Raw genomic sequence first — 144,179 nt, forward strand, 5'->3', positions numbered from 1 at the left:
AAGCCACCAACTTTTAAGGAGAGGACCGAGATCGCAATAAGGATGTAGTAAATATCTTTCTCAGCACTGGGTAGGGAATGGTTGCATAGCCTAGAATATATCAGTGATGGTCCTAGGCTATGCACACATTCATGATGATCCATGTAACATTTAATGGTCTAAAACCTTATGTGTAGCGGAAATTAGCATGAACATAGTGGGCATTTCATTAGAATAGATTCCTAATGAGAATTACAAGAGTGCTTGGGTGGAGAGAGCAACAAAAAGCATAACACCTAGTTAGATAGCATCGATAATACTTTCAAAAGAGAGAGAAATTAAGCTAATGACAACAGTTGAGGACTGGATTTGCATGGAGCCGGTCCCCCCTCCACAAGGCTTTGTATTATGGTTTCTCTCATCAAGAGAGACATTGTACAATACAATTCCTAACCATACCCTTCAAGACTAGCTGGTGCAATGAAGATGAAAGCTTCATGCACTAAGCAAAACACTTAGCAAACACAACTTGAATTATCCCCGTTCTCAGACCCAAGACCTCACACACCTTCGAAGATGGTGAGAGCTAGAAGGGTATGAGAGTAGATTGAGAGAAAGAAGGAGTATCTTACGAGAAAGATGTACATCTCCTCACATAATCACTCATATTAGCATAGCTTAGCTTAGTAATTATCTTGGTAGAGGAGATGAGCATGCATTGAAGCTTGGCTGTTGGTTGGATTTGCATCCACATGCCAAGAGTGTGTTGATGTAGGCTTCTATCTCACAAGCTTGGAGTAGGTGATGAGCTCTCCATTAAAGCTTGGGAAGAGATAGTCTTCTCTTTCTTCATACATGAGCTTGTGTGAGTGTGTGTGTGTGTGTGTGTGTGATAATGCCTTGAAAAAATCAGCCCCCTCTCTTTCTTGGGCGAGCCCTCTTGCTAATTGCTCTTGTTGAAGCCTCATTGGCCCTCCCCAAGTCAAGCCAATTACAATTAAGCAGCATAAGTGATAGCCTTCTGACATGTGTCCCCCTTTCCCCTTTTGTGAGAGATTTAGGTAATTATATAATTAAACTAAACTCTCATTGGACCCCTTTGCCTCCTGGCCAATAGGAATCAGGCAAGCCATTGGGCTCCTGAATGCTCATTGGACCCCTTGTGAGACTGTCCAATAGTCTTCTAGGAGACTTAATTCTCATTGGTTTCTTTTATTAAATGTTTTTAAATTAATTAAACTATATTTACTCTAGCCTAATTCTCATTGGTCCACCTCCAAGGCCATCCAATAGAAATTGGACACACCTTGTGGGCATCTGGGCTAGGTAGCTGACATGTGTCCCTAATTCCCTTTGTGTAAAGGGATCCTGTGTGTGTGTGTGGCTTTCTCTCTCATCCCCTAGAAGAAGGGCTCGCCCCCTCCCATGTAGGGATATGCAAAGACTTTTTAGTCACACACAAAGCATCCAATTTCCCCTAGGGTTGACCTTTGGACACAACTTTTGAATTTTGGAACCTTAGCATTTTGGAAGTCTTAATGGGCTGAACCTTAGGGTCTTTTTAGTCCATTGTTGCACATGGCTCTTTTGCAGATGGCCCCCCCTTTGGATCCCTATTTTCCCTCCTTTGGATCCCTATTGTGGCCGGTCTGCTAGCTTAACCAATATTCTAACCTTTTCTCCCGTGGCAGTTCCCCACATTAAATGATCACTTTAATATGAGAAAATCATTTATGAGAATTAGATATTGATTATTATGACAATCCAAATGAAAAGAAATCACATAATAATCATGTGCCTTCTAATACACATGGTAATACACTCACACAATATGGGCACAATAAAAGGAAATTTATGGTAGCCAATTCTAAAACAACTAAAAAATCCAAGGGGTCTCGTGGTCCTGTCTCTCTTGAGGAATTTGAGAAGGCTAAAAAAGAGAAGTTATGCTTTCAATGCTTGGGAAGCGGCCATGGCAAAAAGGATTGTCCCAAGGGGAAATCTACTAGACTACTGCTCACGGCAAGGAGAAAGCATTGCACACGATGCAACTGCTGCCTCTTGAGTCTTCCTCACGTTTCTCTATGGTGAAAGTAACAGACACCAAGGTGGCGCATGAATGCTGTATCATAGCTTCCATGTTGCAAGAGACCTTTGGTCCACATGAGTTAGTGCATATGCACAGATCTCTTCAAGAGCACAAGGTGCGTATCTTGGTAGATGACGGTGCTACTCACAATCTCATTAACTATGGATTAGTACAAAAACTCAAATTTTCCCAAACTCTAAGTTCTCACCACTACAAGGTAGCAATGATGAATGGTTATGATGCCGGAATATGGGATACTCAAGTCAAAGCTATATCGTTGGAAATACAAGTCTATTCCACATCCTTGGATTTCCAGGTTATGAATATGGAGAGGGCAGATGTGGTACTAGGTAGGGAATGGTTGCATAGCCTAGGACCATCACTGAAGTGTAGCTACGAGCACAATACCCTGATGTTTGAATCCCATGCTGCACATGTGTTGTTGTTAGGAGAGAAGTATGTGCCTTCCTCACCACTGATATGTACAGCAGATCTTATGAAGCTGGTTTCTGATAATGAAATAGACAAAGTTTTTTTGTGTTACGTACTCATTGTATCATTTTCTTTCCAATTTTGAATCTGTTGAACATTCCTCGACGCTGCATGCTTCTGTCCCATCTCTTCCAACAATGGCTATTTCTCAACAAGCAAAGGTTGCTAGTGAATTAAAAAGTTTATTAACAGAATTTCATGATGTTTTTCCTAGTGATTTTCCATCAAGATTACTGTCGACACGATCTGTGCAACATGGCATCGACGTGGTTGCAGGCAGTAAACCAATCAGTAAAGCACCCTACAAAATGAGTTATCCTGAAGCTACTGAGGTGGAACGTCAGCTTGCTGACTGTCTTAGCCGAGGGTTTATTCAACCGAGAACTTCACAATGGACTTCGCCTATCCTATTAGTGAAGAAAAAGGATGGTAGTATGCACATGTGCGTAGACTACCGTGGATTAAATCCGGTCACTGTTAAGAACAAGTACCCATAACCACGCATGGATGGGTTGTTCGACAAGCTCACTCATGCTCATATTTTTACGAACAAACTTCCGGTCGGGTTATCACCAAGTACGTATTTGACTTGCTGATATACCCAAAACTACATTCTGAACAAGGTTTGGACATTACGAGTTTTTGGTCATGCCTTTTGGGTTAACCAATGAGCCCGCAACATTCATGACACTTATGGATAATGTCTTGAGACCGTACTTGGAAAAATTTGTTATCATTTTTCTCGATGACATTCTTGTATATAGTGCTTCCGAGAAAGAACACTTGCAACATCTGAGGCAGGTGTTTGAATTGTTACGAACAAATAAATTATATGCCAAAGAATCCAAGTGTGATTTTCTCAAGGAGGAAGTTCACTATCTTGGGCATGTTATCTCTACTGGGTTGGACATGGATCAATCCAAAGTGGATGCCATTTGGAGGTGGCCTTCTCCTAAAAATCTAGAAGAGTTACAGACTTTCTTGGGATTTGCAGGTTTTTTTTCGAAGATTTGTTAAAAACTATGTTAATATTGTTTTTTCCATGACGGACTAACAGAAAGGTAAAGGCAAGAACTTCTAGCGGGGGCCGCTCAGCAGCATAGTTTTGATACACTCAAGGATGCATTAGCGACATCTCCTATTATAGCTATTGTAGATCCTTTGAAACCATTCATTTTGGAAACTGATGCTAGCAACCGTGCTATTGGACCAATCCTTCTATAAGAGGGGAGGCCAATTTCATTTGAAAGCAAGAAGCTTGATTGAGCACAACAAAATTATTCTGCTTATGAACGTGAACTCAACGCAATAGTGTCTGCCTTGAAGACATGGCGACATTATCTGTATGGAGCTCAGTTTGAGATTGTGCTTGACCATGAAAGCATAAAATGGTTTACACAACAAACCGACTTGAAGGGTCAAAAAGCCAGGTGGGCTGAGATCCTTTAGGAGTATGACGCAAAGCTCCTGTACTGTAAAGGACAATACAATGTGGTGGTTGATGCTCTTAGTCGTATGCCTAAGATCAATTCCCTTTTGCTCACGGAACTTTGCAGTGAATTTTTGGATTCTCTGAAGGGAAAATATGAGCATGATGATGCATATTCCAAAGTGTGGAGCCATGTGCAAATGCGGGATCCTTCTCACTCCAATGCAGGTAATGTGTTGTTAACCTCCGCACATAGTTCTCCTATGTCGAGTGATGAACTACAGCGATGGAAGAAATTTTCCAGCGACAATGGGTACCTACTCCACAAGTGGAGATTTCGTGTACCGATGGAAACAAACATTCACGCCAAATTCTTTATGAATGTCATGACAGTACAAGTGCAGGGCACCCGAGTATTAAAAAAACTTATGCTCTCGTATGATGACAGTTTTACTGGCAAGGTTTACATGGCTTTGCTCAAGATTATGTCTTGCATTGCCAAAATTGTCAAGTTACAAAGCAGAGCGCCTGAAGGAAGGAGGACTCTTACATCCTTTGGAGATTCCTAGTGGGAAATGGGAAAGTATCTCTATGGATTTTATTGTGGGTTTACCAACCACTGTACGAGGTCATGACTCAGTATGGGTGGACGTAGACTATAAGGATTAAACACATGCCTTCAATCCATCTCTTAGCCATGTGGGAACTAGCCCTAGAACACTCTAGAACATCTCATGAGGGCCTACATAAGAAGGCACCCTCCACAAGCTCTAATGATCACTTGTAGTTTACAAGCTTTGCTTATGCACTAGTTATTTTGTTCATTTCAATAGTGTAAGTTCTCCTCTTGTATAGACATTTTATCTCTCTCTCATCTCTCCTCATTTTGTGTCTACAACATGAATGCTACATATGTGTATCCACCCTAAAATCCCTACAACTGGTATCAGAGCATTAAATACCCTCATGGGCTCACTAGCCCACACTAGCATTCACTTTTAGTTCGTTTTCTCACACACTCTCTCTAAAACATTTTTTGGAAGAGCTAAAAGAGGAGAAAGTCAAGCCTCACAAGTGGGCATGCAAGTGTACAAGTGGCCTTGACATATGCAAAGTGCTCTTCACTTGATTCTTGCTCATTCAACCACCTACTACCCAAAAGAAGAAAATCTTTGGTTTTTCTCTCTCCTCTAGGAGCTTCTCCTTCTTCCCACCAAGCTTTCATGGAAAGCGTCAGCTCTCCATCAGCCCCAAGCTTGATCTCAATGCTCCTTACTCTCACTTGCTTCATTCTTGCAAGACTAGGCTTCTACTAGCTCCTACCTTCGTCTATCTTATTCTCTACTTCAGAAATAAGCTCTCGAAGTTTCCATGACTGTGTTTTCTTTAAAAAAAATCCATTTACTTGCTCTAATAATCCCCATTTCATGCTCCTTTGATGCCTAAATCTCCGTACATTAATAGTACAAGACTAGCTAACTAGTCACTAGCTACCAGTCACATTTTCATGAGTTTTAAGCTTCATTAATTCTCCATTTTCATATCAGAGAATTAAAAGTGGAAAATAGGCCCTTAAATCTAAGTTTTATGCTCTATTAAGCACTCGTAAGGCTTGGGCAACACTCTACGACACTTGCCGACAAAGACTACATCAACCAGGAGCGTCTACTCACTAGTTCGAGGCCGATTCTACTTCAACAAAGGGAGACATTTCAAATCAGAAAAAACAGCAAGCAATAACCTTGGTTTATTAGTTTGAACACTAATTATATATACTTGCTTAGATCTATATAATTACTCATTAGCTAGGTTACAAGTAGGTACGTAATTTGTTAGCCTCAAGGGACTTTGAATATTGAATAGTAAGAAAGTCAAGTGCTGGTTTGAAGATCTTTTGCTTATCTAAACTAGATTCTAACTCAATAATAAGTTTCTTAAGTTCCACGAATTGTCCTATCTAGGATCCAAAAGAGTCTTAATTGGTTTGTGCTGGATTCTAACTTCCTTGATGGAGTAGAATCCTAGAAAAATGAGGCACTATAAGTTTTACCTTAGCTCAAATGGATTTTCACTTAAACTAGACTGCAATTTTGCACTCTAGTATCTTTGTCTCGATGGAGTTTAACACTAGATACATAGTAGTGATATTTAAGCTTCATGTCTCATCACTTGATCGAGATATGAGACCATACTTTCAAGGTCACCACTTGTCTTACGTAAAGACCAATGTGAGACATGGGAGCAAGAAAGCCATCCGATATTGTTTTAAGGACTATTACATAGACAATCAATAACTTAAGTAAAGCAAAAAGACTTGGATCTTTCACAATTAATAACTTAAGTAAAGCCAAAAAGACTTGGATCTTTGACAGTTTTCTTCAAACTAAAAAAGCACAATCTCATGCCAACAAAACTATAAATCACAATTGAAAGTTTTGAACAAGAAAAAGATCAGCAATCTTAATAAGAAGGATACTTTTCATTTCATTTGATGATTACAAATTAAAAGAAAGTCTCTCAAGAAATTGATAAACAAAAAATGTAGGTGACTGCTTCATTATTTTGAGCAAAAATATCAAAATCTCTATTGATTGAGCTCCATCTAGTAGTATCCTGCAGGAAGGAATAAATAGAAAGATTTTTTAGATACCATGCACATGAGTGTTCAAGCATGTGTATCAAGAATATATGACATGTCACTAGTACCTTAGGGTTGGTTTCTATCTAGCCTTAGAAGATTGTTCTCAGCTTTCACCTTATTTATATAAGCCTTTGTTGTGGTTGCCTTCAAAACTCCTTTTGTGTTACAACCCAATTGCCTAGCTAAAGTGGTCAATTGTGATGCCTTCATGCTTTCAATGGGTGTACGCTCCTTTGCTAAGATCTCTTGTATTTGGGCTCTTCTCATTTCATTGTGGTGGCTTGTGTCACTTGCGTCTTCAATGATAGTTTCATCTCTGTCACCTTTTGCAGGTCATATTCTTCTTGTAAAGAACACCTTAGCTGACCAAACATCATCTTTCTGCTTCCAATACTCCATGATTTGTTTGTATTCACTATCATTTGTCACTATAGGTTGTCCATAACAATTAGAAGCAATTAAATCACGCACATCCCTTCTCTCATCAAGCTGAATCAAGTATGGCAGTAGCTCCTCCAAGAGCATATTGTCAACCATCTTCTGAGCATCAAATTGTGGTGGAAAAATGCAATTGTTTGCTAGGTGGTGAAATATATCCCTTGTAAGGAGAGTCATCAATAAGCATTGTTCTTTGTGGATCACATTCAAACCCCATGGCAATTTTGGCTAGAGGCTTGAACATTGCCTCAACGTTTGGATTGTCGGGTCTAAACAATTTTTGAGTTTGAGCGGTGTAGAAAACATCTTGCGACCAAATTGCAAAGAAAGACAATGTATCCTCAGCTAAGTTGTTTAGTGCTGTAAGGATTTGATACACATTATTCCTAGTAGCTGTCGACCAAATTGCAACATTAAACCTCTATAAAATAGTCTTCAAGAATTGGATGGAACCTGGCCTAAGTATAATATATCTTTTTGAATCCATTTGCACTGATTTGTGGTGTGAGGATGGTTGAGGGGAACGTTTCAACAATAGACCATTTAAATCCAATATAATTGTAAGCATGGATTTCTCAACATCTACACTACATGACGTAGTAGCAATTGGCTAGATCTGATCCATTCCTCGCATAGCATTAAAAGTGTTTTATAAACAACATCATTGATGTTATACATTTTGACCACCTCCTCCCAATCTTTACATGGTGAAGACTCATTCAAATTGTTGAAGCCTTCAAGAAGTGCATCTTGAATCAATTTGTCTTGCTTCAACTGCTTGATTTGATCATACATGTCAGTTGCATCACCATCCTTTGCACTCTTTGACAATAAAATCTTCTCATCTCTAATCTCTTCTTGAATAGTCTTTACCTCTGATTCCTCAAGGCCACAAAGGTATCTAAATACATTTGTTGGTGGTTTCTTATTCTCCTCTTCTAGCCTTTCAATGATTTCTATCCAGCAATCATAAATTAAATTAGAGTACGTGACCATGTGTGCCTGTTTCGCAATCCAACTTGGTGCTGCACTCATTCTTGCCAATCGAAGAAAAGCCTAAAAAGAAATAGAGAAATAATTAAACTATTGAGCAAGATTTTTTAATTAAACACTATCAAAAAGACAAAGAAAATAACTTACATACCATCCGGCACGAGATGCATGTCCCTCTGCAATTCCACTTGTTGCCTTTGGTGGTCGTCCTGAGAAGATCCATTGACTCCGTAAATGTCTCAATATTTGGCTGTAAGGTTGCTTGACATACAATGCCTGAGCCTCCTCATTTGCAATGGCAGATATAGCAGTTTCAACAAATGGAGGAGCATTCACAACAATGCGAGCCTTTCTAAATTTATACACGCTAATCAATCTTTCAAATATCTCTTTGTTGTTTTGTTCATTGTGAAGCAAAACTTTTGCAGCATAGATTGAATGATGCCCATCAAGAATCCAATAATGATAATCTTTAATTTTTTTCTCTTCTACCTCTTCTACTGCCAAAGGAGTCCCCTTCTTTGACTTTGCATTTAGAATAGGCATCAAATATGCACATGCTGCAGGCTTGTTCGTACTCCGTGAAAATCCAAATAACACACTTTCAACGCGTTTTTTATCCATAATACGTGCATTATAGTGATCAGGAGAAAGCCAACAATTTTGAATAGGGATATCAAATTCCCTATATTGGAAAGGAAAATAGTTTATGTACTTATTCATTCCACTTGTATCTTTTTCTTGTCCTTTTATGGCCTCAACTTCTAAAACATCTGGATCCACAATTCTCATCTTTGACATTGAACCCTCTGTTGATGAGGATGCCAAAGATGCCTTGTCTACATCCAAAATGGAACTAGTTTGCTTAGCTTCTACTTTATGCACTTTTGCTTGCTTCTTTGTGGATGGTGGTCGTGAAGCTTTCACCTTTTTTCGTTGTAGTGTGGCAATGATGGAGCTTTGAAGTTGATCTGCTGTGATATTTGGATTTGATTCTGCAAACTTCTATCCTCGAGAAAACATTGTCTCTTCTTTGTTTCTAGACATGCGCTCCAATGCATATGCTCCTGGAGATAGTTGAAATTCTAGATTCATTGGAACTAGAATGTCAATGCATTCCACCTCCGGATGACTATCAACTACAGAGACAGATGCTTCCACCACTTGTCCAAGCTAGGGTCCATTGAAATACCTTAAACCCACGATATTTCGTACATGGGGGGTTTACATTCAAGGTCCACCACTTGTCCAACCTATTCTCTCTAGTAGCATGAGTGGTCTGGTCTCAAGATTCACCACTTTTCCACTCTATGTCATTATATTAAGAAGATCTTGGTGTTAAGGTCCACCACTTGTCCAACCTATAAGTCTATATCTTAAACATTATTCTTTCTCACCACTTGGAGTTACCATGATAGGTTTTACATGGGGTTTTGATTCCAAGGCTCACCACTTGTCCAAGCTATCTCTATTGAAACATAGAGAGAAGCAAAGGTCCGCCACTTGTTGAAGCTCGGGTCCATTGAAACATGGACAGAAGGATGCTCCACCATTTGTCCAAGATAGGATCCATTGAAATGTGAAGAGAAGCAAGCTGCACCATGTCTCCAAGATGCTATGCTCCATTGAAATACCTTAAACCCACGATATTTCATACATGGCGGGTTTACATTTAAGGTCCACCACTTGTCCAACCTATTATCCTACGTAGCATGAGTGGTTTGGTCTCAAGATTCACCACTTTTCCACTCTATGTCATTATATTAAGAAGATATGGGTTTTAAGGTCAACCACTTGCCCAACCTACAAGGCTATATTTTAAACCGTATTCTTTCTGACCACTTGGAATGACCATGATATGTTTTACATGGGGGTTTGGTTCCAAGGTCCACCACTTGTCCAAGCTAACTCTATTGAAACATAGAGAGAAGGATGCTCCAGCATTTGTCCAAGATAGTCTCCATTGAAACACGAAGAGAAGCAAGCTGCACCATGTCTCCAAGATGCTAGGCTCCATTGAAATACCTTAAACGCATGATATTTCGTACATGGGGGGTTTACATTCAAGGTCCACCACTTGTCCAACCTATTATCCTTAGTAGCATGAGTGGTTTGGTCTTAAGAATTACCACTTTTCCACTCTATGTCGTTATATTAAGAAGATTTAGGTTTTAAGGTTGACCACTTGTCCAACCTATAAGGCTAGATCTTAAAGGGTATTATTTCTCCCCACTTGGAATGACCATGATATGTTTTACACGGGGGTTTGGTTCCAAGGTCCACCACTTGTCCAAGCTAGGCTCCATTTGAACATGGAGAGAAGGATGATCCCCCATTGGTCAAAGATAGGCTTCATTAAAACATGAAAAGAAGCAAGCTGCACCATGTCTCCAAGATGCTAGGATCCATTGAGATACCTTAAACCCACGATATATTTTAGATATGGGGTTTAAAGTCAAGGTCAAAACACTTGTCCAAGATATTATCCCTAGTAGCATGAGTGGTTTGGTCTCAAGATTCACCACTTTTGCACTCTATGTCATTATATTAAGAGGATCTGGGTGTTAAGGTCGACCACTTGTCCAACCTATAAGGGTATATCTTAAAGGGTATTCTTCCTCACCACTTGAAATGTCCATGATATGTTTTACATGGGGGTTTAGTTCCAACGTCAACCACTTATCCAAGCTAACTCTATTCTTCTCATAGAGAGAAGCAAAGGTCAACCACTTGTCCAAGCTAGGCTCCATTGAAACATGGAGAGAAGGATGCTCCCCCATTTGTCGAAGCTAACTCTATTCAAACATGGGGGGTTAACATTCAAGGTCCACTACTTTTCCAACCTATTAACACTAGTAGCATGAGTGGTTTGGTCTCAAGATTCACCACTTTTTCACTCTATGTCATTATTTTAAGAATATCTGGGTGTTAAGCTCCACCACTTGTCCAGCCTATAAGGCTATATCTTGAGGGTTATTCTTTCTCACCACTTGGAGTGACCATGATAGGTTTTACATGGGGGTTTGGTTCCAAGGTCCACCATTTGTCCAAGCTAACTCTATTGAAACATAGAGAGATGCAAAGGTCCACCACTTGTCGCGGCAAGGGTCCATTGAAACATGGAGAGAAGGATGCTCCATCATTTGTCCAAGAGAAACTCCATTGAAACATGAAGAGAAGCAAGCTGCACCATGTCTCCAAGATGCTAGCCTCCATCGAAATACCTTAAACTGACAATATTTTGTACATGGGGGGTTTACATTCAAGGTCCACAACTTGTGCAACCTATTATTGCTAGTAGCATGCGTGGTCTGCTCTCAAGATTCACCACTTTTCCACCTTATGTCATTATATTAAGAAGATGTGGGTGTTAAGGTCCACCAGTTGTCAACCTATAAGGCTATATCTTAAAGGGTATTCTTTCTCACCACTTGGAATGACCATGATAGGTGTTACATGGGGGTTTGGTTTCAAGGTCCACCACTTGTCGAAGCTTACTCTATTGAAAAATAGAGAGAAGCAAAGGTCCACCTGTTCTCTAAGCTAAGGTCCATTGAAACATGGAGAGAAGGATGTTCCACCATTTATCCAAGATAGGCTCCATTGAAACATCAAGAGAAGCAAGCTGCACCATGTCTCCAAGATTCTAGGCTTCATTGAAATACATTCAACCCACGATATTTTGTACATGGGGGGTTTACATTCAAGGTCCACCACATGTCCAACCTATTATCGCTAGTTGCATGAGTGGTTTGGTCTCAAGGTTTAGCATTTTTCCACTCTATGTCACGATATTAAGAAGATGTGGGTGTTAAGGTCCACCACTTGTCCAACCTTATAAGGCTATATCTTAAAGGGTGTTCTTTCGCGCCACTAGGAGTGACCATGATAGGTTATACATGGGGGCTTGGTTCCAAGATCCACCACTTGTCCAAGCTAACGCTATTGACACATAGCGAGAAGCAAAGGTCCACCATTTGTCCAAGCTAGGGTCCATTGAAACATGGAGAGAAGGATGCTTCACCATTTGTCCAAGATAGGCTCCGTTCAAACATAAAGAGAAGCAAGCTGCACCATGTATCCAACATGATAGGCTCCATTGAAATACCTTAAACGCACGATATTTCGTACATGGGGGGTTTACATTCAAGGTCCACCACTTGTCCAACCTAATATCCTTAGTAGCATGAGTTGTTTGGTCTTAAGATTCACCACTTTTCCACTCTATGTACTTATACTACGAAGATCTAGGTTCTAAGGTCGACCACTTGTCCAACCTATAAGGTAAGATCTTAAAGCGTATTATTTCTCACCACTTGGAATGACCATGATATGTTTTACATGGGGTTTTGGTTCCAAGGTCCACCACTTGTCCAAGCTAGGCTCCATTGAAACATGGAGAGAAGGATAATCCACCATTTGTCGAAGATAGGCTTCATTGAAACATGAAGAGAAGCAAGCTGCACCATGTCTCCAAGATGCTAGGATCCATTGAAATACCTTAAATCCATGATATCTTGTATATGTGGGGTTTAAATTCAAAGTCAACCACTTGTCCAAGTTATTATTCCTAGTAGCATGAGTGGTTTGGTCTCAAGATTCACCACTTTTCCACTCTATGTCATGATCTTAAGATGATCTGGGTGTTAAGGTGCACCACTTGTCCAACCTATAAGGCTATATCTTAAAGGGTATTGTTTCTCCCTACTTGGAGTGACCATGATAGGTTTTACATGAAGGTTTGGTTCCAAGGTCCACCACTTGTCCAAGCTAACACTATTGAAACATAGAGAGAAGCAAAGGTCCACCTTTTCTCCAAGCTAAGGTCCATTAAAACATGGAGAGAAGGATGCTCCACCATTTATCCAAGATAGGCTCCATTGAAACATGAAGAGAAGCGAGCTGCACCATGTCGCCAAGATGCTAGGCGTCATTGAAATACGTTAAACCCACAATATTTTTTACATGGGGGGTTTACATTCAAGGTCCACCACTTTTCCAATCTATTATCGCTAGTAGCATGAGTGGTATACTCTCAAGATTCACCACTTTTCCACTCTATGTCATAATATTAAGAAGATCTGGGTGTTGAGGTCCACCACTTGTCCAACCTATAAGGCTATATCCTAAAGGGTATTATTTATCGGCACTTGGACTGACCATGATAGGTTATACATGGGGGTTTGGTTCCAAGATCCACCACTTGTTCAAGCTAACTCTATTGACACATAGCGAGAAGTAAAGGTCCACCACTTGTCCAAGCTAGCCTCCATTGTAAAATGGAGAGAAGAATGCTCCACCATTTGTCCAAGATAGGCTCCATTGAAACATGAAGAGAAGCAAGCTGCACCATGTATCCAACATGATAGGCTACATTGAAATACCTTAAACGCACGATATTTAGTATATGGGGGGTTTACATTCAAGGTCCACCACTTGTCCAACCTAGTATTGTTAGTAGCATGAGTGGTTTGGTCTGAAGATTCACCACTTTTCCACTCTATGCCATTATATTAAGAAGATCTGGGTTTTAAGGTCGACCACTTGTCCAACTTATAAGGCTATATCTTAAAGGGTATTGTTTCTCACCACTTGGAGTGACCATGATAGGTTTTACATGTGGGTTTTGGTTCCAAGGTCCACCACTTGTCCAAGGTAAGGTCCATTGAAACATAGAGAGAAGGATGCTCCACCATTTGTCCAAGATAGGTTCCATGGAAACATGAAGAGAAGCAAGCTGCACCATGTCTCCAAGATGCTAGGATCCATTGAAATACCTTAAAGCCACGATATTTCGTACATGGGGGGTTTACATTCAAGGTCCACCACTTGTTCAACCTATTATCTCTAGTAGCATGAGTGGTTTGGTCTCAAGATTCACCACTTTTCCACTCTATGTCATTACGTTAGGAAGATCTCGGTGTTAAGGTCCACAACTTGTCCAACCTATAAGGCTATATCTTAAACGTTATTCTTTCTCACCACTTGGAGTTACCATGATAGGTTTTACATGGGGGTTTGGTTCGAAGGTCCACCACTTGTCCAAGCTAACTCTATTGAAACATAGAGAGAAGCAAAGGTCCACCACTTGTCGAAGGTCCACCACTTGTCGAAGTTGGGCTCCATTCAAACATGGAGAGAAGGATGCTCCACCATTTATCCAAGAAAGGATGCATTGAAACGTGAAGATAAGCAAGCTACACCATGTCTCCAAGATGCTGGGATCCATAGAAATACTCTAAACCCACGATATTTTGTACATGTGGGGTTTAAATTCAAGGTCAACCACTTGTCCAAGTTATTATCCCTAGTAGAATGAGTGGTTTGGTCTCAAGATTCACCACTTTTCCACTCTATGTCATTATATTAAGAAGATCTGGGTGTTAAGGTCCACTACTTGTCCAACCTACAAGGCTATATTTTGCCTGTCCACTACTTTTCCACTCTATGTACTTATACTACGAAGATCTAGGTTTTAAGGTCGACCACTTGTCCAACCTATAAGGCTAGATCTTAAAGCGTATTATTTCTCACTACTTGGAATGACCATGATATGTTTTTCATGGGGGTTTGGTTCCCATGTCCACCACTTGTACAAGCTAACTCTATGGAAACATAGAGAGAAGGAACTTTCCACCACTTGTCCAAGCTAGGCTCCATTGAAACATGGAGAGAAGGATGATCCCCCATTGGTCGAAGATAGGCTTCATTGAAACATGAAAAGAAGCAAGCTGCATGATGTCTCCAAGATGCTAGGATCCATTGAAATACCTTAAACCCATGATATATTTTACATGTGGTGTTGATAGTCAAGGTCAAAACACTTGTCCAAGCTATTACCCCTAGTAGCATGAGTGGTTTGGTCTCAGGATTCACCACTTTTCCACTCTATGTCATTATATTCAGAAGATCTGGGTGTTAAGGTCCACCACTTGTCCAACCTATAAGGCTATATCTTAAAGGGTATTCTTTCTCGCCACTTGGAGTGACCATGATAGGTTTTACATGGGGGTTTGTTTCCAAGGTCCACCACTTGTCCAAGCTAACTCTATTGAAACATAGAGAGAAGCAAACGTCCACCGCTTGTCCAAGCTAGGGTCCATTGAAACATGGAGAGAAGGATGCTCCACCATTTGTCCAAGATAGGCTCCATTGAAACATGAAGAAAAGCAAGCTGCAGAAGGTCTCCAAGATGCTAGGCTCCATTGAAATACCTTAAACCCATGATATTTCGTACACGGGGGGTTTACATTCAAGGTCCACCACTTGTCCAACCTGTTATCCTTAGTATCATAAATGGTTTGGTCTTAAGATTCACCACTTTTGCACTCTATGTACTTATACTACACAGATCTAGGTTTTAAGGTCGACCACTTGTCCAACCTATAAGGCTAGATCAGCTTAAAGCGTATTATTTCTCACCACTTGGAATGACCATGATATGTTTTACATGGGGGTTTGGTTCCAAGGTCCACCACTTGTACAAGCTAACTCTATGGAAACATAGAGAGAAGCAACGGTCCACCACTTGTCCAAGCTAGGATCCATTGAAACATGGAGAGAAGGATGATCCCCCATTGGTCGAAGATAGGCTTCATTGAAACATGAAAAGAAGCAAGCTACACGATGTCTCTATGGAAACATAGAGAGAAGCAAAGGTCCACCACTTGTCCAAGCTAGGCTCCAATGAAAAATGGAGAGAAGGATGCTCCACCATTTGTCCAAGATAGGCTCCATTGAAACATGACGAGAAGCAAGCTGCACCATGTCTCTAAGATGCTAGGCTCCATCGAATTACGCTAAACCCACGATATTTCGTAGATGGGGTATTTACATTCAAGGTGCACCACCTGTCCAAGCTTTTATTGCTATTTTCATGAGTGGTTTGGTCTCAATATTCACCAATTTTCCACTCTATGTCATTATATTAAGAATATCTGGGTGTTAAGGTCCACCATTTGTCCAACCTATAAGGATACGTCTTAAAGGCTATTCCTTCTTACCACTTGGAGTAACCATGATAAGTTTTACATGATGGTTTGGTTCCAAGGTCCACCACTTGTCCAAGCTAGGATCCATTGAAACATGGAGAGAAGGATGCTCCACCATTTATCCAAGATAGGCTCCATTGAAACATGAAGAGAAGCAAGCTGCACCATGTCTCCCAGATGCTAGGCTCCATCAAAATACCTTAAACCCAAGATATTTTGTAGATGGGGGTTTACTTTCAATGTCTAGCACTTGTCCAAGCTATAATCTCTCGTAGCATGAGTGGCTTGGTCTCAAGATTCACCACTTTTCAACTCTATGTCATTATATTAAGAATATCTGGGTGTTAAGGTCCACCACTTGTCCAACCTATAAGGCTATATCTTAAAGGTTATTCTTTCTCACCACTTGGACTGACCATGATAGGTTTTACATGGGGGTTTGGTTCCAAGGTCCACCACTTCTCCAAGATAGGGTCCATTGAAACATGGAGAGAAGGATGCTCCACCATTTATCCAAGATATGCTCCATTGAAACATGAAGAGAAGCAAGATGCACCATGTCTCGAAGATGCTAGGCTCCATCCAAATACCTTACACCCACTATATTTCATAGATGAGAAGTTTAAATGCAAGGTCCACCACTTGTCCAAGCTATTTTTTCTATTTGCATGATTGGTTTGGTCTGAAGATTCACCACTTTTCCACTCTATGTCATTATAATCAGAATGTTTGGATGTTAAGGTCCACCACTTGTCCAACCTATAAGGCTACATCTTAAAGGTTATTCCTCCTTACCACTTGGGGTGACCATGATAGGTTTTACATAAGGGTTTGGTTCCAAGGTCCACCACTTGTCCAAGATAGGGTCCATTTAAACATGGAGAGAAGGATGCTCCACCATTTGTCCAAGATAGGCTCCATTGAAACATGAAGAGAAGCAAGATGCACCATGTCTCCAAGATGCTAGGCTCCATCAAAATACCTTAAACCCACGATATTTCGTAGATGGGGGGTTTAATTTCAAAGTCCACCACTTGTCCAAGCTATGATCACTAGTAGCATGAGTGGTTTGGTCTCAAGATTCACCACTTTTCCACTCTATGTCATTATATTAAGAAAGTCTGGGTGTTAAGGTGCACCACTTGTACAACCTATAAGGCTATATCTTAAAGGTTATTCTTTCTGACCACTTGGAGTGACATGAATGGTTTTACATGGGGGTTTGGTTCCAAGGTCCACCACTAGTCCAAGCTAACTCTATTGAAACATAGAGAGAAGCAAAGGTCCACCACTTGTCCAAGCTAGGCTCCATTGAAACATGGAGAGAAGGATGCTCCACCATTTGTACAAGAAAGGCTCCATTGAAACATGAAGAGAAGCTAGCTGCACCATGTCTCCAAGATGTTAGGCTCCATTGAAATACTTTAAACCCACGATATTTCGTACATGGGGGGTTTACATTCAAGGTCCACCACTTGTCCAACCTATTATCCTTAGTAGCATGAGTGGTTTGGTCTCCAGGTTCACCACTTTTCAACTCTATGTGGTTATATTAAGAAGGTTTGGGTGTTAAGGTCCACCACTTGTCCAACCTATAAGGCTATATCTTAAAGGGTATTCTTTCTGACCACTTGGAGTGACCATGATAGGTTTTACATGGGGGTTTGGTTGCAAGGTCCACCATTTGTCCAAGCTTACTCTATTGAAAGATAGAGAGAAGAAAAGGTCCACCAATTCTCCAAGGTAGGCTCATTTCAAGCATGTAGAGAAGGATGCTCCACCATTTGTCCAAGATAGGCTCCATTGAAAATGGAGAGAAGCAAGTTGCACCATGTATCCAAGATGCTAGGCTCCATTGAAATACCTTAAACCGATGATATTTCTTACATCGGGGGTTTACATTCAAGGTCCACCACTTGTCCAACCTATTAACCTTAGTAGCATGAGTGGTTTGGTATCAAGATTCACCACTTTTTCACTCTATGTCATTATATAACGAGAATCTTGGATTTTAAGGTTAACCAATTTTCCAACCCATAAGGCTATATCTTAAAGGGTAATCTTTCTCACCAGCTGGAATGACCATGATATTTTTTACATGGGGGTTTGGTTCCAAGGTCCACCACTTGTCCAAGCTAACTCTATCCAAGCTAGTTCAAGGTCAACCACTTGTCCAAGCTATTATCCCAAGTAGCATGAATAGTTTGGTCTCAATATTCACCACTTTTCCACTCTATGTCATTATATTAAGAATATATGGGTGTTAAGGTCCACCACTTGTCCAACCTATAAGGCTATATCTTAAGGGTTATTCTTTCTCACCACTTGGGGTGACCATGATAGGTTTTACATTGGGGTTTGGTTCCAAGGTCCACCACTTGTCCAAGCTAACTCTTTTGAAACATAGAGAGAAGCAAAGGTCCACCACTTGTCGAAGCTAGGCTCCAATGAAAAATGGAGAGAAGGATGCTCCACCATTTGTCCAAGATAGGCTCCATTGAAACATGACGAGAAGCAAGCTGCACCATGTCTCTAGGATGCTAGGCTCCATCGAATTATCTTAAATCCACGATATTTTGTAGATGAGGGGTTTACATTCAAGGTCCACCACTTGTCCAAGCTTTTATTGCTATTTGCATGAGTGGTTTGGTCTCAAGATTCACCACGTTTTCACTCTATGTCATTATATTTATAATATCTGGGTGTTAAGGTCCACCACTTGTCCAACCTATAAGGCTACATCCTCAAGGTTATTCCTTCTTACCACTTGGGGTGACCATGATAGGTTTTACATGGGGGTTTGGTTCCAAGGTCCACCACTTGTCCAAGCTAGGGTCCATTGAAACATGGAGAGAAGTATGCTCACCATTTGTCCAAGATAGGCTCTATTGAAACATGAAGAGAAGCAAGATCCACCATGTCTCCAAGATGCTAGGCTCCGTCAAAATACCTTAAACGCACGATATTTCATAGATGGGGGGTTTACTTTCAAGGTCCACCACTTGTCCAAGCTATGATCGGTAGTAGGATGAGTGGTTTGGTCTCAAGATTCACCACTTTTCCACTCTATGTCATTATATTAAGAATGTCTGGGTGTTAAGGTGCACCAATTGTCCAACCTATAAGGCTATATCTTAAAGGTTATTCTTTTTCACCACTTGGAGTGACATGAATGGTTTTAAATGGGGGATTGGTTCCAAGGTCCACCACTAGTCCAAGCTAACTCTATTGACACATAGAGAGAAGCAAAGATCCACGACTTGTCCAAGCTAGGCTCCATTGAAACATGGAGAGAAGGATGCTCCACGATTTGTCCAAGATAGGCTCCATTGAAACATGAAGAGAAGCAAGCTACACCATGTCTCCAAGATGCTAGGCTCCATTGAAATACTTTAAACCCATGATATTTCGTACATGGGGGGTTTACATTCAAGGTCCACCACTTGTCCAACCTATTATCCTTAGTAGCATGAGTGGTTTGGTCTCAAGGTTCACCACTTTTCCACTCTATGTGGTTATATTAAGAAGGTTTGGGTGTTAAGGTCCACCACGTGTCCAACCTATAAGGCTATATCTTAAAGGGTATTCTTTCTGACCATTTGGAGTGACCATGATAGGTTTTACATGGGGGTTTGGTTGCAAGGTCCACCACTTATCCAAGCTAACTCTTTTGAAAGATACAGAGAAGAAAAGTTCCACCACTTGTTCAAGCTAGGCTCCATTGAAACATGTAGAGAAGGATGCTCCACCATTTGTCCAAGATAGGCTCCATTGAAACATGCAGAGAAGCAAGCTGCACCATGTATTCAAGATGCTAGGCTCCATTGAAATACCTTTAACCGACGATATTTTTTACATCGGGGGTTTACATTCAAGGTCCACCACTTGTCCAACCTATTATCCTTAGTAGCATAAGTGGTTTGGTCTCAAGATTCACCACTTTTCCACTCTATGTCATTATATTAAGAAGATCTTGGTTTTAAACTTAACCACTTTTCCAACCCATAAGGATATATCTTAAAGGGTAATATTTCTCACCAATTGGAATGACCATGATATGTTTTACATGGGGGTTTGGTTCCAAGGTCCACCACTTGTCCAAGATAACTCTATCCAAGCTAATTCAAGGTCAACCACTTGTCCAAGCTATTATCCCTAGTAGCATGAATGGTTTGGTCTCAAGATTCACCACTTTTCCACTCTATGTCATTATATTAAGAATATATGGGTGTTAGGGTCCACCACTTGTCCAACCTATAAGGCTATATCTTAAGGGTTATTCTTTCTCACCACTTGGAGTGACCATGATAGGTTTTACATTGGGGTTTGGTTCCAAGGTCCACCACTTGTCCAAGCTAACTCTATTGAAACATAGAGAGAAGCAAAGGTCCACCACTTGTCCAAGCTAGGGTCCATTGAAACATGGAAAGAAAGATGCTCCACCATTTGTCCAAGATAGGCTTTATTGAAACATGAAAAGAAGCAAGCTGCACAATCTCTCCAAGATGCTAGGCTCCATCAAAATACCTTAAGCCCACAATATTTTGTACATGGGGGGTTTACATTCAACGTCCACCACTTGTCCAACCTATGATCGCTAGTAGCATGAGTGGTTTGATCTCAAGATTCACCACTTTTCCACTCCATGTCATTATATTAAGAATGTCTGGGTGTTAAGGTGCACCACTTGTCCAACCTATAAGGGTATATCTTAAAGGTTATTCTTTCTCACCACTTGGAGTGACCATGATAGGGTTTACATGGGGGTTTGGTATCAAGGTCTACCACTTGTCCAAGCTAACTCTATTGAAACATAGAGAGAAGCAAAGGTGCACCACTTGTCGAAGCTAGGCTCCAATGAAAAATGGAGAGAAGGATGCTCCACCATTTGTCCAAGATAGGCTCCATTGAAACATGATGAGAAGCAAGCTGCACCATGTCTCTAAGATGCTAGGCTCCATCGAATTACCTTAAACCCATGATATTTCGTAGATGAGGGGTTTACATTCAAGGTCGACCACTTGTCGAAGCTTTTATTGCTATTTGCATGAGTGGTTTGGTCTCAAGATTCACCACTTTTCCACTCTATGTCATTATATTAAGAATATCTGGATGTTAAGGTCCACCATTTGTCCAACCTATAAGGCTACATCTTAAAGGTTATTCCTTCTTACCACTTGGAGAAACCATGATAGGTTTTACATGATGGATTGGTTCCAAGGTCCACCACTTGTCCAAGCTAGGGTCCATTGAAACATGGAGAGAAGGATGCTCCACCATTTTTCCAAGATAGGCTCCATTGAAACATGAAGAGAAGCAAGCTGCACCATGTCTCCGAGATGCTAGGCTCCATCAAAATACCTTAAACCCATGATATCTCGTAGATGGGGGGTTTACTTTCAATGTCTAGCACTTGTCCAAGCTATAATCACTAGTAGCATGAGTGGCTTGGTCTCAAGATTCACCACTTTTCCACTATATGTCATTATATTAAGAATATATCGGTGTTAAGGTCCACCACTTGGCCAACCTTTAAGGCTATATCTTAAAGGATATTCTTTCTCACCACTTGGACTGACCATGATAGGTTTTAGATGGGGGTTTGGTTCCAAGGTCCACCACTTGTCAAAGGTAACTCTATTGAAACATAGAGAGAAGCAAAGGTCCACCACTTGTCCAAGCTAGGCTCCATTGAAACATGGAGAGAAGGATACTCCACCATTTATCCGAGATAGGCTCCATTGAAACATGAAGAGAAGGAAGCTGCACCATGTCTCGAAAATGCTAGGCTCCATTGAAATACCTTAAACCCACGATATTTCATAGATGAGGGGTTTACATGCAAGGGCCACCAATTGTCCAAGCTATGATTGCTATTTGCATGAGTGGTTTTGTCTCAAGATTCACCACTTTTTCACTCTATGTCATTATATTAATAATATCTGGGTGTTAAGGTCCACCACTTGTCCAACCTATAAGGCTACATCCTCAAGGTTATTCCTTCTTACCACTTGGGGTGACCATGATAGGTTTTACATGGGGGTTTGGTTCCAAGGTCCACCACTTGTCCAAGCTAGGGTCCATTGAAACAGGGAGAGAAGGATGCTCCACCATTTGTCCAAGATAGGCTGCATTGAAACATGAAGAGAAGCAAGATGCACCATGTCTCCAAGATGCTAGGCTCCATCAAAATACCTTAAACCCACGATATTTGTAGATGGGGGGTTTACTTTCAAGGTCCACCACTTGTCCAAGCTATGATCGCTAGTAGCATGAGTGGTTTGGTCTCAAGATTCACCACTTTTCCACTCTATGTCATTATATTAAGAATGTCTGGGTGTTAAGGTCCACCACTTGTCCAACCTATCAGGCTATATCTTAACTGATATTTTTTCTCACCACTTGGAATGTGCATGATATGTTTTACATGGGGTTTTGTTCAAGGTCCACCACTTGTCCAAGCTAGAGCTATTACATATATATTATACATACAATATTCAACTAGATTCCCTACATATCATGTCTAGTAGCATGGATGCTCTGGCTTTAAGGTCGACCACTTGTCCAACCTATACTCTCTTATGTAAGGGAGATCTCGCTATAAATTCAAAACCTTCCCGCCTAAATTTAAAATTCAAAATCTTATCGCCTAAATTTAAAATATCCGTCCGAAATTTTAAATATCCCTCCTAAATTTTAAAATATCCCGCCCAAATTTTAAAATTTAAATTTTACCACTTAAATTTAAAATATTCCACGTGAAATTGATTTTAAATTCAAGTTTACCACAAAAAGATATCATTATCCCACCTAAATTCAAATTTGCAAACCTCAAATCATTATATTGTACATAAATTCAAACAAATTCAAATTAACAAGCCTAAACTGATATTAGTTTGCATAGATATGAATTTATCACACCTAAATTATGTCACCATGTTAGAGAGAGTGGTTAGAGAATTTGAACAAGGTCCACCACTTGTCCAACCTAGATACCAAGAAGGATTGAGTGTACAAGGTATTGTTTGGAGGTCTTTATAGTCCACTGGTCTCAAGGTCCACCACTTGTGGTAAGGGTCACCAAAAAGTGTATATATTCATCCAAAGAAATACACGTATTTTTGGTCTACATGTCCTAGTTTCAACCATTTATGTCCATTAGGTGTATCACTAAACAACACGTTGAGAAACAGAAGTTGCAATCATATCTACAAATGGATTAGAGGAAAATCAGCTCAGCATACATCCAGAACTCGCTACAAGAATCGACTTTAACAGATCATGCAAGTAAGTCTTCCATTCAAGTTTACTAGTATTACAATGTGTTAATTATTTGTGATATTTATGTATGTATATATACTATGTGTGCATATAGTAATTAAGTGTAATTGTGTATCTGCATTATGTGTGAGTATTACAATGAAATAACACAAATATACATACATACACATAGATAAGACAGACGCACACATACATGAGCATGTATTTTCAAGAGAGAGATAGCAAGATACAGAGATAGATAGATAGATAGAGAGAGAGAGAGAGAAATACCTATTTTCTAGAGAGAGAGAGAAAGATAACAGATTTCACTGTGTTTATGTATGTGGAAGAGAGGAAGATGATGTATGGGAATATGTGCATGTATTTTCAAGAGAGAGACAGCAAGATAACAGATTTCACTGTGTTTATGTGTGTGGAAGAGAGGAAGACGATGTGTGGGAATATGTGCATGTATTTTCAAGAGACAGACAACAAGATAATAGATTTCACTGTGGTTATGTATGTGAAAGAGAGGAAGACGATGTGTGGGAATATGTGTATGTGTGCGGGAATACTTTTAAACTATGTATCTCTGTCTTTTGACGAGAGAGTGTGTGTGCAAGAAAGAGTTACAGAGAACCATCTTCTCTATATGGAGAAAGATAGAGAGTGAGAGAGAGAGAAATACCTGTTTTTTCTCTATTTGTGAGTTGTGCAATGTCTCCTGAGAAGAAGCTATGCCTGATTCTGCCCTTCTAGAAAGCGTTGCATACAATACTATTTCTTTATCTTGTGCGCGAACTGTCAATCCTGTGCGCTCCACCTGTGCGTTGTATACAATGCCGGGTTTGCTCCTCTACGCGCGCGTATACTCCAACTGTGTGCGATCCGTATGCGCTTTCTGTGTGTTTGCTGCTCGCCTACTTTCTTTGTGTGCATTGCTCGTGCGCTCTCTCTGTGCTTAATCTTGATAGGGTTTATTAGAATGCCACGTATGCTACAAGTCGATGTTTTATCATAGGATTAAAAAAAACAAAAGCAGTATAAAACATTAACCAATTAACACGGCCAAAATTAAAGAAATCATGGTTGAAAATATGCAAAACATGCGTAACTCTATATTAGGAATTCACTTTAAAAGAAACATGCCACAGGACCCCGCCCGGAACAATATCCCAAAATCAGCCTCCCAAGCCCCGCCATTGAGAGCGCTATATTCCACATCCCCATCAAGAGCTCTATCCCCAAACCTCATGTGGAAGCGCTGCCTCGCCAGATGCACCCCATTGTGGCATTGCCCTAAGACCCCGCATCTAGAGTGCTAAATGGGAACATTCTTCATTAGTGAAATTTTGAACATAAATTATATTTAGCATATACTTAAATATAATACAAATATTAACATATTAACTATACTACTAATTTACTATAGCAGTTCTAGATTATGTCCCATACTATATTTAAGGTGCCAAAGGTTTGGCCTTATGGTCCTAGATTTAGCCAAGTGGTCAACACATATAGGACCAAGTGCACAATGTGCCACAAAACTTGGCCACCACTTCACTTGCCAAAGTTTAGGCCACATGGTCAATCCTAAGTTTCCAATGTTCTTATTGTGTCGTAAGAGACAACACTTCTTTTTTGTCACCTTTTGCCTAGGCTTGTTTTTGCATACTCACGCACTCAAGCCATAATAAATTCTCATTACTCTTCAGCAATCCTTTTGTTCAATTCTTTGAAAAAACGTTGTTTAAGGACACCCTAAACCATTTTCATTTAGGGGTGTCTAAAACTAGCTTTCTGGCAATTTGAGAAGAAAATAGTCAAAGTTTTATACTTAGTTTTAACCACTTGACCAATTCAAATATTGGAAAGCAAGGTCTTGTAATACTTTCCTTTGGACATCACACATTAAAACTAGGTCCCTCACTTGTCCAAGCTATGCTCTAATACAATAAAGGGCTTTTGGTTTCAAGATACACCACTTTCCCAACCTTGATTCCATTAAAGAAGCTAGATCTACTTAGACATTTAATAGCAAGGTCCTGTAGAAAGTCACATTGAACATTTTTCATGATAGCTAGTGAGGCGGTCCGGGGCGGGCAACAAGAAGAGCAACCTCTAGACACCCTTCAAGGCTCCCGTGCTGCTCAATGGGGCTGGGGCACAACACAACACAAACCAAAACAACAAACCCACAGCCAAATCCCAACTACACAAGGGGCACCACCTAGTTTAAGAGCGAACTAGGACGCAAAAGAGGAGAATCGTTAGAGCAACCCACAAACAAGCAAGGAATTTACACTAACCCTAACACCAATGGAGCACTCTCATACACTAAAACACGAGAGAGAGAGAGAGAGAGAGAGAGAGAGAGAGAGAGAGAGAGAGAGAGAGAGAGAGAGAGAGAGAGAGAGAGAGAGAGAGAGAAAGAGAGAGAGAGAGAGATGGTGCTCGGACTGCTTTGAAGTGTATCGTTAATGATCAAGCAAACATAACTATATATTTAAAAAACAGAGAGAAAGGGGGAGGGGGTGCTTGTTGCATTAATACCTTCTTACAAATCTGTCATGACATATCAAAGTGAGATTAGTATTTGCTCAACATAGCTTGCATAAATTTCTCCACAACACATCACAAGAAAATCCACCCCAATCACTGTCTTAAAGCCAGGGGAGTCCTCTCCACCCTGTCGCCCTCTTACAGTATGTGGGATTTATGGCTAGATTGATGACAACACCGGAAACAAGCTATCAAGAACTTAACAAAAAACACCAAGACACTTACACATCATTTTTGTCCATTACTTCACGTTGGAAGGGAGACAAAGTATCCAAGCTTAGTCCAAATCCACCCTCCTTGATTCAGCAAATGTTGGGCTTACACTAGTAGGAGAAATGATAGATTTCCTACTCTCAATTGAATGATCACTCTCTCTCTTACAATGGCATAGAGTTCCCTTGCTAATCCCCTATTACAACACATGCACATGCATAAGACAATGAGCTTCCACTCAAGAGCTCCTTCTAGAGAGGTTGAGCTTGGCTTCTCAAGCTATAGCATAGTGCTCTTGCTTATGGCTCCCCCTTTTGTGCTAGTTACACCCTCCTTTTATAGCAATTTTGAAGGCTAGGGTTACTCCTCTAACCATGGTTGGGTTAGATTTTCAGCAATTTATCTAATTTCTTTTGCTTGGAATTATCAAGAAGTTGGTGGGGAAAGAGAGAGGAGAGAAATGGAGGTGATAGGACTTTTCGTAGTGGGTTAGTGTTAGTAGAGTTAGTATTAATTTACAAATGGAATTGGATATTTACAATGGGAGTATCCATGTAGGATACAAATAAGGAAGAAAAACTCTTAAGAGGTAAGAAAAGGTGGATTTCTTACAAGGTTGATGCTCCAAGTGTCTTGGGTAGGGCCAATTTTGACGCTTGTTGACGGTCCACTAGCTTTGACGGTACATTTTTTCTCCATTCTTGACCTTACTTGAGAGACAAGGTAATTGAAGCTGAGTAATCAACCACCATGATGCTGTGTTTTAAGAGAAGAGGCTGAATTTTGTGGTTTTTTTGATAGATATGGGTAATTTGGAGGAGGAAAAATGAGACTAGGTGGTCAATTTTTGGAACAGAATTGTGTGTGGGAGGTATGAGTTCACCATGGTTTCTCTTATTCTTCAAGGTTGAGGAGAAGGTGAGTAGGGTGCAGAGAGGAGTGGTGAGAGAGGTGGGGATGATGAGTGGAGAAGTGTGTGTGAAAGAGGAAAATGATAAAGTGGAAGAGAGAGTGTGGCTGCATAGCATGGGAAAACTGGGGTCCACTAATAAAATCATAGCTCACAGCTCGTAGCTCAAAAAAATATGAAAAAATGTGAGGCAAAAGTTCAGCCCACGAGCTACAACTTTTTTTTGTATCACCTTTTCAAATTAGGAGAGCAAGTGAACTTTAAAAATTCAGCAAAACCGACGGTTTTTTTCCACTGCACAAGGTCCTTGTGGGGTCCTTCTTTGGATGATTCTTTTGAATATCTCCAAGAGTGAGCCCTCCATAGTGCATGTATGCATGCCACCTACCCTTGACCTTATTTGGTAGGTCTATAATTGAAGATATTGTTGAGATTATGATATAAGTGAATAGTAGAACTAAGAAAATCAAATATTGAGGGGTCTAAAAAATATGTACATGTCAAATATAAATAATATAAGTGGAAAAAATATAAAGGGGTCAAAAGAAATCTCTCTCATTATGAGGCTACCATAAAAAGATAAATATTTTTGGTGTTCTAATTTTTTAGAAAAAAAAACAAAATAGATGTAAGAAGGAAAAAATCACAATAGTGAAAAAATATACACATAAATAAAACTAGTTTTTTTGGATTTTTGTTGGGGTGGAGCTACACCAAATATAAGAGAAGCTTACATGAAAATATTTCTATATGGAATAAAGAATATGAAAAATGGTAAGAAAAATTGTGGTAATGGTGAGGCAATGTACAGAGCATAAATAACACACACCTAGGTAGAAATATTTAAATAAATACCAAAATAATTATGAAAAAATCTTTTATTTAGGCCCTATATACCAAGAAATATTTACATACGCATGGGCCATAATATACTTATATTTTTTATTTTTTTTTATTTTTTTGGCTCAACTAGCCTAATGACTAGCTGATTGAGGGTTTTTTAAGAAGATATGGGAAAAGTCCCGTGACTCACGCACGCCTATGTACAGTGAAATGGTAGGGATAGCCACAGTGTTTGGGTGATTTTGGTAGGGTGAGGTAACTCACTGTGGCCATTACAAAGAACCAAAAAACGGCTATCATTAGCCCTCCCCCTGGATGATGGTATATTCATGTACCATCATAGAGCATCTTTTTTAAAGAGAGTGCTTCAGAGTCCTTGACGAGATCTTTATTGCTTGGACCCTCAGAATTTTGGCTAGAGTTACACTCATGCTTGATGTAACAATACTTACATGAGACAGTGACCTTTTGACAGATCTTTGGTAGATCCTTTGGTAGAAGGCGACTCAAATAGGGCTTCAAGCGATACCCGTTTACTTTCCTCGAGTGCTCTTTACCATTCAAGTCCATAAGCTGATAGTAACTTGAATTGAAATCCTTCTTGACTATGTATGGCCCTTGCCATCTTGTTTCAAATTTGGCATCAAAACGATTATCGAGTCGATTGTCATACCTTAGCACAAGATCTCCTTCATTGATGCCTTTGTCCTTCAGTTTCTTGTCAAGCTTCTCCTTTGTTTGTGTGGCTTTCCTCTTATAGCACTCGTATGCTGCTTCTCTTTTCCACTCAAGCTCAGCTAAGGTAAGAAGTCGATCCATCCATGCTTCTTGATCATCTTGTGCTGATTTTCCATAAAGTCGCATTGTTGGAATGTTTAGCTCAATTGGCTGTAAAGCCTCTTGACCATAGACCAAGTGAAATGGTGTGAACTCCGTGGCTTCCCTATATGTGGTTCGATATGCCCACAAGGCACCATCCAAGAAGTCATCCCACAACTTTGTCTTGTTTTTCACCATCTTTCTAATGATGCCTGCAATGACACCATTAGCTTTTTCTACCAAACCATTTGATTGGGGATAGTAGGGTGTACTGTGACGATGTAGAATGTGAAGTTCTTCACAGACTTCTGTGAGCAATCCCTTTCTAAACCCTGGACCATTATCAGAAACAATTTCCAAAGGTGTGCCAAATATACAACAAATGTGAGTGTAGACGAATTTTCTCACTGTCCTCTCATTTACCTTTGCCACACTTTGTGCTTCCACCCACCTAGTCATATGGTCTACATCCACTAGAATGTAGAGTTTACCATTTTTTGTCCTAGGCAAAGGACCCATAGCATCAATGCCCCACTTTTCAAAGGGTCCATTTGCAAGCACGATTTGCCTTGGACCATAAACCAATCTTCTATTCCCATTTACCTGACAATTGTGACAGCTTTTACACCAATGTTGGACATCCACATGGAGACTTGGCCAAACATACCCCGCAAGCAAAATCTTCTTCACAATTAATTCTTGGGCAAAATGACCACCACATGCTTCTTCATGCAAACCTTTTAGAATGGCTGGAATTTCCTCAATAGTTGGTACTCTTCTGCATACTTGATCCCTCCCTCTTTGATAGAGGGAGCCTTCTAGGAAGAGATATACGCTTGCCTTCTTCATGAGTCTCCTCTTCTGAGCCTTCGTGAAGTCTTGTGGAAGCTCGCCCTCCAAAATGTAGCTAATAATGGGAGTCAATGACTCCAATCCCTGGTATCTCGGTTGCTTGACAGTTGCTGCCACCATGATGACCTGCACTTCTTTCTCAACACATGTAACCACTTGCTGTGCAAGTAAATCGGCATCTTCATTCTATTTCCTAGGAATATGATATAGTTGCACTTCTTCAAATTGATTAAACAATCTACGAATGGCATGAACTTTTGTCCGTAAGCTTTCATTCTTGCATGCCCAAATGCCTAAAATCTGTTTAACAATGAGAAGTGAATCTCCCTTTACCATGAGGCGTTGTATCCCTTGGCCAATGCACATCTTCAAACCATGAATTAGTGTGTCGTATTCTGCTTCATTGTTGCTAGCTGAACTTGGTAGATTGAACTTCTCTTTCATGACCACCTCTCCACTTGGGTTGAGCAACACTAGCCCTCCCCCTGCTTTTCCTGTGGCTCGACGAAAAGCTCCATCAAAGAACAAGGTAAAAGCATTAGGAATACTTTTTGGTGGTGGTAATGGTAGGGTCTTTACTTCAGGCACCTGAATCTCCTTTTCATGCACCCTATAAGTGAGAATCCCTGCCAATTGTGCATGCAAACTATCTTCTACCTTGAAAGAGTATTGAAACTCTTGCAAGTCCATAATCCACTTTGAGATCCTAGTACTAAGATTCATTTGAGATGACACCCAAGGCAAAAAATTCTCTGCAGTGAGAATTACAAAAGGTTTTGGTAGCAGGTAGGATCTAAACTTTCTCACCGCAAACATGAGAGAAAGCATCATGAGTTTTGCTTCTGTGTAGTCTCTCTCCAAAGCATTCATGACCCTACTAGCAAAGTAGATGGGTCGCATCCTTGTACTGTGGGGATCTTGTTGTAGCAACACAGCACCAATTGTTTCCCTTCCAACACTAGAGCTAACAAAGAATGTCTACTCCCAACAAGGAGGCATGAGTGTTGGTAGCTCTGACAAAATGACTTTAATGTTACAAAAATACTCTTCAAGCTCATCAGACCATGCAAATTCTACTTGTTGTGTCAACGTTTGCAAAGGATGAAGCAACTCCGAAGCTAAGTGAATAAAGCGTGACATATACTTCACTTTTTGAATGAATGATATGACCTCTTTGAGATTCTTGGGTGAGGGGAGCTCAATAAGAGCCTTTGCCTTTGAAGGATCCACCTCAATGCCTTTATAGGAAACCTTGTGACCAAGCAAGATCACTTCATCCTCAGCTATGTGACACTTGTCGGGGTTGAGTTGACCTCCCATGTCATAGATCTTCTTTAAACCTTCTTCTACCCTTTGTAGATGCAATGATTTTGAGCTATAAATGCAAAAATCATCAATAAAAACCCTAATGGACTTTCCAAAGAATGCTTGAAACACCATGTTCATGAAGCGTTGGAAAGTTGCAGGAGCATTTGTCAGGCCAAATGGCATGACTCTAAAAGCATAACAACCCCAAGGAGTGATAAAGGTTGTTTTCAATTGATCCTCCAATGCGATACCTATTTGAAAGTAACCCGAGTAGCCATCACACACAGTGTACTTCTCATGACCAGCTACTTCATTTAGTATCTCATCCTGAAATGGGAGGGGAAAGTGATCTCTTTTTGTTGCCTCATTAAGTGGACGATAATCCACACACACCCTCCACTTGCCGTTTTTCTTAGGAGTGACAACAACGGGAGAGACCCACTCTGAATTCTCCACTGGATAAATGAAACCTGCTCCTAGAAGCTTTCTTACCTCCTTGAGTAGAGCCTGCTCCTTAACGACTCCTAGCCTTCGTAGCTTTTGAGCCTTAGGTGTGGCCTCTGGCTTCAACTCAATCTTGTGTTGAACAACATCTACTCCACGCACATCGGTGTAGTCTTTAGCAAAAAGCCTCGGAAATTTCCTTAGCACACATTTGAACTCCTCTCTTTCATCCTTTGTAAGTGTTGTAGACAACATACCTTCTAACATTCCTTCATCTTCCACCTCTTGGTTCTCTTGGGAACCTACCTCTTCCAAACCTCGAGAAGAGGTCTCCTGGTTTTTTGGCTTAAACCTTACCCCCATGACTTCAATGGAGGACTCCTCTTCAGTAATGCTGCCGCTACTTTCTTCTTCTGAAGTGTTTTCAGTCCAATCTTCTTCCGTCTCACTTCGAGATGATTCTTCATGGAGCTCCTCTTGGCGTTGCTCCTTCATGTCAAAGACAACCTTCTTGTGATTGTCATTCCTGCAAATTAGCTTTCCACTCTCCCAATCCTGCAAAGCTCGCATTTTCATTAGCCATGGTCTTCCTAGGATAAATGGGTAACCATTTCCCTTGGTAGACATGACATAGAAATCCACTGCCTTCTTAATGCCAAAGGCCTCCACAAAAACATTTTTACAAATGCCTACGCACCTAGCCTTGCTATTGTTTTCCATTTTCACTTTGATTTCAGGTGTCTCATGGATGTGCATGCCTAGTCTTTGCATGAGCCCTTCTGTCATGATGCAAATTTGTGCACCCCCATCCACTAGACCTTTCCTAACCAATCTTCCTTTTATGTAACAATCTAGCACATGTGTAATATCCTCGTTCATTTCAGCATGTGCAATTTTTACAACAGGAAAACTCTCTTTTACCTTTTTCCTAGTGCTAACTGCCTTTGTTAAATCCCTCCTAACTTGTGGGCATAATGCAAGAAACTGAGGCCATGAGATATCAGGACCCTTACCTCGCATGTCTTCCAATAGGTTGTATGGAGCCATACCATGTCCAAGAGGGAAGTCTTGGAGATTGATACGACATTGAGTCCTCTTAGCTTCCTTGGTCTCCTTTTCCTTCTTGCCTTGTCCATGGTCACTCTGTGATGGGACACCCTCTTTCTCTTTACCTTTTCCTCGGCCACGCTTAATGCCATTTGCTTCCATGTCAACCTCATTTGAGTTTGTCACCTCTACCACATGCACATTTGGATCTAGCAACGGTGGAACTCCTTCTACCCCTTGTGGAAGTGGTCTTGGTCCATTTGGTCTTTGTAGAAGCCTTGGTTGTTGACCAGTTCCTTCACCTGCATTCATCACTGGGTAATTCAAGTTAGGTCTCCCTGGCTCCCCACGGGGCCAAGGACAATTATACATCACATGTCCAGACTCTCCACAATTCCAACATTGCAAGACTCTCCTAGGTCGTGGATCTCGCTCTTCAGACTTCTTTGCTTGTCCCTTTGGACCTACAGCTTGTGCAAGGTGAATTGACAGGCTGCTTAAAGATGCGTTTAACTTCTCAATTACTTCTGTCGTTACCTCAGAAAGCTCCCTCGATGTTGATGCTTGTGACTTACCTTTGGGTCTAAGACCTTCTATTGGAACCTCTCCCCTTAAGCACTTGAGTTTCCTATATTTCTCAACAGCCCTAGTTTCAGCTGCATCAAAGGTAGCAGGTGCACCCGCCTCAACTTTTACCTTAAGGTCAGGAAAGAGTCCGGCTATGAACCTCTCCTTCTTTAGAAATTCTGCACCATCACCAGGGTTAGCAACATTTCGTATCCATAGAGCCCAAAGACGTAGAAACTCTTGCTTGTACAAGTAGTAGTCATCTAAGTCTTTTTGCTTATGAGAAACAATGTCTTGCCATAATTTTTGAGTGTTTTGGGGATCAAAGAAGTATTTCTTGAAACGATTCAAAACTTCTGTGTAATTCCCCTTAACTTCCTCAGGCAAAGAGTCTCAAAACAAGTGCTAGCATCTTTCCTAAGGACCACCTCAAACATTTCTACACGTTCTTGATCAGTTATTATCCTCTTGATATGGCAAGACATCTTGAAATTTGCTAAAAATAATTCTGCATCCTCTCCAGGCTCTCCAAAGAAAAGAGGATACCCAGACATTTGGCGTTGGCTTTCCATTGAATTGATTTCAAAGTGACACCCGTTTTTGTTTTTCTTTCTTAAAAAGATTTACACAATAATGTTTTCTAGCTTACAATCTATTCTACAACAAAATAAAGATATTCACATCAAACGACCTACGATAATCAATAAGAGGTAGGATGACAGGGTTTGGTGATGCGAGAATTTCTCCTACTCTTTGGGCACCAAACATGAACACCATACGTTGTTGAAAATGGATTTTCCTACTAATTGCAATGTTTATTCTAATGTGTGGAGTGAAATGGAAGGGGAAAACCTCCATTCCTGGGCCATTATCCATGGTCTATGCATGACCTAATGCTTAAAACAAAACAAAAATATAGACGTCCAAACTAAGGTCGTACCTAATGAGAGGCAAAATAAAAGGATTTACTGAAGCGTTTATCTCGGCCAACCTAAGAGGACCTAAAATTCTACGAATGACATGTTGAAATTGCAACTTAGTACTAACAATTATGTGTACCTTTTGCCTTGCAATGGGAATGAAAGGATCATACAAATTTTTGTGATTCATGCAAACTACTTGACTATGCTAAAGGTTGATTCTACACAAAAATACACAAGCCGTCCTCCGTGGGGGCACCAATTTGAGGCGGTCCGTGGCGGGCAACAAGAAGAGCAACCTCTAGACACCCTTCAAGGCTCCCGTGCTGCTCAATGGGGCTGGGGCACAACACAACACAAACCAAAACAACAAACCCACAGCCAAATCCCAACTACACAAGGGGCACCACCTAGTTTAAGAGCGAACTAGGACGCAAAAGAGGAGAATCGTTAGAGCAACCCACAAACAAGCAAGGAATTTACACTAACCCTAACACCAATGGAGCACTCTCATACACTAAAACACGAGAGAGAGAGAGAGAGAGAGAGAGAGAGAGAGAGAGAGAGAGAGAGAGAGAGAGAGAGAGAGATGGTGCTCGGGCTGCTTTGAAGTGTATCGTTAATGATCAAGCAAACATAACTATATATTTAAAAAAGAGAGAGAAAGGGGGAGGGGGTGCTTGTTGCATTAATACCTTCTTACAAATCTGTCATGACAAATCAAAGTGAGATTAGTATTTTCTCAACATAGCTTGCGTAAATTTTCCCACAACACATCACAAGAAAAGCCACCCCAATCACTGTCTTAAAGCCAGGGGAGTCCTCTCCACCCTGTCGCCCTCTTACAGTATGTGGGATTTATGGCTAGATTGATGACAACACCAGAAACAAGCTATCAGGAACTTAACAAAAAACACCAAGACCCTTACGCATCATTGTTGTCCATTACTTCACGTTGGAAGGGAGACAAAGTATCCAAGCTTAGTCCAAATCCACCCTCCTTGATTCAGCAAATGTTGGGCTTACACTAGTAGGAGAAATGATAGATTTCCTACTCTCAATTGAATGATCACTCTCTCTCTTACAATGGCATAGAGTTCCCTTGCTAATCCCCTATTACAACACATGCACATGCATAAGACAATGAGCTTCCACTCAAGAGCTCCTTCTAGAGAGGTTGAGCTTGGCTTCTCAAGCTATAGCATAGTGCTCTTGCTTATGGCTCCCCCTTTTGTGCTAGTTACACCCTCCTTTTATAGCAATTTTGAAGGCTAGGGTTACTCCTCTAACCATGGTTGGGTTAGATTTTCAGCAATTTATCTAATTTCTTTTGCTTGGAATTATCAAGAATTTGGTGGGGAAAGAGAGAGGAGAGAAATGGAGGTGATAGGACTTTTCATAGTGGGTTAGTGTTAGTAGAGTTAGTATTAATTTACAAATGGAATTGGATATTTACAATGGGAGTATCCATGTAGGATACAAATAAGGAAGAAAAACTCTTAAGAGGTAAGAAAAGGTGGATTTCTTACAAGGTTGATGCTCCAAGTGTCTTGAGTAGGGCCAATTTTGACGCTTGTTGACGGTCCACTAGCTTTGACGGTACATTTTTTCTCCATTCTTGACCTTCCTTGAGAGACAAGGTAATTGAAGCCGAGTAATCAACCACCATGATGCTGTCTTTTAAGAGAAGAGGCTGAATTTTGTGGTTTTTTTGATAGATATGGGTAATTTGGAGGAGGAAAAATGAGACTAGGTGGTCAATTTTTGGAACAGAATTGTGTGTGGGAGGTATGAGTTCACCATGGTTTCTCTTATTCTTCAAGGTTGAGGAGAAGGTGAGTAGGGTGCAGAGAGGAGTGGTTAGAGAGGTGGGGATGATGAGTGGAGAAGTGTGTGTGAAAGAGGAAAATGATAAAGTGGAAGAGAGAGTGTGGCTGCATAGCATGGGAAAACTAGGGTCCACTAATAAAATCATAGCTCACAGCTCGTAGCTCAAAAAAATATGAAAAAATGTGAGGCAAAAGTTCAGCCCACGAGCTACAACTTTTGTTTGTATCACCTTTTCAAATTAGGAGAGCAAGTGAACTTTAAAAATTCAGCAAAACCGACCGTTTTTTTCCACTGCACAAGGTCCTTGTGGGGTCCTTCTTTGGATCATTCTTTTGAATACCTCCAAGAGTGAGCCCTCCATAGTGCATGTATGCATGCCACCTACCCTTGACCTTATTTGGTAGGTCTATAATTGAAGATATTGTTGAGATTATGATATAAGTGAATAGTAGAACTAAGAAAATCAAATATTGAGGGGTCTAAAAAATATGTACATGTCAAATATAAATAATATAAGTGGAAAAAATATAAAGGGGTCAAAAGAAATCTCTCTCATTATGAGGCTACCATAAAAAGATAAATATTTTTGGTGTTCTAATTTTTTAGAAAAAAAAACAAAATAGATGTAGGAAGGGAAAAATCACAATAGTGAAAAAATATACACATAAATAAAACTAGTTTTTTTGGATTTTTGTTGGGGTGGAGTTACACCAAATATAAGAGAAGCTTACATGAAAATATTTTTATATGGAATAAAGAATATGAAAAATGGTAAGAAAAATTGTGGTAATGGTGAGGCAATGTACAGAGCATAAATAGCACACACCTAGGTATAAATATTTAAATAAATACCAAAATAATTATGAAAAAATCTTTTATTTAGGTCCTATATACAAAGAAATATTTACATACGCATGGTCCATAATATACTTATATTTTTTATTTTTTTTTATTTTTTTGGCTCAACTAGCCCAATGACTAGCTGATTGAGGGTTTTTTAAGAAGATATGGGAAAAGTCCCGTGACTCACGCACGCCTATGTACAATGAAATGGTAGGGATAGCCACAGTGTTTGGGTGATTTTGGTAGGGTGAGGTAACTCACTGTGGCCATTACAAAGAACCGAAAAATGACTATCACTAGGTCCACCACTTATCTAAGCTATGCTCTAATAGAGTGAGGGGGTTTTGGTTTCAAGATCCACCACTTGTCCAAAGTTGATTTGGGAAGCAAGGTCCTATAATAGTTTTCTTTGGACATTCCCATTACAACTAAGTCCACCACTTCTCCAAGCTATGTTCTAATACACTAAGGAGGTTTTGGTTTCAAGGAGAACCACTTGTACAACTTTGTTTTTGGAAGTAAGGTCTTTACATAGTTTACGTTGGACCTTGGACATTGGATACTACAACTAAGCCCACCTCTTGTCCAAGCTATCCTCTATATATAGCCAAAGGGTTTGGGTTTCAAGATTCACCACTTTTCCAACCTTGCTTCCATTAAAGAAAGGAGGGGAATTATAACTAGGTCCACTACTTGTCCAAGCTATGCTCTGATATAGAAAGGGGATTTTGGTTTCAATAATCCACCACGTGTTCAACCTTGCAAGACTCAAGGGATACTTGGACATTGGAAAGCATAGTCCTATAGTAGTTGATAGGTGGCAGTGGGAATTACAAGTAGGTCCAACCTATGCTCTCATATAGCAAAGAGGCTTTGGTTTCAAGGTCCACCACTTTTCCAACCTTGCTTCCATTAAAGAAATGAGGGGCTACGTAAACATTGGCAAGCAAGGTAGCAAGGTCCTAAGGTATTTCACCTTGGATATTGGGAATTATAACTAGGTCCACCACTTGTCCAAAGCTATGCTCTGATATAGATAGGGGATTTTCGTTTCAAGGTTCACCACGTGTTCAACCTTGCAAGACTCATTGCATACTTGGACATTGGAAAGCATAGTCCTATAGTAGTTGATAGGTGGCAGTGGGTATTACAACTAGGTCCAACCTATGCTCTCATATAGCAAAGAGGCTTTGGTTTCAAGGTCCACCACTTGTCCAACCTTGCTTCCATTAAAGAAATGAGGGGCTACGTAAACATTGGCAAGCAAGGTAGCAAGGTCCTAAGGTATTTCACCTTGGATATTGGGAATTATAACTAGGTCCACCACTTGTCCAAAGCTATGCTCTGATATAGAAAGGGGATTTTCATTTCAAGGTCCACCACGTGTTCAACCTTGAAAGACTCAAGGGATACTTGGACATTGGAAAGCATAGTCCTATAGTAGTTGATAGGTGGTAGTGGGTATTACAACTAGGTCCAACCTATTCTCTAATATAGCAAAGAGGCTTTGGTTTCAAGGTCCACCACTTGTCAAACCTTGCTTCCATTAAAGAAATGAGGGGCTACGTAAGCATTGGCAAGCAAGGTAGCAAGGTCCTAAGGTATTTCACCTTGGATATTGGGCATTATAACTAGGTCTACAACTTGTCCAAGCTATGCTCTGATATATAAGAAAGGGGATTTTTGTTTCAAGGTCCACCACGTGCTCAACCTTGAAAGACTCAAGGGATACTTGGGCATTGGAAAGCATAGTCCTATAGTAGTTGATAGGTGGTAGTGGGTATTACAACTAGGTCCACAACTTACCCAACCTATGCTCTAATATAGCAAGGATGCTTTGGTTTCAAGATCCACCATAATTTCCAACCTTGCTTCCATTAATATAGCAAGGAGGATTTGGTCTCAAGGTTCACCACTTGTCCAACGTATGCAAACCTTTTTCATGTTGTAGCATGATTTTTTGTTTGAAGAGTATTTTTCTATAACTATGGATTTAACAATGTAATATTTTTCACTTACAGGATGGACTTGGAATCTGAGGAGAAAGTACATATAATACTTGACAATGAAATTTTTGGTATTGGTTGTGTATGTAGAACAGATCCAGATTCCACTTGTGGTGGTACAAAGATAGGGCAAGGAAATGTTTCCATACTAGTGGAGGAATGCTTGAAGGATGTGGTCCTAACTTTTCCTACGATGGATACTTCATCTCTCCAAGGCTCATTATGGAGTGCTGTTCGATGGTCAAAGCTTCTTTTGAAATCTTTTGTATTAAATGGGAACTTAATTGATCCACAGGAAAGCTACAATGGTGATGAAGAACATGATCATTCTGATCCTGTAGTTACAGATGCAATACCTATGACAAGCCCAGAATTTGAAGCAGTGATTCAAGAGTCTTGGAGAAATTAGAGGGTCCTTTTAAAAGATGACACAATGATGCAAACCATGAATGAAGGGACCATCTTATATGTATTTACACATGGTCATGTCAAATTTTAGGAACTTGTTCATGATTGTGTGGGTGTGGGTATTGAAAGAGAAAATGCAAGTATTGATGATGTGGTTGAAGTGGGTAGCATCACTTTGCTAAAGTGGCCCATCAAGCAGACAACAATGTTGAATGGGAGCCCATTACAACGCTTTGTTCCTGTTGATGGCATGCATGCTACATATGAGGATGTATCCAACGATGACAATGTTGGAAAAAAACTTGATGGGAGTAATCTTGTCCAGTTGTTGTCAAGGAAGAGACGATACACTTTCATGAACAGGACTCAAAAATCAAAAGTAGCACCAGCTTCCACTTTTTACCTTTCAAACAAATAAATTCAAAGGGTATCATGCATTGATTGTTGTGCACAAAAATGTTGCCAGTTTGCAGATCGTGATGTGGTGATAAGGTTACGACAACAATTTTGGGGAGAGTCTCAAAAATCATGCACTAATTATGTTTATGATGTTCTTTCTATATGTTATCAGAAAGATGAGAAGTCACGAAACCAATTCAGGCTAAATGGCTCTATTTTTTGTTGTAGAGCATGGTATGAGCTACATGGAATACCAAAGACATCATTTTATCGATACAAGGAGAACTTTGAAAATGGTGTGCGCCAATATGTACATGGGAACACATGTACATTGAGAAGGGGACTTCAACATACTAGTTTAGCATGAGCACTACTAAATGAGTTTGTGGAAAACAACTCTGAGAAGATGCCACATAGAAGTAAAACACTACTAGATGGCTCAAGAGAGACTAAATTGGTGATTCCATCAACATACAAACAAGTGGATATTTTATGTGAAATCAACAGGACACTTGACCAAATGGGCTATGAGAAGAATCTATCCCAATCTTCTTTTGGTAGAATTTGGAACAAAGAGTACCCACCTGTCACTTTAACAAAGACGAGTGAGTTCTCTAAGTGCAATATTTGTAGCTCAATCAAGGCAAGGCTAGAAGATAAACCTTCTCTTGAAGAGAGAGCTCTTCTCTTGAGGGAGAGAGAAGTTCACACGGCACAACAAAAGAGTTGAAGAAGCCTATATTATGCATGGCGCACGTATTCAGAAACTCAACCACAAAAATATGTATGCATAATCCATGATAAGATGGATCAAAAGAAGACTTCCATTCCTAGATTACGCATTGTTCCTAAGGGTGTGGATTCACGATATAATCTGCAGGTGGCATTGATTGGCATGATCACTCATGGACATGGAGAAGGTCATTACGGACACTTTGTCTTGAATGGTTTGTAGCCAGCTGATCCAAATCTTACAATTGGCTCAATTTCTAATTGTTTACATAACCTAGAGAGGATAGATAAGCATCCTCTTGGTGATCTAGTAACAAATGGGCTTCCAAGGAGCAATATTTCACTACTACATGCTTTGAACTCAAGGGATGCCTTGGACTACCATAACTTGAGTGATGGAAAAGAGTCCATTGTGCAGTTGTCACAAATTGCAAAGAGGAATTGGGGTCAACATTTCGCAGGTTTCCAGAGAACTCGTTGCTACAATTGGATAATTGTGCAGGGGAAAACAAAAATCGATACTTATTTGCCTATTTGTCAATTCTTGTTGCAAGGGGTGTTTTCAAAACCATCCAGCTCGGATTTTTAATGGTTGGGCATACACATGAGGACATAGACGCCATGTTTAGTAGGTTTTCAGAGAAGTTGAGAGTTACACAAAACTATACTTTGCCACATTTGATGGATACATTACGAAACAACTCATCTTCATCTCCAGCTCCATTTTTTCTCACAAAGATCCCCGATTTCAAGCAATATTGTGATGGCTATCTTTGTGATGGACAAGACATACATGTAGGTGTATCAAGTTGGAGTGGAAGTATTCCCCTTTGGAAAACAGACACAGAAGGCAAGCCAATGTTACCACATGGAGATCCACCTCTAGTACCAATGGCGGGGTATGTCAAGGCCCACTAAGAAGTCATTTTGGGGCTAAAGAACTATATAAAATTTTGGAAAAATTTAGGGAATGGTTCAAGTATTCCGCGATATTATAGACCCATGATAGATTATTGGAGTAAGGTAATTGAAGAGATTGGAAAAGCAATCATATTAGAGGGAGTCTTGTATGAAATGTTTTGGCCAAAAACTCAAGAATATTCTCACCTACAAAGCACTACAATGAATTTGCAACAAGGAGCAGAAAGATTCCTAGGCCTTGAAGAGTTGAACGATCGTTTTTGTGGGCCTCAACGAGATAGGCCAAGGGAAGAGTTTGACCCTATGTCTGATGTGCACCAAGGTGACTTCTTATGCTTGTTCCGAGTGACACAAAAAACTAGAGCTTCACCTAAGCATAGCGCAACAGCCACATCTCATAAACTTTCGATAACTTAAGGTCGTTACCAGCAAGAATTAAAGAATTTTGACTCCCTTTTACTAGTAGCCAAGACATCACTGACATTAGAATTACTAGGAATAGTACCCAAATCCAGCCATATTTAGCACATTATACAAAGAAATGAAAAATCATGTTCACTTTATGCAGTATCAAGGATGATTTAGCATTATCACCCCCTCTAGCTTCATAGCCGTTATGAAAAACCTTAGGACTTTCTAGACCTGTATCATCAGAGAGATTTTTACCTAGGTTTTGAGGTTGATAATGAATAATAAATTTATCCTGAAGATCTTCATCCATTACATCCTTCAGAATATCACCCTTGGAAGTCTCATCATTCATCAAAGCTATAGGAGTTGGCTCCTCTTGCAGCCCCTATATAGATGTACAATCTATGTCAATATCCTATTCGCAATCAGCATGATCTAGGCAATCTTCAATATCATCCTCTGCTTCCTCATCTCCATCAATGCTATTGAGTAAGCCATTATAACTTGAAAAAGGTTCATCAGGCACCCCTTCTGAAGGGGTACATGCATCACAAAGCTCTCCCAAACTGCTATAACCTTCTCCTTCAAATTGGGCCAAAACCCCATCAATTATGGAATCTACTTTCGTGATAATAGAATCGGCAAACATATTTCCCGAAGCAACCATAAGTTCATTGAAATTATCTGGTACAACGGGTGTTAGGTTCACAGTCTTGGCCACTTCATCATCTATTGTATATATAATAGACTTATTTATGCAATCATCTGTAATAAATATGCTGCTCTGCTCAGCTATAGTTCCGATAGAACCATTAGAAGCCTGTAGTGTCTCATCTTCTTGATAGACTTGTTGAGAGCATCCCATGCCAAGGTTAGTAGCTTGTAAAATTTTTGTTGTACAGTCTGGCTCTTCACTAGAACCATTATTCGAGATAACTTCCATGCGAGCAATCTTCGAAAAAAATTCATACATTTGTGTTTGAGCAGTAAATTCATTATGTACCTTTGCTCGGTTGCTCAAAATATGGTCCTTTGTCATTGAATATGCTACTTCCAAAGCTGTATTTGCCTTGGCTTTACTTCTTGTAGAAATATGACCCCAAAATTGATCGTAATTAGGAACTGCATATGATCCCCTTCTTCTTTATAAAAAACAATCTGGCTTCATTCAATAATCTCCTTTATTGTCAACTCGATAATTTTTTAGCTTTCATGAACAAACCCTTCTGCAAAATAGTTCCACTGCGTGGGATATGTTTTGGCCAGCTTTTGTACCTTATCTTTAAACTCGGAGGTTACAACTTCTTTAAAGGTCTAAATCATCTGATCTTTTGGAATTCCTCAGCTCTTCATCTCCGCTTGGTAGCATGCAAGGAGTCCATCTGGATCATGCCCTTGAAAGATTCCATACTGTTTATGTACGGCATCAAGTGCCATCTCCACTGCATCATCAAGCTGCTTTTTCATCTTCATAGCTTTTACTTCTTGCAAGCATCCCTGAACTAAGCTCAACATTTTTGATAGATCTGCTGTTGCTGGATTTTTATCAAATCTATTGAGGTTGTAATCTTTAATAAACTGCTTCAATGCTGGAATCTCCATCTTGACCTCCCACACCAGCTCAGGTTCACCAAGAGTGTTGGGGGATAATTGTGTGAAAGGTGAGGTGGGAAGGCACTGAGTCCCTGCTTGTGAGAGGTGCGGGGAAAAGAGGTGCAACAGACGCAATAAATAGAGACAGGGCTTTAAACAGGCAGCTTGATCACCAAAACTTGAATACCCAAAACAGACAATGAATAATACCACTGCTTGAATTAAATACTTAGTGTGGAGTCCTTACAATGGTAGCACTTGCCTTAATTGGCCTACCAAGATTATCTTGATGATTTTTCTCCCCTTCATCCGTCCTTTGACTCTTCAAAGTCAAGAAGAACATCCTGATCTTCTCTTTGGATATGGTTATGGGAGCTTGCTACATGAGAGTTGGTTCTGGAGCTTAGGATCGGCTTAGAGTTGGTTTAGCATTGGATTACACTCATTTAGGAGGGTTAAAATGAGATTCGAAGAGTTTTGGCTTAGAGTGTTTAAGCTTAAGATCATCCCGGCTAATGAGTTTGAGAAGCTTCAGGCTTAGAGTTTGCTCTTCCGGAGAGAAAATGATGAACTCCCCTTAGGCTTGGACAGGATTATGATTACTTTTTTTGGGCTTGGCTCGAGAGATTAGAGAGGTTTGTCTTATGAGCTTAAGAGCGGTTAATGAGAGCTTAGGATCTTTTCCTCTTCTCTCGGAGAAAGAGATTCCAAAAAAATGATGATGAGAGAGCTTCTAAATCACACGAGAGACCCTTAATATAGGTTGCATGAAAAAAAATCCTATTCTCGGCCATTCCATTAGCAATATCGCTAATGGGAAGGCCCTCATGATGACGTGGTAGTGGCGAATTTGAGGAGCGCAGAGTTTTCCGTTTTTGACACCAAAAAGGTGAGCCTCAGCAAGCTGATGAACTTTCGTCTCTACTGGCGATTGCCGCCCGAGCAACACTGCGGCCTATGCGAGCCGATTTTCCTGAGTGCCGCCTGCGGCTTCCTGGGATGCGCCATTTCCCCTCTTCTTTTTCTCTTTTTTGCACTTCATCAACATTTGGGCGGCCTTTGGCCATGCCCTAATAATCTTGGGCGGCCTTTTGATTAGCTCCTTGGGAGACCGGCCTTGATGGGCACAACATTAAGCACTCATATTGGCAAAGCATTGCTAGGCACCGCATTGCCAAGCACGAAAACTTCCTTGAGCAGTCCTTGAGTAACAATATTGTCAAAAATTGTAATGCCCTTATCAGCTTCTTAGTGAAATTAGGCCTTCAACATGCAAGCATAGTTGATAGCTTTGGCGTAAGAGCACTCCCTTCTCACTCATTGCACATTCCCAACGGGAGACTCCTCAAAGCAGTTTCTACTCATGCATTCCAAAACCTGGATAAAGGTCAAAAATTCCGAGATAGCACTCCGATCGAGCCGACCAGACTGGTACGGAACCGGCCCCGCTAAATCTTTAATGGACAATAACTTGGCAGCCATAAATCCGATCACCGATTTGAAAAGACCGACGTGCTCCTCAAAGTGAGCACTTCAGGTCCGTACATTCATTTCAATTCTTTCACCTTAACTGCAATTGTCCAATCCGGCACGGATATGAAATCGAGCATCATATAAGCCCACATAGGGTAATTGTCCCCATCCAACCTGCCCTCAGCAGCAAACATCTTGAACACATCTGTGTTGTTGTTGTCAGCCGTGGTAAATGCTGCACCTAATGTGATTAATACTTCCCGAAAATAGGAGAAACGGAGCGAGAACAACACGTTCTATATAGCACAAACCGTAGAAGACTATAAGGCACCTGTTATGCAGAAAATTGCACTGATATAAAATATGTACAAAATGACAAAATTGCATGTAATGGAATTAGCCTATTCAACTTGAGAATAGCGGAAATTAATGAGAATACTTTCGAGAAATAACTTTGTGAGCATAGCGGGTAGACATAATTGAAGATAGCAACATAATCATAGCAATTAGTCAACTTGGCATGAACAATACTTTTGCAAGAGAGAGAATTTAGAGAACATGACAACAGTTGAGGACCGGATTTATGTGGAGCCGGTCCCCCCTCCAATAGGCATTTGTATTATGATTTCTCCCATTAAGAGAGACTTGTTACAATACATTCTTTGTGTTCCTTGTGACCTAGGTGATGCAATGAAGATGGAAAGCTTCATGCATCACAATCATAGCATAACATGAACTTGAAGAAAGCTTTAATTTTCCCAAGCCTCAGTCCCAAGACCTCAAACACCTTCGAAGGTGGAGAGAGCTAGCAGGGAATGAGGGTAGGGAAGAGGAAGAAGAAACATTTCATAGGAGAAAGAACTAGTTCCTCACTTATCATACTCTTGTTGCTAGCATACATAATAGCATACTAATGAAGAAGAAGGAGATGACAAGCTCAAGCATTGAAGCATGGCTCTTGGTTGGATTTGCACTCCATAACCAAGAGTGTTGGTGTAGGCTCTCAACCTCTACTTGCTTGGAGAGGGAGCTCTTGCACTTTGCATAGCACACAATGAGAGTGCTTGTGAGTGTGTGTGGGTGAGTATACCCCTCAAGCAAGCCCCTAGCTATCTTGGGTCGACCCCCCCTTGTAGCTCATGCTTGAAGCTCATTGGACCCCTCCAGGACTAGCCAATCACAAGCAGGAGCCATTACAATCAACATGGGTAGCCTTGGGACAAGTGTCCCCCTTTCCCCTTTGAGAGAGAGGACTTGATAAATGCAAAATCAATTAGATAATTCAAGTAATTTATCATTGGACCCCTTTGAAGCCTAGCCAATAGGCTTCAAGCAACACATGAAGGTAACATGGGTAGGGACCTGACATGTGTCCTTGCTGCCTCTTAAAGTTGGGGCTTCCCTTGTGTGTGTGAGTGGGTGTTCTCTCTCTAGCCCCTAGGAAAAGGGCTTGCCCCTCCTCATGTAGGAATGTTTTTGACTTTAGGTGATCAAGCACCTTACTCACCAAGCATGACAAAGCACTTGAACTAGGGGGTGTTCCCACAAGAATCTCAGGCAAGCTTCTCAAGGCACCTCAAGTACCTTAATCATGCAGCAAGTCAAGCACCTCAAGCATGGAGCCAGTCAAGCACCTCAAGCATCTTAATCAAGCACCTCAAGCATGACAAACACCTCAAGCACGACAAGCACCTCAAGCAGGACAAGCACCTCGAGCTTGGTCCGGGTTCCCACCTCAATGTCAGCCCTAGCTTACCTAAGGTCAAAGGACTTTTACACACATTTATTGGAGGTCTTCAATGAAGCTAACCCTAAGGTCTTATGGTCCATTGGTTAGCCTTGCTCTTTGATAGACCATCTCCCTTTTGGGCCCCTTTACCATTGGCCCCGTGTTGAGATAGATCTATAAGCACATATCTATATCTTAACACTTGTTCCCGTTTATTCTCCCACATTAAGTGATCAATTTAATATGAGAAAATCATTTGGGTTGGTTAGATATTAGATTTTATGACATTACCTCTCTCTTGAAATCATAGTCGTCCTCGACTATGAGGTAGAAGAGATAAAGTCTTAGTCATTAGTCAATCATACTCAACGGGTAAAGGATCCCTTTTTACCCTACGACATCTTTCCAAGATGGATGACTAATCCATTTGGTGCTTTGGAGACATAGCTTCCGCAAGCATGTCTGCTCTTTAGTCCATTTCATTCTCCCAAAGTAGAGTGACAAATTCTACTTGGTGTTTGAGAGACGTCGTCATCACAAACATGATTCTAAGCATGCATACTAGTTAAATTTGTGCACAATTAAAAAGAGTACTAGTCATATAAGACAAAAACATGAGTCATTTAAAAGAAATTTGTACATTTGCTTACTCTAATGTAGCATTGTAAGCATTGACAAGGTTCATACTATCATTAAGTTGTACTCCTTGCATCCATTTAGCATCTTCAAACGGATAATTTTTGAACTTAATAAGATACCGTCAGATTATCTTACCATGTCGTAGTACCTTGTCTTCATGCCAAAGGACAACTTTGGGTTGTAGCACCTCTTCTTGGTCTTCGACTTCGGGAGGGTCTTCAATAATTGGTTCAATTGGTGGCTCTCCTTTGTAGGGATTAAGTAATCTTACATGAAAGGCATTGTGTATAAGCCAATGGTTGGGAAACTTGAGTTGATAAGCCGTCTCATTGATAGGCTTCAAGATTTGGAAAGGACCATAGTATCTTTTTTCTAGTTTAGCATAATACTTTTTATGGCCCGCAGGATTTTTGCCCGTCGTTTGCCTTAATCGAGCCTTAGGAAACTTGAGTAAGACCCAATCATTTTCTTTGAACATTAAGGCTCTTCTGTGCTTATCAGCAGCAGCTTTTTGCCTTTGTTGAGAGATGGATATAGCCTCCCTAATCTTTTGAAAAGATTCTTGTAGGTCACGGCTATACTCATCGGCGGCGAAGATCTTCCCATGTACTTTGAGTAGAAAGGGACTTTTAGGTCTTCCCTCAATGATCTCAAAAGGTGCTTTTCCCATAGAAGTATGTACAGTATTATTGTAGGCATACTCTACAAGAGGTAAGTACTTTTCCCATTGTGAGCGTTGATCTACTTCGGTAACATAAGTCTTGAGTAGATCAAGTATCGTAAGATTGGCTATCTCACTTTGGCCATCCGTTTGTGGGTGATAGGCCGAAGAGAAATTCAATCTTGTTCCTAGATTTTCAAAGAGACCTTTCCAGAAATTACTGGTCATTCTAGGATCTTTATCTGACACGATGGATGTGGGTAATCCATGGTGCTTGAAAATCTAAGATATGAAGAGAGTTGCCATTTGATGTGCCTTAATAGTCTTTTTGACAGAAATAAAATGTGCTTGCTTGCTAAACCTGTCGACTATTGTCCATATTCTTTTATTCCCATGGATAGACTTGGGTAATCCAAAGATGAAATCCATGGATATACTCTCCCATGGTGAATTTGGAATAGGCAATGGCTGGAGTAATCCAGGTTGCTTCCCTCTATCATACTTGGTCTTTTGGCATACTACACATTTTGAAACATACTCTTGTATGTCCACTTTCATGGTAGGCCAATAGAAATACGTCTCTACTCCTCGGAGAGTAGGTTGAATACCTCTATGCCCCGCATATGGAGGAGCATGGGATTCATACATAACCTTCCCACGAAGGGAATGGGTAACACATAGCCTATTGCCGTGGACAAGATAACCATCCTGCAAGGTGAATGGTTCCTCTTTCTTCCCCAAAGCAAGGGATGACATTATGTCTCTAAAGTCAGGGTCAGTAGCATACTCATCTATCATAGAGGATAGATCATTCTGAGTAGCTATAGACACCGCATTAACTTTTGGCCGTCGTGAAAGTGCATCGGCAACTTGATTGTGCTTACCAGCTATGTGAGCAATATGGAAATTAAATTGCGAAAGAAAATTTGCCCACCTCATTTGTTTGTCGGAAAGCTTGGTTTGCGTCATGAAATACTTGAGACTTTGGTGGTCGGTTCGTAGGATAAATGGAGTCCCCAATAGGTAGTGCTTCCATGTGTCTAGGGCATGTAGAACAGCTAAAAGCTCTTTCTCATAAATGCCCAAGACTCGTTCATCACCATTGAGCCTTCGGCTCTCATATGCTATGGCATGCCCTTCTTGAAGAAAAACCGCTCCAAGGCAATCACCACAAGCATCACATTGGACCTCAAATGGATTTGAGAGATCCGGAAGCACGAGGACTGGTTGGGAAGTAAGCTTGTTCTTTTGGTTGAGATAAAGCTTGTTCTCCCTCAATGCTTGAAAAATCACTTGGAGATGCTGCTTATGTTCCTCCAAAGACTTGGAGTAGATGATGATATCATCAAAGAACACTCCAGTGAATTTTCGATATGGTCTAAAAATTTTCTCCATCAAACGATTGAACGTAGCTAGTGCATTAGTCAAGCCAAAAGGCATGACTAGATATTCATAAAGACCAAACGTTGTGCGAAACGCGGTCTTTAAGATATCTTCATCCACTATCCTTATTTGATGATAGCCACTCTTAAGGTCAATCCTACTGAAGTAGGTAGAGCCTTGTAGCTTATCAAAGAGATCTTCTACCCGAGGTACGGGAAATCTGTTTTTGATAGTGATATGGTTTAGTGCTCGATAGTCCACACATATACGGTATGTACCATCTTTCTTTTGCACTAAAAGGACTCGAGAACAAAAGGGAGAGGAACTAGGCCTCACCATCCCTTTGTCTACCAATTCCTGTACTTGCCTCATAATCTCCTCTTGTTGAGCTTGTGAGACTCGATAAGGAGGTTTGTTAGGCGGTGAGCTTCCTAGAAGGAGCTCAATACGATGGTCATCATCCCCTCATTTTGGAGGTAGGTCCATAGGGATATCATCGATGAACACATCTTGGAATCCTTTTAGAAAAGTAGACAAGTCTAACTCTTCTTGATTCCTATCATTTTCATTTGATGAAACATTATTAGCTTTTAGAGACTCTTTGACATAAATCATGTACGTAGAAACTGAGCTCTTCATTGATTTATCAAAAGAAAGAGGATTTACAAGTGGAATAGTGCAACCACGCTCACTAGCATCTATATACATGTTCTTTCCCCTGTAAGTGAAGTAAATTATCCTTTCAGGGAACTTCATGTTGGCAACCATGCGATCAAACCATGGTGCCCCTAGGATAACATCCTGATGTTGGAGAGGAGAGATGAAGAAGTCTTCTTTGTCGACATAGCTTTGGACATGAAGCCTCAACTTCCCAATCAAGGGAGTAACGGAGGCTTGTTGTCCCTTGAAAGCTGCATCAACGACTACTATATCTCCGATCTCAAAAGCTTGAATGCCCAACTTGGTGGCCAACTCTATTGATATGAAGTTAAGAGTAGAGCCAGGGTCAAACAAGATGAAGGCATCATGCTCTCTTACCTTTCCCCAAGCATAGGAGAGTGATGATCCTTTGCAATGAGCATCCTCTTTTGGAGCTTTGATGGTGGAAGCTCTAGGAGTCTCATTGAGAGTATTCTTCTTGTGGCAATAACGATAGCCATTTCCTTGCTATTCAACTTGAGAATAGCAGAAATTAATGAGAATACTTTCGAGAAATAACTTTGTGAGCATAGCGGGTAGACATAATTGAAGATAGCAACATAATCATAGCAATTAGTCAACTTGGCATGAACAATACTTTTGCAAGAGAGAGAATTTAGAGAACATGACAACAGTTGAGGACCGCATTTATGTGGAGCCGGTCCCCCCTCCAATAGGCATTTGTATTATGATTTCTCCCATTAAGAGAGACTTGTTACAATACATTCTTTGTGTTCCTTGTGACCTAGGTGATGCAATGAAGATGGAAAGCTTCATGCATCACAATCATAGCATAACATGAACTTGAAGAAATCTTTAATTGTCCCAAGCCTCAGTCCCAAGACCTCAAACACCTTTGAAGGTGGAGAGAGCTAGCAGGGAATGAGGGTAGGGAAGAGGAAGAAGAAACATTTCATAGGAGAAAGAACTAGTTCCTCACTTATCATACTCTTGTTGCTAGCATACATAATAGCATAGTAATGAAGAAGAAGGAGATGACAAGCTCAAGCATTGAAGCATGGCTCTTGGTTGGATTTGCACTCCATAGCCAAGAGTGTTGGTGTACGCTATCAACCTCTACTTGCTTGGAGAGGGAGCTCTTGCACTTTGCATAGCACACAACGAGAGTGCTTGTGAGTGTGTGTGGGTGAGTATACCCCTCAAGCAAGCCCCTAGATAGCTTGGGTTGACCCCCCCTTGTAGCTCATGCTTGAAGCTCATTGGACCCCTCCAGGCCTAGCCAATCACAAGCAGGAGCCATTACAAGCAACATGGGTAGCCTTGGGACAAGTGTCCCCCTTTCCCCTTTGAGAGAGAGGACTTGATAAATGCAAAATCAATTAGATAATTCAAGTAATTTATCATTGGACCCCTTTGAAGCCTAGCCAATAGGCTTCAAGCAACACATGAAGGTAACATGGGTAGGGACCTGACATGTGTCCTTGCTGCCTCTTCAAGTTGGGGCTTCCCTTGTGTGTGAGAGTGGGTGTTCTCTCTCTAGCCCCTAGGAAAAGGGCTCGCCCCCCCTCTTGTAGGAATGCTTTTGACTTTAGGTGATCAAGCACCTTACTCACCAAGCATGACAAAGCACTTGAACTAGGGGGTGTTCCCACAAGCATCTCAGGCAAGCTTCTCAAGGCACCTCAAGTGCCTTAATCATGCAGCAAGTCAAGCACCTCAAGCATGGAGCCAGTCAAGCACCTCAAGCATGACAAACACCTCAAGCACGACAAGCACCTCAAGCAGGACAAGCACCTCGAGCTTGGTCGGGGTTCCCACCTCAATGTCAGCCCTAGCTTACCTAAGGTCAATGGACTTTTTCACACATTTATTGGAGGTCTTCAATGAAGCTAACCCTAAGGTCTTATGCTCCATTGGTTAGCCTTTCTCTTTGATAGACCATCTCCCTTTTGGGCCCCTTTACCATTGGCCCCGTGTTGAGATAGATCTATAAGCACATATCTATATCTTAACACTTGTTCCCGTTTATTCTCCCACATTAAGTGATGAATTTAATATGAGAAAATCATTTGGGTTGGTTAGATATTAGATTTTATGACATTGCCCATGCAGACCTACCTGTAGTGGAAACGAAGGCCAAAATGAGCCAGAATCAAAGTATTTGTCGACCTGCGAACGCTCGCCAAAGCTCACTAAAATCGAAGAAAGTGAGCAGGTGTGTACTGGAGCAGCTTGCGACTAAGCCCGGGAGGACGCATCCTGCTCTGATACCAATTGTTGGAATTAGGGTTGCAGAGAAACACTCACATCTTGGAGAAGACAAAGGAATCTCAAGGCACACAATAGAGAGTGTTTTACATAGTATGTAATGGAAAGATAGATAGCCCTAGAGCGTTGGGCGTATATAAAATGCTCGGGGGGAAAAACCTCCTAAAGAGGGAAAAAATGCCTTGGCGGTCCTAGTGTGTTCACACACATCACTACCACATGTATATGGTAATAGGGATGAGGTCACGCGCCCATTGGGGAGAAACCATTTTTGAGGATGACAATGGGAGCACCGACGGCGCCATCAGTTCCCCTCTTGGATAAGGGATGGCTCCTGCAAGGTGTGGGGATCAAGGCAAGTCCACAGGGGGCTTTCACATGAAAAAAAGGAGCTAAAAATAGAAAGTAAGGGGTCCAAAAAGAGAAGGAGGAGGCCATGCACACACCCAAAAGGGTCCTTTTTTGGCAGTTGGAGAGTGCTGAATAGTTTTGGGCAGGTGAGCTCTTGGTCAGTCGAGAAGGAGAAGAGAAGGAAGAAGTGTAGATGGTTTTTAGTCAAAGGAGCAGCCTTGGCCTAGAGGAGGCGAACTTGGAGGTCTGTTCCCGAGCTCTCAAGGCAGGACGAAGGCAAGATCAAAGATCAACGATGCCATCATAGAGGTGTTTTGTTGCCATGCTCTCAACAAGGAGAGTTGCATGAGTGGTGAAGCCAGATATTGCAAATTTTTTCTTGTTGCTCGAGGTCTCCATGCCCAGCCATTGTAGCTGGTTTTGATTGTTGCGTAGATGAGGTTTTTTTCCATAATTGAAGTAGATCCTATCTATTTTTGGTGTCGTTTCTTCCCCTTCCCCCCCTTCTTCTCTTTTCTCTGTTCCACCAATCTGGTGCCAGTGTTGGAGATGTGTGTCCCTCCCCGAGTCTCTATGTGTGTGAAAGAGAAAGAGAGAGTGGTGTATGCTATGGCACGATCATAAACGGGCATTCGTGTGGGTTTTTTGTCAATTGTGCGAGTTTTGAAGGTGAGATCTAGTGGATTGGGGTGCAGTGATTATCATGGGCTATAGAGCGGCAAAGTGTTTGGGTTTCGGGTGTGTTCCCCTTTCCCCCCATCCAATGATGTCCACCCTGGGTGGGAACCCACTTGGGATGTGAAGCAACCAAAAGAAGAGCCAAATGGCTGTCCCCACTAGGTGGTCACTCATCTGACATCTACATTACAAAGAGAAATATGAGATTTAGCTTTCCCCCGTACTCACTCATCTATGTATATGTACACAAGTATGTATGCACATAAGCATATAGATACATATACATACTAGTAGACAAGAAACAAGAGCTATTGGACGAATTGGGCGCATTGCATGGTGATCCTCCCACTAGCTCTACTTTGATAGCTCCTCCTATGGAATCTCAGTTTCACTTTGAGGTAGAGGATGATCACATGTTCTACATGTGTGATGAGTTAGTGGCTCATGAACACGACGTGTGCAAGGAGGATTGCCAGCCACGCATTGGATGAGCAGCAACAACGGAGGATAAATTGCAACGAGGGTTCGATCACCTCTGTACAACGGTGCACATTACTCAGTGCTCCGAGCATCATTGAAATTACTCAACTTTAAAGTGAAATTTGGTTGGAGCAATGTAAATACCGATGCACTCCTTGGGTAAGTTTGTTGTATGGATTTTTATACATCTCCTCGCTTCATGGTGCCTCCTTGCAATTGTATTAATATTCTTTTTTGTTCTAGTTTTATGGGTAAAATGTTGCCAAAAGGTCATCACATGCCTCCAATGTTGGAGCTATATATGGCTCACTCTACTGAACTTGGTCTCACCTATATATTTGTATCTTGTCCTCAATATGAATCAGTCTTTGGGAGCGTATATGGTGTGTCTCTTGTCTCGTCTCTCTCTCTTTCTCTCTACATCTCAACATGGTATCAGAGCGGTAACGATCACGCGCCGATTCAATTCATGGTGACAACAGTATGTGTATGCGATTCGCATGTAAGATTCAAAATTGTTACAAATTTTATTTTTGAGCGTTGATTCTTGTTAACTGTGGTTGTTTTGTGTTAAGAAGAATATGATTAGTGTTTTATGTGGCGTTTATTTATAATCAATCTAATCGTTGATTACGTTTTCTTGTTAATGACACCCTGAACTTCATCTCAATTTTTCTTGCTGTTCTGCTCAAAATTTGGAGAAACGGGAAAAGCACGATGGAGCGTAGCGCAATGCCACTTTTTATCCAAAACTTGTTCGTCTCCTCGAGCTCTTCGATTTGAGTTCTAGGTTTGCGTCAATCGGAGTTCGCAACAGAAAGTTATGTTGTTTTTATTGCAATAGAGCTTGACGCAGCTTTCTTCGTCCTACTTCTTCGTGAAGCGTCCGCGATCGTTTTTCTTATTTTGGCGTTAACTTTTTCGAGAAGATTTAGCTTTTTGCTATTCGTATTGTGGCCGTCAATCTTGCGTCTCACGCCACTCTATTTTGAGGACTCGTTTATTATTAACGTCTCCTTTACCCTGTCTTTTTTGGGTGATGTCTCTCACATCTTTGGACGTTCCTTGAGCATCCTTCTTACGTTCATCGTTGATAGAACGCAGTACTCATATCTCTCTCATTCTCAATTGCGGCCTTCACCATATATGGTGTGCAGATTCTGCGATCTTATCTTATACGTCTTCTCGCAACAAGATATGGCTATGAATATTCTCGTCAACGGCTTTCCTTCTGGCCAACGTTCTGTTCCTCCTTTCCAAGGTCAAGGATTTCCAGGCTGGAAAGCAAAGATGTTGTTAATTCTTGAAGGCGATGAACTCTCCGATGTTGTTCTTGGAAATCGTGTTTGTCCGCCTCAGCCTGTTGATACGAATAATGATAACGTGCTTATCACTGAAGGACCTATATTTGAAGATTGGAATGTTGCCTATACGGATTGGCAACGACGTGATAAAGCAGCTCGTCGGTATATTCTTTCTGCTCTTACTGATTCCCTTTTGCTTGATATGTATGAACTGCCTACTTCCCATGACGTATGGAAGTACCTTATTGCAAACTTTCAGAAGAAATCTGTTACAGAAATACTTTATTTGAGAGGGTTGCTTAACAAGTTACAATATGAAGTTGGTACTGCCATGACGGGACATATTGAGTCTTTCAAATCTATTATTAATCAACTTGTTGCTGTCGGTGATCCTGTTCCACAAAAGCAACTGATTACACTTCTCCTTGATACGGTGAAGGACTCTTCTTATGATAACATTGTTACTATTCTCTCTAATAAAGATGGTCTTGATTTCGACTAAGCTTGCATGTCTTTAATTGAATACTCTCAACGTCAAGAACGTCGAAATGCTGGTCACGATACAGATATGATTTCACAAGAGGAGACTGAGTCAGAACAGATGGAACGTGCTTTTTATGCTTGAAGGCGTCCATTTCAATGAGGAAACCGCAGAGGTGGCCGTCGCGGTAATATTTTCTCTCGTCTCAAATTTCCTAATAAGCAATGTTCTTACTGCAACAGAAATGGCCGTACTGAAGATGATTGTTGGGCACGTCAATATGATGAAGAACACAATATTACCACAAAACAACCACGTTTATCTAGAGACTCTTCTTCTTCTTCTTGTGAATATTGCGGACGATCTGATCATCCCTCTCATATGTGCTATAAGCGTCGATTCGACACAGATCGGAATAGAGCATATGCTACTGAACATCGAAACAACATTGTACCAGAAACAAGCTGCGTCCTATGTTCAGTTGCTCCAGACAGAATACTTCATGTACGTGATGGATCACTTTTTATTGTCGATTCTGGTGCTACAGGAAATATGACATATCAGTCTAAGTGGCTCCATAACTATCATCCACTGCCATTTCAACGTGTTGTTTATCTTGCTGATGATACTACTTGTCAAGTAAAGGGTATTGGAGACTTATATCTTGGTACCTTATCTTCTTCCACTCGAATTTTGCGAGGAGTATTACATGTACCAGATCTTCAACGTAATCTTCTTTCAATTGCTAGACTTGTTGATCTTGGTGTTTGTTGGATTTGATTATACCAAATGCCGAATTGAGAAAGATGGACAGACTATAGCCACTACTCCTCGAAACGGTAATTTATTTGAACTCTCTCTCAACGATGCTGTAGCAAATATTGTCACTGCTCCAGGTGATCATGATTGCAAAGCATGGCATCACCGTTTTGTTCATGGATCCTTGATCTTCAACGTCGTGATCTTTTTTATGGCATGGATCTTAAAGCCCATCCCCATATGGGAATTTGTGAATTTTGTGCTCTTGGGAAACACAATCGTAAACCCTTTCCTCTTTCAAATACAACTCATTCTCATGACATCTTGGATCCTTTTCATACTGATATATGTGGACCTCTACCTTCTTCGAGATCACAATATCGCTACTTCATTACTTTCATTGATGATTTCTCAAGGTATAGGACTGTATTTCTACTTAGACAAAAATCTGAAGCCTTATCTGTTTTCAAACAATTCCACAAGGCTGCGGAACTTCAAACTGGTCGTCGCCTTAAGAAACTTCGTAGTGACAATGGAGGCGAATATGTTTCTCGAGAGTTTGTGAGTTACTGTGCTGACAGTGGAATTCATCATGAACACACTATTCCATATTCGCCTCAACAGAATGGTGTTGCTGAACGAAAGAATCGCACTATTCTCAATGCTAAAAGATGTATGTTGATTCATTCTGGCTTATCTCGTGTTTTCTAATCTGAATCTACTTTGACAACATCATTTATTCAGAATCATCTTCCTACTACTGCACCCTCTGGTAAGATACCCATCACAGCATGGAAAAGTGACATTCCTTCTGTATCTCATTTTCGAACCTTTGGATGTATTGCTTATATTCATGTTCCCAAAGAAACACGAACAAAGCTTGATGCTCCTGGTCTTAAAGTTATTTTTATTGGATATTCTGACACTTCCAAAGGATACAAATTCTATGACCCTTCCTCCAAGAAAGTAATTGTGAATCGTGATGCTACTTTTAACGAACAGCTTATGGGAGGCTCATGGTGCATGGATGATTTTGATGATACTAAATCATTTCTTCAAGCTTTTCCAGTTCTTTCAGAAGATGAAACTCTTCCTATAGAGCAACTTTTCTCTTCACAACCATCCATTCCAAATGTTGCCAATGATGATATTGATATTTTTGTTGATCTCCCAATTGATTTTGAACATGGCTCATGTCATGTTTATGATGACGATATTGTTGATAATGCTTTTTCTACTTCTGAAGATCCCGTTACTTATGATGAAGCTATCTCTTCACCACAAAAGGATCAATGGCAAGAGGCTATGGAAGCAGAGTACGATTCTCTTATCTCTAAAGGTACATGGATACTAACTGAATTACCTCCTGGTCGTACAGCTATTAAATGTAAGTGGGTGTATAAAACAAAAGTAAAAGCAGATGGATCTTTTGACAAGATCAAGGCGCGTTTAGTTGCAAAAGGTTACTCCCAAGTAGCTGGTGTTGATTATCAAGAGACTTTTTCACCAGTTGTTCACATTACAAGTGTTCGAGTTTTATTGGCATTTGCTATTCAATTTGATTTAGAAGCTCATCAAATGGATGTGCGAACTGCTTTTCTTAATGGTGACTTGGAAGAGGAAATTTATATGGAACAACCAGAAGGGTTTGTTATTCCAGGTAAAGAAGACCTTGTTGCTCAACTCCATAAGGCACTATATGGTCTCAAACAAGCTTCGCGAGCCTGGTATACAAAATTTGATCTTTTTCTCACCTCTAAAGGATTCATCTCTTGCTCGTCAGACCCCAACTTATACATAAAATTCCAAGGTAGCAGTTTTGTGATTCTTGCTCTTTATGTGTATGATACCATCCTTGTTTCCAATGATTTGGGATTTCTTTAGCAAGTGAAAAATTTATTGTCTTCTGCATTCGATATGGTGGATCTTGGAGAGATTCACTCTTGTCTTGGCATTCAAATCCAATGGAACCGTACAAAAGGTATTTTATTCCTTCGACAGTCAAAGTTTATTGCAGATACTATTCAACAATTTGGTATGGAATCTGCACATTCAGCCAACACACCTTGTCTTGCGAGCTCTACGAAGAATACTTCTGACAATGGCGGTCAACTTGTTACAAATCAACCTTATGCTAACTTGATTGGATGTCTTCAGTTTGTTGGCATGAACACTCGTCCTGATATTCTGTTCGCTGCTAACTATCTTGGACAACATCTTGCATGTCCTTCTCTTAAGCATTGGTCTGCTGCAAAGCGTGTATTGAAATAATTGAAAGACTAAGAAGAATATGATTAGTGTTTTATGTGGAGTTTATTTCTAATCAATCTAACTGTTGATTACGTTTTCTTGTTAATGACACCCTGAACTTCATCTCAATTTTTCTTACTGTTCTGCTCAAAATTTAGAGAAACGGGAAAAGTGCAATGGCACATTTTATCCAAAACTTGTTCGTCTCCTCAAGATCTTCGATTTGAGTTCTTGGTTTGCGTCAATCGGAGTTCGCAGCAAAAAGTTATGCTGTTTTTACTGCAATTGAGCTTCACGCAGCTTTCTTCGTCCTACTTCTTCGTGAAGCGTCCGCGATCATTTTTCTTATTTTGGCTTTAACTTTTTCGAGAAGATTTAGCTTTTTGCTATTCGTATTGTGGCCGTCAATCTTGCATCTCACGTCACTCTATTTTGAGGACTCGTTTTTTATTAACGTCTCAGTTACCCTACCTTTTTTGGGTGACACCTCTCACATCTTTGGACGTTTCTTGAGCATCCTTCTTACGTTTATCGTTGACAGAACGCAGTACTCATATCTCTTTCATTCTCAATTGCGGCCTTCACCATATATGGTGTGCAGATTTTGCGATCTTATCTTATACGTCTTCTCGCAACAAGATATGGCTATGAATATTCTCGTCAACGGATTTCCTTCTGGCCAGCGTTCTGTTCCTCCTTTCCAAGGTCAAGGATTTCCAGGCTGGAAAGCAAAGATGTTGTTAATTCTTGAAGGCGATGAACTCTCCGATGTTGTTCTTGGTAATCGTGTTTGTCCGCCTCAGCCTGTTGATACGGATAATGATAACATGCTTATCACTGAAGGACCTATATTTGAAGACTGGAATGTTGCCTATACGGATTGGCAACGACGTGATAAAGCAGCTCGTCGGTATATTCTTTCTGCTCTTACTCATTCCCTTTTGCTTGATATGTATGAACTGCCTACTTCCCACGATGTATGGAAGTACCTTATTACAAACTTTTAGAAGAAATCTGTTACACAAATACTTTATTTGAGAGGGTTGCTTAACAAGTTAGAATATAAAGTTAGTACTGCCATGACGGACCATATTGAATCTTTCAAATCTATTATTAATCAACTTGCTGCTGCCGGTGATCCTGTTCCACAAAAGCCACTGATTACACTTCTCCTTGATACGGTGAAGGACTCTTCTTATGATAACATTGTTACTATTCTCTCTAATAAAGATGGTCTTGATTTTGACCAAGCTTGCATGCCTTTAATTGAATACTCTCAACGTCAAGAACGTTGGAATGCTGGTCACGATACAACTATGATTTCACAAGAGGAGACTGAGTCACAACAGATGGAACATGTTGAGATGTAGAGAGAAAGAGAGAGAGACGAGACAAGAGACACACCATATACGCTCCCAAAGACTGATTCATATTGAGGACAAGATACAAATATATAGGTGAGACCAAGTTCAGTAGAGTGAGCCATATATAGCTCCAACACCCCCACTCAAACAAAGGTCTCTAGCTTTGGATGAAAAAACCCTTGGGGAGTTCAAGGGAAAAACCCAAGCCCCTATACAATGTGAAATATGAACCAGTGGTGATGATGTGAAAGTGAATTGTGCATCTATATACAAATATTCAAGTGACTTAGATATCACAAGGTGCAAATGTGGAGTGTGCATAGTGCATGGTACCTAAAAGATTACAATGTCATATGTACAAAGCTATTACAATAGAAAAGAAGCTAATCTAGAAAGAGTGAGGCCGAAGCAACTCTAAGCTTCGAGCGCAAGAGGATGAAACGTGACTCATTGAGGCCTTTGGTCAAAATGTCTGCAATCATCTGGTCACTTGGACAGTGTTCAACCATAATGGTTCCCTTGCGTACTTCATACCTGACATAATGATAATGGACAGCAATGTGGTTTGACTTATTATGTTGAACATAGTCTTTTGCAAGACTAATAGCACTTTGGTTGTCACACCGCAAGGGTGTGCTAGAAAGAGGAGAGTGACCAATATCAATCAGCATTTGTCGAAGCCAAATCAACTCACGAGCTGCAAGTGATGCCGCAACATATTCTGACTCAGTCGTAGAAACTGCAACACAACGTTGTTTCTTGCTGGTCCAAGAAACAAGACAACCATTTATAAAGAAGCAATTTCCACTAGTAGATCGCATAGATAAATGTGAACTTGCCCATTCTGCATCTGTGTAACCCAAAAGAGAAAGAGATTGCATAGAATCCGATGTGAGTTGTCGTCGATAGACTAAACCAAAATCTGTAGTGCCTTTCAAGTATTTCAATACACGCTTTGCAGTAGACCAATGCTTAAGAGAAGGACATGCAAGATGTTGTCCAAGATAGTTAGCAGCGAACAGAATATCAGGACGAGTGTTCATGCCAACAAACTGAAGACATCCAATCAAGTTAGCATAAGGTTGATTTGTGACAAGTTGACCGCCATTGTCAGAAGTATTCTTCGTAGAGCTCGCAAGACAAGGTGTGTTGGCTGAATGTGCAGATTCCATACCAAATTTTTGAATAGTATCTGCAATAAACTTTGATTGTCGAAGGAATAAAATACCTTTTGTACGGTTCCGTTGGATTTGAATGCCAAGACAAGAGTGAATCTCTCCAAGATCCACCATATCGAATGCAGAAGACAATAAATTTTTCACTTGCTGAAGAAATCCCAAATCATTGGAAACAAGGATGGTATCATCCACATAAAGAGCAAGAATCACAAAACTGCTACCTTGGCGTTTTATGTATAAGTTGGGGTCTGACGAGCAAGAGATGAATCCTTTAGAGGTGAGAAAAAGATCAAATTTTGTATACCAGGCTCGCGAAGCTTGTTTGAGACCATATAGTGCCTTATGGAGTTGAGCAACAAGGTCTTCTTTACCTGGAATAACAAACCCTTCTGGTTGTTCCATATAAATTTCCTCTTCCAAGTCACCATTAAGAAAAGCAATTCGCACATCCATTTGATGAGCTTCTAAATCAAATTGAACAGCAAATGCCAATAAAACTCGAATACTTGTAATGCGAAGAACTGGTGAAAAAGTCTCTTGATAATCAACACCAGCTGCTTGGGAGTAACCTTTTGCAACTAAACGCGCCTTGAACTTGTCAAAAGATCCATCTGCTTTTACTTTTGTTTTATACACCCACTTACATTTAAGAGCTGTACGACCAGGAGGTAATTCAGTTAGTATCCATGTACCTTTAGAGATAAGAGAATCGTACTCTGCTTCCATAGCCTCTTGCCATTGATCCTTTTGTGGTGACGTCTCTCACATCTTTGGACGTTCCTTGAGCATCCTTCTTACGTTTATCGTTGACAGAACGTAGTACTCATATCTCTTTCATTCTCAATTGCGGCCTTCACCATATATGGTGTGCAGATTCTGCGATCTTATCTTATACGTCTTCTCGCAACAAGATATGGCTATGAATATTCTCGTCAACGGATTTTCTTCTGGCCAGCGTTCTGTTCCTCCTTTCCAAGGTCAAGGATTTCCAGGCTGGAAAGCAAAGATGTTGTTAATTCTTGAAGGCGATGAACTCTCCGATGTTGTTCTTGGTAATCGTGTTTGTCCGCCTCAGCCTGTTGATATGGATAATGATAACATGCTTATTACTTAAGGACCTATATTTGAAGATTGGAATGTTGCCTATACGGATTGGCAACGACGTGATAAAGCAGCTCGTCGGTATATTCTTTTTGCTCTTACTAATTCCCTTTTGCTTGATATGTATGAACTGCCTACTTCCCACGACGTATGGAAGTACCTTATTACAAACTTTTAGAAGAAATCTGTTACACAAATACTTTATTTGAGAGGGTTGCTTAACAAGTTAGAATATGAAGTTGGTACTGCCATGACGGACCATATTGAATCTTTCAAATCTATTATTAATCAACTTGCTGCTGCCGGTGATCCTGTTCCACAAAAGCCACTGATTACACTTCTCCTTGATACGGTGAAGGACTCTTCTTATGATAACATTGTTACTATTCTCTCTAATAAAGATGGTCTTGATTTCGACCAAGCTTGCATGCCTTTAATTGAATACTCTCAACGTCAAGAATGTCGGAATGCTGGTCACGATACAACTATGATTTCACAAGAGGAGACTGAGTCACAACAGATGGAACGTGCTTTTTATGCTCGAAGGCGTCCATTTCAACGAGGGAACCGCAGAGGTGGCCGTCGCGGTAATATTTTCTCTCGTCTGAAATTTCCTAATAAGAAATGTTCTTACTGCAACAGAAATGGCCATATTGAAGATGATTGTTGGACACTTCAATATGATGAAGAACACAATATTACCACAAAACAACCACGTTTATCTAGAGACTCTTCTTCTTCTTCTTGTGAATATTGTGGACGATCTGATCATCCCACTCATATGTGCTATAAGCGTCGATTCGACACAGATCGGAATAGAGCATATGCTACTGAACATCGAAACAACATTGTACCAGAAACAAGCTGCGTCCTATGTTTAGTTGCTCCAGACAGAATACTTCATGTACGTGATGGATCACTTTTTATTGTCGATTCTGGTGCTACAGGAAATATGACATATCAGTCTAAGTGGCTCCATAACTATCATCCACTGCCAGTTCAACGTGTTGTTTATCTTACTGATGATACTACTTGTCAAGTAAAGGGTATTGGAGACTTATATCTTGGAACCTTATCTTCTTCCACTCGAATTTTGCGAGGAGTATTACATGTACCAGATCTTCAACGTAATCTTCTTTCAGTTGCTAGACTTGTTGATATTGGTCTATTTGTTGGATTTGATCATACCAAATGCCGAATTGAGAAAGATGGACAGACTATAGCCAGTGCTCCTCGAAACGGTAATTTGTTTGAACTCTCTCTCAACGATGCTATAGCAAATATTTTCACTGCTCGAGGTGATCATGATTGCAAAGTATGGCATCACCGTTTTGTTCATGCTGATTTCTCAAAACTCCTTGATCTTCAACGTCGTGATCTCGTTCATGGCATGGATCTTAAAGCCCATCCCCATATGGGAATTTGTGAATTTTGTGCTCTTGGGAAACACAATCGTAAACCCTTTCCTCTTTCAAATACAACTCATTCTCATGACATATTGGATCTTGTTCATACTGATATATGTAGACCTCTACCTTCTTCGAGATCACAATATCGCTACTTCATTACTTTCATTGATGATTTCTCAAGGTATACGACTATATTTCTACTTAGACAAAAATCTGAAGCCTTATCTGTTCTCAAACAATTCCACAAGGCTGCAGAAATTCAAACTGGTCGTCGCCTTAAGAAGCTTCGTAGTTACAATGGAGGCGAATATGTTTCTCAAGAGTTTGTGAGTTACTGTGTTGACAGTGGAATTCATCATGAACACACTATTCCATATTCGCCTCAACAGAATGGTGTTGCTGAACGAAAGAATCGCACTATTCTCAATGCTAAAAGATGTATGTTGATTCATTCTGGCTTATCTCGTGTTTTCTAATCTAAAGCTACTTTGACAACATCATTTATTCAGAATCATCTTCCTACTACTGCACCCTCTGGTAAGATACCCATCACAGCATGGAAAAGTGACATTCCTTCTGTATCTCATTTTCGAACCTTTGGATGTATTGCTTATATTCATGTTCCCAAAGAAACACGAACAAAGCTTGATGCTCCTGGTCTTAAAGTTATTTTTATTGGATATTCTGACACTTCCAAAGGATACAAATTCTATGACCCTTCCTCCAAGAAAGTAATTGTGAATCGTGATGCTACTTTTAACGAACAGCTTATGGGAGGCTCATGGTGCATGGATGATTTTGATGATACTAAATCATTTCTTCAAGCTTTTCCAGTTCTTTCAGAAGATGAAACTCTTCCTATAGAGCAACTTTTCTCTTCACAACCATCCATTCCAAATGTTGCCAATGATGATATTGATATTTTTGTTGATCTCCCAATTGATTTTGAACATGGCTCATGTCATGTTTATGATGACGATATTGCTGATAATGCTTTTGCTACTTCTGAAGATCCCGTTACTTATGATGAAGCTATCTCTTCACCACAAAAGGATCAATGGCAAGAGGCTATGGAAGCAGAGTACGATTTTCTTATCTCTAAAGGTACATGGATACTAACTGAATTACCTTCTAGTCGTACAGCTATTAAATGTAAGTGGGTGTATAAGACAAAAGTAAAAGCAAATGGATCTTTTGACAAGTTCAAGGCGCGTTTAGTTGCAAAGGGTTACTCCCAAGTAGCTGGTGTTGATTATCAAGAGACTTTTTCTCCAGTTGTTCGCATTACAAGTGTTCAAGTTTTATCGGCATTTGCTGTTCAATTTGATTTAGAAGCTCATCAAATGGATGTGCGAACTGCTTTTCTTAATGGTGACTTGGAAGAGGAAATTTATATGGAACAACCAGAAGGGTTTGTTATTCCAGGTAAAGAAGACCTTGTTGCTCAACTCCATAAGGCACTATATGGTCTCAAACAAGCTTCGCGAGCCTGGTATACAAAATTTGCTCTTTTTCTCACCTCTAAAGGATTCATCTCTTGCTCGTCAGACCCCAACTTATACATAAAATGCCAAGGTAGCAGTTTTGTGATTCTTGCTCTTTATGTGGATGATACCATCCTTGTTTCCAATGATTTGGGATTTCTTGAGCAAGTGAAAAAGTTATTGTCTTCTGCATTCGATATGGTGGACCTTGGAGAGATTCACTCTTGTCTTGGCATTCAAATCCAGCGGAACCATACAAAAGGTATTTTATTCCTTTGATAGTCAAAGTTTATTGCAGATACTATTCAAAAATTGTGTATGGAATCTGCACATTCAGCCAACACACCTTGTCTTGCGAGCTCTACGAAGAATACTTATGACAATGGCGGTCAACTTGTCACAAATCAACCTTATGCTAACTTGATTGGATGTCTTCAGTTTGTTGGCATGAACACTCGTCCTGATATTCTGTTTGCTACTAATTATCTTGAACAACATCTTGCATGTCCTTCTCTTAAACATTGGTTTGCTGCAAAGCGTGTATTGAAATACTTGAAAGGCACTACAGATTTTGGTTTAGTCTATCGATGACAACTCACATCGGATTCTATGCAATCTCTTTCTCTTTTGGGTTACACAGATGCAGACTGAGCAAGCTCACATTTATCTATGAGATCTACTAGTGGAAATTTCTTCTCTTATAAATGGTTGTCTTGTTTCTTGGACCAGCAAGGAACAACGTTGTGTTGCAGTTTCTACGACTGAGTCAGAATATGTTGCGGCATCACTTGCAGCTCATGAGTTGATTTGGCTTTGACAAATGCTGATTGATATTGGTCACTCTCCTCTTTCTAGCACACCCTTGCGCTGTGACAACCAAAGTGCTATTAGTCTTGCAAAAGACTATGTTCAACATAATAAGTCAAACCACATTGCTGTCCGATATAATTATGTCAGGTATGAAGTACGCAAAGGAACCATTATGGTTGAACACTGTCGAAGTGACCAGATGATTGCAGACATTTTGACCAAAGGCCTCAATGAGTCACGTTTCATCCTCTTGCGCTCGAAGCTTGGAGTTGCTTCGGCCTCACTCTTTCTAGATTAGCTTCTTTGCTATTGTAATAGCTTTGTACACATGACATTGTAATCTTTTAGGTACCATGCACTATGCACACTCCACATTTGCACCTTGTGATATCTAAGTCACTTGAATATTTGTACATAGATGCACAATTCACTTTCACATCATCACCGTTGGTTCATATTTCACATTGTATAGGGGCTTGGGTTTTTCCCTTGAACTCCCCAAGGGTTTTTTCATCCAAAGCTAGAGACCTTTGTTTGAGTGGGGGTGTTGGAGCTATATATGGCTCACTCTACTGAACTTGGTCTCACCTATATATTTGTATCTTGTTCTCAATATGAATCAGTCTTTGGGAGCGTATATGGTGTGTCTCTTGTCTCGTCTCTCTCTCTTTCTCTCTACGTCTCAACAGCAATTAGCATGCACATGCTACCTAGTGTCCCATGTGCAGGGAAGGATGCTACAAGATTGGAACGAGTGGGGTGCACCTACCCCACAAGTTATTGAAACATTTTCCATTACTCCATTGCAATCAACACATGTTTAAAAGCAGGTCTATTGTGGATCTTCTCGTGCGTCATGCCAATCACCACTCAAATGATGGAATGATGTGTGTCTTTGTGGACTTACCTTTGTGGAGGCACATCAAAACTCAATGGCCAGAGTTTGGGTTGGAGTCTAAAAAAATGAGGCTTGGGTTAGAAAGTGATGGTGTCAATCCCTTCAACACTAATTCTACTTCATGGACCACTTGGCCCGGTGGTGATCGTCAACTACAATATTCGACCATGGAAGACAACCAAGAAGGGTAACTCTTTCCTTGCTTATTCTAGGGAGGTAAAAAGTGTCAAATATTGACATCTACCTCGAGCCCCTAATCGAGGATTTGGAGGATTTATGGAGAGGCATCCCTGTTGTAGATGTCTCACTTGCAAAGGGGGGTAGAGAATCCATTGTGAGGGGAATCCTTATGTGGACTACGCACAAATATTTTGGGCTTGGAGAGATTTTTGGTATCTCCCTTTTCCTTCTCTCTCTACTCTCTCTCCCTTTAGTTTGAGACTTATCTCTAACGATATCATATGTATGACAGGTTGTCCATATCGGGCCACAATGCATGTCCTACCTGTGGACCACCATTGGTGACAAAGAGGTTGGATGCCTTGCACAAGGTAATCTATCCAAACAACCATCATTTCTCACCGCAAGTTCATAGCAAGCACAAGGATCCAACAAATGGGAAGACACCTCTAAAGCTCACGATGGAAAATTGGTCAACCATTTGGAAAGATCACTACAACAACAATCCGGCTCTGAGTACTCCACCAAAAGGTATGTCAAGGTGTTCCATATTTTCAAGGCTTCCATATTGGAAGGACTTAACGATACAACACCTCTTGGATCCTATGCACATATTCAAGAATGTAGCCCACACCCTGTGTGAGCACATTATTAGCAAGAAGGACTCATCAAGGGCGAGGGAAGATTTGAAGATCTTCAAACGTCTCCCCGCCTCTAGTACTCCCCACCATGCCCCCAATGGGAAGATCGTGCTTCCTAAAGCTCCATGGATGCTAGCCAAATAAGCGTTGGACAAAGTGAAGGGTACCATTGCGTCTATTCTCACACCAACATGATACATGAGGTCGCTAAAGGGAGCTTTCACAAAAGAGAAGGAAGGTGAAAGCATTCAATTGTATGAGTTGAAGTCCCATGATTGACACAAGATGCTTTAGGTAATGTCCCTTTCGCTAGTCTAGGACACATATGATTTGTGTGTATGACTTTCTTTCACTTTCCCTTCCTCTAATTTACATTGTAGCTCATCCTGTCGGTAAGTATGTGTATATGATAGGACAAGAAAATCAAGGATGTTATTTTTAAACTTGGAGAGCTAGTAAGGTACACCACAAGACTCCCCTCAAATACATTTTTTTAATGTACACAATAACCTCAACTAGCCATAGTGTATCCTTGTGTGTTTTCTAGATTTGTGCGCTCCAAGGAAATTGAAATAGATGCTATCCCTACTGCTCAAACAGAGGAATATCAAAGCTCGAGCGAGATTCCCCGAGCAATCCATAAAACGAGCGAGATAGGGCAAGGCACATATACAAAACAAAAACCAAACATGATTTCTTAGGTGACTTCAAGCACAACAACAAAAAATTAATTGAAGATTGCACCTATTTTTATGGTAAATCAACCAGAAATTTTTGACCAACAAAACCCTTTGAACAAGGTTTGGGTAGAGTGTTTTCTTTGATGGGCTAATACACTTGGAACCGTTATAATGACATGTTGATATTCGTCTCCAATTTCAGCCCCCAATCGAAGGATTAAACCACAAGCTTTACACTAAAAAGGTAAGGTTGTTTCCACTAAATTAATCTCATGAATAAGGAGAGTTTGGGAGCTCTTTGCTTTTTCTTCTTCTCCTCTCTCTCACTCTACATCAAGTTATTATGGGTTGACGTGCAATACCTTGCTATGCCTTTTTAAGTTACTCTAGAGAAAACTGTGGGAACTTGAAAATAATTCTATTAATGAGGTCATTCTTTTGAGAACTCCACATCATGGTATATAAAGTTTGTTTCAAACTATCATATGAAGCCTACCATCAAGGGGTCGGAAAGTTAGTGGTGCTGCCAAAGATGGTGGTGACTTGTCAAGGGAGGTGGTAATGGTGGGGGATTATAAGGAGTGCTTTGATAAAAGAGTATTCAAGGTGGATAAATTTATGAACACTTTCTTAGGACAACTTCTCCCCATGCAAGTTCTTTTTCACCCAACCATGTTGATAAACAAAAGAAACCTAGGTTTAGTATATTTCCATCTATAAATTCTGAGATTTATCTTCAAAATTCAAAGTAGAAGGTGAGAAAACCTAGAAATTTTTGAGGAATTTAGTAGAAAAACCTTCTCTTAAATTTTCCATGTTTATATAAGCATTGCTCTAAGTTCGCAGGCTGCTTGGGATTCCTAGTCTATTGACTAGTCCATCATGCCTCGACCCAGATTACTAACCCAATGTGCGATGCCCTTATGTTGAAAGGATTTTTTGGAAACTTATAACTCTAACCATATTAATGGAGAGAGGCATCTCTCAAAACTGCCACATGGCAACAAGAGGTGGGCTCGTGTCTACGATTCTCTCTATTTTCTTCAGGAGCATGTAGAGATACCAAACGTCGACTTTGATCTGAGCTTGCCCTCGATGAGATTGACACCCTCCTCCTCAGTTCGCCCCATGGACCTCTATATCTGTTCTACGTGAGAATGGATAGGGATCATCTCTCTCTCTCTCTCTCTCTCTCTCTCTCTCTCTCTCTCTCTCTCTCTCTCTCTCTCTCTCTCTCTCTCTGTCTCTCTCTCCCCTTCCTTTTAATGGGGTGTAGTCATTGCCATTCGGCATGGAAGGAAATAGCAACGAAGAGGAAAGCAAAGGAGATATCTCTGGCAGGGAAAGTATAGTCTCTCTCTCTCTCTCTCTCTCTCTCTCTCTCTCTCTCTCTCTCTCTCTCTCTCTCTCTCTCTCTCTCTCTCTCTCTCTCTCTCTCTCTCTCTTTCTCTCTCTCTCCCTCCCTCTCTGTTGAAAATTGTCTTCTACTTACTGTCTCATCGTGCTACCCAGTCGGGAAGACCTCCAAAATCTACCTCTTAAGATGTGTCACAATTGCCTCGCACAAAGCTGGGTGTGGACACATGCGCATCAACGATGCCAACACACCCTTAAAAAATTTGCGGGCATATCCTCGAGTAGCATGTTGCATGCATACCTCTCCAACCATGCAGACATGCGGCTGACCAAAATCATCATAAACTCCTTACTTCCATTCTCTTTGTCACTATCTAGCTATATATCCTCCTTTTACTCTCGCTGCAGCTGCTGCTCTATGAAAATCACATTGGACCAGGGTTCCAAATTGTCAGAATTCCCCGACGCATCATGCACTATACTGATGTACGTCTGCCATGGAAGAATTTAACACATAATCCTTTACACATGGACAATATCAAGGTAAGGACATATAGTCCTCAAGAAGTTTGATCTTGAGGAGTCTCCATGGAAGTCAAAGTGCATGGGAGTTTTTTTCAAATACTACTGAGTTCCTGGCCTACCATATAAATGAATTAAATAGATTGGTAGCTCTAGTTTCAGCCGCGCATGCGTGCACTTATGCCTGCAATATCATGACCAAACAAGATAATTTTTTGAGCAACGTCAGCACCGTTCTTACGTTCGTTATTCAGCAGAGTAGCCACGCTGCAATGTCGGTGTTGGGATGTGCTGCAGACGAGCAACGATGCATAATAAATAACAATACAGGCTAGCTAATTAGGCGGGCGCTCCAAGATCGAAGGTGTTGAGCGTTACTGCTCATCTCTGGGTTACGAGCTTGGTAGCGTTAACTACTATGTGAGACCTATAATTGTGGACAGTACCCATCGCTCCTTTCACATGACAATGGACACAGCCGCCAACCTTACGTGGTTGTAATGCCCGACCTGCCACCCATGCTTGGAGCAGCTAGACCAGCCCATCTTTGACCCCGAGTGGACTCCACAAGTCTTTCCATAATCAGAGGTGACTCCCCTTTCTGCAATTTCCTGGGCGCCGCCTCCAATTAAATGTCGAGGCCGGACAGCTCCGTCTGCACCTACCTCAAAGTGTAGCAGGACGGTGGCATGCTCGTTGGCAAGCTCGTGTCTGTCACTCGCGCTGCTTGACTTATTGTTCGGTGCCATCAGAGCTGTTGTGACCAAGATGGCAGCTTCAAGGCCATGGCCAGAATCATGGGTCTGAGCCGCAGCCCCCTTGCCTTTCCATTACAGCTACATTGTAGAGCACTGCCCAACACCTTCTCCTACTACCTTCCCCGCATGTAACTCGTCGGACTCTTCCATTCTCACGCTCACCACCGTCGCACCCAACACCATCTCCAATCCGCTCATCGTCAACCCTAGGTAGCCAATCGACTACAATTGATGAGAACAAGATCATACACTCCCCTTCTGTAAATGCATGAATAGCCACCATCGAGGAGTCCATACTCATTGGCGGGAAATGGAGAGGGGGCGAACTAGGGGGGCTGCACGCTGTGGGTGATGGAAACAGCTTGCACACACACACACACACATGCACACTATTGTCATTGGTGAGGCCATTCCATTGCTTGCATCCAATGTACACACACTGGCACAGGTGGCAGGCCAACTCTTAGCCGTGGATGGTAACCATCTTGGCGCCTCTGTGATGAGAGCTTGCAGATCAACAAAGTCGCCAAGGTTAAAGCTGCCCATAAGGAGCAGACACACAAAGCAGACCATCCCCACGTCAACGATGGCGACAACAGACCTCCTCCAGGGCTGACAAATCAGCAACAAAAAAAAAATAATTGCTTTCTATCAGCTCTGCCAAAGGTATCAACGTCGGAACAGTTTCCTTGACCTCATACCTGGCCTCTTTGACATCGACCCATGCACCGACGATGGCGGCTTACAGATCGAAGGGTACTGGAAGTCTTCTCTCTCTCTCCCCCCCCCTCTCTCTCAGTTTTTTTATAAAAAAACTCACTGAAAGCGCGCACCGGCGTGCGCTCTTTCAGAGAGTTTCTTTTTAAAAACTGATTGTGTGTGTGTGTGTGTCTATGAGAGAGAGAGAGAGAGAGAGAGAGAGAGAGACAGAGAGGTGATCGCCTTCTGTAAATGCAGGGATAGCCACCATCGAGGCATGGGCGGGCAATGGAAAGGGGGCGAACTAGGGGGGCTGCACGCTGTGGGTGATGGCAAAAGATTGCACACACACACACACGCACGCTATTGTCATTAGTGAGGACATTCCATTGCTTGCATCCAACCTACACACACTGGCACAAGCGGCAAGCGAGCTCTAAGCCGTGGATGGTAACCATCTCGGCGCCTCTGTGATGAGGGCTTGTAGATCAACAAAGTCACCAAGGTTAAAGCTAGCCACAAGGAGCAGACACACAAAGCAGACCATCCCCATGTCAACGATGGCGATAGAAGACCTCCTCCAAGGCGTTGGAAGTCCTCTCTCTCTCTCTCTCTCTCTCTCTCATTTTTTAATAAAAAAACTCACTGAAAGAGCGTGCGCCGGCGCGCGCTCTTTCAGAGAGTTTCTTTTTAAAAACTCTGTGTGTGTGTGTGTGTGTGTGTGTGTGTGAGAGAGAGAGAGAGAGAGAGAGAGAGAGAGAGAGAGAGAGAGAGAGAGAGAGAGAGAGAGAGAGAGAGAGAGAGAGAGAGAGAGGTGCTCGCCTCTTATCTCCTGCCAAGACATTGTAGCTTGAGCATGAGCTCAAGCTACAATGTGAGCTCGCGAGCCCACTTTGGCCAGTATGCGTGTAGAAGTCGACGCAAGCAAGCTGAGTGAGTGAGAGAGAGAGAGAGCTGTGGCTTGGAAAAAGCATGTGGTTGAGTGCAATCTCCAGGGCTTCAAGAGGGAGAAGAGGGATATTGATGTGTTGAGAGAGCCGGCCTTGCTTACTCCATCAAGCTTACCATAGATAAGAGTTGTCGTAGTAAGAGATGGAGATTCCGTCGATGTAGCCACCCTTGGACCAATGCAAATCTCATTCGAGCTGGTGTTATTGAGTGGTATTCCAAAATTGCCGCCTCCACCATATTGTTGAGGTCTCTCAAGCTTGTTGGAAAGAGAGGGATGAGCAAGATTGTTAGGGATGAGAGAAGAGGGTTGATCACAGTTGATCAGGCTAATATATTATCTTGCAAAATGGTGTGGTTGATGGGGTGCAAAGGAAGACGCGGCTTAGAGAAGTGATGGGAGGAGCAGCAGATGCCAAGGTTGAAGAAGGAGGGAGGGCGGCAAGGGGAGGTATAGTGGGGGAAATGGGGGGTGGCAGGGGCCATGATTGTACGAGGAGAGGGTAAGGTTAGTACAACATAGGGAAGGGGAGGGGGGGAGCTTTTGAGGCTGAGAGAGAGAGAGAGAGAGAGAGAGAGAGAGAGAGAGAGAGAGAGAGAGAGAGAGAGAGAGAGAGAGAGAGAGGGAGGGATAATGTAAGGAGGAGGAGAGAGTGTGTGTGTGTGTGTGTGTGTGTGTGTGTGAGAGAGAGAGAGAGAGAGAGAGAGAGAGAGAGAGAGAGAGGGAGACTGGCAATGTCAGTGTGTCTATTTGAGGGGTCATAAAAAAAGGTAGCGGGGGTTTCAAGGGAGAAGAAGAGGAGTTGCTTCCTGAAAGGAAGCATGGATGGAGAACGAGTCTCTAAGTAATTTGAGAGGCGTTACACACACAAAAATTGCAGGGAGCGAGAGAGAGAGAGTAGGGAGAGCAACGAGAAACTAGAGTAGTAGCAGCTACCCATCGCCCAACAGGGCGAGACAAAGCAAAGAACTTAGAGCCGCCGCCCACCGCCTCCGAAAGAAACTACAATTTTCAAAGAGAAGCACGCCTCAAAATCTTCCCCCCCACTTGAAACTCTTCCAACTTTTGGCCTTTGCTCAAATGGCATCATCTTTAGATCCCATTTTCTTAACAATTTTCTTAAAATCGTGCACACATGCTCACACACTCGCTACACCTGCAGCAGCCTAGAGATTTAGCTACCATCACGCCATCTCGTGTCCACAGTCCTTGCACATGTGACCATGTTCCCATCCTCTTCACTAGCACACGGACAAGAGAGACGGAGACAGCCTTTCCCCCCCGAGTTGCCCAACACCTGCTATACAAATTTCTTTTGTTGAATTTTCCAAGAGAAAATTTAAGAAAATTAAGCTTATTTTTAGGGGCTTTACACTATTTTTCTTTATATTGAGGCGGAATTTCTCCCTTTCCGCTTACCCTCAACTCGCCTACTACTCGGTTCAACATACTAATAGGTTCATTATTATATTTTTTGCAATCTTGCCAAGATTCCAACATATGTAGCATTAGCCCTTTGCAAGTTGTCCAACCAAAAACTTAGCAAGTTGGACTCGAACTCTCGCTGCTCCACACGCGCATCTTCAAGTCAACGGAGCTTACAATGTAGGAGGTTGCATATGTTGCACGGCATAGTGCAACACATTAATAAAAAAATATAACCAAGCCCTCCCAAAACCTGCTTGGCCACGCTGCTGTCAATGACTATGTGTCATTGACCCCATGCTATTTCTCCTGCTAGCGTGCTATAGTAGATCACTCTACGCCCTTCCTTTAGTCCCATCTTTTGTCTTTGCATCTGTTGGGATTCGTGTCGCACTTTTTTTTTCAAAAATTGTTGGGACATACTAGCATTTTTTAAATTGAAAAGGGAACGATATTAAGCTAAGCCACATTTTTCCCAAACACCTAGTAATCAATGGAAAAAGGAGAGCATTAAAAAACTCCACATAAAATTTAGGATTTTTTGAGGGTTATTTTAATTTTCCAAATCTACCCGGTTTCCTTCAAGGCAAGCCTCAAAACTAACCGAGAATTTTAAATTTTTTTGTACTTTAAATATACACTAAAGACAGGTTTTCTATGGCGTTTTTGTTGAAAATTGATGCTAATTAATGTGTCCTTGATAGTGATATTGTTTCTCATTTTTTAGAGAGAGAGAGAGAGATGTAAGCATCTTCTCTCACTTGGCATTGTTCTTTCTGTAGGACAAATAAACCAACTAATTTTACACAAATAGTTGGTGTATTTGTCAAACCAAGCCCTGCCACCTGTTTTTTCTATCCATTGATAACCCTTTTTGTTTTTCGTGCATGAATATATAAGGAACAATAAATATTCTGTTGACGATAAAATTTACTATATCGTGTACAAACAATTGCTCGGGTTTGTCCTTGCTCGGAAAAAATCACTCGGTGCATGGTAACACTCACTCAAACACTTGCAACAAATATTGTGTGCTCCATTGAGGATGCATTTCCTTGATTGGTCTTAGTTGTTCTTAGTCAAATCCACCTCTTGGTTCACGCAGTGGAGGAGATCGCTATAAGTGAAGTAGTGCACATACAATGGATGTTCTTTTCAGGGATGTTTTTAAAGACTCTCAAAGATTTTGTGCGGCTACTGTCTCAAGTAGAGGCATGTATGGCCGAAGGGTAGACCGTGCAAGAGGCATTTTCTTACATCTCAGAGTATTTGGCACAAGTTGATCCTTCAATGCCTCACATGAGGTCAAACGAGGAGGATGCAAGGATGACTTCACACTAGCCAAGTGGAAAGGGAAAATTATTTAACATGGATATGAATCTATCTTGTGTGGTCAATAACTTTTGTATTCTCAGTGCAAAGGTTATCACCAAGTGTATGGACTTGTGGACAATGGCAAAGGCAAGGCATTTGCAAGAGAGAGAAGCATGGAAACAAGTACATTGAGGAAGGAGGGCACCCCCAGTGCCCAGACACCTTACGTGTTTCCCAGATCTCATTAGCGCAGAGTGGAGTCATGAGAGAATGACTGAAAAAAGCGCGTGGAGAAGACATCACTGACAAAGAATGGGAGTATGCACAAGACTCTGTACCAAACATGCAGAGTACTCATATACCTAAACCATATTTTATAGGTTTTTCTTGATCTTATTTTTGTAATTGATAAGAGATATTTTCCTATTTTGTAGTGCCTTTCCTTGTACTCTATGTGGTCAAAGGGTCGTTGCTTTCGTACGTGCCACATTGACAAGTGTAGAACCACCATGGACTGTGGCATCATGGGCAACTTTGACACATATGGTGATGAAGCCAGGTATTGTGGAACTATTGAAAGGATATTAAAGGTTAACTTTAAAAACTGTCGTCTCCGATCATCCTCGAGTGCAAGTGGTTTGTAAATGCGTCTGGATGACATGAGAATGGCCTCTACATGGTGGACTCTAGTGTGCATCACAGAGGGAGGTATGCCAATTTAGTTTTTCCACGCAATTGTGAGTAGGTGATGACTACCTTTTTTATTCTTATTTGCTTGTAGTATTAATTTTAGAAATGTTACTCACTTTGGGCTTCTCTTCTATAGGTCATCTATATCCCAATGAACCACCAATCAAAACTTTGGTTCATAGTTCCCGTTGTCAGGAGTTTTTTGGAGCAAGGGATTACGCATATGTACATATACATGCATGGTGCATCAAATAAAGAATTGCCCATTTTTCAGAGCTAGGTGGTTACGTGGGGCTCACATGTGTACCGGTAGTACAGGGTGTACATAGTGCATCGATTTTCACTATTACCAGTACCACTGTGTTTTTTCTACAATAAGGAGGAGTTGGTAGCGCGTAAAACGTCTTGAAGAAGCTATCCGCGGGCCGACGACATGAGGTAAGCAGGTGCGTCAGATGGCATCGAGTGGCATCAGGAGGCCGAACAGGGTCAATATTTGCACGTGGATGAATACGGACACAAAGTGGTGTTTTCTTGTGAGAGTTATGCAGAAAGGTCATCCTTAGGACCACTTTTTGGGTCCACTTCAGGTGGTTGGGAGACGCATTATTGAAAAGAAATGAGTGCCAGGTGTGCGGATGATGCAAAAAAGGTGACAACTATGCACTGCGAGGTCAGTTTTTGGCCTGTTCGGGGTCCGTTTGAGGTCATCTAAAAGGCCAAGGGTGCCCAACTAATAAATCTAAGTGTGGGAACTGAAAAAACTGAGAGAAGGCCAGAAAAAACGTGAAGAAGAGAGGAGGAACAGCCGCAGGTGTGTTTTTGGAGTTTTTGGAGCCTGTTTTGGCCGTAAACTGCTCATCCGAGGTCGGATTTGAGCACTTTGACATTGTAGACTTGGGTTTTGGGCCGTTCCGGACGCAATGGCGCTGTCCATTTTGCAAAATTCCTCACTCTTTTCCTGCTATTTTTTGTGTAAGTTTCTCCTATGAGCGAAGTTTCTGCTCTAGTTTGTGATTGTATCTGGCTTATTTTACCCATATTGTCTGAGCTATTTGCCCCATTGGTGTTTTCCGAAGCTCAAATGTATCTAAACATCAGAAATTCTCCTCTTTTGAGCTGATTTTTTTGGGTGTGTGTGTGTGTGTGTGTGGAGTGGGCAAGTGGATAGTCTCTCTCCTCTCACTCCAGAGGTGTGTTCCCTGTCTCGGCCAGGTGTGTTGTCTAAGCCAAGTGGTGCCACATATTGTGTGTGTGTATCTTCCCAAGAGTGTGTGTCGGGTCGTTATAGAGGCGTTGTGTGTGTTTTCATCCCGCTCACATTCTTTTGGCGCCCCCACGGAGGATCTTCTTCGAGTACCTTCTGCTTCGAGCTTCGAGCTTCGAGCTTCGGGATTATAGGTTGCAGGTTGCAGATTACAGGTTACAGGGACAGGGACAGGTACAGGTACAGGTGATTCACACAGGTACAGGTAGTTGGAGTACAGTGATATACTAGCAGTGATGTCACTTGCAGTTGTTGTGGGTATGCATCACTTGGCGCCTGTTTGAGCACATTGTCTGCTGGATTGTACGTTACTTGTGGAAACTGCCATTGTACACATTTGTGGAGCCATACTTGGTTGTATTTGGCAGTCCCAGCCATTTCTGAGACTTGGTCTGGAAGATAGTCATTTCTGAGACTTGACTATACGTGATTTGCATTAGCCTTCGTGTGAGGGTCGATAGCGTGAGGTTTTTATTGAGCTAGGGGATTCTCAAATGTAGAGATCCTTTCAGTGATACAGGTAGCTGGAGCACCCTTTTTGTGACCTCGCCATAGGCTATGTACTAGTGAGTCCTACTTGATGCTCGGGTTCTATTGTTGATAGTTTATGCATACATATACAGTCTATATTTTGGGTTCCTACTGCTCTATTTCTGGGGAAACTCTGCCAAAATTTTTCCAAGTTATGATGGCTGGTTTTTTGGTCTTCTGAGCCATTTATACTGTTATGCTGCTGAAATTTTGGCAAAATCAGAGGTTAAGTCAGGTGTGCCTTCTTGGGAGCTTCATGGTTGGCGTTAATGGATGATCAAAATGGCCCTCAATTCACTCCATTTCATTTAACTCAAAGAATCTAGATAAATGTTCATGTGTCCAGGAAGATTTTTTTCCAGCAGCGCATAGTCTTGATGTTTGGGCCAAGAAGATTACGAGAGATCTTGGAATGTCCTTTGCCTGTTGTAATTCTGATGATCAACTATGAAAACTCATTTGATGTGCATGTGTTTGTCTTTATCTAAAGTTGAGCTCCATTGAAGTTTCTGGGGATTGGGTAGTCAAAAGTTTTGGGTTCTTGCACGTGTGTTCAAAGGGGTTCTCAAAGCATCGAAACTTGGGTAGCCATGGCTTTCTCTTATCCGGAGTTTCATGGAAGAAGTGATGAAGATGTGGAAGAATTTTTGGAAAAGATGGAGGTTGCCTGCATTAGCAACCAGATTCATGACCCTACGCAAATGTTACGCCTTCTTCAAATTTGTTTGAAGAGTGATGCACGAGTTTGGTCCAAGGCATTTGAAGAGGAGTTGCGTGGAGCAGATCCACCTATAAGATTGAGTTGGGACAATCTAAGGCATGGATTGGAAGTGGAGTTTGTGAAGATAGAAGATCTTGACAAAGTGTGGCAAGAAGTACAAGGTTTGGTGCAAAAGGAAGGTGAGCCAGTAGATGCGTACATACGTAAGTTTTCATTGGCATGGGAGCGAATGTGCAAGGCCTTAGCACCACAGGTACCCCGGCCTGACATGATGAAGAAGGACAGGTTCTTGGCTGGTCTTTGGGAGAATATACGTTGGAGAGTGGAGCTAAAGAAGCCTAGGACATATGAAGATGCACTAGAGGTAGCAAGGAACAAAGAGTGGAAGTTGAGGAAAATGAGCCAGTTAGGGGTGGAGTCTTTGCCAATGAGGTCTCAATTTCAGCCTATAGAATCTTTACAAGGTCGCATGTCAGGGGTTCATCACGAACCAGTGGTTCCTGTTACTACTCAGGTTATGCCAGTAGTGGTCACTACAGTAGTGCAAGATGATGGGCTAAGGCAAGACATGAGGAAAATGGTAGATTTGATGAAGAATCTCAACCTAAACATGCTAGGTCAAGTGGGAAATAATCGAGGTCGAGGGAGGTATGAAAATCAGCCAGGAGGTGAAGAAAGACCTAGGAATGGTGTTGGACAAAGCAATGGTAGGTTTTGGAGGCAGACGCCCACCTGTTACAATTGTGGAGTGTTGGGTCACATCAGGCCGCAATGTGATAAGCCACCAAGGATGGGGGGAGACATGTATCCATTGCCAAGACAGGTGTTAACTAGGTCAAATGATTATGGCATCGAAATTAAGGGAGACGAAGGAACCAGTGGACTGACCCAGGAGGAAAAAGGAAAGACAAAAGTGCTAAGTGTAGTCACCTTGGAGAAGGCATCAAAGCTAGAGGATACATTAGTGATGCCTATTGGGAAGAGTACCACAGAGGAAAAGGAAGGAAGAAGTGCCCCAGGTCCTAGTAAGAAGAAAGGAAAGATCCATGAAGGCGAGGATGTCAAGGCCAAGAGGAAAAGGAGAGCTCGTCGAAAGTTTCATGCTTCAGATTTTCCACTAGGGGATGGGCAATTAAGCTATGACTTGAAGGAGGATCTGACGAGCAGGAAGGCAGATGTTACTTTTGGGCAGCTTATAGAGATGGTGCCTAAGCTAAAGCGACAATGGAAGAGGATGGTTAACCCAATGGAGAAAGAGCCAGAGAGAGGTTCGATAAAGGTGTTGGCAATGGATGAGATACCATACATTTGTCCAATAGTAGATGTGTGGCATAAAAGAAAAAATTTGGGACAAGTTTATGTGGATGGCGGAGCCCAAATATGCGTCATAACACACTCATGCGTTGAGAAGATGGGTCTCACAGTGGCTGGGGTGTCAGGGTTTCGGATCAGATTGGCAAACCATCAAAAAGTAAAATGCTTGGGTGTTGTAAAGAGCTTAGAAGTGGAGGCATATGATGCAAAGGTAGTGGTTGATTTTCATGTGATGCCAGCAGGGTTGGGAGCATATCCTATTATAATGGGCAGACCATGGTTACGTGTAGTGAGAGCTGTTCAAGATTGGCGACATGGTACGATTAGCCTCTATGGAAAGACAGGTACCAAGAAGCTTTATAATATGGACACAAGGAAACGATTAGAGGAGCTTTATGAAGATGAGTATGAGTCCAGTGATGAAGACTCTTCCACGGTGACAGATGAGGACAGTGATAGCACTACCAGCAGTGATGAGGATGCTGATGTTGCATTTCTTTTGATGGACAAAGAAATCTAGGAGTTTGGTTTAGTTGCATTTGCGAATGAGGTTGAATATGAAAGTGAAGGGCCTTATGAAGTGATTGAAGGGCTGATGCAAACCAAGGTTGAGTTGTCAAAGAAGCAGGAATTGATGACACAAATGATCAGTGGAGACCTCTCAACTATGGAGAAGGATATATATTTGCACATGCTGGCTAGTTTTCCTGATTTGTTCATTACTTCATATGAAGAGATTAGAGGGTTCAAGGGCAAAGAGATGCATATAGAGCTGAAAGAAGGTGCTAAGCCAGTGCCGCAAAGGCTAAGAAAAATGGGTCAAGAGCAAATGGAAGCCTTGCGAGAAGAGGTGGACAAGTTATTGAAGGCAGGGTTCATAGTCCCTGTGGAGACCACAGAATGGGTGAGTCCAGTTGTAGTCAGTCCAAAGAAGGATGGGAAGTGGAGAATTTGTGTAGATTTTAAACCCTTAAACGCAGCCACTAAGAAGAACCCATATCCTCTTCCATTCATTGATCAGATATTGGATTCAGTGGCAGGTTATGAGAGGTACAATGTGTGTGATGGTTTTTCAGGCTATTTTCAATTGAAGATTGCTCTTAAAGACCTCACAAAGACAACTTTTATTACGCCATGGGGCTGCTATTGCTACACAGTATTGCCATTTGGGTTGTCAAATGGACCTTCCTTCTATCAAGAGAGAGCAAATTGGGTGTTGGGACCATTCATTGGTAGTTGTGTTAAAGCTTTTATGGATGACTTCTGTGTTTATAGCAGTAGGGTTGAACACCATGAGAAGCTGCAGATGGTATTGGCTCGATATGATGAATGTGGAGGACAACTAAATCCAAAGAAATGTCATCTAGCACAGCCAAGGGTGAAGTTATTGGGCCACATGGTGTCAGAAAATGGCATTGAGGCTGATCCAGACAAGGTTAAGTCTATTATTCTTCTTCCATCACCTACGAGTACGAAGCAATTGGCAACCTTTATACACAAAGTGAAGTACATGGAAAGGTTTATTCCATTGTCTTCTCGGATTCTTTATCCATTACAACAAGTGTCAAAGCATGATCCATTGCAATGGGATGACAAGTGTGAAGAAGTGTTTCAAGAGAAGAAAGAGTTGTTAGGGGGTTTGTCAGCCATGCAGGCTCCTGATTGGGAGAAATTTTTTTATGTAAATCCCTCAGTAGGGGATGATACCATTGGAGCCATGCTATTGCAAAAGAGGAAGGGCAGCCATTATATGAGGCCAATGTATTGTGCAAGCCGAGTGAAGTTGGTAGCGGAGAGAAAGTTCTCGGAAGTAGAGCTAGTGATGGCCAGTGTAATATTTGCTTGTCGACGATTTCGTCATTACTTGCTACTAAGAGCGGATTTTTTGAGATGGGGCTCAACTCAAGGCTCCCACCAGACAACCACTCCGTGAGACCCTAGACAGGCATATTTCTTAGGGGCACCACCCTCTTTTATAGAGAAAGAAGGAAACCAAAACAAACCATATACAACACACACACACACACACACACACACACACTCACACCTTCCTTATGTGCTTCAACACAAAATGCCCTTCAACCATTCAACACACACTCCTTAAGAAATCCCTTTGAACACTGCACAAACTCACATGCAAAGATTGACCTTCACCATATTAGTGCTTATATACTTCTAAGAAAAGCAAGCAAAAAACCTCAAAACTCAAAACACCATAATGCACAAATACTTGACAACTCCTTTCCTTTCCCAAAAGAAGAGACTACTTACACACATAAGGCGGCATGCATAGAGAGCTCTTCTCCATCTATGCAGCCCCAAGACTTACTTACACACAACATAAGGAGAGAAGCCAAGCAAATAGACGCCATGGTGCACAAAAAACTTTCTCAACAAACAAGCAACCCAATGAGCACAAAATATGAGAAGCTGCTAAGATATGCTTACCAATTTTACATGCGTTTAGAGCAAAAGTGTGACGACGACACCCCAATTGCAACAATTTGTTGATCAAACCATGAGATAGATCATTGAACTTGATATCCTTGCTCTCATATAGAATCTACAATCCTTATTTAGGCATGAGTATGGTAAGAGAAATGTTTGCAAGAGAATGGTAGCAATAGCATATTGATGCTCTCTCTATGGTGCCGCTTATCATAGCGAGCTTAGAAAATGGATAGGGAGACAAGATGAGAGAGAGATTAGGGCTTTCCTAACTTAGAGGAGCTTATTTGAAGCAATGGAGTAGGTGTGTGTATTTTTGTGCTTGCGAAAGGGCCTTTTTATAGCTGTACAAGACCTTGGGTTAGGTTAAACTTGACTAGGGTAGGTAATTAACCATAGTTAGGTTTCCTTTTGACCACTCCTTCAATTATGCAAATAAGGGACTTATTTTTTCATTAAAAATATCCTTTTAAGTCGTGGAGGCTCCATAAGGGTTGATAATGTATGTGGGCCCCACCATGATGTCCCTCTAGTGGCTCCTGCAGAGTGTCCCCATCCTGTTTGTTGTGTCTCTGGAAGCATCTTGAGCCGACCCCTCCACATGCAAGTGGTTTTTAACTCCCCATTGGTATTTTAGAATGTTGGAGAAGTCAAAAATACTTTTCACCTTTGTGGTTTACCTGATTGTAACTTTGACCTGCAGCTATAGTGTCCGCAGCACCTTGTTTTCACCATAACTTTCAGCTTGTAACTCAAAATTGGGTGCTGTAAAAGGCAAATTTGACCTTCTCAAAGTGTTTAAGATGATTTTGGAGTGTTCCTCAAGTATACCCATGAGATAAGGCGTTGAAGATGCATCCAAAACACCTTTTGAACCAAGTCTCCTTGTAGGGGGCCCTTTAGCATGCATCCAAGGTGTAGCATGCTTTTTCAAAAGAGAATCCACCTTAAACAAATGAGGTAGGCTCCAATAAAGTTTTATTTATTGGGGATATACATTATATTTAAGATTTGTTGACCAACACAAGTAAATGATCCAAGAGTTGGGTCACATAGTGGTGGGGAAGGGAAGGCCTACAAGGTTAACCCTACCCTTGAGACAAGATGGGTAAGATAAGTGCCCATAAATTATTTATTTACAAATTATGGGATGTAGATAGCTATTTAAATTAGTAAAGGTAATTAGTTAAAAGAATGTGCAGTAAAAAAACTAGGAGAGTAGAATTAAGTTTACTATTTATATTTAGCATGAAGAGAGAAATATGATGTAAATGCATAAAGATCTAAGAAGGGTAAGGTGTTTGTATGGAAAAAGGCTATTACGGAAAGAGAGAATGAACACTAGGTTAAAACTTTGATAAAAAATATATACATTTGAGTAGAAATGTAGTGCAGATGCAAGGTTACCATTTAACGCTACTCATATTAGGCCTCCCCCTTCATCTAGGATCATTCATGCTCCTAGATGAAACAAAAGAGTTTTTTTTTTCTTTTGTTCTCTTTTTTTTTGTTATTTTTCCAAAAAAAGGAGGAGTGATATGCACTCTTTTACTCCATTAGACCTTCTCTTCATTACCTCAATCCCATAAATCAGAGATGGGAGGGTTGCCTTGGGTATGTTGAGATTCCAAGGCTGGTTCTTCTTTGCACATCAAAACTTTAAAAATAGGTGGATCATTTGCCAAGCCGAAGGGAGCCATGCCAATTTGGAGCTTAGATGATGTAGGTAGATGACTTCCTATCAACGGATTGATACGTTGAAAGTAGGGCTTTAATCTCCATCCATTGACTCTGGTCTTGTGGAGTTTTCCTGATAAATCTGCTAATCTGTAACTACCATTCTTAAACTTTGTTTTTATCATGAAAGGTCCCTCCCATCTTTGCAAAAACTTTTTGTCAAGTCGAGTATCAAGTCGGTTATCATAGCGAAGAACCAACATACCTTCCTTCAATCCTTTCCCCTTGAGCTTCTTGTTGATTTTGTCCCTTTGGCTTGTGGCTTGGGCAATGTAATAGTCGATGGACTCTTCTCTATCAAGCTCAAGTCATTGAAGATCTAAAATTCTTTCCTGCAAAGCTTCTTTTGGCCTCTTTGCTCCTCGTGAGAGAATGCGTAGGCTTGCAATCTCCACCTCAATAGGAAGGAGTGCCTGCTGTCCATATACCAAATGAAAAGGAGTGAATTGAGTGGATACCTTGAAAGATGTTTTGTATGCCCATAGAGCTACGGTCAAATGACGATCCCAGTCGTTTGGTCGATCTGCAACCTGCTTAGAAATGATCTTACATATCATTCCATTCACCTTTTCAACCAACCCATTGCACTGAGGGTAGTAAGGTGTAGAATGCAAATGTTTGACTTTTAACTTTGTCAAAAGATTATCTAGGAGCTCTGCCCTAAACCCTAGACCACGATCTGACAAAATATCTAATGGTGTGCCGAATCTACTGCATATGTGATCAAAGATAAATTTTGATATCTCCTCGGCTATAATTCGTGTTGTACTTGCTGCCTCCGCCCATCGTGTCATGTAATCTACTCCCACAATGATGAAGACCTTCCCGGTAGATGTGCGAGGTAAGGAGCCTATTGCATCCACACCCCACTTCTCAAAAGGACCATACAAAATTATTGGAACTCGAGGTTCGTAAGTGAGTCGTCGATCTCCAGTAATCTGACAACCTTTGCATGATTTACACCAATGCTGGACATCACGGTGTAGACCTGGCCAAACAAACCCTGCTTGCAAAATCTTCCTGTTTGTAATATCATGAGAAAAATGACCCCCACAAACATCATCATGGCATGAAAAGAGGATTCTCTCTATTTCTTGAATAGAGGGCACCCTTCTTAGCACCAAATCTTTCCCTTTATGATACAGATCATCTCCTATGAGTTGGTAAGGATTTACCTTTTTTACCAACCTATGCCTTTGCACTTTATCCAAGTGTTTAGGGCACTCACCAGTTTGGAGGAAAAATATGATGTCCTTCAATTCCTCTTGGCCTTGGTACTTTGGTTCGTAGAGCTTCACACCTCCCACCATGATCTGAAGTTTCTCATTGGCGAGATAATCTGCTTCCTTGTTGAGGGTTCTCACAACATGCTGTACCTGTGTAGCTTCAAAGTTCTTTATCAAAGCCTTCACCTGTCTAAGCCACTCCACTAGAGTTTGGTCCTTGCACTTCCATATCCCTTGGATTTGCCTAATAACTAGTAAGGAATCACCTCTTATTATAAGTCTTTCGATGCCAAGTTTTCTGCATTCTTTAAGCCCCAACTTTAAGGTGACATACTCAGCCTCATTATTAGAATGAACATTTTCCAAGGTGATACCTTTCTTAACAAGAACTTCCCTTTGTGGAATTAGAATAAGAACCCCCCCTGCTGCCTGATCGTGTTGTCGTCGGTAAGCTCCATCAAAGCACAAAATGTGTGCATTGTCCATCTCCTCCTCATTATTTTGTGGTGTAGCTTTGTCTCCTGCCTTTGGTGACTCTTTCCTTTCTCTCACTTTGTATGTGAGAATGTCTGCAAGACCTGCCCTTGTGCTATCTTCCACAAGAAAATTGTATTCTAACTCTTGAAGTTCTAGAACCCATTTGGCTATCCTAGATGAGAGGCTCATGTGTTGCACAACATATGGTAAATTGTTTTCCATGGTGAGAATGACAAATGGTGCAGGTAAGAGATATGATCGGAACTTTCTTACCGCAAACATAATTGTGAATACCACCTTCTCCATATCGGTGTAGCCCTTCTCTACAGCGGTCATGACTTTTCTTGCAAAGTATACTGGCCTCATGTAGCATGTTTTTGGGTCTTTTTGCATGAGAACTACACCGATGGCCTCCATTCCTACACTTGGCGTGATGTAATATGTATCCTTTGGATTTGGTGGCATTATTGCTGGAAGAGAGTTGAGAATACCCTTTACTTCAGTAAAGAATAATTCGTGTTCCTCTCTCCATTCAAATGTGGGTTTGTTTGCTAGCTTGTGCAAAGGTGCAATAGCTTCCGCTAGAAGGTGAATGAAACGAGACATGTACCTTACTTTGTGGTTGAAAGTCATGAACTCGTTGGTTGTCGTTGGTGGTTGTAGTGACAAGAGAGCATTTTTGATGGATCCACTTGAATTCCTTGCAAAGAAACCACATGACCTAGAAATACCACTTGTGACTCTGCAATGTGACACTTCTCAGGATTAAGCTGTCCCCCAAATTGATGAAGCCTCCTAAGCCCCTCCTCAACTTTCTGGCAATGAAGTCTTTGGCTACTATAGATACAGAAGTCATCCATAAAAACCCTAATTGACTTTCCAAAGAAGGGTTGAAAGAACAGAGTTTTAAACCTTATAAAGGTACTAGGAGCATTTGTGAGCCCAAATGGCATCACTCTATAGGCAAAGCAACCCCAAGGTGTGATGAATGTGGTTTTTAACTGATCTTCTTCTGCTATTCTGATTTGAAAATACCCTGAATACCCATCACACACTGTGTAACATTCATAGCTAGCTACTTCGTTTAAGATTTCATCTTGGAAAGGAAGAGGAAAATGATTCCTCTTTGTTGCAGCATTGAGCGGTTTGTAGTCAACACAGACCCTCCATTTTCCATTCTTTTTAGGGGTTACTACAATTGGGGACACCCACTCAGAGTTAGACACAGGGTAAATGAAACCAGCTTTGAGGAGTCGGTTAACCTCTGTCAAAAGTGCCTCTTGTTGTATTTTTCCTAGGCGCCTTAGCTTTTGAGCCATAGGTTTAGTACCTGGTTTTAATTCTATGCCATGCTCTATAACATCCACACCTCTAATTTGTGAGTAATCAGTGATAAACAAATTGGGATACCTCTTGAGCATATCGATGTAGGACCGCTTCTCCTCAGGGGTAATATCTTTTGCAAGCATCCTCTCAAAGTCTTCAAAGTGCTTGTGGTCACCTTTGTCATCCTTTGTTTGCTCCTTTGTTGGTTCAACCTCTATTGATGGAGTTTTTGATTTATTGAAGATGATTCCCATTACCTCCAAAGATGATTCTTCGCTATTGGATGTAGTGGTTGAACTTTCCTCGTCGCTTGAGCCAAAACTCTCTTCACTTTCTTCATCAGCCATGGTCTCATAGTTGATGTCGAGCTGCTTTCCTTCATGCCAATCGTATACTACATGTTGCCCCTTTTTGAGAATCAATTGTCCTCATCCCCATTTTTGATCTGCATTCACAGCAATGAGCCAAGGCCTCCCTATGATGATGGGATAGCCCTCCCCCTTGGCTGGCATAACATACATGTCCACACGTGCATATATACTACATACATAAACTTTTACATTCTCGATGATCCCTAGGCACTTCAAACTTGCATTGTTGGCCAGCCTAGCTTGACAATTAGAGGATTTAGTGATTTCAAGCCCTAGTATATTCATGGCTCTTTCCGTGATCACACACATTTGTGCTCCACCATCAACATACACATTGGATACCTGCCTACCCCTTACATAAGCATCTACAATAGGTTCCACATCTTGTTGTGGCTTTGAAGTCAATGCCTTTATTGTCACCTTTTCTTTCTTTCTTGGGAGTTTTGTGCTTACAAGTTTGGACCAGTGCCTTCTCACCTTGGGTGATAGATGTAGGAGTTGCGGCCAAGAAATATTGGGCTTTTGAGTTTGTCGATCTTCTAAGATGTTATAGGGTTCCATATTCTTTCCTAATGGAAAATCGTTGATGCCGATCTCCCTTCGCCTTGACCTCTGCTTCTTGCCTCCTTCCTCCTTCTTTGACTTTTTCTTCCTCTCCTTCTTTGCAGGTTCTGACTCTTCATTCCTTGTGTCTTCATCCTTGGTGTGTGCTCTTGTGCGCTTTTCTGCTAGCATAACATCAAAATGTATAGGGCTCACCTCTATCTCCTCTTCCAGCTTTATGACGTTTGCTCCTCTCTCTTCCTCCACTGGGGGGACAGGAGGGATGTTTGCCACTGGAGGTGGTGGTGGTCGACGAAGAATTTGCGGGGCTTGAGCATGCTCTTGCTGCACCATGAGCGGAGGGGGTCTAGGAGGGCATATGTCCCCTGGAAGCCTTCGAGGATGAGGGCAATTATACATGCCATGACCAACTTCGTTGCAATTCCAGCATCTCAACTCTTGTGCTTGACGTCGTTGATTGCGATTCCCTTCTCTTGGTTGTCATTATTGGGGTAGGCGCTACACTAGATTCAAGGTGAGACTCTCTAGTTGTTGAGTTAATCTTTGCAAGATCTCTTGTTGTGATCCTTCCCCTATTTGCGAAGTTTGGGCAAGAGAGCCCCTAACTTGTGCTCCCATGCTTGGTGAAGAATCCCTCTCAATGACTTCATTTAGGTCCCTTGTTCTATGTGCTTGAAAATTTAACTTCTTGAATTTGACCATGGCAACCTCACGTGCTTCCTCAAATGTTGATGGGAATTTTAACTCTACCTTGGTCTTCAAAATTGGATACAAGCCAGCCATGAACCTATCTTTCTTTAGAAAGTTTGGTGCACCACCTTGGTTTTGTAAGGTAGCCTCCCATCTATCCCATAGGTAAAGGAAAACGGCCTCATAAGATGGGTAGTCTTCAAGGAATACCTGTTTATGTTGAAGTAGACACTTCCAAAGACCCTCTGGAGTATCTCCTTGCCCAAATTTGGAAAGAAAAATTGCACATAGCCTCTCCCAATTGGTTTTGTTTTGAGGTTGCAAGGCCTCGTACCATGCCTTAGCCTCCCCTTTGAGAACGAGTGGAAAAGCACGCAGCTTTACCTCTTCTTGATCTCTCCTAGAGATGAGGTGTGCCATCTCCAAATTATCCAAAAATTCTTGTGCATCCTCACCATTTTTAGAATGAAAGGTAGGAAAAGTGCTTGACATTTTTACAATACAAGGAGGCTTGTGTACCACAAAGTTTTGACTACGATGAGTGATCACATCAAAATGAAAATATATACATCAAGTGTTAGTTCATAATTTATCATAGGCAAAATAAAAGGGTTGATTGAGGCATTAATTTCATTAAGGCGAGTGGGTCCAAAAATTCTCCTAATGGTTGCTTGAAATCTAAATTTTGTAGCAATTATGATGCGCACAGATTGAGGAGCTATGGGTGTAAAAGGAGAAGCAGCTCCAGGTTGGCTCATGTGACAATGTGTTCTCCTTTTTCTTTCTCTTGAAGAAAGTTTCCTTTGAGTGGATCGCTATCTAAGCGCCTCTTGTCCCTGCCTCAACATAAAATAAAAACTTGGACATCAAATGAATCATCATAATTAATGAATGGAAGAATGATGGGATTTGGAGATACCAAGATTTCACCAAGTCTTTCTGCTCCAAACATAAAAACAATGCGTTGTTGGTAAAAAAAATTGTGATCTACACAAATGTTAATTCTGATGCGTTGTGAAAAATGAAAAGCATATGGTGCAACTCTATTCTTCATGAGGAGAATAGAAGGCACTTAGGAAAGTTCCTCAGTGGGGGCACCACTTTTATGAGAGCGGATTTTTTGAGATGGGGCTCAACTCAAGGCTCCCACCAGACAACCACTCCGTGAGACCCTAGACAGGCATATTTCTTAGGGGCACCACCCTCTTTTATAGAGAAAGAAGGAAACCAAAACAAACCATATACAACACACACACACACACACACACACACACACACTCACACCTTCCTTATGTGCTTCAACACAAAATGCCCTTCAACCATTCAACACACACTCCTTAAGAAATCCCTTTGAACACTGCACAAACTCACATGCAAAGATTGACCTTCACCATATTAGTGCTTATATACTTCTAAGAAAAGCAATCAAAAAACCTCAAAACTCAAAACACCATAATGCACAAATACTTGACAACTCCTTTCCTTTCCCAAAAGAAGAGACTACTTACACACATAAGGCGGCATGCATAGAGAGCTCTTCTCCATCTATGCAGCCCCAAGACTTACTTACACACAACATAAGGAGAGAAGCCAAGAAAATAGATGCCATGGTGCACAAAAAATGTTCTCAACAAACAAGCAACCCAATGAGCACAAAATATGAGAAGCTGCCAAGATATGCTTACCAATTTTACATGCGTTCAGAGCAAAAGTGTGACGACGACACCCCAATTGCAACAATTTGTTGATCAAACCATGAGATAGATCATTGAACTTGATATCCTTTCTCTCATATAGAATCTACAATCCTTAGTTAGGGATGAGTATGGTAAGAGAAATGTTTGCAAGAGAATGGTAGCAATAGCATATTGATGCTCTCTTTATGGTGCCGCTTATGATAGCGAGCTTAGGAAATGGATAGGGAGACAAGAGGAGAGAGAGATTAGGGCTTCCCTAACCTTAGAGGAGCTCATTTGCAGCAATGGATTAGGTGTGTGTATTTTTGTGCTTGCGAAAGGGCCTTTTTATAGCTGTACAAGACCTTGGGTTAGGTTAAACTTGACTAGGGTAGGTAATTAACCATAGTTAGGTTTCCTTTTGACCACTCCTTCAATTATGCAAATAAGGGACTTATTTTTTCATTAAAAATATCCTTTTAAGTCGTGGAGGCTCCATAAGGGTTGATAATGTATGTGGGCCCCACCATGATGTCCCTCCAGTGGCTCCTGCAGAGTGTCCCCATCCTGTTTGTTGTGTCTCTGGAAGCATCTTGAGCCGACCCCTCCACATGCAAGTGGTTTTTAACTCCCCATTGGTATTTTAGAATGTTGGAGAAGTCAAGAAAACTTTTCACCTTTGTGGTTTACCTGATTGTAACTTTGACCTGCAGTTACATTGTCCGCAGCACCTTGTTTTCACCATAACTTTCAGCCTGTAACTCAGAATTGGGTGTTGTAAAAGGCAAAGTTGACCTTCTCAAAGTGTTTAAGCTGATTTTTGAGTGTTCCTCAAGTATACCCACGAGATAAGGCGTTCAAGATGCATCCAAAACACCTTTTGAACAAAGTCTCCTTGTAGGGGGCCCTTTAGCATGCATCCAAGGTGTAGCATGCTTTTTCAAAAGATAATCCACCTTAAACAAATGAGGTAGGCTCCAATAAAGTTTGATTTATTGGGTATATACATTATATTTAAGATTTGTTGACCAACACAAGTAAATGATCCAAGAGTTGGGTCACATAGTGGTGGGGAAGGGAAGGCCTACAAGGTTAACCCTACCCTTGAGAGAAGATGGGTAAGATAAGTGACCATAAATTATTTATTTACAAATTATGGGATGTAGATAGCTATTTAAATTAGTAAAGGTAATTAGTTAAAAGAATGTGCAGTAAAAAAACTAGGAGAGTAGAATTAAGTTTACTATTTACATTTAGCATGAAAAGAGAAATATGATGTAAATGCATAAAGATCTAAGAAGGGTAAGGTGTTTGTATGGAAAAAAGCTATTACGGAAAGAGAGAATGAACACTAGGTTAAAACTTTGATAAAAAATATATACATTTGAGTAGAAATGTAGTGCAAATGCAAGGTTACCATTTAACGCTACTCACTACCACGGCCTTTTGTTTTCTTGACGAGTTATGCCTTTTTGCCACAGTTAATTAATGGTACTAACATGTCAAATGTGGTGAAGAAATGGGTAATTGAGCTGCAAGAGTTTGAGTTCTCTTTTCTAGTGGAAGATAGTACAAGGGCTACCCTAGTTGATTTGGTGACCTACAAGGAGAATCCACTTATTGTTAAGGAAGAGGTGATGAGAAAGGTAGTCGAAGAAGTGCCACAGATCAGCAATGCACATGTGTTGTTCTTTGATGGTTCATACAGAAAGAGCCATGATGCAGCTTCAGGGGGTATAGCACTTTATGATCCAGAGGGGAAGCTAGTATGCAAGAGAGGGTTCAAATTGGATGCTCATAGTAACAATGAGGCTGAATATGCTACTCTGGAAGCCGGATTACACATTTGTTTGAAGCATGGGGTTCGAAGGTTGAGCATAAAAGGTGATGCCTTGTTAGTGGTGAAGCAAGTGCTGGGTGTGTGGAAGAGCAAGAACACCTCATTGAAGGAAATGTGCTTCAGAATTAAAGGCCTGTTAAAACAGCTCGAATCATGGATCATCAGACACATTGAACGTGCTCTAAATGGAGAGGCACATGAAGCAGCTCAAGGCATGATTGGGGAGCTATTTGTGTTGAGGACCACTTACCTCTTTATCATGGCCGGGAAAGTTTGGATCAAGAAGAGGAGTTTTTGCTAACAGGAATCATTTCAAAGGAGATTCATAAGTCTAAGAAGTATGGCTTTGTGCGTAGAGCATATAGGTACAAATTGATTGGTGATGTCTTATACATGAAAGGGGCTGATCTCGTGTTGAGACGTGTACCTTGGCGGGAGGAGCCTTACAGAGTGTTGGAAGAGAATCATGAAGGCGCATGTGGTGGCCATTTTGCTCTAAAGATCACCTTGCATAAGATTTTGCAAGAGGGGTATGTATGGCCTAGTTTGCACAAGGATGTTCACCATTGGTGTAGGTCTTGCAATAGGTGTCAAGCATTTGGGAAGAGAGTGTTGAAGCCAGAGCTATGAAAAACCATTATGGCGTTTGATGTGTTTGAAAAGTGGGGGATTGATGCAATAGGCCCGTTACCTATCACAAGCAGGGGCAAAAGCTATATTTTGACGGCAGTGGACTATCTTTCTAGATGGGCAGAGGCTATAGTAGTAAAACAGATCACTGCAAAGGATGTGGCAAAATTTGTGTATGATGAAATATGTTGCAAGTTTGGGGTGCCACTCGAGCTACTTTCAGATAAGGGGCCTGGCTTTAGAGCTAAACTACTAGATTTTTTATGTGCAAAGATGAAGATTAGGCACCAGCATACCACTCCTTATTACGCACAGTGTAATGGCTTAAATGAAAGATTCAATGGTGAGTTGGTACAGATTCTTTCGAAAGTGACAGAGCACCAAGGAAAGAATTAGGATTTGGAATTGCCTAGTGCATTATGGGCTTACCGTACTTCGGTGAAGACAGGTATTGGGTTTACTCCATTTCATTTGGTGTATGGAAAAGAAGCACTATTGCTTGTGGAAGTAATGTTGCCTGCGGTCAAGATGTTAGAGAAGTTGCTTGGGTCGCCTAGTGATGCATTCGAAGAGGGGCTCTTACAGCTACAAGAGGTTCAACTGGATAGGATGAATGCATTGGAACATTATGGGCAGATGCAAGATAGGGCTTTAGCAAAGATAAATGAAAAGGTCAAAATTAAGGGTATCAAGAAGCATGACTTGGTTTTGCGCTACAACAGTAAGCTGGACAACACCTTCCAAAAGAAGTTTCAAATTAAGTGGGAAGGCCCTTTCAAGGTAGTGGAGTGTTTTCCAAATGGCACATATCAGCTGGCTAACCTGGATGGTGTTCTACATAAGTCAAGGGTAAATGGATTGCGTCTTAAATTGTATCATGCTAGATTTATGATGGTGGAGCAAGATGAACTGTTTGTGGAGCAAGCAATGTTGGTGAAGGATGAGGAGACCTGTGATGCGGCGAGTCTCATATCGCTCTTTGCTGCTCCTGATCATGAATGATCTAGCAGGTTAGGGAATTGGAAAATTATGTCAGGAGTTTTTTGGAGCAAGGGATTGTGCATATGTACATATACATGCATGGTGCATCAAATAAAGAATTGCCCATTTTTTAGAGCCAGATGGTTACGTCGGGCCCACATGTGTACAGGTAGGACAGGGTGTACATAGTGCATCGATTATCACTATTACCAGTACCACTGTGTTTTTTCTACAATAAGGAGAAGTTGGTAGCACGTAAAACTTCTTGAGGAAGCTATCCGCGGGCCGACGACATGAGGTAAGCAGGTGCGTCAGATGGCATAGAGTGTCGTCAGGAGGCCGAACGGGGTCAATATTTGCACGTGGATGAATACGGACACAAAGTGGTGTTTTCTTGTGAGAGTTATGCAGAAAGGTCATCATTAGGACCACTTTTTGGGGCCACTTCACGTGGTTACAAGACGCAATATTAAAAAGAAATGAGTGCCAGGTGTGCGGATGATGCAAAAAAGGTGACAACTATGCACTACGAGGTCAGTTTTTGGCCTGTTCGGGGTCCGTTTGAGGTTATCTAAAAGGCCAAGGGTGCCCAACTAATAAATCTAAGTGTGGGAATTGAAAAACTGAGAGAAGATCAGAAAAAACGTGGAGAAGAGAGGAGGAATAGCCGTAGGTGTGTTTTTGGGGTTTTTGGATCCTGTTTTGGCCGTAAACTGCTCATCCGAGGTCGGATTTGAGCACTTTGACCTTGTAAACTAGGGTTTTGGGCCGTTCCGGACGCGATGGCGCTGTCCATTTTGCCAAATTCCTCACTCTTTTCTTGCTATTTTTCTGTGTAAGTTTCCCCTATGAGCGAAGTTTCTGCTCTAGTTTGTGATTGTATCTGGCTTATTTTACCCATATTGTGTGAGCTATTTGCCCCATTGGTGTTGGCCCAATCTCAATTGTATCTAAACATTAGAAATTCTCCTCTTTTGAGCTGAGTTTTGTGTGTGTGTGTGTGTGTGTGTCTGTGTGGAGTGGGCAAGTGGATAGTCTCTCTCCTCTCACTCCAGAGGTGTGTTCCCTCTCTCGGCCAGGTGTGTTTTCTAAGCCGAGTGGTGCCCCATATTGTGTGTGTGTTTCTTCCCAAGAGTGTGTGTCGGGTTGTTATAGAGGCGCTATGTGTGTTTTCATCCCGCTCACACCGTCACACCTCGGGGGAGAACCATTTTTGTCACTAATGAAGTGGATACCATCTTTGACCCTCTTCCACCTCGTACTTTGGATGAGGGGGAGACCGAGGAGAGGGAGATCGATGAATCAAGTCTGGCGGCCGCAAGTCTTAGCGAGGATGATTGTCATGATGATGAAGATTATGAGATGGAGGATGAAAAATTCAAAGATGATGAAGCCAACACATGCACAAATGATAATTCTATTTCTCTCTTTATTGACTAGGAGACATTGGCTTAGAATTCGATGATGCTTCTTGTAGGGATCTTTTAGAAGATGATTTATAAGCATTTTTTGTATACTTTAAGTTATGAATTTTTTTGTTCGTGTCATCCATTCATCTCTCTCTCCCCCCTCTTCCTCTCTCTAATTTTGTGAAGCATGCTAAATTATGTTAATCAAGTGAAGGTGATTAGTCTAGATGTAACCAGGTGTAATCCCACATAGCTAACCATTGTTCCATGTTTTCATATTTTTTTTTTCAAATTTGAAAATTTCATATAATGTTCTTTAACACTAGTCCTGTAAAAATCAGCCACTTTTGTGGCTTTTTGAGACTGTTGTAAAAAAATTATCAACAGTATGTTAGTTATCTAAGTAGAAAATGGTTTCAGGAAATTATGACCAACGCCCAATATGAGTTGATAAAAATTAGTACATAGCTAAATGAAGGTCTGAAGGTGTCTTTCCATTGCCATCTTCTACAATTAATTTGTGTGGATGGACAAATTTTTTCTATTTTCTTTTGAAAGTAAATCAAATCATTGTTAAGCAGGCCCAAACTTCTTCTAAAAATCCCTCAATAGGTATGTGATAGATGTACCAAGCTTTTTTAACCCATATACAAAGACTCTCGATATTTTGTACTTCTCCAAGTTAATTGTTGAAGTGCAGTTTTACGTAATATTTAATAATTTTAGAGAAGTAAATTTTTAATTTCTGATCTTTTCATGTAAATTGTGTATTTAGAAACCTTTTTCATATCTTGCACCCATAATTAAGAAGTTTCATGAAATTTTGATGTCATATACAAAAGTTATGTCTCATGTACTAGAATCCTGTTGTGAGCCATTTTTGTCGCTTCAGTCAGTTTTGTAGCTCATTACAAGTCTAGTGTTAATTTTTATTAAGAGGAGGGAAACGCCAAAATTTAAGAGGGGGAGGAGAATGTTTAAGCGAAAATTTGAATGTTAAGGCGCTAAATTGCTCTTCGAGAATAAACGCGGTAATAGTAGCGGCAATAATAGAGGTAACTTTTGTGGTAATAGTCACGGAAATAATTGCGGTAATATTTGAAACACAGCCCCCCCCCCCGCCCTCCTCTCTCGTCCCTCTCCAACTGATTTTGGATCTTCTTTGTACAAAACGAGGTAAAAGACGGCGGTAAACAATTAGAGATTTTCATAGTGTTGAGCCTTTGTTATGATGGAACTTGGATTTTTTGCCTAGGTTTCCATTGCATTGTTAATCGTTGGCGTTTGATGTAGAGACTACATAGGAAGTTTGATGGAGACTGGTTTAAGGTAAACTTGACTTGTGAGGTTGATCTGGTTCGGTGCTTGAATAAGGTTTACGTTTCTTTTCTATGGTTTGTTGTTTCCATTTTTCATGGATCTAAGATGCTTCTAGGAATGTTACTATTGTTGTTATTTTGAAGCTTTTTATCGTTGTCAAAAGAATATGTTCATTCAACTTTTTGTCAAGACTAGAATCTCTTTGATGTGATGGAATTGATTATGCTCGCAAGCGGGGAGGGGGGGGGTCACTTAATAATTATGTGAGTATCATGTGAGGGTAGCAAAAGTGGCTATGAAATTCTATTTTTTCTCACATTTTCACATCGAGAAGGATACCATAAAATGGAATTGGGAAAAGAATATATAGATTGAATAGGAAAAGGGTGTATTTTATTTGTCAAAAAATCATGGATCATCAATGAGTTTTAGAAAATAGACCTTTAACGTACACAATATAGACAATTAATACAAAGTGTTCACCCCAAGTGATTACGTAGAAAGAGTCCTTGAGCGCCCTAGTACTCAACTTGAGTAAAAGTTCTACTACACTAAATCTAGGAGTTGCATTTTAGAATTTTGTGTACACTAGCTTTTTGATTGAAGTCTTTTCCATCGTTATCCAAGTGCCACCAGACATTATATTATTTTTAGCATAAGGATCTATCATAGCTGAATATGTAACATTAGGGGAAGTTTGGAGTCTCTTTTTTCCTTTTAATCTTTATAGAGAGAGTGCTCTAAGCCAATGAGGGGAGGAATTCCGTTAAAAGAATCTGCTTATTGGAAATTAATTTTTTCTTTCTAAAATGAATTTTCTTTGAGCCACACATGTGCCTTTTACCTCAAAAATATTTTTTTCACTGACCCCAAAGATTTTTTGAATCTTTTCATATTTTTCTTTTCCCTCTTTTACCCACCCCCCCTTCCCTCCTCTTCTCTTATCTTCCTGTCGTCCTTTCTTCACGATCGTCTGCTATGCTTCCTATTCTCCTCAAGCAATGGAGTCCACCCAATCCAAATGCCCTAGCACATACATTGAATCTATCACTAATTATGCCACATTAGATGAGTAAAACCAATGGATCCCAATTTCTATGTCCAAGGGTAATTATATTATAATGCACAAAGTAGGAGAAAAAAGCCTCATCCAAGAACCCAATCTTGTCATGCCGGAAAGGGAGAGTGAAAGACTTATGACTCGAAACCAAGAAGGTAGTGAAATAAGTTTTGGTGCAACATGTTTACATGCGCGAGGAGCTTCACCCACAATCTAAAAGGTCAAATCTTCCTCTACACACAAATGATTGTAAGTGTTTTACACTTCCCTTCTATTTTGTGGTTGACTCTTTTCTTGTTTATTGTCTAGATGTACATTGTAAATTATCTTTTGTGCTTGATTGTTATAGTTCTGGTTTATGGTTCTCTACTATTTTGTGGCTCTTTACATGATAGTTGTAATTTCGGTTTGTGGCTCCCTACTATGCTCATTATAGACCTGTATCCCTCAAGCATAGAGGAATGACACCTAGTGGAGTAGATATTTTAGATGTATGGCATGGACCAATTGGTGAAGAGACTTATAAAGGTAGAACACATAGTTCTCTAGTAGAAAAAGGGATATTCTTTTATGATCATTTTTATGTCCCACCAAAATCAAGAACGATAGGGGTACTAACACCAAGGTTGTATTGCCTAGTTTTGGAAGTGGAGAGTGGGTATTGCCAAGCTTAGTAACAATAGGTGCAAGATTTTTTATGAGATCCAAAAATGTTTAAAGGCCAACATTGCAAGCAAAGTAAGCAAAATTTCAATGTTTATTGAACATCATTCTCTTTGTGGATTTTTTTGCAAAGTTTGATGTGAAAGTCTCTAGAACATTAATGTCGGTTAAGTGCTTAGATAATGAAGATGCGTGAGAATATGTGGATAAGGGTTGGACTCAAAAAATAGTGAATGGGGTCATTTGCAGAGTGCAATCTATATCCATTACCTGTAAATACATGATCCATACCCAAAAATTCATTATTTCAAAAAAAACTTAGTTGATGCCATCATGTGGGGGGGGGGGGGGGGGGGACTTGGTTACTTTAGATCAAAACATGGATGATTTCAATGAGAAACCCATTTAAGACATTGATGTATGGATGCAAAATGAACACTTGGCCACATTGAAGATAAGAACCAAGTGCTCATTGTATCAAGTGAGACATGACCTACAAAATGAGAAGATAGATTACCTTCAATTTTTGCTTTTTAGATAGATGGAAAGAAGTTATGTAGGAAATAGTTTTTTTTTTTAATGGATAAATGTTTGTGTTGTATATTCTTACTTTTCCTATATTTAAATGTGGATTGCAGATCCCTAGGAGGATTCAAAATAAAGTTTTATGTCAAGAAGTGCTATAAGTAATAATACATCTTTTTCCAAGCTAAAGCTGGCTAAAGTCTATGATAATTGTATCAAAGTGGAATTTTGTACAGATGTTGGTTGTCTCTTCTTGTAGCAGACTGACATTTTGTACATTTCCATATTAATGACAAATGACATTTTGTTTTAAATGTCTTATCTTGTTTGATTTATTGTTCATATGCTTTTTTTAAATCTTATTTGTGTTTTATTGTTTAAATGTCTTGTTTGATGTCAATGTCATCAATATTGTATGACTTCACAACACCATAAATAGGCCAATCTAGTTTAGGTTTGTCACCCTTTCTCCTCTTCCACTTTCTGTGAGAAATAGGTCAGTAGATATGGGTAAGGATTTTGGCTCCTCTTCCTCATTTCCTATCAGCAAGAAGGAGAAGAGCAAAGCGCATGAGAAGGATCAAGAAGAGAAGGAAGATAAAGAAGTGGAGGAGAAGGAAGACCCTAAGCCAATTTTCACTATCTCCACTTACTTGAAAGAACTCCCACCATGGTTGGCAGTTTTAATATGCCCTTCTGGGGTAGGGTTGGGGGATAGAATGGATTATGGATTGGGTCTTGACATTTTGCTATCAACACAATTGTACTAAGAAAAAATACAAAGACAAATCCAAAGGCTGCAATAATTGCAACAGAAACTAAAAGAGTTTATATTGGAATCTAGACAAGAAATGGGGCTAGTGAAAGTTGTAAAATTTACATCATATTCTTTAAGGATTTTTTTTTTCTCTTTACATTTTATGCACTCAAGTAGAGAGTATGTAATGTTATCAAGTAGGTAATATGTAATGTTCTCAAGTAGATAGTACAGAAAGTATGTCAAGTAGAATATGTACTACTTTTCTATTTACAAAACTACTTCACAAAACACTTTTTGGGGTTCTAGGAGTCCTATGAATCTATCTTATGATAGTTTCCTCTATTTTCCTTGGGCTCTTCCTTAGCTTTTGGCTCTTCTTTTTTCTACGTGACCTCCTTAGGCTTTGTATCCTTGGGCTTATCTTCCTCTTTGGGATTTGGTTCTTCAAATGTATGCTTCTCCTCCTCTTTGGCATGTGTTTGTGCTTGTCTAGGGATCATTGTGTGGGAAATATGCTTCTTTGCCATGTTTGGAACCTCCTCGGGCTTGTCTTCCTTCTTTGGCTTTTGTTCCTTTGGAACCTCTGCCTTTGTTCTTTTGTGTGGATTCTCCTTGACCTCTATATTGGTGCCTGGCCTCTTCCTTTGGCTTGTTTGGCCCTTTGGGGGCTTGGGTGCTATTGTGGATAGTGCTATTTTGACAGTAACCATATATCTAATCAAATTTCTCCCTTACCCAACCAGACATGGTTGTCGATGAAGCAATTCTTATTGATCTAGCAAAAAAGAAAGACAAGTGTGCTAGCCTACCCTAGTTATATTGTCAAATGCTTAGCATAGTAGTATTTTTTGGGTTACAATAGGTGTAGTCAAACACTAGATTGATATTTTTTGATCACTCTCCACCCACATGGGAATGCCTCCTCCTGTAATGGTGGCTACACAAATAGAAGGGGAAAAATAAATACACAATTTTAAGCTCAAATTACTTACAACCCAACACTAAAATACCTTCACATTTAAGATTTGCATGTCATTCATGAGCTTTGTGATAGGAGGAAATTGCTCAATTGCCTCTATCAGCCTTGAGGAGGCGACCCTATTTAGAAAGATCCAAAGCATTGTTAGAAAATAATTGAAAGTACAAGAAGTGGCTTAAGTATTGCACAATTACACTTACAGCCTAGCCATTCCATGGTCTCCCTCAAGAGAGTTCAATATGAAACATGTTTTATCACTACTGTGAATTGCTATAAGACTCCACAAAGAGCTATGGCAAGACCATTGAACATTGTCAAAATCCTCCAAGATGAAAATTTAAAAATGATATAGGATTGTAGTAGAACATACCTCTCATGATTGGGGCATATAAGGAGTTCACAAGTATGAAAATCTAAATTGGATAGCCATTCCTTATGTCAGAATCAATTCTCAAATATTGAAAGATGGTTGGGTCAACCATGTCCACTTTCTATTTTCACTTTCTCCTTGACATCTAACTTATAATCATGCATCAATAATCTACAAAGAAGTTGAAAGAACACTTTTTTATTTATAGGCAATTTACAAAAACACATATAGAACATTGATGGTTAGGCAAACCTTGAGGATGAAGGAATAATAGGGTCATTGATCTCTCTTTGCCAATCTTTGAGGATTTCAACTTACTCAACATCCATGGCAATATAATATGCTCTTTGAAGAAGGTCATCCTCTAAGAAAGCAACCAATAGGAAGCCTGTGGAATTGACATCTCTCAACAATGAAGGGAGTTGAGGTTTAATCTCCCTGAGTTCACTTGTTTCCAGCTCCTCCCTGTCAACTTTGGGCTCATTCAGAACATCTTTCTCTATTAACTCCTCAACCAACATTTCAGGCTCTTTTTCCTTGCTTGATGGGGGTATGCCAAGAATGTTGAATATTTTCTCATCTTGTACAGAGGTACTGGTTCAAGAATTTTTCTGAATTTTTACCTTAATCTCCTCACGATAATCATATGATTCATATCCAAGTGTCCCTAAGTGTGACCCTGTGAGAGTGGGACCCTGTGAGAGTGGGACCCTGTGAGAGTGGGCTATACATAGTAAGCGTCTTGGAAGAGTTCAATTCAAAAATATTCAGTAACCTCCTACATACATGCCAAGGCACCTCTTGTCCATCTCATATAAACCTCAAACTACTCTGCTATTTTCCTACAAAGCTTTTGAAAAATAAGCCTTGAAATTGCAATTGTCAGAGCCTTCTATGCTCTCTTTATCTCCCTCAAGCATCTCTCACCTTTTGAGAGAATATCCTTTTCTTTACAGGTGGGAGTCTCATACCATCTCCCTTTTTGGCTTGTTGCTTGGAGGATGCAGCTCCCTTATTTCCTTGTGAGCTCTCATCTTTGTCCACCTTTGAGCACTCACCTTCATCCCCCTTTGAGCTCTCACCTTTGTCTATTGGTTAAAAATCAGCTGGCGTTCCCTTGACATCTCCTAGTTTGACATTTTCTATAGGAACCCTTCTTGCGGTTTGTTGTTCCTTTCCATATCTATAGATTGGACCTAAAAGAAGGAAAAAATATGGACATAGAGTCACAATAGTTGTTGTTCACGAAATATCACTATCTTAGACCTTTGCGATAACTACAAAAGGACGCATTCTAGGTTGAAAGCATGTTAACATGTCACAATGTCTCGGACAATGCTAACTAGCAGAATTTTGACATATGCTAACTAGTACAATAACGTGAGCTACATTTTCCAAGATCTATGATGTATGATATATCGATAGAAAGCTCTTGAAACAAGGAAGCCAAATGTACAATCTCTGATAAATTTTGATATTATTTGTAGAAATTTTATCGGAGGCCCAACTTTTATAAGATGTGATAATTTGAAAATACTAACTAGCACGACACGTTAATATGCTTTCACCTTCTAACAATATTTGTAATCAAAATGGCCTATGAACTTTGAGAATAGCGGAATTAAGAGAACTAGAGTGAGCATTTTTATGAGACTATTAGAACATAGAGGGTGAACTTAATGAATGTTAGCAACATAGCCATTAGACTTGATTAACTTGGCATGAACAATAATTTTGCAAAAATGAGAATTAGATAACATGACAACAGTTGAGGACCAAAGTTATGTGGAGCGGGTCCCCCCTCCAATAGTCTTTTTTATTATGGATTCTCCCATAAAGAGAGACTTGGTACAATACAATGTATGTGATCCTTGTGACCTAGGTGATGCAATGAAGATGGGAAACTCATGCATCACAAGCATACAATAATCCTTTGTAAAATAATTAATCATCTTGAGCCTCAGTTCCAAGGCCTCAACCACCTTTTAAGGTGGAGAGAGCTAGCGAGTAATGAGGGTAGGGAAGAGGAAGATGAAACATTCATAGGAGAAAGAAATAGTTCATCACTTATCACCACTCTTCTTTCTTAGCATACATAATAGCATAGGAATGAAGATGGAGAAGATGAAAAGCTTAAGCATTGAAGCATGGCTCTTGGTTGGATTTGCATTCCATGGACAAGAGTGTTGGTGTAGGCTCTCAACTTCTCAACAAGCTTGGAGAAGGAGATGGAGCTCCTGCACTTTGCACTTGACAAAATGAGTGTGTGTATGCGTGTGTTTGTGTGTGGGAGAGTATACCCTACAAGAAATCCGTAGCTTCCTTGATCGACCCCCCTTTGTAGCTCAAGCTAGAAGTTGATTGGACCCCTACAAGCCTAGACACTCACATGCAAAGTGTTTATCAAGCAACCATGCTAGTCTTGGGACAAGTGTCTCCCTTTCCCTTTGAGAGAGAGGACTTGATAAATGCATAAAAAATTAATTAAATTAGCTAAATTATCATTGGACCCCTTGAGAGGCCAACCAATAGGGACTAGGCACCTTATGAGGGTAACATGGAGAGGAACTTGACATGTGTCCTTGTTGCCTCCTTGGACTAGGATTTTCTTGTGTAAGGGTGTGTGTTTTGTCTCTCTCGTCCCTACTGGTAGGGCTCGCCCCCTCCTTGTAGGGATCCTTATTGACTTTTCGAACACCGTTCCCACCCCAAGCTCAACCCCATCAAGCTTGGAGAAGTTTCCCACGTCAAGCTCATCCCTAACACCTCAAGAAATACAAGCACCTAAGAACCTTAGTCATGAAGAAAAACAAGCACCTCAAGAACCTTAGTCATCAAGCACGACAATCACCTCAAGCACCTTAGTCATCAAGCACCACAAGCACCTCAAGCTTGTGCCGGATTCCCACCTCAAGTACAACCCTTGCTTGCCTAAGGTCTAACTTGACTTTTACACTAACCATTGTAGGTATTTAATGTAGCTAACCCTAAGGTATGCCAAGGTTCATTAGTTAAATTGCTCTTTGACATACCTTCGCCCATTTGGACCCCTTCAACTTTGGCCCCATGTTGAGATAGATCCATAAGCACATGTCTATATTCTAACCCTTTCTCCCATTTATTCTCCCACATTAATGATCAATTTAATATGAGAAAATAATTTGGGATGGTTAGATAATAAATTTTATGACAATATTGCACTAAAAATACGACTTGTATCCTCTCTATGCAAAAATATTGTAGCCGTAGATATACATCCGGCTTGTACATTGTTTTTTCATTGAGAGGACACATTCAAGTAAGGTTATAAATGTATCTCTAATGAATACATAAAGACATAAAGATACATTGATTTTCCTTAAAACACTATGTTAGAACTCTTTATTAAGTTCAAAAGGACACAAGCTAAAAGCTAAAGGTTGTGTCCTCTCAATGAGAAAATAGTTATTTGTCTGGCTATGAGTACTCTATTTTTGTATAGAGAGGACACTACCAGAAAATGTCAAACAAAACACTTGTGTCCTCTCTACAAAAAAATAGCATAGTTGGGCTACAATATTTTTGCATAAGGAAGACACATCTATGAAAAAATATATCAAAAAAACTTTTATGTCACCCCTATGCAAAAAAGTATAGTAGGACATGTCTTTGAATACACTGTTTTTGCGTAGTGACAACATGGTAGTTTACCAAAATTCTAAAAAAAGCATTAATATTATGAGGGATTACCTTACAATGAGAATACATATATTTGAATTGCAAAAACTAGGAGAAATTTGGAGCAACGTGAAGGTTCGGTTATGTAAATCGATAGAAGAAGGCCCAATGTAAATCGACCTTGAATCAACTTTGTGAATCAATCAATGTGGGGAGAAGAATGTAGCTCATAATTTTTTTTTGCAAAAATATTGTTCGAGTGCAAGCGCCTCTTTATATAGGAGTGCACAATTACCTAGGTAAAATTTGAGTTAAAGCAATTTATGATGCATGGATTTGACCATTGAGCACGTGTCGCTAGGTGCACGATTGGCATGATGACATTATACTCAAAGATCTCAAAGCATCTATATATAATATTTTTAGATCAATCCTACATGTTTTTAAAAAATCTTTTGTATAGATTCCAAAGCAAAAGATCTCAAAATGTTCCAGGTGCCCTATTTTTTCATAGCAAAGACACAACATTGTAAGTAAATGGTATATTTTTTAAAACATATTATGTCGCTTGTATGAAAAAATAGAGCATCCAAAAAGCTGTCAAAGTGCTCTATATTTGGATAGCGAAGACACAACTTTGTAAGTAAATGATATATTTTTTTAAACATACTGTGTCGCCTATATACAAAAATTGAGCACACGGACACCCATTCGGGTGCTCTATTTTTTCACAGCAAAGACACAACATTGTACATAAATGGCATACTTTTTGAAACATATTGTGTCCTCATAAGAAAAAATAGAGCACCCAAACAGCCGTTTGAGTGGTCTATTTTTGCATATAGCAAAGACACAACTTTGTAAATAAGAAGTAAATTTCTTTTAGCATGTTGTGTCGCCTATTGTCATGTCATGGAAAGTGCATAATGTGAAAATAAAATTTTCTACCTCACTCTTAATGTTTTTGGTGTGTGGAACCAAATGCTATAATGTACATAGTGTAATATATGCCACATTAAAGCATGCCTAATTGTCTTTAGGAATTTACAAATGTCAAGTGTTTCGAAGTGGCATGCTTGTTTTGGCTAGAAAGTTCAACGTGGGCCAAAAATAGCATGTTTCATGTGCGGGTATAAAAGACCTGCTCAAAGTTCTTTCCAAGTGGGAAAATGAGGTTCAATATAAAATTTGGGACTAATGGTATTTTACCACAAATTTAGGGATTTGTTCCACGTCGTTTCGACATTTTACGGACAAAAGGGGTATTTTTTGGGCTAAAAAGGATTAAAAATGACCATAGAATGGTAAAAAATAGCTCCAAAATAGGAAAAAAAAGGCTTAAAATGCCACATCAACGATAGTTCCATTGCTTCTGAAGACGAGAGTGAACTTATAGATCCAAGAAGGATCTTATTTGGGCATCAAAGCAAGGAGATACAACAGTTGTGATCCAAGATGCCGTGCAGTCCCGTGCTGCTGTTACTACGTGTTCAAAGCTCCGAGGCCTCCAATTAGGGTTTCCGCGTCTCAAATTACTACTTGTGCTTCTTTAATGAATTTTTGAAGCTTCCATGAAATGGTCATGATAAATAATTGAAGCGTCAATTTAGCATTTTTAACAGGTCGAAAGAGCACTGCATCTGTGCAATTGGGAGCGAGGCTACAACTCATATTTAGACTCGCTTGATTTTGCTACAAACTCTCACAGTCCGAGGTCTACCTCTTTCCTAGCCACATTGCACACTTCTTGATACATTTTTGGTGAACCCAACGTGAAGTAATCTAGGGTGAGAGTTCAAAATTTTCTTTTAAAGTTTCAAATCAAATCTTAAAATCCATGGAGCAATAAGAGCAAGACGGTGTGGTTTGACCCTATCACAATGCAAATGCTTCAAACCTTTGAATGAGGGATCTTTCCTCGACAAAAATGGTTCAATCATTGGTGAAGAAATTGGACCAGTATAATGGTAGAAATTTAACAAAGTATCTTTGTGGGTATGTTAAGGAGATAGAGTTGCATCGAGTGCCCAAAGCAAAGCTAGTACAAAGTTTTGAGCTAGTTGTGGTTCCTGAGACAAGAGAGTATGCAAGGGGAATTAGAAATGATCATGGGGGAACTTGGGAGGCATTCAAATTATCCTTTAAGTAAGAGTATTGCATGGAGGACTCCAAAAAGATAACAAAGATAACTTTTTTAGAGTGGGTACGTAGGTGAGCCAAAAGAGGGGCTTTCGCCTACTAAACTGCTAAGGGAATTTGAACACCACTATGATCAACTTTCAAGGATTGAAAAGGATACCCTAAACTTGAATAAGAAAAATATCTTTTTGCTTGCTTTAGGTAAAGATATTCAAGAGAAGTTAGAGCTACTACTTGAGGATAAGGATGCCGAATATGGATTAAAGACTGATTGGAACAAGGTTGAAGATGCAATTTCACTGCTAGCCAAGTGACAATGACAGAGAGACAAGATGATAGTGAACCCTACTAAAGCCCCAAGCATTCTTAAGAGTACCATAAAGCTTAATATTGTGGTTTAAAAGAGTGACAAGTCCATCCTAGATGATATTGTTAAAGGAATGCAAGAGCTAAAGTTAATGCTTACAAGGCTAGAAGAAAAGAGGCATCCCATAAGCCAAGTGGGCATTTCCCCAAGAAAAGTGAAATCAAGCAAGATCGGCATTCAAAATTAGGACACTGTGGACAAATACCCTTGGACACATCCCATAAGCCATGTGTGCATTTCCACAAGCAAGGCTTGAGGAAGCTGTAAAATGAACACAATACATTAGTGAGGTCATATACATGGCATGCAAATAATGCATAATCTAACTCAACACACAAGTTGAAAATTTACTCCGTGTTCTCAAGGAGGGCACCCACTTAACACTAGTCCTATAATCGGACACTTGAATGTCTTGACACACTAAAGTGTTTTGTTTTCCTATCATAAATTGTAGTAAATTTTCAAGCTGTTTTGCCAAAAAAATCATAAAATTTATATATACTTTTGTAGAGATGACCTTTTTTTATTTTTTTAAAAGCCAAGTGTTAGTACTTATTGTCACAAAACAATGGAATGTCCTTCAAAGACTAGTTTCCATGTCACATGCAAGTTATAGACATAATTTGATACTTGAGCCACACTTGCTGAATAAGAGCATAATTTTGGTCTTCCAAAGGCTCCCTCATGGAATTGAGATTATTCTACTGTAATTTAACAACTACAAATGACCTTATATGTTGAAACCAAGAAACTACGTAGTTTTTTGGCTTGCTAACTCATCTAAATCTCGTTGCTTGAACTCTATCTTGAATTTCTTATTGTGCAAAAGCTCTTGAAAATGTTGAGTTCTCCATATAACATTGAAACCAAGGTTTTAGGCACCCCAATTGTGTATGTACTATCTATTTTGATACATTTAGTTGATCTTCGTGAAAAGTTTGATATTATTTGAGGTTTTGAATGCTTATGTCTCAAGAATGAAAAATTCAAAGTACTCTCTTACGTAGTTTTGAACATCTTAATAATTGTTGCATACCAAAGCCCTTCTACATACCACCTTGAGTCCTCAATGAAAAGAGTAAACAATGTATCACTTTCTAAAACTCACAAATACATCAAAAACAATTTTTTTTGCATACAACGATATGCTTGAAATGGCCAAATCAAACACGTAGAACGTTCCATTATTTTATATACTCTAAAGTGAATTTTTTTTCACATGAAACTTTCAATTATCTATAATACGATTGTGGAAAAGTCATGTAGAATTTTCTACAAAATCACTTCTTTTTTTTATTGAGATTGTAAAGTTGATTTCTTAAAAGCATCAATCACACTCTTATGAGGGTCAACTTGATGAGTATGGTTCTTGATAATGGTAGATCTAAAATACGAGGTTATGATTTTAAAAGACCCTGTAGCTAACATATTTTAGCATATTAAAAGGGTTTCTTAAATAAACTGTCTAATGCAAGTAGCATTTAATTTAAATTTGTAAAAAATGACACTTAAGTGTCCTATTTTCGTACCAAACTACCGTTAACACTAGAATGGTAACTTAACAGGACATAAAAGTGTCCTTTCAGGGTTTTGGAAAAAAATTCCAAAACCATAGTAGATCCACTCATTTTGAAAAATCCTTTCATGAGCTTATAGTTCAATAACTGCTACATATGGAAAAAATGAGAAACTTGTAATTTTTCTCATCCCTTGGTCACTACAAGCCTCCAAAGTTGATGGACCAGTGCATTTTGCGCAAAACAGCAATTTCTTACAGTTGATTGCATATAAATAAGAGTGGAGATTTTTGTAGGACATGAGATAAAATGCCTCGTTAACTTCAATGGGTTGGTGACCAAACATATGGTTGCTTTTACCTCACTAACTTTTTTTTGGGTAAAAAAAATAGGTACAAAAAATTTACATTTTTGCCATTCTGCGGACCTATCATCAAAGTTTCTATAGTCACGCTCAATACAGATACTATATACATGTTTTCTTAGTTCCCTTTGGGCCTCTGGATTCAAAAGGAGCCATGGAGCATGTCAAAAGGATAATGGATCTCTTACAATTGGAACCTTGGGGGCAATGATAAAGTGTTAAATACAGCAAACATGAAAAAACTGGGTTTAGCATTATGACCTCTGCAAACCCATAGAAACTACACAATATCTAGCCAAGTTTGTAGTCTATGATTAGATATGGTCACTACCTAAAAAATACACACAATTGGCCTAAGAAACTAGCAATATTGAGAAAGTTATACTTGCTACTCTAAAATGTATCGAATTCTTCGGCAATCAAAAAACTCAACCATCATCATATACTATGCTATATAGCATATTAGGTCCCCCAAAACTCAAGGAAGATTAGATTTATGTTATACATTACACTTACACAATCAAAATTGAATTTGGATATCAAGAAAGCCACCAAAAAAATCATAAAAGTGCTAATTTTGGTCAAAAAACAGGATTATGGAATTCTTGTAAATTGGTCATAACTTTCAATTTTAACACTTAGCTCTCCCTACAAGCATCAAAACATGTTAAGAACTATGAAGGCTTAACCTCTAGCCATCTAAACCTCACAAACATCAAGTTTAGAGTGGTATAGTTGCCAAAAATTGAAAAAAAGCGAAAAAGAGGACCCATTTTTTCACACAGTTTAGGTTAAAAAATGTTGTGCAAGAGTAAGGTTAATGGTGAGATCGATACTAAAAAAACAAAGCTAAGTTTTTTTCAGCTCATAAGGAAACTTTGTGGATATATAGCACCTAGAAATTCATTTTCATACTCTTCAAATAATTCAAGCAAAATGGTCACTTAACAGGACACAAAAGTGTCATGTTACCATTCTAGTGTTAAAGGCTCTAAATTGGACATGCGGAGGCTCAACATGAGAACTTAGAAGGGCGATAGAACTCTAATAAAAAAAAATCAAAGCACATTGTTCCAAGGCTTTCTAAGTGTAGGAATTTTATGGCCTTCAACAAAATTCAAACCAGAAAGTTTGGAGGTTCTCTATAAGAAAAGAAATATGTAAGAAGCTCAAAGTTCAGCGGAGTCATTCTTGAATTGGATTGTGGTGTCAAAGAAATATCTTTCGCAATTGTTACTTTTTCAAGACGGTAAGGAGGGTCAAATAAGAGTTTAAAAATTAACATTTTAATAAATTTTGCAAAACTCCCCAAAGTTGAAGCATAGTTGGGCTTTGATGATGCAACACATTATAGTAGACTCTTGTTTACATGCCCCATCACTTTTGGGATTTGTAATGCTAATGCAATGATTTTTATGGTCTACTAAGGTATTTGTTTTATAATGTAGGCCAGTCAACATGACAAGGTTTGATGGTTTTTGTCGAAGCGGGTGGAATTACCAAACAATTGTTGGATTCTTATAGGAATCTCATTTTTTAACGATGATTATTGATCATAGTCTGCAAAGTGCAGTATACACAAGATAATTGAGATGCATAATTTTGTTATTTTCATTTTTGATTTGATCAATTATGCAGTTGTTAGTTGCTAGATGGAGCAATACTTAGTAAGAATCCTAAGTGATTCCAATTCTTTGTTCATTTATGCATGTTCCTTGACGGATGAAAATATATGTGTTGTTTTCCATAGATGTGCAATGCTTAAAGGAAAAACATAATCTGAAGCAAGGCTTGTAATTTTATGCCTATCAACATAGTAGCTTCCAAAGTTTGAGATATGTTATCAACATACGAGCTTGAGAGGGGGGCCAGAGGGCCTTCAAGTATATCTAAACCTCATGTTGTATCAGAATCCATGTCTATGAGCCGGCTTCCATGTAAGATACGCTTCTACCACATGACCATGCCGATGCCCTACTTGTTGACTTAGCATCTATGACACAACACCAGGATATTTCTCAATAGTGCAAGACACTTAAAAGTACTAGATAGAAAAATGGTCAAGGGCTCATCAATACATTCTATATGACTTATATGGTTGCCACCTAATTGCTGGTGATTTTCTTGATAGTCTCTAGGATGCATCCAAATTAAGGTGATATCCACATGCACTAGTCATAGGATTACTTCAAGGTAGCGATTGAAGCTAGTAAATTTTCTTATCCTCATTTCATATGACTACATCGATGGAGAATATGTATCATTGGTTCTATGTGCAAGGTTCATTGTTGACAGGCATATCAGAGTACCAATTTAGTAGTTAGTCGGAAGTGCTTCATTGGATGTAGTCAGTCGGATCATAGTTAGTCGGATGTTGTTTAAATCGGATATTTAACAGCTATGATATATCAAGACTGAGGTTGTTATTACCAGTCTGTTTGTATGGTGGTTCTAAGTCGGTTCTGTGAGTTGTGATAGCGTAGTTGTATTCAAAGATGTTGTAGCTCTTCTTGATCAATGAAGTACATTTTGTTTCTTAATTATGAGTTATCAATTCCTTCTATCTCTTATCTTTAGTATCATGTTAGTATCTCTGTGTATTATTTCTGAGTTATGAGATGTTGAGAGAATTGTGATGAACTAGCATTTTTTGTGTTGATGAACCACAACACATGTGGCGATCCCACCACTGGTTCAATTCTCGTGGCTGAGGACGTATGTAGTTATCAGGTATTATTCTTCAGTTCATGAATCTCATTCTGGTGATAATGCATGTCCGAGCAAGGTAGAAGACACTCTCGTATATATTACACACGCGCTCAAGTCAGAGCAGGCAATATAGATCCATTCCACTATGAGGATGTGATTGTAGATGAAGAAACTCATCCACAACCTCAAGAATGGCTGGTAAATCTTGGTGAGGAGGGTTTTGGAGCAGCAGAGGACAGGGCAGTGAGGCAACTTGTGGGGGCACTACTCTTGACAGGAGGACCTGCACGAAGTAGAAGGCGACTCCAATTTGACCCATTGAGAGGTTCTAGCCGGCAAAGAGCTGTAAGACTCCCAAAACCCATCCCCATGGCTCAACCACCTCCTAACCCGCAGATCAAATCAGCCAAGTTTAGAGGGAAGGCCAAAGAGCATGCAGATTGTCATGTAGCACAATTTGAAACCCTGTGGCAAGCAAGTGGATACCAGGTGATGTTTCTAGATCCTATAAAATTACAGCAATTTGCAGCTACCTTGGAAGGAAAGGCCATGAGCTGGTTTAGCCAATATGGTATGGCTCACTTTGCTACTTATGCTGCACTTAGTTTGGCTTTTCTACAAAAATTCCGAAAGGAGAAAAATCCTACAGATATTTTAAGGAAGGTACGACGCATCAAACAGGGAAAAATGTTGGTAGAAGATTTTGCTCAAAGATTTAGAATATTTGTTGAGAGATTGCAAGGAAATAAAAGGCCAACTAATGAAATGTTGGCTGGCTACTTTCTCAAAGGATTGAGGAATGGTATTAAAAATGTAGTGGCCAGCATTGACATTGGACGAGGTTTTGATAATTTGGTATAGGCTGCTTCTAGAGTTGAGAAGAGGCTTGGAATGACAAAGTCTAGTAAGAGAGGAGACAAGGAATCTGAAATAGGTTCAGATTCAGAGACATCTTCTTCTGAATAATCGGATACTGGCAGTTCATCTGATGAGGAGGAAACGAAGAAAAAGAAGAGCCCTAAGAAGAAGAAGAAGGACAAAACAGGGGGTGAAGTTGATTTAGTTCAACAATTAAAGAATATTGGCTATTCAGTCATAGCACCTAAAGAAAAAAGGTACTGTGAGATTTGTGAAAGAGATGGACATACCACTGCTCAATGCTGGTACAACAGTAAGCAAAGCGGTAAAACAGTGTACAGGTGTTGGGCGGGGTACTACTTCAACAGAGGCCAATCAGGTGACTCCATACAGAGGAAGACCTCTTGGACAGGGATTTCAGAGGGGACCTGGAAGAAACCACGATAATAACCAAAGAAGGCCCCAAGGAGTTATGCCTTGTGTATACTGTGGTGACCCTACACATTGGGTTGGCCTTCGTTGTGCCTTATGGGTAAAACATCGTGAGGAGAGAGGTGTTCTTGTTGTTCCATTCAATCAGGATAACCAGCAAGCAGGTCCTCCACAACCACCTCTAAATCAACCACATGCACAAGAAAATATGATCATTATCGACATTCCAATTTATCAAGATACCCCTAATGAAACAGCAACAGTACTTCTGACTGAAGAGTATGACAATGTGGAGAATGATTGTCAATATCCAGATAATATGGAAGATGAAATTGATGTGCTGGCTGTAACAAGATCCAAGGCTAAAGGTCATATTGATTGGGAACAGCAAAAAGGGGTTAGAGATCAGGTGCACAAGCAGGTTCAGAAGGAGCAGCAAGGTCAACACTTGGAGGATCATGCAGTATCTTCTGATGCACCAGTACAACAGAAAAAGCAGATTGAAGTACCTGAACCAGATTGGTTTGAGGTATTAATTAACTCTCCTTTACACTTGTCTTTAGACCAAATGCTTTCTATAGTACTAGCATTTAAAGAGAGATTGCTCCATAAGTTACTCTGAAAGCACTATGAAAGTTCCATGCAGCAGAAAGAGGAGCCTGAGGTGAATACCATTCATCCTTCTGATGTGGATTTCATGGTTCCAGTTATCAAAGTGACTTTACAGGAAAGGATATTTGAGGAGGTATTGTTGGATGGAGGATCTGGTGTCAATATCTTACATGAGTCAGTTTATCTCACAATGGGCTTAAGGAGATTGGAACCAACACCTTTCCAAGTTAAAATGGCTGATCAAAGGAGGGTTCAGCCAATAGGCATTTTAAGGAACTTTTCTATTCAGATTGCAGGGACGCAATTTCAAGTTAATTTTGTTGTTCTCCGAATGAAGGAGGGTGATGCTTCCTATGAGATGTTGTTGGGAAGACCTTGGTTTAGGTTAGCCAAGGTGAAACAGGATTGGGGTGAGAATCAGGTGGTGCTTACCAAAGGGAAACAGATAATCAGCATACCTATGTTGGGAAGAAAGCACATTCTTGGAAAAGAAAGACCCTTGTTTGATCAATCAATCATTCTTGCTGAGGAAGTAGAGGATGATGAGGAGGAAGCCTTTTTGCAGGCTAATCCGACTGTCATACCCGTTTTTGAAGTTGATATTGAGGGAATTTTGCAGAAAGATCAGGAAACACAGGAGCTTTTTGATGAACCTATCATGGGACATGAAATTCAGGGTTATGACGTACTAAAGCTGATGAATCACAGTCTATCAACTAGTGTCAAAGAGGAAGTTCAGCAGGAGGAGAGGGATGCTAGAGATATGGTGGAAAAGATTTACAACAAAAGATTTGGAGGATCTAAAAGGGTTCAGCAGGATGAACTGAAAGAATTGAATTTAGGGACTAAGGAAGAACCAAGGATGGTCAAGGTTAGCATTTATGTGGATGGGGAATTCCTACAAGAGTTATGGCAGTTATTGTTGGAATATAAAGATGTTTTTGCATGGGATTATGCCGATTTAAAAGGTATCCATTACTGCATCAACATCACATTAATCTGAGAGAAGATGCCATTATGATTGTCCAGCAGAGATATAGGATGAATCCCAACTTTGCACAGCAGGTTAAGCAAGAAATTGATAAATTACTAGCAGTTGGGTTCATCAAGCCTATTCATGAAGTTACTTGGTTATCTCCAATCATTGTGGTACCAAAGAAGAATGGGAAGATTAGGGTTTGTGTGGATTACAGGAAGTTAAATGCTGCAACTATTACAGATCCTTTCTCAATGCTATCTTAGATGCAGTAGCAGGGAAAGAGATGTATAGTTTTCTTGATGGTTTCTCCGGGTATAATCAGATTACGGTTGCAGAGGAGGACCAACATAAAACAACCTTTATTATAGATTGGGGAGTCTTTGCATCTACTATCATGAACTTTGGTCTTAAGAATGGACCACCATCCTTTAATTTTACAGCTTATAAGACATTTGAACCTTATTTGCAGGATTTCATGAGAGTGTTTGTAGATGACTTTTCAGTTTTTGGTCAAAGGGATTTACACCTTGAGCATCTGAAATTATGTTTTGAAAGGTGTAGGATGTTCTGATTGTCCCTTAATCCCTACAAAAGTGTGATGGCTGTCAGGAGTGGTGTGCTATTGGGTCATGTCATCTCTCAGGAAGGGATGTCAATAGATGTGAAGAAGATTGAGGTAATACAATCAGCACAAGCACCTGGAAATATCAAGGAACTGAGCAGGTTTGTGGGACAAGTTAAGTGGCACAACAAGTACATCAGATATTTGGCTAATGTATGTATGCCTCTTACCCATTTAACTAAGAAGCATGTAGAGTTTGTTTGGGATGAACCATAGGAAAAAGCATTTCAGATTCTCAAGAAAATGCTCTCAGTTGCTCCCATATTACAACCTCCAGATTGGGTATTGCCATTTCATGTGTTTGTTGATGCCTCGGATATTGCCATTGGAGCTGTTTTAATGCAGGAGAAGACCCAAGGGTGGTTTAGACCTGTGTACTATGCTAGTAGGGTGCTTACATCTGCTGAGAAGAATTATGGAGTGACTGAGAGGGAGGCATTAGGGATGGTTTATGCTTTAAACAAATTCAGACATTACCTCTTGTGCAATAGGGTCATATTCCATGTGGATCATCAAGCATTGCTTTATCTTATTAAAAAGCCTTTACTTACAGGTAGATTGGCAAGGTGGATGCTATTGTTGCAGGAATTTGACTTCCTTATTGTTCATACCCCTGGAAAGGAACATGCAATAGCTGATTACCTAAGTCGGATTGAGACATAGGAACAACCGACAAGGATTCCGGATCAGTTGCCAGATGCAGATTTATTTGAAGTTCAGAGTTCCATTTCTGATTCATGGTATGACCAAATGCTGGTGTTCCTGACTGATGGTGTTATGCCAACAGGGTTTACGACAGACCAAAGGAGGAAATTTGCCCTAACAAGTAGACCCTTTTTAGTGATTGTTGCTGTAGCATTATACAGAAATGGGATGAACCAGGTCATTAGAAGGTGTGTACCAGATTTTGAACAATCATCTGTGTTGCAAGAAGCCCATTATGGAGCAGCAGGAGGACATTTCTCATGGAATATTACAGGGAAAAAGATACTCCAAGCTGGTTTGTGGTGGCCAATTGTGTTGAAGGATGCTCATTCCTATGCAAAAAGCTGTGTGGTGTGTCAACAGTTTGGTCAACTTGATTCTAGAGACAGAATGACAGATCATCCTATACTGCCATTAGAGCCATTTCAAAAATGGGGTATGGATTTTGTAGGACCAGTCAAGCCTACAACAAGTAAGGGATGCAAGTACATTTTAGTAGCTACTGACTATTGTACCAAGTGGGTGGAAGCTGTGGCATTGAAAGATAAGAAAGCTCAGAGTGTGGCAAAGTTCTTGTATCACAACATCATGACCAGGTTTGGATGTCCAGTAGAGTTGGTTAGTGATAGAGGTACACATTTTTTGAATGAAGTGATTTCTGAGTTAACAAAAACCCACATGATAATGCACAAGAAATCTACTGCTTACCATCCCCAAGCTAATGGACAGGCTGAGAGTACTAATAAGACTCTTATAAAGATTCTGAAAAAGATTATACAGGAGAATAAGAGGGATTGGGATGCAAAGCTGGATTTTGCTCTGTGGTCATTCAGAACAGCTTTCAAGGTGACAACAGGTATGACCCCTTTCTGATTGGTGTATGGCTTGGAAGCTGTAGTACCAATGGAGTTTGTGGTACCTAGTCTGAGGATTATCGCTGAGAAGATGACTCCAAAGCTCTCAGTTCAGCATAGAAGCAAGTATTTAATGCAGTTGGAAGAAGACAGGTTGACCAGTTCCTATATAACAGAAGTCATTCAGAGAAGAAGGAAAGCCTGGGTCAGCATGAATGTCAAGTTTAACACTAGGTTGGTAACCTAAGAGGACATAAAAGTGTCCTTTCAGGGTTTTGAAAAAAACCTCCAAAACCATAGTAGATCCACTCATTTTGTAAAATCCTTTCATGAGGTTATAGTTCAAGGCCTACTACACATAGAAAAAATAAGAAACTTGTAAAATTTCTCATCTTTTGGTCACACCAAGCCTCCAAAGTTGATGGACCAGTACATTTTCATCAAAACAGTCATTTCTTACGTTTTGTTGCATAAAAATAAGATTAGGGATTTTTGTAGGGCTTGAGATAAATTCCGTAGTTAACTTCAATGGGTTGGTGATCAGAACATATGATTGCTTCTCACTCACTATTTTTTGTTTTGCCAAAAGAAATAGGTACAAAAAAGTTGAATTTTTACCATTCTGCAGACCTATCATCAAAGTTTATATAGCCACACTCAATACAAATAATATATGCATGTTTTCTTAGTTCCGTATTGTCCTTCAGGTTCATAAGGAGCCATGGAGCATGTCAAAATAATAATACATCTCTTACCAAGGGGAATCTTGGGGACAAAGATGAAGTGCTAAATATAGCAAACATGAAAAAACTGGGTTCAACATTATGAGTTGTAGAATACCATAGAAAGTATTCAATATCTAGCCAAATTTGATCCTTATGACTAGATATGGTTACTAACTACAAAATTCATGTAGTTGTCACAAGAAACTAACAATATTGAAAAAGCTATACTTGATATACTAGAATGTTTCGTTTTCTTCTATAATTGGAAAAATCAACCATTGTTGTCTACTATGCAAAATAGGGTATTAGGTGCCCCAAAACTCAAGGAATATTAGCTTTATGTTACAATATGCAACATAGAAAATCAAAACTGCATTTGGATATCATGAAAGCCACCAAAAAAATCATAGAAGTGCTAAAATTGGCTAAAAAACAGGATTTGACAATTTTTGTAATTTGGTCATAACTTACGACTTTAACATTTATTTCTCCCTAGAAGCATCAGGACATGTTGAGGACTACTAAAGATAGTTCTCTAGAATTATAGACCTCACAAACATGAATTCTAGAGTGGTATAGTTGCAAAAAGTTGAAAAAAGCCAAAAATAGGACCCGTTTTTTCACACAGTTTAGGTTGTGAAATGTTGGCAAGGACAAGGTTAAAGATGGAATTGATATTCCAAAAAAATGTCGAGTTTTTTTCAGATCATGAGACAACTTTCTAGACAGATAGCACCTCAAAATCCATTTTGAAACTCTTGACATAATTCAAGGAAAATGGTCACTTAACAGTACATAAAAGTGTCCCATTACCAACCTAGTGTTAAGGTTTTTCAGGTAGGTGATTGGGTAATGCTTTATAACTCCAGGTTAGGTCCACATCCTCGGAAGCTCAATTTAAGGTACAAGGGGCCATATCAGATTATGCCAGACCTAGGTCAAGGAACTTTTATTGTAGCAGATGTTTTTGGCACAATGGTAGAGAAACCTGCTAATGGATTTAGGTTAAAAAAATTTCAGGGAAAGCCACCCCATTTGGATTGGCTCAAACCTGCTATACCAGAGGTTGCATTTTGTGAAATGGTCGAGTTCTCTTCAGGCACAATGGACCAGGTCACTGTTGATCTATCATCAGAGTGCATAGGCTTTGCATTCAGGTCAGGGATCGGATTGTACTACATCGGAGTTTGTTGGCTTCGAGTCTATTGGGTCGAAGTTCACCTGATCCGATTACTTAAACAATGTATAAGTTTTAGAATTTGCGTTGAAAAGGGTGCAAAGTCCCTTCCACTTAACCCATCATACGAGTTAGGGAAAACATCATTTCCTCACACACTTTTAGAGGCCTTAGCGCTTGTACGATTCACGTAAGTAGCACGCGCATGCATACTCCACAACTTGCTGATCTTTCTCCTACTTCTGCTTCCGCTATGCCTAAGCCTAAACCTGTTTCTGTCATGAGACCATCGCCAAAAGATGAGCAAGGAGAGGTTGGTAAGCTGCGCCCTCGCAGAAAAGGAGTAGTGCTCAGAGTTGATGTATCTAACCCAGAAGACGAGGTCGAAGTGCTGCATGAGGAAGAATCAGCAACAATGTCATCAAGCAAGATGCTGCAAAGTTTAATCGAGCCTTTCACTGATTTCAGGGTGGAAATTGACTATCAGGCAGAACGAAATGAGAAGTGGTTGAAGGCAACAGGTTTATATGATTTTGCTACTCTACCCTGGGGCCAGTGGAAAAGGAATATTTATGCAAAAACTCAAATGGAGCTGTTACGAAAATCCAAAGGTGATGTTTCTGAGAAGGTACATCTTAGTCCTAGTGTGGTAGCTCAGGTATTTCAGCTTCCCTTTACCTCTGCTATTGCAGTACCAAAATGTTTAGATGAAGATCTTAAAAAAGAATTTGGACCAAGAGAAGGAGGTAGGCAATACTTTATGTTGAATAATGTCGAGTATTGGAGGAGAGAACAACTAAATGGTTTTTGGAAAGAGTTTGTTTTCTAGCTAAATATGACTACATGTCTAACGAAAACTGGACACCACTGTATTTTGCTGAAAATGGGGGGAAGGTCAGTTGGGCACATTGGGTGTATGATAGGATTCATGCAGAAATCTTTACCTCGGATAGAAGAAAGACCCAGTTGAGTAGCAGGTTAGAAGCATTTCCGTCTGATTTGTTTGCTTTTTCCTAGAAATTTGATGTAGGGGAGGTCACAATTTCTATCATTACTCCTATCAAACAGGTTAGTCCTGGGCCGGAATAGGGGAGAATATCTGACAAAGCAGAGATTAGTAAAAGCATGGATGAAAAGATGAGGACCATACATGATTTTATTGAAGCAGGATACACTGAGAATGAGGCCAAGATGGCGTTGGCTAGTGATGAGCATAAACTGCTTATGGGGAATTTGCTCAAGAGTTTGGATGTTGAGACACAAACTCCTAGTAGGGTTATAGGCAAAACTTTTAACATGCCCAAAAAGAGGAAGCTAGATAGTACTTTGAATGGGGTGGCCAAATCATTAGATTTCTCTCCAGCTGGTCCTAGCACTTCAGCTAAATTTGATTTGCTTATTACTAATGTACCAACAGCTCTGAAGATGTTGCAGGAATTACAGGGATTTGTAAGGTATCAACAGTACAATATGGAGGAACAGTTACAAAATATAGACGAATCTCGTCTATCTAAAGCAATGCTGCACCAACAGTCAGAGTTGGTGGAATCTTTGAAGCAGGCATTGGTAGAGCAGAAGGAAAATCATAAACAAGAGATGCAGGTTCATCTGCAACTACATCAACAAGAGATAGCAAAGGTTAATCTCTCCTTGGGAATGTTTCAAGAATGGACTAAGGACTTGGAAGGCAGAGTCAATTCTGAGCTGGATCAGATGTCTGGAAGAAATACAGAGTTGCAGGTGGAGAATGAAATGTTACAACAAAGGTTGAAACCTTTGGAAGCTCTAGAAAAGCAAGTATTATCCCTAGAAGATATCAATGTTTCTGGAGTGCTCATGGATGAAGGGGATCTCAATTTGGTAAGGCAACACTTGGTTGAGGGGATGGAGGATGTTTGGAAAGCAATGAGAGAAAGGCTGACATCAGTTATCAAGTATTCCTATGAGGCTGTGAGATTAGGCTTCATCAATTCTCATGAAGCTGCCTTATTAGAGACAGTGGAATCTCTGAAGAAGGAAAAAAATGTTTATCAGGAGTAGCTCCAGGAGTTCAAGGATAAACAGTTGCAGGTGGATGAAGAATTCATGATACAAGGTGGTTCTACACTTAAAAAACTAGTGCATGTTTCTGTTCAAACACTGCAAGTTGCTGAGGAAATTCAGAAGTCAAGTGGAGAAGCTTTGCCAATGGAGGTTGAAAATCAGAAGGTGATTACAGATGCTGCAAATGTTGAAGTTCCAAAACTGAGTGCAGCAAAGAATGAGGAGACTGTGGTGACTACAATCCAAGAAGTTGATGCTGAAACAGTTCTCAAAGATATGTTTGAAGTTTAGGATGGTCAGGACTCATTTTTGTCTATCTCTTGCTGATCAAGGGATATGTGGATTCGAGTCAGATTTCTGAGAAATCCACCACCGAGCTGTGCCATGTGTTGAGAGGCATATCAGAGTGCCAATTCAGTAGTTAGTCGGAAGTGCTTCATCGGATGTAGTCAGTCGGATCATAGTCAGTCGGATGTTGTTTAAATCGGATATTTAACAGCTATGATATATCAAGACTGAGGTTGTTATTACCAGTCTGTTTGTATGGTGGTTATAAGTCGGTTCTGTGAGTTGTGATAGCGCAGTTGTATTCAGAGGTATTGTAGCTCTTCTTGATCAATGAAGTACATCTTGTTTCTTAATTATGAGTTATCAATTCCTTCTATCTCTTATCTTTAGTATGATGTTAGTATCTCTGTGTATTATTTCTGAGTTATGAGATGCTGAGAGAATTGTGATGAACTAGCATTTTTTGTGTTGATGAACCACAACATTCATGCACTACAGATGATGATTTTCTTCTGTAGTAGCAGGTAAGTATGGCATGGCTATCAAGCAGCTAGTTCATGTGATAACATGACTCTTCTAAGAGACTCTCAAGGCATGAAATCTCTTGCTTTCATCACAGCTCTCTGGACTTGCACCCACACATTCATTATTGAGCTATGTTGGTTAGACATCTCTCTTAAATTTATGTAAGGCATATCCAAAACAAAACAAAAGTCAAATAATACCTAGTATGACTACTTTCTTTTGTGTTTTCAAAATATTTTATTGTTTGATGGTCAGGTGGTGATTAAGATTCCACCTTGAGAGGATCTCCTGCTTATTCTCTACAAAACGTCTATAGGAGCACCATTTTTTTGGGATATGACCCAACTCGCGACTCACCAATAAATCAATAAGTATTTTTGGTCACTTATGAGGTTCTTCACACTTGTGCTTTTGAGAAAAGAAGTTCTCAACTGCCAAGCAGTAGTAGATAAGTTCACTTTGCCAATTTGCTTACAATTGGTAGCAAGGTAACCTATGATGGTACCCATCTACCTAGTGCTTTAACAAATATACTTTTAGAATCAAACCAAGGGTTTTTCTGAGTGTACAACAATGTTTCACAACTTATTTTGCTACAATTGGCATGGTCATGCATAGCTACATATGGTAGCAGTTACGAAAAGGGTTAGAGGTTAGTGTATTGACTGTGTCCTCTAATACTATTTACTCATCCCTCTTTGCTTCTCATTGATGGACTCAAAAATCCACTCGGGATACTATTTTCTCTTTTAGTGGTCATCTCTTTTACCACGGACATAGAACTACATAGTAGGGATTGTCTTTGGTACATGTTGTCAGTCAGAAGGTGTAAAACATAGTCTAGGAACTTAGGGAGTTTGGTTTTAACTAGTGTGGAGCAAGGTTTATGAGGGTCCCTCTCACTCCCAATCACTGACTATTTTGAACTGCCCCCACATTGAAATACTTCTCCTAATTTGATGGATGTCAACATATTCACTAGATAGACATATTCGACATGTGGATAATATGAGTCTTTAGACCTAACACTTGCACCTTTTTCTCAATAATGGGCCATGATAGAGTCCCTATGTGCTAGTCAAATCCGCTATTAGACCATTCTAAGCATGTAAAGTTGGGTACAATTTTTAGTAGTAGGAAGAAATTGTTGGATCTCTAGTATGACTTGTTTTGTACTATAAATCTCATTAATGGATTGTTGTTTCAATTGCATTAGGCTAAAATTTTTCATACCTTTTAAACAGATAGCAAAGCTATGCTATGTCAATGAAAATGCTCATTATTTGTACCTAGATGTGGTTTACGTTCACATTCTATTATGGTTCAAATGTTTTAGTAGGGATACCTAGTAATTCTTCCATTTAGTCTCTCATGAGTTGCTATGGTTCAATGTGGGAAATCATTAGTTCTTTTCACAAGATCTATTTACACCTCTATTCCGTCATTTTTTACGTATGCTATGAGCATAAACTAAGCCATGAACATTGGCAAGCACACACCACTACTTCATTCATGGAAATAAATGCTCGGATATGTTTTTTCTAAAGATGCACAATAGGAGTTATGGGTCCTAGTTTTTGGGTGAAAGCATGAGTGGGTGGATAAAAAAGTTGTGTTTGCAACATAGCTATTCTTGAAAGTGTTTGACCAAATATGTTTGATCAAATGAGAATATATAGCGTATGTTATACATCACTGGATAGCTCTTCAAAAAAAGAATCTAAATCTATGTTGAGGGAAAAATTTAGAATTTATTTGTAAAAAAATTACCAATGCCCACTTTTCAAAAAAGAGCTATTGGAAAACAACTTCCCACACTTAAATGTGTACCACCCATTCATGCTTTCACCCTTTTAGCAAAGACATATCTATAACAACATGAAAATTCTTGTATTTAACAAATTATGAAGCTTTTTAATCACAACAAGTGCAATATATCTATAGAGTTTGGTGGGTATACCAACAACTGTGCAAAGATAGGACTTGGTATGCGTTATTACAGATATGCTGACTAAATTCTGTAAGTTGATCCTAACCAAGTCCACCAACAAAACACTAGAGTTAGCCACATTGTTTGTTGACAAAATGTATACATTATATGGATTGGACAACAATATTGTGAGTGATTATGATCCCAACTTTCACAGTCACTTCAGAAGGGCTACATTGAAATAGTTGGGAGCACAACTTGAGTAATATCAATACTATGCATTATTTCCCAGTTGATGAATGGGAAGACCGAACATGTTAATCCATTGCTAGAGGATATGCTAAGAGTGTACACTAGCAAGAACCAATTTGATTTGAAAGATCATCTCTCTATTTTGGAGTTTTCTTATAATAGAGTAAATCATGTTACAACTAGGTTTAGTCCCTTCATGCTTATGTATGATTTTCAACCTAGATCCCCAACACGATGGGGTTGAATATTGAGAAAATTTAACAAGTCAAGGACATCACAAAGATCATAGGATGTGATGAAAGATGCACAAATATACAATGTATACAGAAGAGAAACATTGGCAGGTCATTTTCAAGGGAAGTCAAGACAAGGTATTCTTACATGTTCCACAACTTTCAGAAAGTTTGAAGATGGGTCACCCCTCAGGTTACCTCTTAGGTGTTGTGGCCCATTCAAAATACTCAAGTGACCTATATATATAGTCTATAGTGTTCTTATACAAATAGATATTTTTCTTCTATTTTTGAGGATGAAAAGGCTTCTTCAAGGGGAGAGTAATGTCAAGATATCTTAGATAAGGTCTAATAGGATGTCTAGGTGTGTATGATCCCTAGGGAAAGGCTCAACCATGTGTCAAGCATGCAACCAAGGGTCTCTAGAGCCAAGGGCTATGCCTAGAGGATGGTTGGGTGGAGATTGGTATACCTGACTGCCCATGTTCTTTCATAAAATTAGAGCATATTGTGGTGCTTTGGACAATGAGTATGAGCACACCTAGAGATCTTTCTGGTGCTAGAGTGGCCATTGGGCCTATGGAGTTTAGTCTTTTCTTCCTCCACGATTTGGCAGCCCATATGGTAGTGGCCCAAGAAGAGGAGAAGCGGCATCGATGCAACATTTCTTCTTGATAGTGGATGGGGTAGTGTCACCCAAGTAGCCCTTAGATGGAGGAGTAGATGTAGCAGGCTCAACAAGGGTTGATTACCATTGATGAATGGTGCCACAAGTTTTCCTTCCATCATCATGCATCTCAATGGACTCAAATGGGAGACAAAGATACTAGTGAATTATTTGAAATGGTGGATCCTTGTCATCCATATACAAATGTTCACTAGTTAGGAGACATTATGTTGTTCACATAGAGCCCGATGATATGCATGCAATTGATACTATCTTTTATCGTGAGTTCCCTTCAGATAAGCCACAATCAAAGCATCAGGATGCGTGTAGAGCAAGAGTGGGTACATATGATTGGATTAATCACATAGGAGCTGCACTAGAGGCTTGAGATCCCACTCTAGCTAGAGGGTCTTAGGGAACTCCCCGTGGTAGCTACCCAAGGAATGAAGGTTTGACTTCTAGCTTCTTAATGGACTGTTGTGATGTTCTTGGTCAATACTTATATAGCACATACTAGTACATCTTTCACACTTGGGAGATGATAGATAGCATGGGTGAGGGTTTGATTTATCCTACCCCCAAGGAGGGGGGCTCTTTGACAAGATTCGGCAATGGTGAACCATAGACATTCTCAAATCAAACTACAAAATTCTAGCAAAGACTATGGGTTTGATAATTAAATTGCTTCTTGAGAGCATCATACATGAGACATAGGTAGTTTTTTCAAGGAGCATAGCATCCTTGACAACATTTTTTTTCTTTTAGGAGGTGATTGTTCTCACCTACCTCCAAGGACAGGATCTTGTGGTGCTCCTTCTTGACGCTGAGAAGACTTATGAAATATTTGATTGGGGCTTGATTCAGGGTACTATGCATTGGATGGTATTTTCAAATGCATGGATTAGAGGGGTGTTAGCTCTCTATAGGGGTATGCACAATCAGGTGCTACTGCCAGGGGGAAGAGGGGAACGTTTCATGCTCACACAATTAGTGCAATCGGGATGCCATCTTGCCCCCTTTCTTCTCCCTTATTGTGAAGAGGTGATGAGTAGATTTTTTAGTTCATAGTAGATTGATTTACATGGAGTACAACTACCTATTCGTGGAGATAAGCTTTTGGACATTGAGTTTCATGATTACTCATGTATATTTTTGGAGTTATGAAGGCCAATTTCTCAGGGAGTGCACTATTGAGAACCTCTACATATAACATGCGTTCAAGGGGGATTTAAAACCCCTTGTTTTGACATGTTTGAATGAAGAAAATCACCCCTTATTTTAGGTTTTTTTTTTCAATATGGAATTTAAGCCCCCTTTTGTTAATGTATTGTTTTTTTCTCCAAAATGTCTGCATTGAAACATCCCTCCTATTGAACTCAAGTGATACATTCACATGATTGCATAGTGCATTTGCGAAGACCAATATGCATAGGTATGATGAGGGATAGGTATGATTGCATAGTGCATCTGCGGAGGCCAATATGCATAGGTATGATGAGGGATGAGTAGTCCCTTGAGGTGTTTTATTGTGCATTGGGAGCATTGAATTACTGGTAGAATAGTATGGCTTTTTGGATTGGTTTTTCTCTCACCCTAGGGACACCAATTCGATACTTACCAAGTTGGTCTGGATCTATCAATAGAGTAGTAGATTGCTCCCTTTCTCCCAATTAGAAGGAAATTTTTCCATTGTGGAGTTGGAGTTGGGCATGGATTTCTCTAAGTGGCAAGGCTGTAATGGCCAACCATGTGCTTTTGGCTACTATGCTGTGTATCATGTCTCGTAGGATTTTCTTGAGTTCTTGCATCAACCAGTTGGAGAGTTTGATCAATAAATTTTTGTGGTCAAAGTGAGGCACACAATCTTCTCGTGCCAGAGTTTTCTGGCAAGTCATTACTTTACCTTGCTCGTATGGAGGATTGGTAATCATTGACCCAACATGATAGAGTAGAGGTGGCCCATGGAGCACAGGTGGCCAAGTGTTTCTTTTAGTGGATATGAGTTGTGGGCATCAATGGGAGGACTTGTGTGATAGACTCGGACCCATCAACTCTTGAGTTAGGACATTAGCAATTATGGGCTTGAGTGAGCTGCAATCTGATGCAACTGTAGTGCAACCGTAGGGAGTGGTTTTGGATGGATCCTTTTACTCTAGCGGATCACCCAAGGACCCCTTATTTTTAGTATATAGCACAAATGGGATGCCATATAATGACAACATGGAGAGAGGCTTATGGTGTTGCAGTGGATCATTGGCAGGAGGAGGGTCTTGCGATTGAGTTCATGGGAAATTTTTGGGGGCACTATGAGACAACGTATAGACAATGAGAGTCACTATGTTTGAGTGGCTAGTTGCCCATTACACTACTATAGCTAGGAGTTGTTTGGTACATAATGGTCACTCTATGGGATGTACTGCATGTGACTATCCACTTGAGACATGACGCCATTATTTGTGGGATTTCCACATGGCACAATAGGTTTGGATTTAGATTCTTTTGGTGACGAACACACTTTTGATAGAAGCTGGACAATACACTTGGGATGCTACGGCTTGGTCCACCATCATGGGCCATGCACTTTGCTTTGAGATGGGCTTAGTCAGCAGAATACTTGTGGTAGACGAGGGCCGCTCCAGCCCGCCACACAGCTTGTACCTCAGGAGTTGGGCAAAGATAGAGAGATCTGTTGGAAGCTCCTCTGCATCCTGACACTTTGGTCCATTTGGAGTGCCTGATTCTTCCTCATCTTCAAGGATCGACTTTTCCCACAATGGAGACTACATGCGATAGCTCCGATCGCATGCTACAGTGCTACAAGGCCTTCTTGTAGCTTTGGAGATGGGGCCCTTCTTCACCATGGTTCATTGGGCACCTAGATGGTAATACCTCCCACCATTGTGGTTGTTTTCTCCTTCCATATATTGATTTATCGTTGTACATATCTTTGGGAGAGTCTTTCCACGTTTTGATGCAGCCATGTCTAGTAGGGGCAGTTTGTATCCCACTGAGCAATGTTCTTTACTAATGGAAGGACACTTCTCTAAACAAAAATAAATAAAAATTGAAGTTAGTCTTGGAATAAGAATTCTTGCATGCACGTCTCACCTGATCTTTAGCTTGCTGACCTTATAGTTTTTGGACTACAAGTCTCGCAAACGTGGCTGTACCATTCTGCTTAGGCTGGAGACCAGTGTCCACAGAAAACCGGCCTTTAGTGTATTTTAAAAGGACAAAAAGTTTTGAGGGCCGCCTTGAAGGAAACTGGTTAAATTTTGAGGATTTCAATGTAAAAAACCAGCAAATTCCTCAAAAAACTGGTAGATTTTCAAATCTCTCCTTTTCTCCATTGGTTTCTAAAAACATTTCTGGTGAACATTGTTGGAGACTTATATTAGGAGGGGTAAGATGAAAAGACCCCACCCCATTTTCCTGATCCCATGGGGCCATGTGGAGTGGTCTAGGACTCAAGGCTCCTCCTCGACGTCACTATATGGCATGGCTCTGGGTCAGAGGGGATCTAGGGCCCAAATTTGGGACGCGAGAAGGCTTTAATCTCCATCGTCAGATCACAACGTGAAGTAGGGGTGAACTAGGGGTGGGTGAACTAAGGGTGAGCTAACCATGAACTAGGGGCGGATAAGCTAGGGGTGGGTGAACTCGTGGTGAACTAGGGGTGCCTAAACTAGGGTATGATTATGTGCCATGCCAACATGGACAATGATGCGTACTAGCGTGGTGGTAGGGAGTTCATGTGGCAACCGAGACGTCCCAGGTTCGACCCACATCCCGCGAGGCGGGTGAACTAGGGGTGAGCTAAGGGGGTGAACTAGGAGTGAACTTGGGGCACCGTTTTTGCCCCGAGTTCACCCATAGTTCACCCCCAGTTCCTTGTGTGATGCGACGACCAAGATTAAAGCCGCCTCGCGCCCCCAAATTTGGGCCATAGATCCCCCCTGGCCAGAGCCGTGCCATATAGTGACGAGGAAGGGCCCTTGTGAATGCCTACACACCATGGTGTTGTGCTCATGATGGTTAGGCCAGGGCGAGGGGGGTCTTACTATTTCTCCAATTTTTTCGTTCGTCTTCTGCCCATATTCAGGACTTGCTGTCAATCAACTAGCTAGCCTGGCCCGCCCGCCCCACACTAGACCTCCTCAAATTTTCAAAACTTGTCCCCGCCACACGAGCTCATGTGGCACAGTCCTACTGAGTTTTACAGACTCATTAACGGCGTGGTCAGTGCTTGCTAACACCTGCTCGATGCTCGTCACACGTGCAGTTCTTGTCGTCACCTGGCCGCGCTACTCTTGCCACATCTAGCTACTTGCAGCGTGTGATTTGTGGGCTAGTAGCTACCTAGTACCACCCATACACAGCGATGCCTACAGGCTACGGTACCCTCGACGTTGACTGCACTCAGCTCCTTCACTGTTAGCGCACGTCATCATCAACTGCGTTGTCAAAACTATTTTTGACATTTCTTATTTCTTGTTTTATTTAATATTTAAAATAATATTTCATAGGACAGGGTCCTCAGGAGAAAGTGGCATGGGCATTGGGGGAATGGGATCTACGGTGGGGGGATTGTGGGCCATAGATATGGGTGACGATGTCGAAAGTAATTCAGGGTATAATATAGAGTACCCTAAGTTACTTTTGTAATTTAGGGTACCCTAAATTACTTTCGAGGGTTGTCACCTTGAACAAGTGTTTTAAATAAATTAGGCCCCCTATGCTTCCAAAATGCGTGCAAGGCGAAGTGGTTACGGCATGTGCCTCCCTGAGGTCATGGATTCAAATCCCATGCCCTCAAAATGGGGTACCCTAGATTACTTCGAAATGTGGGTATCCTAGATTACAAAATTAATCTAGGGTATCCGCGCCCGTATCTACGACCCACAATCCTCCCACCATAGACCCCACCACCTCATGCCCATGCCACGTAATCCTGAGGTTCGTCAAATAAGTGACACAAGGAGCCTCGTCTATAAAAACCACAGAATGGATGTCAAGGGATCTACAGCAGATAGCTTTATCAGCCGGGGGCGGGGGTTGGACAAGTGGTAGACCTTGAAACCAAACACTCTTTGCTATATGAGAGCATAGTTTGGACCTAGATGTAATACCCACTTCCACCTATCAACTACTATAGGAATATGTTTTCCAATGTCCAAGTATCCCTTTAGTCTTGCAAGGTTGAACACGTGGTGGACTTTGAAACGAAAATCCCCTTTCTATATTAGAGCATAGCTTGGACAAGTGGTGGACCTAGTTATAGTGCCCAATATCCAAGATGAAATACCTTACGACCTTGCCACCTTGCTTGCCAATGTTTAGGTAGCCCCTCATTTCTTTAATGAAAGCAAGGTTGGACAAGTGGTGGAACTTGAAACCAAAGCCTCTTTGCTATATGAGAGCATAGGTTGGACATAGTTGTAATACCCACTACCACCTATCAACAACTACTATAGGACTATGCTTTCCAATGTCCAAGTATCCCTTGAGTCTTGCAGGGTTGAACACGTGGTGGACCTTGAAACAAAAATCCCTTTCTATATCAAGGCATAGCTTGGACAAGTGGTGGATCTAGTTATAATGCCCAATATCCAAAGTGAAATAACTTAGGACCTTGCTACCTTGATTGCCAATGTTTACGTAGCCCCTCATTTCTTTAATGAAAGCAAGGTTGGACAAGTGGTGGACCTTGAAACCAAAGCCTCTTTGCTATATAAAGCATAGGTTGGACATAGTTGTAATACCCACTACCACCTATCAACAACTACTATAGGACTATGCTTTCCAATGTCCAAGTATCCCTTGAGTCTTGCAGGGTTGAACACGTGGTGGACCTTGAAACGAAAATCCCCTTTCTATATCAAGGCATAGCTTGGACAAGTGGTGGATCTAGTTATAATGCCCAATATCCAAGGTGAAATAACTTAGGACCTTGCTACCTTGCTTGCCAATGTTTACGTAGCCCCTCATTTCTTTAATGAAAGCAAGGTTGGACAAGTTGTGCACCTTGAAACCAAAGCCTCTTTGCTATATGAGAGCATAGGTTGGACCTAGTTGTAATACCAACTGCCACCTATCAACTACTATAGGACTATGCTTTCCAATGTCCAAGTATCCCTTGAGTCTTGCAAGGTTGAACACGTGGTGGACCTTGAAACAAAAATCCCCTTTCTATATTAGAGCATAGCTTGGCCAAGTGGTGGACCTAGTTATAATGCCCAATATCCAAGGTGAAATACCTTAGGACCTTTCCACCTTGCTTGACAATGTTTAAGTAGCCCCTCATTTCTTTAATGGAAGCAAGGTTGGACAAGTGGTGGACCTTGAAACCAAAGCCTCTTTGCTATATGAGAGCATAGGCTGGACATAGTTGTAATACCCACTGCCACCTATCAACCACTATAGGACTATACTTTCCAATGTCCAAGTATCCCTTGAGTCTTGCATGGTTAAACACGTGGTGGACCTTGAAACGAAAATCCCCTTTCTATATCGGACCATAGCTTGGACAAGTGGTGGACCTAGTTATAATGCCCAATATGCAAGTTGAAATACCTTAGGACCTTGCTACCTTGCTTGCCAATGTTTACGTAGCCCCTCATTTCTTTAATGGACGCAAGGTTGGACAAGTGGTGGACCTTGAAACCAAAGCCTTTTTGCTATTGATAGCCGTTTTTCGGCTCTTTGTAATTGCCACAGTGAGTTACCTCACCCTACCAAAATCACCCAAACACTGTGGCTATCCCTACCATTTCAATGTACATAGGCGTGCGTGAGTCACGGGACTTTTCCCATATCTTCTTAAAAAACCCTCAATTAGCTAGTCATTGGGCTAGTTGAGCCAAAAAAATAAAAAATATATAAAATATAAAAAATATAAGTATATTATGGCCCATACGTATGTAAATATTTCTTTGTATATAGGGCCTAAATAAAAGATTTTTTTCATAATTATTTTGGTATTTATTTAAATATTTCTACCTAGGTGTGTGTTATTTATGCTCTGTACATCGCCTCACCATTACCACAATTTTTCTTACCATTTTTCATACTCTTTATTCCATATAGAAATATTTTCATGTAAGCTTCTCTTATATTTGGTGTAACTCCACCCCAACAAAAATCCCAAAAAATAGTTTTATTTATGTGTATATTTTTTTCACTATTGTGATTTTTCCCTTCCTACATCTATTTTGTTTTTTTTTCTAAAAAATTAGAACACCAAAAATATTTATCTTTTTATGGTAGCCTCATAATGAGAGAGATTTCTTTTGACCCCTTTATATTTTTTCCACTTATATTATTTATATTTGACATGTACATATTTTTTAGACCCCTCAATATTTGATTTTCTTAGTTGTACTATTCACTTATATCATAATCTCAACAATATCTTCAATTATAGACCTACCAAATAAGGTCAAGGGTAGGTGGCATGCATACATGCACTATGGAGGGCTCACTCTTGGAGGTATTCAAAAGAATCATCCAAAGAAGGACCCCACAAGGACCTTGTGCAGTGGAAAAAAACGGTCGGTTTTGCTGAATTTTTAAAGTTCACTTGCTCTCCGAATTTGAAAAGGTGATACAAACAAAAGTTGTAGCTCGTGGGCTGAACTTTTGCCTCAACTTTTTTCATATTTTTTTGAGCTACGAGCTGTGAGCTATGATTTTTGAGCTATGATTTTATTAGTGGACCCCAGTTTTCCCATGCTATGCAGCCACACTCTCTCTTCCACTTTATCATTTTCCTCTTTCACACACACTTCTCCACTCATCATCTCCACCTCTCTCACCACTCCTCTCTGCACCCTACTCACCTTCTCCTCAACCTTGAAGAATAAGAGAAACCATGGTGAACTCATACCTCCCACACACAATTCCATTCCAAAATTGACCACCTAGTCTCATTTTTCCTCCTCCAAATTACCCATATCTATAAAAAAACCACAAAATTCAGCATCTTCTCTTAAAAGACAGCATCATGGTGGTTGATTACTCAGCTTCAATTACCTTGTCTCTCAAGGAAGGTCAAGAGTGGAGAAAAAATGTACCGTCAAAGCTAGTGGACCGTCAACAAGCGTCAAAATTGGCCCTACTCAAGACACTTGGAGCATCAACCTTGTAAGAAATCCACCTTTTCTTACCTCTTAAGAGTTTTTCTTCCTTATTTGTATCCTACATGGATCCTCCCATTGTAAATATCCAATTCCATTTGTAAATTAATACTAACTCTACTAACACTAACCCACTATGAAAAGTCCTATCACCTCCATTTCTCTCCTCTCTCTTTCCCCACCAACTTCTTGATAATTCCAAGCAAAAGAAATTAGATAAATTGCTGAAAATCTAACCCAACCATGGTTAGAGGAGTAACCCTAGCCTTCAAAATTGCTATAAAAGGAGGGTGTAGCTAGCACAAAAAGAGGGGAGCCATAAGCAAGAGCACTATGCTATAGCTTGAGAAGCCAAGCTCAACCTCTCTAGAAGGAGCTCTTGAGTGGAAGCTCATTGTCTTATGCATGTGCATGTGTTGTAATAGGGGATTAGCAAGGGAACTCTATGCCATTGTAAGAGAGAGAGTGATCATTCAATTGAGAGTAGGAAATCTATCATTTCTCCTACTAGTGTAAGCCCAACATTTGTTGAATCAAGGAGGGTGGATTTGGACTAAGCTTGGATACTTTGTCTCCCTTCCAATGTGAAGTAATGGACAACAATGATGCGTAAGTGTCTTGGTGTTTTTTGTTAAGTTCTTGATAGCTTGTTTCTGGTGTTGTCATCAATCTAGCCATAAATCCCACATACTGTAAGAGGGCGACAGGGTGGAGAGGACTCCCCTGGCTTTAAGACATTGATTGGGGTGGCTTTTCTTGTGATGTGTTGTGGTGAAATTTACGCAAGCTATGTTGAGCAAATACTAATCTCACTTTGATTTGTCATGACAGATTTGTAAGAAGGTATTAATGCAACAAGCACCCCCTCCCCCTTTCTCTCTCTTTTTTAAATATATAGTTATGTTTGCTTGATCATTAACGATACACTTCAAAGCAGCCTGAGAACCATCTCTCTCTCTCTTTCTCTCTTCCTCTCTCTCTCTCTCTCTCTCTCTCTCTCTCTCTCTCTCTCTCGTGTTTTAGTGTATGAGAGTGCTCCATTGGTGTTAGGGTTAGTGTTAGGGTCAAGTAGTTTGCATGAATCACGAAAATTTGTATGATCCCTTCATTCCCATTGCAAGGAAAAAGGTGAACATAATTGTTAGTACTAAGTTGCATTCAACCTTGTAAGAAATCCACCTTTTCTTACCTCTTAAGAGTTTTTCTTCCTTATTTGTATCCTACATGGATCCTCCCATTGTAAATATCCAATTCCATTTGTAAATTAATACTAACTCTACTAACACTAACCCACTATGAAAAGTCCTATCACCTCCATTTCTCTCCTCTCTCTTTCCCCACCAACTTCTTGATAATTCCAAGCAAAAGAAATTAGATAAATTGCTGAAAATCTAACCCAACCATGGTTAGAGGAGTAACCCTAGCCTTCAAAATTGCTATAAAAGGAGGGTGTAGCTAGCACAAAAAGAGGGGAGCCATAAGCAAGAGCACTATGCTATAGCTTGAGAAGCCAAGCTCAACCTCTCTAGAAGGAGCTTTTGAGTGGAAGCTCATTGTCTTATGCATGTGCATGTGTTGTAATAGGGGATTAGCAAGGGAACTCTATGCCATTGTAAGAGAGAGAGTGATCATTCAATTGAGAGTAGGAAATCTATCATTTCTCCTACTAGTGTAAGCCCAACATTTGTTGAATCAAGGAGGGTGGATTTGGACTAAGCTTGGATACTTTGTCTCCCTTCCAATGTGAAGTAATGGACAACAATGATGCGTAAGTGTCTTGGTGTTTTTTGTTAAGTTCTTGATAGCTTGTTTCTGGTGTTGTCATCAATCTAGCCATAAATCCCACATACTGTAAGAGGGCGACAGGGTGGAGAGGACTCCCTTGGCTTTAAGACAGTGATTGGGGTGGCTTTTCTTGTGATGTGTTGTGGTGAAATTTACGCAAGCTATGTTGAGCAAATACTAATCTCACTTTGATTTGTCATGACAGATTTGTAAGAAGGTATTAATGCAACAAGCACCCCCTCCCCCTTTCTCTCTCTTTTTTAAATATATAGTTATGTTTGCTTGATCATTAACGATACACTTCATTGCAGCCCGAGAACCATCTCTCTCTCTCTTTCTCTCTTCCTCTCTCTCTCTCTCTCTCTCTCTCTCTCTCTCTCTCTCGTGTTTTAGTGTATGAGAGTGCTTCATTGGTGTTAGGGTTAGTGTAAATTCCTTGCTTGTTTGTGGGTTGCTCTAACGATTCTCCTCTTTTGCATCCTAGTTTGCTCTTAAACTAGGTGGTGCCCCTTGTGTAGTTGGGATTTGGCTGTGGGTTTGTTGTTTTGGTTTGTGTTGTGTTGTGCCCCAGTTTCATTGAGCAGCACGGGAGCCTTGAAGGGTGTCTAGAGGTTGCTCTTCTTGTTGCCCGCCCCGGACCGCCTCAAATTGGTGCCCCCACTGAGGACGGCTTGTGTATTTTTGTGTAGAATCAACCTTTAGCATAGTCAAGTAGTTTGCATGAATCACGAAAATTTGTATGATCCCTTCATTCCCATTGCAAGGCAAAAGGTACACATAATTGTTAGTACTAAGTTGCATTCAACCTTGTAAGAAATCCACCTTTTCTTACCTCTTAAGAGTTTTTCTTCCTTATTTGTATCCTACATGGATACTCCCATTGTAAATATCCAATTCCATTTGTAAATTAATACTAACTCTACTAACACTAACCCACTATGAAAAGTCCTATCACCTCCATTTCTCTCCTCTCTCTTTCCCCACCAACTTCTTGATAATTCCAAGCAAAAGAAATTAGATAAATTGCTGAAAATCTAACCCAACCATGGTTAAAGGAGTAACCCTAGCCTTTAAAATTGCTATAAAAGGAGGGTGTAGCTAGCACAAAAAGAGGGGAGCCATAAGCAAGAGCACTATGCTATAGCTTGAGAAGCCAAGCTCAACCTCTCTAGAAGGAGCTTTTGAGTGGAAGCTCATTGTCTTATGCATGTGCATGTGTTGTAATAGGGGATTAGCAAGGGAACTCTATGCCATTGTAAGAGAGAGAGTGATCATTCAATTGAGAGTAGGAAATCTATCATTTCTCCTACTAGTGTAAGCCCAACATTTGTTGAATCAAGGAGGGTGGATTTGGACTAAGCTTGGATACTTTGTCTCCCTTCCAATGTGAAGTAATGGACAACAATGATGCGTAAGTGTCTTGGTGTTTTTTGTTAAGTTCTTGATAGCTTGTTTCTGGTGTTGTCATCAATCTAGCCATAAATCCCACATACTGTAAGAGGGCGACAGGGTGGAGAGGACTCCCTTGGCTTTAAGACAGTGATTGGGGTGGCTTTTCTTGTGATGTGTTGTGGTGAAATTTACGCAAGCTATGTTGAGCAAATACTAATCTCACTTTGATTTGTCATGACAGATTTGTAAGAAGGTATTAATGCAACAAGCACCCCCTCCCCCTTTCTCTCTCTTTTTTAAATATATAGTTATGTTTGCTTGATCATTAACGATACACTTCATTGCAGCCCGAGAACCATCTCTCTCTCTCTTTCTCTCTTCCTCTCTCTCTCTCTCTCTCTCTCTCTCTCTCTCTCTCTCTCTCGTGTTTTAGTGTATGAGAGTGCTTCATTGGTGTTAGGGTTAGTGTAAATTCCTTGCTTGTTTGTGGGTTGCTCTAACGATTCTCCTCTTTTGCATCCTAGTTTGCTCTTAAACTAGGTGGTGCCCCTTGTGTAGTTGGGATTTGGCTGTGGGTTTGTTGTTTTGGTTTGTGTTGTGTTGTGCCCCAGTTTCATTGAGCAGCACGGGAGCCTTGAAGGGTGTCTAGAGGTTGCTCTTCTTGCTGCCCGCCCCGGACCGCCTCAAATTGCTGCCCCCACTGAGGACGGCTTGTGTATTTTTGTGTAGAATCAACCTTTAGCATAGTCAAGTAGTTTGCATGAATCACGAAAATTTGTATGATCCCTTCATTCCCATTGCAAGGCAAAAGGTACACATAATTGTTAGTACTAAGTTGCATTCAACCTTGTAAGAAATCCACCTTTTCTTACCTCTTAAGAGTTTTTCTTCCTTATTTGTATCCTACATGGATACTCCCATTGTAAATATCCAATTCCATTTGTAAATTAATACTAACTCTACTAACACTAACCCACTATGAAAAGTCCTATCACCTCCATTTCTCTCCTCTCTCTTTCCCCACCAACTTCTTGATAATTCCAAGCAAAAGAAATTAGATAAATTGCTGAAAATCTAACCCAACCATGGTTAGAGGAGTAACCCTAGCCTTCAAAATTGCTATAAAAGGAGGGTGTAGCTAGCACAAAAAGAGGGGAGCCATAAGCAAGAGCACTATGCTATAGCTTGAGAAGCCAAGCTCAACCTCTCTAGAAGGAGCTCTTGAGTGGAAGCTCATTGTCTTATGCATGTGCATGTGTTGTAATAGGGGATTAGCAAGGGAACTCTATGCTATTGTAAGAGAGAGAGTGATCATTCAATTGAGAGTAGGAAATCTATCATTTCTCCTACTAGTGTAAGCCCAACATTTGTTGAATCAAGGAGGGTGGATTTGGACTAAGCTTGGATACTTTGTCTCCCTTCCAATGTGAAGTAATGGACAACAATGATGCGTAAGTGTCTTGGTGTTTTTTGTTAAGTTCTTGATAGCTTGTTTCTGGTGTTGTCATCAATCTAGCCATAAATCCCACATACTGTAAGAGGGCGACATGGTGGAGAGGACTCCCCTGGCTTTAAGACATTGATTGGGGTGGCTTTTCTTGTGATGTGTTGTGGTGAAATTTATGCAAGCTATGTTGAGCAAATACTAATCTCACTTTGATTTGTCATGACAGATTTGTAAGAAGGTATTAATGCAACAAGCACCCCCTCCCCCTTTCTCTCTCTTTTTTAAATATTTAGTTATGTTTGCTTGATCATTAACGATACACTTCAAAGCAGCCTGAGAACCATCTCTCTCTCTCTTTCTCTCTTCCTCTCTCTCTCTCTCTCTCTCTCTCTCTCTCTCTCTCTCTCTCTCTCTCTCTCTCTCTCTCTCGTGTTTTAGTGTATGAGAGTGCTCCATTGGTGTTAGGGTTAGTGTAAATTCCTTGCTTGTTTGTGGGTTGCTCTAACGATTCTCCTCTTTTGCATCCTAGTTTGCTCTTAAACTAGGTGGTGCCCCTTGTGTAGTTGGGATTTGGCTGTGGGTTTGTTGTTTTGGTTTGTGTTGTGTTGTGCCCCAGTCCCATTGAGCAGCACGGGAGCCTTGAAGGGTGTCTAGAGGTTGCTCTTCTTGTTGCCCGCCCCGGACCGCCTCAAATTGGTGCCCCCACTGAGGACGGCTTGTGTATTTTTGTGTAGAATCAACCTTTAGCATAGTCAAGTAGTTTGCATGAATCACGAAAATTTGTATGATCCCTTCATTCCCATTGCAAGGAAAAAGGTACACATAATTGTTAGTACTAAGTTGCAATTTCAACGTGTCATTCGTAGAATTTTAGGTCCTCTTAGGTTAGCCGAGATAAACGCTTTAGTAAATCCTTTTATTTTGCCTCTCATTAGGTACGACCTTAGTTTGGACGTCTATATTTTTGTTTTGTTTTAAGCATTAGGTCATGCATAGACCATGGATAATGGCCCAGGAATAGAGGTTTTCCCCTTACATTTCACTCCACACATTAGAATAAACATTGCAATTAGTAGGAAAATCCATTTTCAACAACGTATGGTGTTCATGTTTGGTGCCCAAAGAGTAGGAGAAATTCTCGCATCACCAAACCCTGTCATCCTACCTCTTATTGATTATCATACGTCGTTTGATGTGAATATCTTTATTTTGTTGTAGAATAGATTGCAAGCTAGAAAACATTATTGTGTAAATCTTTTTAAGAAAGAAAAACAAAAACGGGTGTCACTTTGAAATCAATTCAATGGAAAGCCAACGCCAAATGTCTGGGTATCCTCTTTTCTTTGGAGAGCCTGGAGAGGATGCAGAATTATGTTTAGCGAATTTCAAGATGTCTTGTCATATCAAGAGGATAATAACTGATCAAGAACGTGTAGAAATGTTTGAGGTGGTCCTTAGGAAAGATGCTAGCACTTGGTTTGACTCTTTGCCTGAGGAAGTTAAGGGGAATTACACAGAAGTTTTGAATCGTTTCAAGAAATACTTCTTTGATCCCCAAAACACTCAAAAATTATGGCAAGACATTGTTTCTCATAAGCAAAAAGACTTAGATGACTACTACTTGTACAAGCAAGAGTTTCTACGTCTTTGGGCTCTATGGATACGAAATGTTGCTAACCCTGGTGATGGTGCAGAATTTCTAAAGAAGGAGAGGTTCATAGCCGGACTCTTTCCTGACCTTAAGGTAAAAGTTGAGGCGGGTGCACCTGCTACCTTTGATGCAGCTGAAACTAGGGCTGTTGAGAAATATAGGAAACTCAAGTGCTTAAGGGGAGAGGTTCCAATAGAAGGTCTTAGACCCAAAGGTAAGTCACAAGCATCAACATCGAGGGAGCTTCCTGAGGTAACGACAGAAGTAATTGAGAAGTTAAACGAATCTTTAAGCAGCCTGTCAATTCACCTTGCACAAGCTGTATGTCCAAAGGGACAAGCAAAGAAGTCTGAAGAGCGAGATCCACGACCTAGGAGAGTCTTGCAATGTTGGAATTGCGGAGAGTCTGGACATGGGATGTATAATTGTCCTTGGCCCCGTGGGGAGCCAGGGAGACCTAACTTGAATTACCCAGTGATGAATGCAGGTGAAGGAACTGGTCAACAACCAAGGCTTCTACAAAGACCAAATGGACCAAGACCACCTCCAGAAGGGGTAGAAAGAGTTCCACCTTTGCCAGATCCAAATATGCATGTGGTAGAGGTGACAAACTCAAATGAGGTTGACATGGAAGCAAATGGCATTAATCGTGGCCGAGGAAAAGGTAAAGAGAAAGAGGGTGTCCCATCACAGAGTGACCATGGACAAGGCAAGAAGGCAAAGGAGACCAAGGAAGCTAAGAGGACTCAATGTCGTATCAATCTCCAAGACTTCCCTCTTGGACATGGTATGGCTCCATACAACCTCTTGGAAGACATGCGAGGTAAGGGTCCTGATATCTCATGGCCTCAGTTTCTTGCATTATGCCCACAAGTTAGGAGGGATTTAACACAGGAAGTTAGCACTAGGAAAAAGGTAAAAGAGAGTTTTCCTGTTGTAAAAATTGCACATGCTGAAATGAACGAGGATATTACACCTGTGCTAGATTGTTACATAAAAGGAAGATTGGTTAGGAAAGGTCTAGTGGATGGGGGTGCACAAATTTGCATCATGACAGAAGGGCTCATGTAAAGACTAGGCATGCACATCTATGAGACACCTGAAATCAAAGTGAAAATGGCAAACAATAGCAAGGCTAGGTGCGTAGGCATTTGTAAAAATGTTTTTGTGGAGGCCTTTGGCATTAAGAAGGCAGTGGATTTCTATGTCATGTCTATCAAGGGAAATGGTTACCCATTTATCGTAGGAAGACCATGGCTAATGAAAATGCGAGCTTTGCAAGATTGGGAGAGTGGAAAGCTAATTTGCAGGAATGAAAATCACAAGAAGGTTGTCTTTGACATGAAGGAGCAATGCCAAGAGGAGCTCCATGAAGAATCATCTCGAAGTGAGACGGAAGAAGATTGGACTGAAAACACTTCAGAAGAAGAAAGTAGCGGCAGCATTACTGAAGAGGAGTCCTCCATTGAAGTCATGGGGGTAAGGTTTAAGCCAAACAACCAGGAGACCTCTTCTCGAGGTTTGGAAGAGGTAGGTTCCCAAGAGAACCAAGAGGTGGAAGATGAAGGAATGTTAGAAGGTATGTTGTCTACAACACTTACAAAGGATAAAAGAGAGGAGTTCAAATGTGTGCTAAGGAAATTTCCGAGGCTTTTTGCTAAAGACTACACCGATGTGCGTGGAGTAGATGTTGTTCAACACAAGATTGAGTTGAAGCCAGAGGCCACACCTAAGGCTCAAAAGCTACGAAGGCTAGGAGTCGTTAAGGAGCAGGCTCTACTCAAGGAGGTAAGAAAGCTTCTAGCAGCAGGTTTCATTTATCCAGTGGAGAATTTAGAGTGGGTCTCTCCCGTTGTTGTCACTCCTAAGAAAAACGGCAAGTGGAGGGTGTGTGTGGATTATCGTCCACTTAATGAGGCAACAAAAAGAGATCACTTTCCCCTCCCATTTCAGGATGAGATACTAAATGAAGTAGCTGGTCATGAGAAGTACACTGTGTGTGATGGCTACTCGGGTTACTTTCAAATAGGTATCGCATTGGAGGATCAATTGAAAACAACCTTTATCACTCCTTGGGGTTGTTATGCTTTTAGAGTCATGCCATTTGGCCTGACAAATGCTCCTGCAACTTTCCAACGCTTCATGAACATGGTGTTTCAAGCATTCTTTGGAAAGTCCATTAGGGTTTTTATTGATGATTTTTGCATTTATAGCTCAAAATCATTGCATCTACAAAGGGTAGAAGAAGGTTTAAAGAAGATCTATGACATGGGAGGTCAACTCAACCCCGACAAGTGTCACATAGCTGAGGATGAAGTGATCTTGCTTGGTCACAAGGTTTCCTATAAAGGCATTGAGGTGGATCCTTCAAAGGAAAAGGCTCTTATTGAGCTGCCCTCACCCAAGAATCTCAAAGAGGTCATATCATTCATTCAAAAAGTGAAGTATATGTCACGCTTTATTCACTTAGCTTCGGAGTTGCTTCATCCTTTGCAAAAGTTGACAAAACCAGTAGAATTTGCATGGTCTGATGAGCTTGAAGAGTATTTTTGTAACATTAAAGTCATTTTGTCAGAGCTACCAACACTCATGCCTCCTTGTTGGGAGTACACATTCTTTGTTAGCTCTAGTGTTGGAAGGGAAACAATTGGTGCTGTGTTGCTACAACAAGATCCCCACAGTACAAGGATGCGACCCATCTACTTTGCTAGTAGGGTCATGAATGCTTTAGAGAGAGACTACACAGAAGCAGAACTCATGATGCTTTCTCTCATGTTTGCGATGAGAAAGTTTAGATCCTACCTGCTACCAAAACCTTTTGTAATTCTCACTGCAGAGAATTTGTTGCCTTGGGTGTCAGCTCAAATGAATCTTAGTACTAGGATCTCAAAGTGGATTATGGAGTTTCAAGAGTTTCAATACTCTTTCAAGGTAGAAGATAGTTTGCGTGCACAATTGGCAGGGATTCTCACTTATAGGGTGCATGAAAAGGAGATTCAGGTGCCTGAAGTAAAGACCCTACCATTACCACCACCAAAAAGTATTCCTAATTCTTTTACCTTGTTCTTTGATGGAGATTTTCGTCGAGCCACAGGAAAAGCAGGGGGAGGGCTAGTGTTGCTCAACCCAAGTGGAGAGGTGGTCATGAAAGAGAAGTTCAATCTACCAAGTTCAGCTAGCAACAATGAAGCAGAATACGACACACTAATTCATGGTTTGAAGATGTGCATTGGCCAAGGGATACAACGCCTCATGGTAAAGGGAGATGCACTTCTCATTGTTAAACAGATTTTAGGCATTTGGGCATGCAAGAATGAAAGCTTACGGACAAAAGTTCATGCCATTCGTAGATTGTTTAATCAATTTGAAGAAGTGCAACTATATCATATTCCTAGGAAACAGAATGAAGATGCCGATTTACTTGCACAGCAAGTGGTTACATGTGTTGAGAAAGAAGTGCAGGTCATCATGGTGGCAGCAACTGTCAAGCAACCGAGATACCAGGGATTGGAGTCATTGACTCCCATTATTAGCTACATTTTGGAGGGCGAGTTTCCACGAGACTTCACGAAGGCTCAGAAGAGGAGACTCATGAAGAAGGCAAGCGCATATCTCTTCCTAGAAGGCTCCCTCTATCAAAGAGGGAGGGATCAAGTATGCAGAAGAGTACCAACAATTGAGGAAATTCCAGCCGTTCTAAAAGGTTTGCATGAAGAAGCATGTGGTCGTCATTTTGCCCAAGAATTAACTGTGAAGAAGATTTTGCTTGCGGGGTATGTTTGGCCAAGTCTGCATGTGGATGTCCAACATTGGTGTAAAAGTTGTCACAATTGTCAGGTAAATGGGAATAGAAGATTGGTTTATGGTCCAAGGCAAATTGTGCTTGCAAATGGACCCTTTGAAAAGTGGGGCATTGATGCTATGGGTCCTCTGCCTAGGACAAAAAATGGTAAACTCTACATTCTAGTGGCTGTAGACTATATGACTAGGTGGGTGGAAGCACAAAGTGTGGCAAAGGTAAATGAGAGGACAGTGAGCAAATTCGTCTACACTCACATTTGTTGTAGATTTGGCACACGTTTGGAGATTGTTTCTGATAATGGTCCAGGGTTTAGAAAGGGATTGCTCACAGAAGTCTGTGAAGAACTTCACATTCTACATCGTCACAGTACACCCTACTATCCCCAATCAAATGGTTTGGTAGAAAAAGCTAATGGTGTCATTGCAGGCATCATTAGAAAGATGGTGAAAAACAAGACAAAGTTGTGGGATGACTTCTTGGATGGTGCCTTGTGGGCGTATCGAACCACATATAGGGAAGCCACGGAGTTCACACCATTTCACTTGGTCTATGGTCAAGAGGCTTTATAGCCAATTGAGCTAAACATTCCAACAATGCGACTTCATGGCAAATCAGCACAAGATGATCAAGAAGCATGGATGGATCGACTTCTTACCTTAGCTGAGCTTGAGTGGAAAAGAGAAGCAACATACGAGTGCTATAAGAGGAAAGCCACACAGACAAAGGAGAAGCTTGACAAGAAACTGAAGGACAAAGGCATCAATGAAGGAGATCTTGTGCTAAGGTATGACAATCGACTCGATAATTGTTTTGATGCCAATTTTGAAACAAGATGGCAAGGGCCATACATAGTCAAGAAGGCTTTCAATTCAAGTTACTATCAGCTTATGGACTTGAATGGTAAAGAGCACTCCAGGAAAGTAAACGGGTATCGCTTGAAGCCCTATTTGAGTCGCCTTCTACCAAAGGATCTACCAAAGATCTGTCAAAAGGCCACTGTCTCATGTAAGTATTGTTACATGAAGCATGAGTGTAACTCTAGCCAAAATTATGAGGGGCCAAACAATAAAGATCTCGTCAAAGACTCTGAAGCACTCTCTTTGGAAAAGATGCTCTATGATGGTACATGAATATACCATCATCTAGGGGGAGGGCTAATGATAGCCGTTTTTCGGCTCTTTGTAATTGCCACAGTGAGTTACCTCACCCTACCAAAATCACCCAAACACTGTGGCTATCCTTACCATTTCAATGTACATAGGCGTGCGTGAGTCACGGGACTTTTCCCATATCTTCTTAAAAAACCCTCAATTAGCTAGTCATTAGGCTAGTTGAGCCAAAAAAATAAAAAATATAAAAAATATAAAAAATATAAGTATATTATGGCCCATACGTATGTAAATATTTCTTTGTATATAGGGCCTAAATAAAAGATTTTTTTCATAATTATTTTGGTATTTATTTAAATATTTCTACCTAGGTGTGTGTTATTTATGCTCTGTACATCGCCTCACCATAACCACATTTTTTCTTACCATTTTTCATACTCTTTATTCCATATAGAAATATTTTCATGTAAGCTTCTCTTATATTTGGTGTAACTCCACCCCAACAAAAATCCAAAAAAACTAGTTTTATTTATGTGTATATTTTTTTCACTCTCTCTTCCACTTTATCATTTGCCTCTCTCACACACACTTCTCCACTCATCATCTCCACCTCTCTGCACCCTACTCACCTTCTCCTCAACCTTGAAGAATAAGAGAAACCATGGTGAACTCATACCTCCCACACACAATTCCATTCCAAAATTGACCACCTAGTCTCATTTTTCCTCCTCCAAATTACCCATATCTATAAAAAAACCACAAAATTCAGCCTCTTCTCTTAAAAGACAGCATCATGGTGGTTGA

At 40.5% G+C, this 144,179-nt stretch overlaps 1 pseudogene; it reads right to left on the reverse strand.

Moving 5' to 3' along the window:
* Window positions 1–70,018: 70,018 nt before the first annotated feature.
* LOC147442638 (uncharacterized) lies at window positions 70,019–70,732 on the reverse strand (annotated as a pseudogene).
* Between the last annotated feature and the right edge of the window lie 73,447 nt (window positions 70,733–144,179).

This window comes from Adiantum capillus-veneris, chromosome 14 (assembly GCF_014529385.1).
Source record: "Adiantum capillus-veneris isolate H3 chromosome 14, ASM1452938v2, whole genome shotgun sequence".
Taxonomy (NCBI): Eukaryota; Viridiplantae; Streptophyta; class Polypodiopsida; order Polypodiales; family Pteridaceae; genus Adiantum; species Adiantum capillus-veneris.